Here is a 144,179-nt window from a genome sequence, read left to right on the forward strand (position 1 = left end):
GGTTTCGCTTAGTCCAGTAGTTGGTCTAGTTTCATATTTGTGGCTGTTTTACTAAGACCATTTACATTGCATTGTAGAATACAAAGTTGTTTTTGTGGAGACTGACTTATTTTTCAAACGACACCCTCTGCCCTAACTGCGAATATGTCTCTTTTGCAGCACGACAGATCATGCTGTATGATTTACTGTAGGTGTGAAATTCATGGAGAAGATGAGGAGCAGCTTCTTAAGTCCTGATGACCTGAAGGAAGAGCTCATGATGTTCAAAATCATCATAAACCAAATTCATGAAATCAAGAACAAATATTTGTTTAAAATTTTTGTTGCAACTGATGGCAAATCTAAACTGCTAAAAAAAATATGAAATTCTAAAATAAATTTTTGAAGTTGTAATAAGAAATTAATTATTTCATCATAGCATGATTGAAATCAAAATTTTTTAAAAGGATTTTTAACTTATTTTTAGTGAGTATACTTTTAAAAAATATATTACATGAAAAATAGAAATAGGGCATAGCAAAATATTAATTTTTTTTAATAAAGGACTGCATTAGAAAGAGTTCAAATTTTAAATACATGCACGAGAAATAATTCTAAATATTCTGGTCAGATATGTTTCAATAATTTATGAGATATATATATATCAAAATATGGCATTTTTCTATTCAGGTGAGAGTAAAAAAATGATCCATGCTTCAAACTTAAATCTAAATGGTCACCAAGAAGAAAAAATATATAATTAACATAAAATAATTTTATTTGAAATATTTAAAATACAAATCTTCCAAATACAAAAACATCGTTAAGCTATGAAAACACAATATATTTTTCTTTTATTGTAAGTAATAAAAAAATTGCTCAAAGCAATAAGTTTAGGTAAGTTGAAAGTATTCTTCATTTAATAGCAAAAACAACTGACAGAAAAACTGGAACAATATACAAGTTTTTATGTAGAAAAATGGCTCTTAACTTTTAAGGAGCAACTTTATAATAATTAAACAAGAAAAAAAAACACTTCCCACATATATAAAACTTAATAAAATATCCATTACTACTGTTCAATTACAACTTTGAATACTTAGGAGGCTTATCAGATTTGTTTATAGTAGCTTCAGCAGCCTTTAACACATCTTCACTTTGTAACATGGTCATATTCCAATATGTCTGTTAAAAAAAAAATAAAGAAATAAATACTAATGTAGTGTAACATTAATCAGATTTTCAAAAATGTAGGAAAGGAATTGAAGTTCAAATTTAAAAATAAGTGAGGAGACAGAAAAGCATTTTCTAAGTTTACACTAATGATGATTTCTCACTCTAAAAAGTATTACACTACTTTTCATGATTCTTAAATAATTTTAATTTTAAATATTTAAACATGAATTTTTACAAATAAAAACAACATGTAAATAATATAGAATATGGAAAAAATATCAGGATTAAACAATTTCTGAAGAACATAATCCTTAGCTAACTATAACTAAAATATTAATTAGTTATATTTATTTTAACTGGAGAAGGTGCGCATATTTGTGATCCAATGCTTGTCAAACTAATTATCTAGAGATAACACCTTTCTTATGTCTAGAACATTACCTTTACCCTCTGCTCAGTTTTATGTGAATGTATTATAATGCTTTCTATTTCTACAATGCTTTTAAGCTTTAAGTTGAAAAAATATATTTAAATATTTCCACAATGCTTACTTTAAGTACTATGTACAATGCAGTTTGAGTCAATGTACCTTTCTGGCATAATTCCAAACTGGTTTCAAAATCAAGCAGAAACTAATATACTTCCTACTCTTATGACTATTCACATGTTAAAGGTGAAAGCAAGTCAAATGTTGTTTTAAGTAAGGAATTTAACTGAGTATCATCAATATTTTAATCTCCAATTTTCTCAATAAAAAAAAATTTCAACAAGGCTTTATATTTCCTTTATTTATGTTAAACAAAGTAGTATAACTAAAGAAAATATTTACAAATTTTTATAAAAATATAGATTAGTAATAAAAGTTCACATTTGTGAAATGTTTAAGTAATATGGTAGCATATCCAAATTCCTAAAACTGGCAAAAATCGGTAAACCATTAGAAAAATGCTTCGTTATCATGGGTAAAGATGTATCATACCCTCAAAGTTCAGCGGTTCCAAGGGTCGGCAAAAACTTAATTATTTACCAGACTAGTTACGGGTATCTGGGAAAAATGAGATTTAATACCTGGCCAGATATTATAGCATTTATGCAAAACATAACTCTGATAATATTTCATTCAACAACTATTTTACAATAAACATTTCTAAGTAAATTTATTACATACTAAATAATTACATATTTATTTCTTTATGTTTCAAAGTATATTTAAAAAAGCTTGAAAAAGAAATTTGAGATAACATATCAGATGTAAAATGATTAATACAAATATATGTTTACTATGGAGTCATCTGCAAATAGGCAACCTTCATAATAAGTTCTTAATAGGCATATGCATGGAATGTAGATTATGTTATAAACATTAAAGAATAAATCTACAGAAATATATTTACCATGAATTGCAACCCATCTTGAACACTGTGATCCCTAGAGAAGTTCAAAGCCACTTTAGTTCCTTGAATTGCAACGGGACTTTTTGATGCAATAACTTTAGCCAAGCCAAAAGCTGCACCCATTAGAGCTTCTTTTGTAGGAAATATTTTTCCAACTAGTCCTATCTAGAAATAATAAATTAACTTTATTAAAAAACACAATAAAAAGATAAAAAAAGTTATTTTAAATCTATAAGGACATAGCATGCTAACAAATATGCTCTTTTAAAAAAAAATTTAAATATTGGTTCATTAAATCTTATTACCATTATTATTATTATCTTATTTATCATTAAGTCTTATATCTTATCTTATTTATCATTAAGTCTTATATCTTATCTTATTTATCATTAAGTCTTATATCTTATCTTATTTATCATTAAGTCTTATATCTTATCTTATTTATCATTAAGTCTTATATCTTATCTTATTTATCATTAAATCTTATAACTTTAGTTAGATAAAAAGTAGCAAAATTGAATTTTACTGCTCAATATATTTCACAACAAAAAGCTAAAACATTTTTTGACTGAAAATAATGATTCACAGAACAGTATAATGATTCACATAACAGAAAATTCATAAGCATAATATTTTCATATTATTACATGCACTATCTAAAAACAAATTTTATTTCTGTCCAGTGACAGAATTCAGTTGGTACACATGTACCAGTTTCTAAACACAAATTTAAAACTAGTATTTAAAAAAATATATGAGAAAATCAAACTTTGATGCAGTTAAATTGGACAAGCCTGAAGAATAAAAGTAGCTCTTACTTTAAAATAAGAAATCAGTGATCATTACTTTATAAATCCTTTCCCTTTACTTAAATTAATTTCAATGTATGTAGATTGGGAACTTATCGTCAATTCAACAAAAGTGATTTCTTCAAAGCTGTGATATAAATTGAATACCTTTTGCATACAGAAGATGAAGGGTCCTTTTTTCCAGATTAAATTTTTCAATATTATATCACATGCTGCATGCTAGATGGTTCAGAGTATCTTAAGCACATAATTAAACTGTAAATTTCAATCAGAAGTAACTAAAATATTTTTCAGTTGTGAAATACTACATAACATAATGATAATCACCCAGGATACAAGTAAATATGCTTTTTCTGAGTTAGTTCTTTAAACAGTTTTGAAAATTTTCAGATAAACCAGTTTTTGAATGATTTGATACATACAGTCATAACTATTTATATTATAACGTATTTTAATTTAAAAAATACTTGATAATATATATAAGACAGTATAATACTTATTATGAAACAATAAGGATATTAAAATATTCATTATCAAAACTTTATTTTCGTCACAAAAAATTAGGAAACTATAATTTTTAAGACTAGGATGTAAGTATAATGCCTGCAGCAAATCTTCCTATCAGATCTTACAAAACAAATTATCACTGCATGCAAAAAATAAGTTAGCAAAAAATTTTTAAAAAAAATTTATAATTCTTACAGTTTTGGCTTCTTGAGGTTCAATTTTCGCACAACTATAGGCATATTCTCGAACCAAACTATCATTTCCAACAATTTTAGGAAGTCGTTGCAATGTCCCTAAGTCTGCAGCCATTCCAACATCCACTTGCTAAAAATTAAAAATATAATTTCAGACAAAGTGATGTATATTTAACTGTATGGAAAACTTAAATAATGCATTAAGTTTCTAAAACTAAAAATTATTTGCAGTCAATAAAAGAATTTATAATGATCTAAAAGAAATACTTATACAAAGCATAATACACACTTCTGCAATTAAAGAGTTGCCAAAAATTTCATTATTGGATTTTATTGCCTATAAATTAGGTATCATTTTGCATTTCATAAAAATGTACAAAAGAAATATCAATCTAGAAAGACATAAAGGCTTCTTTGTTCTATCAAAAAATATTAACAGCATCACTGTAGATGCACAATTATTGCATGTTACACTTAATTAATATGCTGGCATTCAAAGAGGTATTTGCTATGTAGAAAAACAATTTTAAAGTTAATGTGAGTGAGTATGTATATGTATATATATATATATATATATATATATATATATATATATATATATATATATATATATATATATATATATATATATATATATATATATATATATATATATATTACTTAATGTGTTCCATTTTTGCTTAAATTTTTTCTTTTTGAATGCTCCTCACACTATGATAGTGATATATTTTGCTTTGGTTGCATAAATATATTTTTAGAAGGCAATCCTTTTCGCAGATATAATCGTGTGAGCTGATGACAAGATTATGCCTTCTCATTATTATGTTTTGGGGCTTTTTAAAAATTTTTTTAAAATATTTTTTTTAATAATTTTTCTTCTTCACTTTTCATTAATCTGTATTATTTTCTATGTTTTATCTACATTTTCAACTTATATATATATATGTATATATATATATGTAATATAACTTCATCTATCACTTACTACTTCAATAGTTAAATATAATTTATACAGGGATCCCCTCAATTTCAGAAAAAAATTCCCTGACTTTTCTAGGTATATTAAGAAAATTTTAATAAAAATCCAGACCATATTTTATCTGTATTATGCAATTTTCTATACTATGCTATGCAATCAGAAAACTTTGATTTTCTTATTTGTAATGTCGAATATTCGATTTTGTGAGCAAAAAAATATTGAATGATGATGGAAGGGTAGATAAGCTTCACTAAAATGTGAAATTTTTACAACAAATATTTGCAATGAATGTTAGATTTATTTAACTCTGATCTTAATAACTGATTACTGTTACTAACAATTCTAAGATTGGACATTTTACTGGCATGACATAGGCTTCTATGACATTTTCCAGGCTTTTGTAAAAATATACAGCTCTTCCTGACTATTCCTTGCTTTTTAGAATCAAAATAAAATTCCTAAACTATTCTAAGTTTTCCCTGTTCTCCCTGGCTCATGGAATCCCTGCTCATACTAAATAAAACAAGTGTCATTAGAATAAACAAGATTTAAATTTCATGACTATAATACAGGATCTTAGTGGAAGATAAATAAAATAAAATTTTAAAAAACATTCAATTTTCTAGGTTTAAGGGCCTGCAGAAGAAAAGAAAAAAATTTGTTTGACCATGACTTAAAAAAGTATAGATATATTTTGTGAGCAAGCTTCCCAATACTTCTATACTCTTCATAGTTGATTCTCTGAAATTCATAAAATGTCCTGAATATGTTCTGCTATTCAAATATACAACATGTTATAAAAATCAATGAAAAAATTTCTTTTTTTACAAATTAAATATAGGATTGCCTTATGATGAAAAAAAAAGCAGCTTAATTGAGATATCACTTTGCTCATGAGATTTTAACATAATAAATATGATTTCATGAATGGAAGAATAACTCAAACGCTATATTATTAAGCATACATAAAAAAAAAAGAAAAGTATACCTCAATCTCAAAAAATGCTTCCTCAGAGCAATATCGAATATCACAAGCACAGACTAGATCCACACCTCCACCACTACATTTCCCATGAATGGCAGCAATAACAGGCTTTTGACACTAAAACATAAATTTAATTTCAGTTTAAGTAGCTTATATAAATTCAGAGTCTAAGGATAAAAATAAGTTTTAAAGGATATATATAAGACATTTTATAAGTTAAAATCAGGGTACTCCCTTAAAACAGCAGCAATGTGATATCAAAACTCTTGAACACTTGCAATGTAAACAAGTCAAGGACTCTTCCACAAAATGACACTTTAAAATCATATATGTATTTAGAATATGAACTAAAGTGTGCACATAATCTGGTAAAGTAAGCAAGATAGTTTATTATGAACTAAATAAAACAATGCAACATATAAAAACAAATAAAATTATACATATTACAACTTCTAAAAACACAAAATACATAGTAATGCATTTTGGAAGAAAAGCACATGCAATTCTTTGTAAAAATATCTACATCTCCATAGATAAAAGGCAAAGCCCTCACTCACTCATCACTAATTCTTTTACTTTCTATAAAGATAGAAGACTAACATTTGGAACTTAAATTCTCCATGAGATAAATAGAAAAACCAAAAAGTTTCATTTTGATATTTTATAATTATCAGGGTAATTACCCCAATTGAAAGTTAATGCTAAATAAAAGTTTTTCACATAGAAGTCTCAAATTTAATTTCAACTGTATATTCCTTATCAGATGAAGGAAAATACTAAAAAAGCTTAATTTAAATGGTTTTCAATTATTGGTGTAAGTAGCGTAATTGACAAGTAATGCTAAAAAACATGTTTTTATGAAGTTAGTTGGATTAAGTGTTTGATGAAGAGAGCAGAAGCATTGAGTTAGAGTAGGGGAAGAACAGTAAACAACCCTTACTGGGTTGAATTTGGGAAGGACAATCAGCTGGTCGCCTCAAGCGGTTGGTAATACATAGAATTATCAAAACATACAGCAGTGCTAATTTCTATTTTTACTAAAACTACTATATTTCCTAAGATGAATAGTACAGAACGGAGGCTTGCAAATTCTAAGCAGTTAGCCATTGGGAGACCATAGATTGACCGAGTCTAGAACAAGATGGCATTCTGATGAAAAAAATTCTCCTTCATAAGTTCCAATGAAAAAAGAGAGTGGCATAGCTTCTGTTTGTCAAAAGAAGTGGAGTACCAAGATAAAATTTTAAATACTGGCTTTGTTGGGTATTAAGGGATTAATTTTAATTTTGTTTCAGATAGGCATTAAGGAATGGCTTTCCTGCCAAGTGTAACCTTAAAAAGAGAAAATCTACTGACATATTTAGCTTATTACATATAGTGCCATCTCTTGCCTATCTTTTATAATTGAAAGAGATAATACTTAAGTAATTCATGATTGTTTATTTCTAATATGTATCCTAAAACATTATCATGATGTGACTGACAAGGTAAGCACAGTGTGCATTTCATTTCTTAATGTATTAGTACATTTTTCTAGTTCTTACAATTTTTATAAAACTAGGAGAATTATGAAACTCACATTTTCAACAGCATTGAAAGATTCTTGATATTTTGCTATTAGAGACAAAAGAAACTTGGCTTTTCTTGCTACATCACCTTTTCCAGCAACTTGAGATGTAATGTCTTGCATATCAGAATAATCCAACCCTGAAATATTTCCTTAATTAAAATCTAAAAAGATTTACAATGGAATTATTTAATGCTAGAAAATGTTGAAAATCATTGTATACCTAGACAGTCTGAAAATGCCAATGTGGCCCTTCTTTGAATTTTTTTAGTTCAGACCAATTATTAGTCTAAAATTAAAACACACCAACTGAATTTTTTTTTTTTTTTTTGTAATCTGGACATGTCTTCCATACATGATTCCGTATAAAGAAAAATTTTATCCAGCATTTTGCTTTTTTGATAGTATTGCATAATACCTGTTTTCACATTGCTCTATTAGTTTCATTGTTAAGCTAGTGCTTTTCTTGATAAAATATATGGAGCACAGAATTCCTCACATAACTGTGGAATCAAAATTAATAAACAAATATTGTGTGATCAAGCTCCTTTGCTCTGCTTAATTCTTTATATAAAATTGGCACATTTATAATAGATTTATCTAAAATTATTTTTTAGTATTTAGTATCAGAAATATATGTTTCCAACCAACAAGATGCTCTGGAGTAGTTGAACACTTAAAAGTGTATACACAAAATTCATTATCTAAGAAGATCTTAAATGAGAAAATTGTATTCAGCATAAAAATCAACTCAAATTCAGAAAAATAATAAAAACATGAAAGATAGAAACTTTCCAGCATACCTGCAGAGAAAAGATGCCCTGAACCTGAGATTACTACTGCTCTGCAATATCTATCATCTCTGATCTTTCGGAAACAATCCAGCATTTCCCTAAATTAAAACAGTATTAATTCACTGATATAGGGAGGGAATACAGGGAGGCTGATTTTGCCAATAAAATCAACAAATTTAACAGTTACTTTCATTCGGGACGTACACCAATTGTTTTTTAAATTAAATTTTTTAAATAAATTAATAATAATGTCTAAACTAAAAAATGTTGAAACTCTTAAAAATCATTACAGCTTTTTTAATCTTTCATTTACTAAAGTATTGTTTTGTAGTCTTTAAATAATCAATTTCTTAATTTTCAAAGTAATTTATAAGAATTTTAAATATAACTTCAGTAAAAAAAAAACTCTAAAATTTCAAATAAATTTTTTTTATCAAAACATATTAATATTTTTATAAGGGAAATAAGAATTAAAGAGTATAGATGTGGTTTGTTAAATTTCAATAATAGTTTCTAATGTAAAACATAACCTATATACCAAGCTGTTCGACATATGTTTCCAAGAATAGTGTATGTTATGTCCTCATATATATTGTGTGTGATATGTTTAAAACAGGGTTGGGTTTTTGACATGACAAGGGTATAATACTGGTTTAAACCATCAAAAACCCTTAAAAAACTGAAGTTTGCTAACAGATTTAAAATCTCAGAAATTTATATCCAAATGCATGTGCAGTAAAATTTTGCGCAAAAATTGTTTAAATATTTATATTTTGAAAAAAAAATTTTTTTTTGATATTTAAGAAAATTAAAAGTTTATTACTATGCATTTTTGACATATAAGGAACATATAACTAATATTTATAAGGAATTTACAAGTTATGTTGTATAAATACAAACTTGATACAAGTGTATAATTTTTTTTTTAATGTTATACCGAATATCTTTATTATCCAGTATGTTAATTTGAATTTAAAAGTAGTTATATTTATGAATAATGATAAATATAATTCATATTGTTTATTATATTTATCTATAATTATTACACTTATCATTTTAAAATAATTTTTATCTCTTAATTTTTTTCTCCACTTGTATTAAGAATACAAATAATGTATATCTTGAAAGCAAGAAGTAATTATTCAACAGTTGAATATTTAGATATTCAACAAAACTATATAGTATTCAGCAAAATGAAATTCACAAGTATTTGGATAAAGTAAATTTTCAGCATAGTAAATGAATATGCTGAATATACTGTAAATCGACACTAACTACTCTGTGTATTTACAGAAAGCACTTAAATTTGTATTGTCTTATGTTAACTATGAATTAAAAAAATTGAAGATTTAAAATTTAGAATTACTGATTTTTCTGAAAAACTAACAACCAATCACAAAAGTCAAACTAAACAGAAGAACATTACAGTCACTGATCCATGAAATATTTAAACAAATTATTATGGAAATTTTTTAATTATCCTAATTAAATACATAATTAAATACATAATGTCTAATTTTTAGTATAATCTATACTATACACTAAATTTGGTTATAAATAAATTTCTTAATATCACTGCAGATTTTCAATAACACATGAAAATGAATACATAATATTACAAAAGATGTGAGTTTTCAAAAGTACAAGATCTTGGTTACTATTCAAAATATAAGTGTTTCTTCAAAATTTTAAATTTATTTTTTCTAGAACATATTTAGAAACACTATCCCTTATAAAAAATATATAAATTTTATGTATTAATTAAATTTCATATATGAATATAGGTTTTTGACAGTGAGGTTTTTGACGTGACGGTTTATACCATGGTTTAATACCATCAAAAACTGTCACATGTCAAAAATCTGCCAACCCTGGTTTAAAATATGGATGTTTAATTGAGAAAATCATTAGATTCTCCAGAATAAGTTACGCTGATAATATAGATCAATAACCTTCAAATCCTTTTAAAACAATTTGAAAAACACTAACACAAATTGCTTAAGTCACCACATGAAAAATTATTGTATCAAGTAGCTATATTATTTTAGTTTACAGCGATATTTTGTTTAAGAACCAATTGTGAATTTGAAACACTAACCTCCAAAATATTTTATTCATAGCATTATAGCATTCGGGGCGATTGAGTTCAACATGCAGTATATGATCTTCAGGAGCTGTAACAGTAAGAGTCTCAAAATCATAAGTAGCTGTATACGCTGCAGTATCAGAGGACTGTAAACGAAGAAAAGATGAGACAGCAACTTTAGGAGTTGAAAGTTTTGGCAATACTGTAGAATTTCCTGAAATATAGAAAACCAGTAAAGTTTTACATTGAACAACATTGTAACAGCAGAGAGTGCAAAGTAGCTTAAATATGAACTTTATATCTCATACATATGTTGCATTAAAGTATAAGTTTCATTGCAAAAATAATTTCAAAAAAACACTACTTAATATGCAAAAACTGCCAATTGTGGAATTTTGATTATTAAAAAAATATTGCTGTCAGCACCTAAGACTACAAAATATTCACCACAAACCTAACCATTTTATTATCTCTAAATAGGCATGATCCATACAAATGAAATAGAGCGTTAACCTTCCTATTTCATTAAAAGTACAGCCCAAAAAGAAAAAATTAATTGCAAAGTTTTAGTGAAAAAAGAAAGATATTACGCTCACATTAATAATAAGAAAGTTGTTGCCCTTATTTTAAAAAATTATAAGGAAAATAACATCTCCTTTTGCACAAAAATAACATTAAACTGTGATTAATTACAAAATATAGAGTAAAAACAGTAATTACAGTTCATTTGTTTACATTTCATAATGTCACACTAAAATCAGAAACCATGTGTTACGCATTCCAAGCTTTACATTAATTTACTAGCTAAATATTAAATTCCTTAAAACTAATTTTTTTTAAAAAATATATATATATATATCTTGAGCCATTAGCAAAATAAGTTTTCTAATTTGGAAATAAGTCACTCTTGTTTCTGAAAGCAGTGTCATTGAGTAACTCATAACAATTTATTTAATAACACTTATAATGGAATCAAAGTTAAGCTTTTAGCATTACCAAGGCTACAACAGCTGTTTTCTCCATTTTCGAATAATTTGGCCAAATAAAGTTTTTAATTGCTTAATTTGGAAACTTTTTTAAGTTTAAAACAATTTTAAATATATTTAATGGAAATACAATAATTTTACGAAATTATAGTCAAACATAAATCAATATTCACAACATTTATTTTATTCAACTAGGAGTAACATTTCCTTCATAGGTTTTCCAGATGGATGAGAATTTAAAGAACAGTCAAACCATGCTTTATAGAACAGTTTGTGGACTCAGCAATAAGTCCACTATAAATGGTGGTTCACAATCCAAAATCATTCAAAAATCGAAGTTCGCCTGAGGAGCAATTCCCTCTACAGAGAATAAAAATTGCGATAACAGGTCTTCGGATCATCCTCAGGGATGTTTCCCAGACTGTCGCCTATAGCCCATTGTGCACCTCTAGTGTGAAGTATGATTTTTTAGCATATGATAACAGTATTACTGAAAACAGTGAGTGGTAGAGTTCACCAATTATCATATGAACAATTAGTAAAGAATCCAGTATTTCTACAGGAAAAAAATTCAGAATATTTAAAACTGATTTCATTTAGAGCAAAAAAAAAAAAATTGCTGAAAATTCTTATTTTTCTTCAATATAGTTAGTTGTGGGTGGATAAGAAAGGTATGAGCTGCATAACAACTTGTTTGCAATCAAACAGCAAGCAATAATAAGATTTGATACAATGTAGAAAAATGTGATAGAATGATATCACAAATCCTGCAAATTTAAAGTTGAAGAAATAAAAAAAAAAAAAAAAAAAAACTGAGGAAATTAAAAGCAGTTTACTATAAACAAACCACAAATTTTTCAGTTGTGTGCCAAAAGTTTAAAATAAACTTTCTTTAAATTTATGTTTGAACGGAGCACTAAAAAAATTCGCAATAACCTAGTGTTCACTATATTGCCGGTTCATTATAGTGGGGTTCCACTATATCTTGAGAACCTAACCTGCAATTATTATCTGTAACATAATAAAAAGCTACAAAATAAAGTTATAAAATTTTTTTTTCATAAAATAAATTTAAAAGACTAAGTATTCAAAGTATTCAAAGAACTAAGTATTCAAAACATTTTGTGCTAAAAAAGAAAAACTAATTACTAGTCTAACATTGTTGTATAAAAAAGTTTATTCTGCTTAAATCCAATGAAATCAAAATTAAATTAGTAGAACTAATTGTGAAATGGTATAAATTAAAAATATTTATCATAAAGCATTCGTTACTTTGAAACTAGTAATTTTAAATCAGTATTTCTAATAACTTGATTTTGGTTTCAGTTTATAAAAGTATATTCCAAACAAAGCCTCACTTGTCTAGATAACTATTCTAGATGTGTAAATAGGTCAAAGTATGTACGTTTATAACTACTTAACTTTTGATTCTATGTACTTTGTTTTGTTTTCATTCAATTTAGTGTAAAATGTTAAGATCCAAAACATTGCAACACAGCAATGGCAGATGGGTGAATAAATACATAACTACAGTTTACATCTGAAAACTTTTTTATTTAAATTGTTAGTTTTCTATCCCCTACTTTGGTTTCATTCAATACAGCGATGTGACCCCTGTAACTTTTTTTCTACAAAATGCAAAGAAAATAATAAAACCGCTCACTTAATCACTAAGTTTCACATAGGCCTAAATATAACACAAGAAAACACACTTATATTTTTATTTATAAGACACTAGTTTGACGGTAGGGCTCTTCTCAAAATTGGGAAAATAACGTTAGTAATATTTAATTTTGAATTTATTGATATGCATGTTTTATGTTCGAAATATTCATTACTTATGCAATGTACTTTTCTATTTTAATAAAATTAACTCTAATGATTTTTTCATTAAATTTTAGAACATCAGATTATTGTAAACAAATTTATGGCAAAAACTATCAATCTACCATATGTTACATAATTTAGACAATTCTATATTTTGTGTAGCTATATTTTGTATGTTAATTATTAATATTGCAAAGTTACACTATTAAAAAGGACTTTTTTTAAAAAAAACCAAAAGGGCTAATTTGTGACATTCATGAGTTAATGTAATTTTTTTTCTTCTTCAAATAAAAATAAGAGTATAAAACAGGGTTCGTGATTTTTTTAAAAAAAAAAAAATCGGATTATTTTGATTTAAATCGGATTTTTTTTATTTAAATCAGATTTGTTTGATTTTTTTAAAAAAAAATCAAAAAAATCGGATTATTTTGATTTAAATCGGATTTTTTTGATTTAAATCAGATTTTTTTGATTTTTATTTAAATACACTATAAGAGCTTTAATTTATGATCAAAAAAACTTTATAAATGTTTAATCAAAATTAAATTAATATTAAAACTATATTATAACAATATTTTAGAAGCTCTAACTTACTAAAATAATTTTTCATTATAATGCATAGTGACCATTTTGATACAAAGGCATGATTGAAATTAAAAGACAAGATAAAATAGATAATTTAAAGAATACTACTTTAACTAATAACACAAAGTTTCAACTAGCACAGTATAATTTTAATTTAAAATTGTGATCTCTTTTTTTTCTCATGATTTATAAAATGGCAAAATAAATGCAACAGATTGTGTTTATAAATGTTGTTATTCATCAAAAAATAAATATTCAATCTATATATTTTTATGTTAAAATATTCATTTTTAATCCTTTATCAAAATACATAAGTTAAGCTAAAAAACATTTTCAAAAAAATCTATGTACTCATTGGAATTTTTTTTCACAAAAGAAAATCTGATAATTTCAAAGATACCGTAAACATATTATGAGAAGAAAAATAAAAACCAGTTAATAACCCTACTGCTTCAAATAGACTTTGATAGGGAAGAATGACACTATATCAGAAAAAAAATATCTGAACTCAGCTTTTTTTTTTTTTTTTTTTCTATTTTTGGCATATTAAGGTAATTTCTTTTTAATATAACCTCAAGCTTTAGAAATATAGAAATTTCCATCAATAAACTATGATGTAGATTTGAATTTCATGCTTTTTTAATCAAAAGGTAGAATTTTAATTAACATTTGCTTTCTGAAAAAAAAGCATGTTTATTTACTTTCTACAGCTATGCAAGTCTATATTAAGACAGCATTAAATATTTACTTTAATCTGTACTTTCAATGTTAAGAATCAAAAGATTTTTAAACATGTAATTTTAAATGTGTTTAACACACTCCAAGAAAGAAAGTAATTTCGTTAACTAAAATTAATTAATGCAGCAATTTATTTAAAATAAATTTTAAAACTGAGAAAAGAAAATAATAAAAGTATCAATAACTTAAAGCACTGTTTTTTAACTTTTAAAATCAATATAATATATATATAAAAATCAGTTGATTTAAATCAATGATTTTTTTAAAAAAATCATTTGATTTTAATCATGATTTAAATCAATGATTTTTTTAAAAAAATCATTTGATTTTAATCATGATTTAAATCAACGAACCCTGGTATAAAATCTAAATAGTTTGGTTACTTGATAATATCCTTAACAAACAGCAGCAATAGTTAAGTTATATTTTACAGTGAAAAAGATTTTTAGAAAAAATAATTTGTTTGACGCATGTCTAAAAAACAAAATGTGTTATTATTCGAACAGGAGAAAGATTCAATTAGCACTTAAAACTTATTCATCAATCCTTAAAATATTTTTTCAAGTATTTAAGTTTATTTTTAAAAAATATTTCCACAAAACGCTATTTTTTGGCACACAAAATATAGAATTGTCTAAATTATGTAACATATGGTAGATTGATAGTTTTTGCCATAAATTTGTTTACAATAATCTGATGTTCTAAAATTTAATGAAAAAATCATTAGAGTTAATTTTATTAAAATAGAAAAGTACATTGCATAAGTAATGAATATTTCGAACATAAAACATGCATATCAATAAATTCAAAATTAAATATTACTAACGTTATTTTCCCAATTTTGAGAAGAGCCCTACCGTCAAACTAGTGTCTTATAAATAAAAATATAAGTGTGTTTTCTTGTGTTATATTTAGGCCTATGTGAAACTTAGTGATTAAGTGAGCAGTTTTATTATTTTCTTTGCATTTTGTAGAAAAAAAGTTACAGGGGTCACATCGCTGTATTGAATGAAACCAAAGTAGGGGATAGAAAACTAACAATTTAAATAAAAAAGTTTTCAGATGTAAACTGTAGTTATGTATTTATTCACCCATCTGCCATTGCTGTGTTGCAATGTTTTGGATCTTAACATTTTACACTAAATTGAATGAAAACAAAACAAAGTACATAGAATCAAAAGTTAAGTAGTTATAAACGTACATACTTTGACCTATTTACACATCTAGAATAGTTATCTAGACAAGTGAGGCTTTGTTTGGAATATACTTTTATAAACTGAAACCAAAATCAAGTTATTAGAAATACTGATTTAAAATTACTAGTTTCAAAGTAACGAATGCTTTATGATAAATATTTTTAATTTATACCATTTCACAATTAGTTCTACTAATTTAATTTTGATTTCATTGGATTTAAGCAGAATAAACTTTTTTATACAACAATGTTAGACTAGTAATTAGTTTTTCTTTTTTAGCACAAAATGTTTTGAATACTTAGTTCTGTTTTATTCTGATCAGCATAAAAAAAAAAAAAAAAAATACCTAGGAAATGGTATTTTATTTATATATGTCAGAATTTTAATGTCAAAATTTTTACAGGTTTTAAATATTAAAAAAACCGTTCAATGTATTTGGGGTTAGTTTCATTTAACATAATAAAAAACATGCAGTAAACAATACCCTATTAGTTTATATAACAATGTTTTTTGCCCAGATATATAAAAAACGAAATAATATAATAAGAGATAATAGAATATAAAATAAGAGATGGAAAAATAATAATGAAGAAATAAAGAATTTAAATAGAGAAAAGTTTTTTATTAAAGATTTGCAATTTTGGAATAATTTATTGTACTATAAAATGTCAACATTTGGTTTTGCCCTAGTGATCGCACCGTTTTTGTGAGCTGTGTATCATTGACAAACCGGCAATATCTTTACATTAATTGTTCAGTGTGATATCAATAAAAATGAATAATTGAGTAGTAGATACAGTTTTAATTAAACAAAAAGACAATTATGAAAAATGCAACTTTTTAATGCATTAATTTCCTTTTTACAATTTTCATATAAGCAGAACTATTTATATATATTACAATAAATTGTTTTAGGCATAACACGCCATTAGATAACTAGTTTAATAACAAAAGATCAGGAAATAAAATTATAAAGTTCATAACTTTCTATCTAATTCATTTTTAAAACTTCAAAATATTCATATATGACACAGAAAATTACATAATAATGTAAAGTAAAATATTTAAAATAAAACAAACTAATATTTACAAAACTAAATTTTAAGTAAAATACCATTTGCATTTAGTAATGGGAAAAGTTTTTAATCATGTTATGTAGCAGTATTAAAGGGCAAACTAATACAACATGAAAATAAGTAAAATGTTTGTACTTTACTTAAAATTTAAGTTAATACTCACTAATATTTCATGAACGTTTTTACATTTTTAGAATTTCTAAATTTTATAATTATTTAGCTTCACAGCAATTTGAAATATATTTAAAGTTTTTGGATGGAAATTGGACACTTTTTCCTATAAAAAGAATATAAAAATAAATTTTATAATAATCAAGACAGCATTGGATAAAATAAAAAATTTTCCACAACTATCAAATATATAGGTACAGTGATTCTGCTAGACTTAAAACAGGTCTTTAGGACCAAGGCCTTCCAACTATCTGGGTCCTTTATTAAAAGCAGGTCCCTATTTAAAATATAAATCTCTAAGGATATACATAATAAAGATATACGTAAAAAGAAAATATTCAATGATTATGAAAAAAAATGTGATTAGTAATAGTAATTGATTCAGTAATAGTTCAACCAAGAATTACAATCGAGATTTCTAGATAAATTTTCTTTAAAAAAAATCAAAGTCAAATGATCTTTACAAAAGATAAAAGAAACAAGATTCTTCTTGATATACAATTCATAGAATTAAATCATATTTAAAATAGTACTTTGCTAAGGGCAGGATAAAACTATTACTGAAAATTGAATAATATGCAACTTGTATGCAAATTTTTTTTGTTGAAAAATGAGCGAATAAGTCAGATATAGCATAAATTTAGATCAACAAATAATAAATGATCATGCTTCCATAAAAAAATATAATTGAATAACAGATTACTATTAAAATATTCACGAACACTGTCAAATGAATTTTCAATTATAGATTATTTATTCTAAATAAAGCTCTTAAGTTTGCAAAGATAAATGTCATTTTTTTTGGTTCACATTTTGGATGCTTTACAATATTTTGCCTAGGATTTACTATTATAACTTTAGTGTGAAAAATTAGTTTTTATTTCGTTCTTAAAAAATAGTTTTTTTTCAGATAATTGATCTTTAAACAGAATATTTAGTAAAATACAAATACACATAATTTTTCTATCAGTGGGCCTGGAAGAAAAAGGTTTATTCTAGACAAAATACCAACTCTGTTTGAAATAAAAACTAAATACTTAATTGTAACAATTGGTCCATCTGATAAATTTTGAGTGAACTTATTAGATTTGAAGGAGAATTTACTTTTTTCTTCTACTGACTGAACTTAGTATTCTTCAGTGACCGAACTTTTAGCTATAATCATAATTGTTTAAAATTTGTCTTCACACTTTCTGTATCTTGCATTAGTATTTATCTTTCTCATCCCCCCCCCCAATGCAGAAACCTCTATTGATCAACAATAACATGAGGAAAAAGACAGTCCTAAAAACAAATTAAAAGTAAAACAAAGAAAAACTATTCATTTAGTACAAATTTCAACCAAAAACGAATATTACATAAGAATACAGGAAAATAGCTTTAAATTGATTGATTGAAAAATATGCCTCTAAAAAATTCCATAACAGTAAAAATAAAGAGACAAAAAATTAAATTTTTAAAAAATTAAAAAATTCTATGAGAAACTAAATAAATTAGAACGTCAAATTTTTCGCTTCTTTAAAAAAAAAAAAAAATGAAGTGCAGAGAAAGATGAGGAAAAGAAATCAAAATATAAAAAAGGAAACAAAAAAAAAATGATTGTGATAGTTATCAGAGGATAAATTTTTCACCCAACCTTACAAAATAAATGAACATTAAAAAATTACAAAACTTTCACATTTGCTCTATAATTATGCTATCAATTGAAAGACAAAACAATGAATTTCAAATCAAGAAAAAGAATTATTTTCAATAGTCAATAACTTAATTAGGACTGATCAAACATTACAATTAGGAAAAGTACATAATTTGATGTATAGTTTCGATTTCTTCTTTTGTCATTAAAAATATATCTATTTTTTTAAGTTTGGTTGAATTTGACAGCGCAATTACAATAATAATTTGGTTCAATAATTTGTCTTTAAGTTGGTATTTCTTAAAAATTTTAATGGTGTAGAATTTTGTCTCAAGTCTCTATGCAGAATCTCTATAAGTGATATGTTTGAGAATTGTGATCAAAGATTGATTTCAAATTTTTGTCATTAAACATTCATATTAAACTTGAACACAATATTTTTTTAAAACATCTTTACCAAGACATATTATAGTGACTGAATTTTTCAAAGAAATTTACAGACCTTAATATAAAATATTACAATACATTTTTCTTATATAAATCAGCAGCAAGAATAGGCACCAGGTGAGAAATAAATATTAAAATTAATTAGAAAAAAAGAGGTATTCAACTACTCTTTTCCTCGCCTATGAAGAGATTTTTTCTTTTTAAAAAAATTAAGTCTTAAAATTTTGAAAAAGTTTTTTTTAATAATCCTTTCCTTATTAGTAAGCTGCTGCCTTAAAAAAAATACATGCATTTAAAAAGAAAAAATATCAATTGATTTTTTTGTTAATTTTTAAAGTTATATTTGTATAAAATTTCTTAAACAATTGCTGCATAAAACATTTGTTCTAAAAATGTTTCATGCAATATGCAAAAACAGGAACTATTTTTAAGTAGTTGGTGATACAGTTGCCTACTTTTTAAAGGTTAACTTTGCTCGTAAAACAAGCATATATATTTATAAAAAAATAGAAGAAAAAAAAGGTTATGTTATTAAAGCTGAGATAAAATAGAAATTAAGAATCAGATTGGAAGATTACATGTAGAATTTAGAAAATTCCTTGTACTAAGTTGAAAAACTATTTTATTTTATTTATTAGCTTATAGACGACACTTCGAATTTTTTGTCTGTAGCAACTTATGATTGTACTTCAGTATTAGTCTGTGTATAGTCAGAGGTATGTTAACTTCTATCTTGATTTTAAAACTAATAAGATTTTTTTTTTTTTTTTAAAGTTATAGAGCTAAATGGAATTTAAAATTCCATACCTGAGTATCATCATGAATTAGCTCAATTAATTTCAAGAAAATCTAAAACATACGTTTCAAATTACAAACAATTTTATTCTTAATTTAAATATTCTTTCAAAGCTATAGGAATGATATTTAATAAGATAGATACAAGGTTTCTAAAATACTTAAAGAGGAATCTTTGAATGAATTTATTTTTCAGTCTAAAGAATATTAAAAATTAAATTGCAATAAGTTCTGAAAAACCAATAGTACGAGTCAAAAATTTAATAGACTTAAGTGTAGGCGTCTATATAGTTACTTTTTCTAAGAATAATCTACCTTATCTAAAATATTTCAAATTATGCCTTGATCACTAGTAAAAATTAGCAGCAAAAAGACTCACTTGATCTACATATTCAGGTTAAATTTTCTTTAAATGGCACGCTTCGGACAATCTAATTTTAACAAATCTTTTTAAAAAAATGTCAGAGTACATAGCAGTTATTGTATATAGCACAGAGTTTGCATAGACATTGCATAGCAGAATATTGTGAAATTCAATTTTAATTTTTGTAACAATTATAGGTTCAAATATTGCATAGCACTTCCAATACTTCCATAGCATTGAAAACATTTACTAAGATAATCAACACAATTTTAACAACATAAAAGTTTCTAGAAACGCACACTTCATAATACCTAAAAAGTTTTTATAATTTAAGCTTCATTCAACATGTACAAAAAAAGTAAAATAATTATAAGAAACTAAAACTAATGCTTATACAAGTCATTCCACATTAAAATATGAAAAAAAGTTTGTTGATTTTGTTTTAATTTTCTTAAAAACGAAAATAAATTTATGATAAAATAAAGTTATTTTAAAATAAATTCTTATGAAGTGTTGTATAATGTGATTCAAAACTCTAAAACAAATATTTTCAATTCGGATGGACATTTAGTTCGTTCCAGAATTGCAAACATTAAAGAATAAAAAATTCAAATTTAAGATAGATACAGATAGCAGAATAAAAATCTATTAATCACAAAATAGTTGAACACACTAGATATGTAGAAGTTAATTTTGTACATTTATAACAGCATAAAAATGCAAATATCTACATAAGAAAAATATTTAAGAACAGCACATGTTAAAACAAAAGTTAACCAATTATTGAGTATTTATATATCACAACTTTTTGTTAATCCACTTATATGAATAAATATTGCAATGGTTTTTAAAAATGTAGCTATAAAAATAAAACTATAATATATATTTATATACTATACACTTATGATAAGGATACACTTCATAGTACTGAAACAATTTCATGTTTTATAGCCAAGTTAGAAGATGATTGAAATAATACAGATGATTAACAGAGATAAAACTTAACAAAATCTAATAACATTTTTAACATACATTGAAAAAATCTTAATACATTAATTAAGAAGATTTAATTCATTTTTATACACGCGTAAAAAAGCTATATGTAAAGTTATCACAAGACTATCACACACATTACAGATAGAGCACAGAAATTAAAAAAGCATTTAATGACATGATTGTATTAATGACTGTAATAATATTAAATATAAATCTAAAGAGTGTAGAAATTTTCAATAAAAACAAATGACCAGCGCAGTCTAGTATTACAAATAAAATATGAGTATATTTGCTAATAGTGGATCTTATTTTTTATAAAAACAATAAGACTGCTTAATCAATAAAGATATCTTAAAACCTAAAGTTTTACAATGAAAAAAATTAGAGTATATCAGCAAAATAATGCATTAAAAAATATAGAAGAGCTTCATCAAACGAGAAAATTTAAAATCTAAAGCTTTGCAATAAAAAAATATTTGTTACATATAATGAAATCTTCGCAGATTTGAAAAACCGGTTCCATAATTCCTGAATCAACATATTAAGATTGAAGACTAGTAAACAGTTTTCTAACATCAAAAAAGCAACCGAGCTTTGAAAACCAACATCAACAAAATGATTTTTTTTTTCAAAAAAAGAAAAAGGATGAAATTTTTTTTCAGAAGACAACTATACTTTGTGATTCTGTGTTCATTGATGTTCAGTACTAGATTATATATAATTCAGTTCACTAATAAACAACAACCAAATGACTCACGATTTTGAAAAGTTCAATTCACACTTGCATTAAAAACTCCTAACAAGAACTGAATTAGTATGCAAGAAATAAGCATTTAGTTGAATATAAGGCTTTCGAAAAGGTAAATCTAAATAAATAGCGCAATTTTCTAGAAAAGAGGTTAACAGAAATTAAAATGATTCGCTAATAAAGAAGTCTTCTTCGCTCGACTCGGATTCATGATCAGTATCATCAGACATAGCATAAACAAGTTCATCTAGATCCAAATGCATCAAAACACTTTGATCTCTTACTTCCAAGTAATCCCATAAGATTATTCTACCCATGAAATCTAATTCACCATCTTGATTTTGTCGGCGTCTTCTTGTTGGTAATGGTAAATCTACTTTTGTGCCATCAGGTTTGGCATGGAGATAGAAACATGCACCACCAAATGGACATGTTCCTTTACCTTGCTTGAAATATTTACAAGGTTTTTTGCTTAGTGCTACTTTATAGTCGGCAATTAATTTTTTCTTTTCGTCTTCTGTGTCAACCCAATACTGGCTAGGTGTGATAAAATCAGAAGACACTCTACATTCTGGACATGCACGGGTAACACCGGGATCTACTAAATGATCAACATGCTGTGCACTTTCAAAAGTCTTGACTCTTCTCCACTTTCTGATACAGGATAAACAAAACACATGATTGCATTTTTCAAGAATTCCAAAACGACGTTCTGCAACTGGATCTTTTTCCATTATAACATCCATACATATGCCACAGGTTTTATCCACACTACGTTGAATAGCAAATGATAATTCCATATCTTGTTCAAGTTCTTTTTCACAATATTCAATATGAAGCTTTCGTTGTCTCTCATCATATGGATTCAAGCAATATTTTCTACAAAGTTCACACAAATTTCCATGAATGCATGGACATTCATCATTATAAGGGCACTTACCCTCAAAGAAATGCATGCACAACTCCATATCCAATTTTTGAGGCTTTGATCTAATAACACAAACATTTGATTTCAAAGTATCGGCATAAGATTTGTTAGTCTTAGGCACAAATTCAGGTGCGTTTACCCAGTTTGGTGAATCTGGACTGCAAGGAGATGTTTTATCTTTTCTCATGGAGCTAAAACTTCGTAAATTACACTTAGCTGGAAAAGTATCGACTTTGTTTACATCGTGTTTGGGCGTTGATGGGCTATGATTTTCTGAACGTTGACGTGAAGGCCCAGCAGCCAGCTTATCATTACGCGATTTAGGTTTAGAATTAATATCCCCTTTAACAGTTGAATGCAAAAACCAGCAATTATCACCATACTTACAAATGCCCTTCAAAAAGAAACGACAGGCAACGTTTTTAAGATTACTACATGTGGCAGTATCATCGTGAGTATATTTGCATCTAGCACCATCTTGGCAAGAAGAATATAAATAAAATGGGCACACTATTCTACCTGTATTTACTGTTGTGCCTTCGGCCATTTCATAAAAATATTAAATCAATTTTATTGCTGCTACTTTTCATAACAAATAATATGCACAACGAGGAAATATATACACATACTACGTGATAATTCTGTTGTCTGATGAAACCACATCACGACCGAAAGAAGGCAATATTCCTCCGCAAGATCATATGATTGGCTGCTAATAACCTTCCGGGTAAAAAAACATCCTCTCTCAAAATTTTAATTGGAATATTTTGCGCAATTTCAGTGACCGTTTCCAATTGTTACATTACACGGAATTAAGTATAGAAGCTTCAAGAAGTTTTTCAAATATCAAATACATTTTAAAATATTAAAAGTGTAGAACTATATTTTTAATAAATAGTTTCGTTTCGTATTTTTGAAGTCGGGGAAAAATTATTTCCCTGTGTTTGCATTTTAAAATGTAGCAATCCTGATTTTTAAAAATCTTTTCCAGTATTTCTGTGATATAGTGCATATTGAAAAACAAAAATTTGTAGAAATAAACTTATTTTAATAAAAAAAATAATTAATTTCCTTCTTAGGAAACAAATTTTTCATTGATTCTACGAATAAGTCGAAAATCACATCTGGTAGTGTCATCTAGCGGTTTTATTTGAAAACAAATAGCTTAATTGTTTTCTTACTGTTTTTCTCGTTTCGATATAAATTTATATATTAAATATATAAAAGTTTCCATTTTCCTTTAAAAATATTTAATAAAAAAATAAATAAATAAAAGCAAGAAAGGAATGGGGAAAATAAAAACATTTCTTGAACTCTTAAAGGGAAAAAAATAATTCCTGCAATTAATACTGATTTGATTTTAATCTGGATGCAATAATTTAAAATTGTTTACTGGTTAACGAAAAAATATTATTCCAATATAAACAACAATATTAATCGTAATAACTATATTAAAATTCTTCTTACGCTATCATAGCTTCGTTTATACAGTAATTCAGGGGTAAAAAGTTAAAGAGTAATTCAATAATCAGAATTATTTTTTTCTTTTCAGTAACTCTACAATTTTTTTTTTTTTTTTTTGTTAAAATAAAAGGCTGCATAGTCGGTCAAAAAAATCACGAAAAATATTTAAGCTTTCTAATTTTTTTTTTAACATGTTTCTCAAAATACACGAAAAGTAAGATTGAATTAGTTCAAAATTATTTGTTTTAAATTTTTTTTTTTCCTTTCAACTGCAGCATTTTTATGCATATAAATTTTTAAATCAATGCAAAAATTTTTAAAAAAAATGTAAGAAATAATCTTTTTTTTAGAAGAAAACTAATAAATAAAAAGCTAGTGTTCTGCAAAAATTACTTATTTTTACGACTTTATTTTTATTTCCAGAGGCAGACAGGATGAAAGGCAAGAATTATTCTCCCCATTCTTGCATCTACTCAAAAGTGCAGAACTCACCGTCAAAGGGGTAGGAAGAAGGGTGGGATATTAAATTTTTATTTTTATTTTTTAAATTCGATTTCCAGCAGTTTAAACAGCAATAATAATAATAAACAATAAAATAGTAAATTTCCTACCTTAATACAGACAATCTAAAATTATTCACCTTGTAATTTTCTTTCATTAATTGTTTGACAAAAAATGCGAAAAAGTTCCAAAAAAAGCAAACCCTATTTTTTTTAGTCCAATAAAATGAGGCCTTTTTTAAATTTTTTTTTTTTTTAAATATTGTATTGTGAAGTGATACTATAATTTCAATAAATATCTAAAAACATTTTGTAGTCTTTTGTTTATAATTTAAATAGGGCATCATTATTTTGTCCCGAAAACAAGAGAACTTCAGGATAAAGCAGTGGTACAAAATAGCCTTTGTGGAGAACTTTATGATAGTACTAACCTGCATTTGCGTTACATGGATAGGAAAATCACGAAAACCTCCCACGGATATTCTGACTTCAACGGGATTCTAACCCATGATCTGTTTACCACTGAGGATATTTTATGTCAGCACTGTGGTTAGTGGGGTTGGCCGGGAGCAGAATTCATTTAAATCAGTCACCTCTGGAATTCGAACCTGGGTACCTCATTGGGAGGCGAGGGCTCTATCTTCTCTGCCACCGTGGCTCAATAAGCTTATTTGAGGTCACCTCTGTGAACCATCAAGATACATGAAAATCCGATCTATAGATCAAAAGGGTATCCGTTTTCTTCGCCCGTATTGTACATGTCATGTATAGCTGCTACATAAAAAAAAAAAAAAAAAAAACGTTTCTAGTACAAAAAATTTAACATTTCGTTCGCAAAAGCTTCCTTTTTTTAAAAAAGAAAAAAAAGTGGTAGCGCAAATGATTTATTTTTGGGATTAATTTTGCCGTAACAAGATATTTTTGTCAATATACTATACTATAGTATATTGACAAAAATATCAATATACTATAGTATAGCATATTGATATTCTATATACGTCAATATACTATAGTATAGTAGTATAGTAATATTGACGATACATTTCTAGTTGGATCTAGAGTCAAAGCAATAATGCTTTATTTAACATAAGGTGGTAGCTGGTAGAAAGAAATATCCACTTGCATAAGCAAATATATATTACCACTTTTTCATATATTGACCATTTTTTGTGATCCACCATTAATGGGCTAATTTTCAGACACATAACTAATAGATATATATTAGATATATAATTCGACCCTTTTAAATAAATAATTTTTTAACCATGATGTGAACCATGGGTGGAGCCAAATTTAGCCCGATAAGGAGTTAAATTTAGAATAACAAGAGGTTCGAAGATTTAAATTCAAACTATTTAAAGAAAAACGAATTTTAACTCTCATATTTTTATCACATCATTTCGTTTCATTAGAGATTCGCTCTTGAAAATTTAAAATCAATAATTTTGATATCAAAAACGTGCAGATTTAACTTAAAGCAAATAAAATAAATAAAAAATTGCATTTATTTGATATCAATGAATTTCGTGATACTCACATTGTGATTATGTCTAACATATTGCAAGCTAAAAATTATGTCTCTAAGCTTTTTTTTTATTTTTTAAAAGAAAAAAAAAACGTAGTTTTAGAACGTTAGTTTACCATCAATTCAAAAATATAATTGACATTAAATAATGATATTACAAAGAAACTTACAAGATAATAGTACTAACAGACGATTTTTTTTAAAATGAAATTTGAATTTTCGAAATTTTTGAGAGAAATCAATGTTAGTAAGAAACCAAGGTTTGCAAATGATAAAGGTTTGTAGGGCTTTTTTGTAAGTTCAAAAAGAATTAACACATTTTAAAAATTGTAATAACAATTTCGATTATTTACACTGACGTAATTTTTGTTAAAAAAAAAAAAAAAGGGGTACGCAATAGTTATATAAAGCATAATGTAAGGATTGAGGAATTTCAAAATGTCGATACTTAAATAAAGCAATACAGAGAATGAAATAAAAATGAATAAACAAAATAAAAAAAGATAAACAAAGTAGAAAATTGAATTGTAAACGATTGCGCTAAATGTGTGCTTTAAACTAATTTAGAAGATAATTGTACCTTCCAGTACGTTTAATCATGAATGAGCAGTAATTATATAAATAAAAAAAAAAAGAATTTAGTTTACAGACAAACAATATTTCATTATTGCTAAGGAGTACATATAATTCAAAAATCTTTCATTTGAATTATCCAAATGCCCTGTAAGTTTAAAAAAAAGAAGGAAAAAAAAGGACTATGTATAATGAATTTTTAGTTCTAAGTTTCTAAATTATTTAGAAGTTTAATTTCCAAAAAGATAATTACATCTTAGTTTAAATGGCCCACTCTCGGCAACTAGCCCAAACCTAATAAATTCAGTTTCATATTTAAGTACGGTCGATTTATAAGTTATAATTAAAACGATATAATGTGAAGTTAAGAGTTCAGTTCATGATTAACATTATAAATTGTAACTTTACTAGTACATCCTTCTCTTGCTGTCTACCTATTTTTAACCCTTTCGAACCTTATGGGACATACATATCCCATTAGACGTTCCAAGTAGACTGCTGGGCTACCATTTTAACACAGGGACCTATCAAGACAAATTCAGGCCCGAAGTCCACAAAATTTCCCGGGCCCCTAACAAAATATTTTGAATTTAAATTTCTGAATAGTAGTCCTAACAGTAAAAAGAATCTATTGAACTGCATGATTCAAGAAAAACATTCTAAAAAATTTTGAAAGCAGACAATTGAAGATTATTTTTTTAAGATTAAGTTTACGCATCTAAATATTAAAGCATATTATAAAATGTGTGAAAAAAAAAATAGTTTGGTGACCACAAACATGTGAAATCAGTGATTTTTGCTTAAAGTCACCGATTAGCTGAATTATTTTAAAGATTGTAGCCCTCAATCTACAGCTTTACATATTTGTTAAGAATAAGCTTTTAGTTCTTGTTGACAATAATCATTTATAAGAGACTTTGTGAATATGCACTCTCGTTGCATTTGTTTAAGCCGTTGGAGTAAAAATTGCACCAGTTAAAATTAAGCTGTACTTTCGAATTTGATAAGTGCAATGTTTACACGAGTTTGGTTTATCACAATATAAAGAAAATTTGAAATAAAAAAAATGCCTTTTTTGAGAAAAACTGTTTCTTTCTGTATTTTAAAAAAAAGTAATATTGTGGACTTTTTAACTAATTTTTGAGGCCCTCCAGAAAGTGTGGGCCCTAGGCCAGTGCCTATTGGGCCTAGGCGATAATCAGGTCCTTTTTTAACAGTAGATTTGCACATTACAGTGTTTTGAACTTCTCTTCTTTTATTAAAGTGGTGAGCATGACAGCATTTGTAAAACTGTCATGGTTGCATAGTTTCGAAGAAATCACATGTTTGTGAAGAGTTATGCATCTTTTTGTGAGAAAAATAAATGAAATAGAGCTAAGAAAAAGTGAGCGTCATAATAAAAGCATTATTTATATCCTTTTACGTTGCTTCGAATCATAATTTGCATGATTCTGAAAGTTTATCATACGGAAACAATAAAAACAACCTTATTTTTACGACTTGGGAAGTATATGTACTAGTAGTCTTTTTTCACGGGTTATTAATCACTCAAAAAGACTAATGGGATATCCATGTCCCAGCCAGTGAATATACAAGTGATATAATATACTCACTTATATATTCTTTGTCCCAGCGCCTAACTGCAAGAAGTGAATCTAGGTTTTAAAAAGACCTAAAGGTAATAGTATCAATGGTAACTGCTTCTCGCAACATTCTCAACTACGTTTAGATAATAGAAACTCTAGGTAATAGCTATAGCTGCTATTTCCGATTTTACTCACCTAGTTGTTTTATTTATAATTTTACTTTTCTTTCAATGAAACTGAACGAAATAAAAAAAATAAAGAACTTTCTTAATCATTACATTACATCAGTGTTTCCCAAACTTATGACTTTTGTGTACCCTTTCTAAATTTTTCGTTACTCTGTGTACCCCTAATAAAAAAAATTAATGCATTTTTTACTATAAATAATTTGCACAAAAGGTAAAAGTCACTACTGGCTGTTGACACCGCTGATTATTAATTGTTAACTCCGCAAAAAATAGCTATCAGAAAAATACGTAATCGTAAATTTTCATGGCTAGCTTTGTTTTTAAATAAAATTTTTTGAAATTTTCGTACTTCGCATAAAAACGCGTACCCCCGCTAAACTGCTCCCGTACCCCTGGGGGTACGCGTACCACACTTTGGGAAACACTGCATTACATTAACATTATCATAACACTTCCCCACAACTTCCATGGTCACAATGGACTACTGACACAAGTGTTTATGGGCACCTGTCACCTTTCACTTTTTTATTATTTATAGCAATCTAACCGTATAGTGTAGATCCAAATTTGGTAGCCTATCAGGATTTGTATGATGACGTTTATTATGTCATAGCAATTTGTCTTATGGATTACTTATATTATTATTATTTATCATAATGATCGAAACAGCAACAACGTACATACGTTTGTTTCGTGAGTAATTAAACATGACAAAATCTAAAAAAAATCAGACTAGTAATTAATTCTTCAAACATGACAACTAAAAAAAGATTATCATTTTTAAAAAAGTCGTTTATTTAAATGGTTACTGCAGGGGAACTATACCATCCATTTATTTATAAAACTAAATTTGAATTTGTTCAATAAAAAATAGATAGTTTAACATAGAACAAAATTAATGATAGTTTGAAATTCTAAAACATTTGGATTTTTTTTAAAAATATAAATGAGATAAATATTAATTCTTTCTTAAAAATGATTATTTTTTCTTGCATAAAGTTATCTTTAGGTGGATGAGTTTTATAACTGTGTGTACAGATATTTTATTTTATAACCGTGGTTGAACAGCGGACCCAATTTTGGATTTGCGACTACCACTGTTCATTTTAAACCCATTCAGAATACAAGGGAACTTTTGGATCAAGTATTGGGAGAAATTTGCCGCTGTAGAGGGCTTTATGAAGGAACTAACCGGCATTTGCGTTACATTGAAAGGAAAGCCACGAAAACCTCCCATGGTTAAGAGAAGCCTGACGGTAAGGGGACAGTAACCCATGATCCGTCTACCACTGAGGATAATTTACGTCGGCACTGTGGTCGGTGCGAGACGGATGCGGAATTCGAATCCCATTGCTGGGATTCAAACCCGGTTCATTTCATCAGAAGGCGAACGCTCTATACCCTATTCCGCATATACTGATATCAACTACTCAAAAGATTTAGTTCAAGAGTCAAGACGAAAAACCCAATAGATTAGCATCAATGGGCACAGCTATATACCGGACTCACGATAATAACTATTAGAACTGGAAATATATTGACCAGATTTATGTTATGAGGTTTAAAAAATTCGTTGTTAAAATTTGAAAACCTCAAAATAAAAATTCAAAATATGAAGAATGCATCTTAAAGCGTGAAAATAAGAACGTTTAAAATGTAAGCTATTTATAATGGGAATTTTTGGGACTGAGTAAAAAAAAGAAAAGAAAAGATATTACCCTGAATAACTTTTCTTCTAATGATCAAATTTTTACGTACTAAGTGTCAATCTTAATGATTCTCGGAGGTGACCAGATATATGCTAATTATTTAGAGCTAACTTTTAATTAAGTTATGAAATGGGACACAAAAACGTACTTTATATGAATAAACATATATTTTTTTTACATATTTGGATTTTTAACCTTCAAAATATAGGGGGCTGCCGCAACCGGGGAAATATGGTCCCCATAGTTTGATCAGGAGAGCAATCCAAAGTTCAGACCCCTTAATGTTAATTTCAGTTTTTGCGTTTGTAGCCATATTTTCAAATGTAATTAGCAATTCAAAAAAAAAAAAAAAAATAGCATCCACTCTTTATAAAACCTGTTTACTGAACGATAATTTCATGCAAATTTTTGTTTTAATAATTATTTATTATTTTTCATTATTTAATTTAATTGAGGATGAAAAACTTTGAATTATGAGGTATAAATTTTTTTTATACCATATTAATCTACATATTTTTTTATTGAAAAATCTAAAGTTGCAACTGTTTTTATTTAGTAGAAGCCGAGAAAAAATAAAATTAATTATTTTTAAAAAAATAATTCGGTGACAGTGAAGAAATATTTAAATGGGGTGATTAATATTTAAATGCGGTTAACTTACGAGGAACTGGACTTAAACACGCGTAGCGTAAAATTTCAATAATATTTTCTTTCGCTTATAACCGATTGCTCATCCCTTTTTTATTTAATTATAAAATACAATGTTTCGTTGTCTAAAAATTTATTCGTAATTTGGTAATGAAATTTGAATAAAAAAATTTATTGAATAAAAATCATTTTAGTCAACGAATGTCGAGTTTTATAAATATATGTTTCTGATAGAATGTGATTATACATCAGATTGTGATTATATTTAATGTGATTATATTTTTTTCAATAATTGATACGATTTCAACAATATGCATTATGCATAGATTTGGAATTATATATTTATCAACTTTTTTAATATATATTTTATTATTATCAATACGAATACGTAGTCAATATTTTTAAGCATCTTAAAATTTCTCAACATCTTACATATCGTCTTAATCTTAAAATAAATATTTTAATTGCCTGTCCGCGCGCGTATCGCAGAGCATTTTTACCAACTATTTAAAGGAATTTTAAAATTTTTAAAAATCTTATTCTTTACGCCACCACGTATTTTATTTTTTCATTAATATACTAATCAATTTTTTTAGTACTTTAATTTAGGTTTTCCTTTAAAGTAAAATTCCTTTTCAAATTATTGCGAAGTTTTTATTAAAAGAAAACTTGGAGTTATTGCCTGATATTTCAATCTTCTTAAGAAATTAAAAACATTCTGCTGTTTAAAATTATTCGATGCAAAACAGCTGACTAAAGGATGTTACTAATCATCCTTTTTTTTCTTTCGAAACATGAAGATAAATTACTGATTGCCTTTTTTTGATTGTTTCTTGTGACTTCACTATAGATTATCTACAAGGAGTATTAAGATACTGAACATAAAGAGCTATCGAATGCGTAGTCAAAATTTTTAAGCGTCTTTAAATATCTCATACACTGAAGAGCCAAAAAAACTGGTATACCTGCCTAATATCGTGCAGGGCCCCCGCGAGTACGCAGAAGTGCCGCAACACGACGTGGTATGGATTCGATCAATGTGTATAGCAGTGCTGGAGATAATTGACACCATGAATCCTGCAGGGCTGTCCATAAACCAGTGGGAGTAAGAGGGGGTGGGGATATCTTCTGAACATCACGTTGCAAGGCATCCCAAATATGTTCAATAATGTTCATGTCTGGGAGTGGATCCAAGAGCGTTCTTCTGAATTTATACACTTCCGCTGGCCACCAAAATCCCCAGACATGAACATTATTGAACATATTTGGAATGCCTTGCAACGTGATGTTCAGAAGATATACCCTCCTCCTCTTACTCCCACTGGTTTATGGACAGCCCTGCAGGATTCATGGTGTCAATTATCTCCAGCACTACTTTACACATTGATCGAATCCATGCCACGTCGTGTTGCGGCACTTCTGCGGGCTCGCGGGTGCCCTACACGATATTAGGCAGGTATACCAGTTTTTTTGGCTCTTCAGTGTATGTCGTCCTAACATCATAATTTTTAAATTAAATTTTTAATTACCTGGCCACGTGTGATTCACTGAATTATTCAACTAATTATTTCATTATATTTTTTACTTTTTCTATATGCTAAAACGTAGAATTCCGATAATATACTAAACTATTTTGTTTTTATTAGTACTTAAAAGTTTTTCTTTAAATTATCACTCGTTTTAAGTAAATGCTCACTTGTTGCTGTTTTTTTTCGAGTCTCAGAACTATATCCAGTTAGCTGATAAGAATTTAAGAAAATTTTCTATGATAAAATTACTCTTTGCAAAACGTCTGACTGATCATAGTAAATAAGTGCCATCTTTTGTGACTGATCATAGAAAATAAGTGCCATCTTTTGTCAAAGATTGAACATACAAATTATTTATTTATTTACTTATTTGTTCGGCTTGTGAAAAGTAAATACATATTAGTGCAACTGAAAAAACCACAACTGTTTGTTTTGTTTTCTAAATGAACAAATTCAAACCGCAATTTTATTTTAACATTTAAACTTACATATTACACCGATAACTTTAAGAAAGCTATTCTTTCAACAAAAAAAAAACATGCTGAAAAAATTTACTTTTGTTGAAATTATTTTTTAATTTTAGAACTATTCCCAAGATATTATTATAGCATAATTTGTTATTAGGAAAATGCCTTATTTTGTTAAACAGCAAATACTAAAAGTTGAAATCTGTAAAAAGATTCCGAAGTCGTGCCAATTTAAGAATCATCATCTGATTTGAAAAATGTAATACAAAATACTCAATTTTCGAACTTATTTTGATAAAATAAATAAATAAATAAATAAATAAATAACGCAGCGAGAAGGTTATACTTTTTTACAGAAACTGTTAATACCAATCTTTCCTATATTTCGTCATAAGAGGATAAGAATGAGATTGCTCCAAGGAACCTGCTCAATAATTTCGTTATTTCCAGAATTGAAATCTGTTCTGACGAAACATATTATTGTTTGAAAGCTAAAGCGAGAAAATATTTAACAATTATTAATTATCCTAGCTAATCCTACTAATTTATTTAATGATAGCGGTATCAAGGTTAAGGATATGCGATGGATACCCCGTTTACTATTATACTAGAAATGCATTAAATCAAATAGAATAGTCTATTTTAAGCAAATTATTTAATAATTTAAAGCAAATAAGGGTGCAAAAATAAACTCGATCGAAGTTAGCCTAAAGTATACCCTAAAATATATATCGAGAATAAACTTTGGAAACGATAAATAAAAAAATACATTTACAAACAACTTTGAGAAGGGCGCGGAAACGTTAACTTGTTTCAAATGGCTGTCCTTGTAACCATTTTAGGTGCTAGGGGACATTCCATTTTCACATTCGACTTTTGAAATTTTAATTGTAAACCAAATTTTTTTACGTCCTTAAAAAGTATTACTAAAGCTAGCAGTAAAAAAAAATGTACTGCATCGATTTTTTTTAGAAAGTAGTGATTAATTATTTTTTTTTTTTTAATCTAAGAACCCATGTCTTTATCTTACTTAAAACTTATTTCAATATCGCGCGAAGTAATTTAATATACTGTGTTACTAAATGAATAACCCCAAGAAACGTAATCGAAAAGATAAAAACTTCATTGATTTAAAAAAATAATAGATGATAATAAAAGTAGACAGGTTTTCAGCGTCCAATAATTAACGTCAGATGTCATTCACGCATGGTGAGTCTCGAGAATAGGCACCTATTTTTGAAGGCTCGAAATATGTCAACTTTTATTTCCCTTTTCATATTTTTTGAAGCCAATAAAGTTTTTATCATCAATTATGCTGTTTTACTTTTGGGTCTTGATCATTATTTTGATAAGGATTTTATGCTCGTAAAAGTAAACATATGCATTTTAATATTTTAGCAGGATTCACGTGGTTCTTAAAAAAGTAAGAGAACCGTCGCATCAATATTGTAACTATGAAGTAATCTTTAACTTTAAAATTAAAATTTTGAGACCAGATATTTTGAGATAATGAAAATGAATATTTTATTTTTTAAGTTTTTGGGTGACCATTTCAGTATTTTAAGGACTTCACGAACTCTGTTTAAAAAGAGAGTATCGTATCAGATATATATAAGAAAACAAGGAAATCACAGGAACAGTATTTGGTGATAAATGTAGCTTATCGTAATTGAAGAACATGTCGTGCTACATTTTATGGTTAATTTGCAAAAATAAGTTCCAGAATGTAGCGAAACATCAGAATGCTATTTGCAAATCATCTTTATCCAAAGAATACCATGTAACCTAAATATTTAGCAGAATGAAGCGATTTTTCAAACAATGAATCATACAATATGCAATATTCAATGTTTTTAAAATGCCACTTAACATTCAGTAATTCCTTCAGTTATAGAAAAAAGAAATACCGTAAATTATATAAAACCTTGTGAATGTGCATTAGAATTACTATACAATCTACATTTTTTCAGGTACTTTTTTTTTTGTTTCTTTAAACTTTCTTGGCAAGAAAAATTGACCAAAGCTATAAAAATTGTATACAGTTAAAACAAGTTACGTAAATTTGATTTTAGTGTGAAAACCTCACATAAATGAGGTAAAAACAACGTAAGAAACCCAAATAATGTCATATAAAAAAATTCATGAATATAAATTCTAAAAGTTTAGAAAATCATAAATAATATATAAATCAATCCAAAATTTCTTTTCATAAGAAAAACATTTTTGCTTTTTGGTCAGAAATCAGCTGAAAAATTGCCTATTGCCTAGAAACTTCGAGATATTTTCGATTAATAAATAAACCTCTCCGAGCAATCACAGAACATTATTTCAATTTTTTTATTGTCTGAACTTGGTTGCTTAGCAACAGAGTGAAATTAGGTATTCCTCTCTTGATTTAGTCTATGGGTTATCTTAAAATATTCATTTGCGGCTGCGACTTTGCTTGGCTGTTTTCTGGGACAATCGCCAAACATATATAACTTATTAGCCTCCGAAATTTTGTCTACCCCCTCCCTATTTTTAGGGTCAGGAATTCAAATATGTAAAAAAAATATATATGTTTATTCAGAGAAAGAGCGTTTTTGTGTCCGATTTCGTAACTTAATTAATAGTTAGTATTAATTAATTAGCATTTATGAAGTCATCCCTAAAACCCACTAAGATTGACACTTATTACGTGAAAATCCGATCATTAGAAACAAAAGTTATTCAGGGTGATTTTTTTTTCTTTTTCTTTTGAGCACTGTACTCCAAAATAGCATTATTTTTTCTCTTCTATCCATTTCTCAGAATTTAATATCAATTATTTCAATGGTGATGAGCAAACGAAAAAAAAAATTATTTTCTTTCAACGGCATATTTATTTAATCGTTTTTTCCTCACTATCTTATCTGTACTGAATGACATGATTAATTAATAAAAAATTAAAGAGAAAAAGAACAGATTTACGAGTGATTAAAGGAATTTTCTCAATAAGCTAGAACAATAGACTAATTTACATTCACATTTCTTCTATAATTAAACTATGAAAATGAATTTCAATTGAGAAATAAATTTCAGTTGTTAGAGCAATCAAATGATTCATAAACAGTATATTTTTAGATAGTTTGGAATTTTGAAAAATTATGACACACATCAATTTTATTTTTTTGTAGGAGGATAATTAATTTCATAACAATATTTTGTACAATTTGAAAAATTATAAACTTATTTTAACACGATCCTTGTATGAATGTGAATCTAAAAGTTCTTTTATGACTAATATCAATGTGACTTTGGGATAAAAATAATTTTTGTATGTTTAATTATAACAATTAGATATAACTTTTTTTTTGTCCTAAATCTAAGCTGTCTCAATCAGTTTCTGACTGGCACTATGAAAGATTTAGAAATATATATTTTTAGGCTTTTCTTAACTAATATGAAAATGATAAAAGACATATTAAGTTATTGTATTATGTATATGAATGCAGAGATAAATAATACTTTTTTTTTATTTCTGATATGTACGCTTCAGCTTTATCATTTATTGAAATTTGCCGTACATTTCATTAAAACATGCTATCAAAAAAAAAAAAATAATAATAATAAATTCATTTGAATCTGTCATAAAGTTGCTTCCTCTTTAAAAAGAAAATAAACATCACATAAACACAATTTTGTTAAGCTGTTACAAAATGCGAATTTTTGGCACAGGTGTCTCAGAAAGTTATGAGACGATTTCTTTTATTCTCTATAACTGTCTATAACATCGTATTATGAGGTGCATTGATTTCGAAGGAACAAGTTAAATATTTCGTTTGTTTATTTATTTACTTTTTTAACTTAAAATAATGTTTCACAGCTACCGAGTTTCGAAAAATTGTTTTGGAATGTCAAAACTGTAGATTAAACAATTTCAGTCATGTTTATCAAAAAGAAAAAAAAAATTGCATCAAATTTTTTTTATAACTTTTTGTTATATTTGTGCCAGAAATTGACGTTTGCGGGTAGATTGATTATTGCGCATAAAAAAGCATCTCCTAATTTTAAGCACAATATATAATTGATATGAAGTAAATGAAATAATTGAAATTAAGTAAAATATATTCATCATGCTATATAACTTTATATTTTGTAATAAATTTAAAATAATTACAATGTTAAAAAATTATGAAACTACTTCAAATTTGAGACGTTTTATGCATTTTATGAAAGTTTTATGCATTTATGCATTTGGACGTTTTTAGATGTTTTATGCATTTTATGAAAGTTTTATTTCATTTATAAATTGACTCTTATTAATTGTTTAATATGAATGCCTTTATATTTAATTTTTTTCTAATTCGAACAGTTAATTATTTTTAACACTGTAAAATATTCCATATTTTACAGTGATTCCATATTTTATAGTACTTAATATTATTCCATATTTGTAATTATACTAAAAAGAATTTTTGTTAAACATAATGTGGGGCATCGCGTGCATTACAGCATTCACATCTGTTAAAAGGCAGATAAGTTTCGTGCAGATAAAATAAAATTCCTAGTTCTGCTATATAAGATAAGGAGTTCGAAGTAAACTTATGATAAATGATAAGAAGCATTTAAAGATTAGTATAGCAACAAGCAAACAGTTAGGGTGAATTACTAAACTGTTTATTTGAGATCATAGTACATCATCTTCTAGAATTCCCGCGGTGAAAAACTTGACTTTTGGCAGTTTTAAAAGAGCTGTAATTCTGAAGAGAATAAGAAGAGGTTTTCCATGAGTACAAAGTTAAAGGAGTTAATTTTTTACTTATTAGCAATAAGGCGGAATTTTTAAAAAAACAATTAATAAAATTATTTGGCGTTTCAAAAATCATTTGTACAGTACTAAAAACAATTAACATGATAAATGAATTTTTTTTCTTGCAAACAGTAAAACTTCAATCAATTTCAAGTACACGGAACACATGGTTTTACCTGCATTATTTAAAAATTTATAATAGATTTTAGGCCATAAGGCATCGGTCTATTCCTGAAAATTAACTTAAAAGTTCTTTTTCTCATTGATAATTTTTGTGTGCTTACATATTTTTTAAATTCCTAACGGCCCCGGTAGCAAAATTTACGGAATGAACCTGCAGCTCAATCTCTGTCTGATAGCGACCTCAAACGCATTCACACAAAGATTATTATTGTAAAAATTCAGATTAATCTAATATGCATGTACAAAATTTGTTAATATTTTGTTGCACTTTATTTAATTCTTTAAAAATAATCTCCTTAAAAATTATCTTTCATAAAAACTTAATATTGCTTAAATTTAAGTTGATACAATGATATGATGAATGATTTAATACAATGATAATAATAATAAAAATAAAATGGAATAAATCTAACAGTTAAGCCTGTAATCAAGCAACAAAAAAAGCTTTACTTTTTGTTCTTTGCTGTGTTCTCTCACTTCAGCTTTTTAATTTTTATTAGAAATAAGTTTCGAAACTTTTTAAAAAGAATGCCCCCTCTCCAATTTGTTGGTGTGAAAAATTATCTGTAGCTCCTGCTGCCATGCTGGAGGGTCTCTGCTACCGGGCTAAGATAATTTTATTCTATTGAAAATAGAGTTTTAAATTTTTTTGAAGAAGAAGATCAAATGGTATTATAAACTAAGACTGGTAAGAAAAAAACAGAGAAAAAGGAAAATTCACTGAAGTCTGTCAGAGTCATGTTGGCATAAAAAAGACAAAAATCTATTAGAGGTCACTACGAGAATACCTAGAGTTACATTTACCACCACGACCTTTTAAATATTGTATTGTTGAAATAATGCTAAAATTATATTGAAATAAAACTTAAAACCTTTTATCAGTCCAAAAATGTTAGGACGCTTAATAATCGGGAAAATATGGGATTTGATTAAAAAGTAAAATTTAAGTTTTTTTTTTAAATATATATTAAAGCCAAAGCACAAAATTTAAATAGTTGCAACAGCATCAAATAAAAAATACACTACATAAAAGAAATTAGTTAAGAACGCATTTCTTAATAAAAAACTAAAAATAACATACATTCTAAACAAACAAGCTTTCAAAATAAATGTTAGAACTCTTTTTTTTAAAAAAAATTTCAATTATGTTCTTTTTTAATTTAAATCTTTTGATATTAATTTTCGATAAAACTAAAAATGTGTTTTGAACTTATTTAGACTGTAAGTTAAGATCTATTTAGTTTTGAAAGTCCCCTTGAAACCTAACAGAAAGTTTCAGCTGTATTTGAAATACTGGAAAAAACTTTTTCTTCTAATATTTAAAAAGGTTTTTTTGATCACTATATTTATTTCACATTATTTCATACTCAAAATCATCTATCATACAGCTTTACAATTCATTTCAAAGGATAAAACGTCTGTAGAAAAATAAAGAGCAGAACTTCAATGGACATAATTCTTAATTTTTATAAGAAATGAAAAAAAAAATACTATTAAGGTAACCGTAAAAACATCTAGTATTGTATTTATTATCAGTAATCGTTATGAACTGAAGCCTTGAAGCGAGGGTATCAACGTTCAATTCAAATCACAATTTTTATTGCTTGGATTTTAAGTTGAGAACGCAAAAATTAATAATCTAAAGTAATAAAACTCTGTAAACATCATTACAGATTCTTATTATTAACAGGGTTGCCACTCAAGTCTGGAGAAAAAAAAAATCCCCAGTGTTTTCGCTGCACATATTATACACAATATATTAAGAGGAAACACAACAATTACTGTGCTCTTGTGAGAGCTAGCTATATTGGGCTATATTTATTAGCTTTAATTGCTGGAAAAACAAGGAACAGATCAATATACACTTAAATAATACAATAGTAAATGAAATAGTTTAGTATACCTGAAATACCATCCCATTATATCCCATAGATCACGCTTTGAGTGGTCACCATTTTTTAAATGACAAAAATAAGAAACAAAATTCTCGGTATTTTCCCTGTTCGTAAAGAAAAAAAAAATCAAAATTCTAAGTATCAAATTACCTGTTATTTTAGGTAATTTTTAAATTCCCTGTATTTTTCAGGTTTTCCCTGTGGTTAAGGTTAATAGGTTTTCCCTATTTTTTAACCTCTTCAAAATATTCCCGCACTCTCCGAGTTAATAAATACTTTTTAATGTTTTATAAATACTAAAGAGTACGTTTACGTACTAATATGAGATGTATTACGAGTGTGGGGAGAGTAGAGAGCTGTGTGTATTAAGATCACCGTACTTTTGCTGATCGTGAGAGCTGTATTCAGTTCACGGACGTGGTTGCTCCTGTGTTGCCATTAGCTGTCGAGTGCATGCAGGCCGACGTTGTGGATGATCAAGTATGAGTTGTGTATGATCGAGACTGTGCGAGGACAATGTCGCTGTCACAAGTAGCAAGGCAACGGTTTAATGTGGACCCTCCATCAAAGTAGGCGTGTTCACATAGTAGTCGGCGTTTCTGCCAAGGTAGGAGCGTTCACATGACGTCTAAAAGTCACCAATGTGGGGATAGTAGATATGTAGATATCGACAATGTCAACCTTCATCTATGAAAAGGTACCCCACCATAGAATCGAGTTAACATGTCTTATATACTAGGGAATTGGAATTGTATTTTTGTAGTGGTAGATACACTACAACGAGAATGCCGAATTGACCATCGGTTTTATCTTGACCATCGCACACCATCACCATCGGTTTTATCTTGAACCGCTAGTTACAGAAAAGCTCGTTTCATATGTGATACTGCAGGCCGTGAAGGGATTATCACACGATCACGAATATGAATCACGGTCTTAAAGGGAATGAGAAAATTTTTAAAAAAAGGGAAGTTTTTAATTAAAGCAAAATAAAAATAAACAGGTAGTAGATACTATCAGGGGCCTGTCCAGACATTTTGTGAAAGGTCCGTTTTTGTAAAATTGTGAAAAAATTACTCGTAATTTGTGAATATAAAATAAACGTTAAATCACATTCTTTCAAACCAGGGTCCGCTTTTGTGAATTTGTGCAAATAGGGTCCGTTATTGCAAAAAAAAACTTTTTTCAAGGAGTTTTTAAATTGTAAAGACATACAAGATAATGCTCAACACTGTAAAATCATAATTAAAAAAATTAAATTTTAAAAAATAAACAGCAAATGCAGCTACTAAATAAGCGATGCAACATACAAATATTTGGTATTTAGCCTATATAGCTGGACACAGAATATTCATTTTGGATAATGAAGGACGAAGCATCTGCCGAAGACAAAATTTAGTTCGTGTACATCTGTCTTTCTTCCCTTCCTGGTAAGGGTTTATTCGATTAACAAAACAATAATGAAGATAAACAAATTTGTGAAGGGTCCGATTAAAAGATAAATTATTTTGTGAGGGGCCGTTTTTAAGTTAAAATATTTTGTGAAGGGTCCGTTTTCATGAAAAGATATTTTGTGATGGGTCCGTTAACGGACCCAAATTTCTTCTAAACAGACACCTGACTATGTACCTTTTTCTGTGAATTTGAATTTATTGTCAGAATGCATTGTATAACATATATTTTTTTTTCTTTCCCTTGAGAGTATATAGTACAGGGGAGATTAGTTTGGTAATGGGGCTAAGTGTAAGGTGAAAATAATTATAAATCATGATTTGAGGTCAAATCAGAGAAGCGTCCCTGAAAATTGTTACAATTTAAGGACACCTATATATTTATGGAAAATATTAATTTATATGTGCAACGAATATATTTTTAAAAAAAATAATAACTAATATCAGGTGTAGAGCCATCTTCATCAAACTTGATTTCATTACTGAGCAGTTTTGAAAGATCATATAATATTCTGATTTTGAACACATGTAAAATGAATGAGTACATGATTATTAAAATTTGTTCATTTTTTACTGAAATTATTTGAAAACGATTACGGCGTTTGCATGTGTTAGTTTCAGAATGGTACTTTTTTGTTTTATGTTTGTATTCTCTGTAAGACAAAACTCTCTTGTATAAAAAAAACATGCGCATTTTTGATTTTTTGATATTTCACTGCATATAAAAAAAAGATTATATGCTTTAGGAGAAATTTGGGAACATTTAAGGACACTTATTAAAATTTAAGGACATTTTCTGTCCTCAAAGAGTTTGAAAGTTTTTCAGACAATCAATGGTATTCGAGCACTGTCCTTAAAATTTGAAGACGTCTCGTCATATTAGTCTAGTATAAACACATAAAATACGTCTGTTATTTATCACTCGAAATTTCCTAATAAGTGTTGAATGAGTGGCAAACTTTCATGCGTAGTTGTATAACAAAACAATTAAATAGTAATTAACAAATTAGAAAACAAGGTTTTTATGGTGGAAAAGTAAATTTTTTCTCCTAAGAGAATTTGTCATAGATTTGTCTAAAAAAAAATTTACGATTTATTGATATTGTAGTCGATTTTTATTCATTGTTTTTAATAATAGAATTTATTATGCTCCGACTGAATATGCTTATTATATATTTTAAATGTCACATTTGATTTGTGCCCCTTTTTTTTAATAACCAATTAAGAGATTTATTGAAGAAATGATACCATGAGGCTAGTGTGGACTCAAAGGTGCGTGGCTATTGTGAACGAAACAACAATAACGACACTTGTATGAAGAGTATAGTTAGGGATCACGCCAGAATGGCGACAACTGTCGCTAAATGTTCTACAAATGGCGATAAAATCATACGTATGAACGACAAATTGGTCGTCTTGAAATATGTTTGGAATTTACAAAATAGTAACGAAAAATAGTTTTTTGGATCGAATTCCATACGTTTAAAAAAATTAATTGTTCAGCTATTTTTACTGTTCTATCCGTGGTATGGAATTCAACTTGGTGGTATTCAAAGGAAATAATTCAAAGAGTCTGGAACAAAAAATTTAAAAAATAAATGTTGAAATTTCAAATTTACAAGTTGTGCTTTGCTTTGAATTCATGTACTGACAGGATAATTTTCATCAATGAAATAATATTTTTCTTTCTTTTAGAATTTACTTTATTTAAAGTTTTATAATTTTTAGATAATTAATTTTAAATATAATATTTTATTTGTTCTTACTTTCTGTTTTCCTCATTTATTTATTTATTTGGTCTCAGCATTTTAGTCTCTTTGTTAAATCTATTTATTGATATTATTTTAACTTTTTTTCACTTAATTTTAATAAATACTCTTATAATACTTCATAATTAAATACTATATACTATTTAATTATGAAGTTCGATTTTTTTTTCTCTTCAAGTTTGTGGACCACTAAATGAATACCTAGGTGGTCCTATTGGATCACTAAATTTTAATTGCTGGTGTTATAGTTGTAGTAAATTTACTTAAATGCTAGAAGAAATTTCTTTTTTTAAGATACCATCACTTGATCACATATTGATTAAATTATCGTAATCTCTATTTCGTTACCACTATTAAAATTTCTTAGAAATATACATATAGTTGTTTAAATGTCTTAGTGGCCAAATCATCGTGAATCAAAGTTATTATATCATAAATAAAGTAATAAAGCATAATATTTTCAAGCACTTTAAATATACTAGAAAAATTTCTTGTTAAATTTGAAGAAGTTGTCATTTACGTATTTATTAAACTTCAAAATTAATTCTTAAAAAGATCATTAAGATTATTTACTTAAAACTGTATTTTTAAACTTGCTTCATTTTGATTTAACTTGTTTTTATTTACAAGTGACAACAGATGAAATAATAAGTTTTAAAACGCGTCCCTATTAGTCTTATGACATGGAAATAGTGGACAAAAACAACTTTAAAGAACAAAAAAATATTAAAAAATAAGCATCCAAATTTGTTTATGTAGTATCTAAAATATAGATACATGTTCAAATTTTAAAGAAAAAACATTAAATATACTAAAAATAATGATTATTAAGCTTTTTTGGCAAATTTTTAAACATTGTTCGCACTAGCCCCTCTCTCCTAAATCACATTTTCGAACACAAATGTTATTAACACTATGCATTAATAAAAATATTTGTTAATTATATATTATTAATGAATATCTTATAATTCTTTATGAGTAATTTATATAATTTTCAACTGAAATGATGCCGCAACGGCAAAAAAGTGAACAGATTTTATCTACTTTACTTCAAATTAATCAATTATCATATAAAATTATATAAATTCTCACTTAATATACATAAAATGTTTCTTAGAATAATCTAATTAGAGATTGTATAATATTATAACATTCAATTCTTGATAATTATTTAGTAATTCGAATTATAAAAAAAAAATCGATTTAAATTGCAAACTGATGTAAATTTTAAAAAAAATATTTATGCATATACATGTTTTTTTATTTAAAACTTTGATTTTTTTTTTCAAACCCGGCTTGAAGCCAAAAATAAATATTAACAATGCACATCTCAGAAATCAAATATTAAACTATTAAAACTTAAGTTTCATAAAGGAATAATTAGAAATATCGATAAAATGCCAGCTAAAATCTTAGTTCATTATCTAAACTATACCTCTGTATGAAAATAAGGAAAAGGGGTTTTAAGTTGTTACTATGCTGTTTAAGTAGAATTGATTCCGCCTAACTTTGCTTTGTAGTCGATAAACTAAAAAGAGAAAGAACTAAAAAGAGAAACCATAAGAGAAATTTGCCTTGGGCACGAAAAAAAAAAATTCAATTTATAAGAGTTCTTTTTCCCTTCAAAGAAAAAGAAGTATCCTAACATGCTTTAAACTAACTATACTTAATACTGTCTCCAAATATCATTAGAAAAGAAATATGTAAAAAGTAAAAATCGCCTTAACTCTACATCTAATTTTCTAATTTAAATACTCCCAATTTGTGTAGATCTGGGTGAATTTTATGAACCAGACTGTGATGATTATGAAAATATTTTCAACAGCTAAATAGAAGAAATATTGCAAATAGGAAAGAAAAAAAAACACGTTAATATGTCTCGACTGTCTTCTTCGCTATAAAATATTAAGGAAAAATTTTTTTTTAAAAAAAAGAGATTTTTTTTTTATAAAAAAAAATTGCAATTTTTGAGGTTTTACATAAGTAGCATATAAAAGAATAATGAAAACTAATGCGACGAAAATGAAGCAAGAACTAAATTAAAAGCGAAATTAAAAGAAAAAAAAATGTTGTAGATAGAATAGATAGTCAGATCAATCAACGAGTCAATTTTAAAACTTATTTTGCGTTGAATATTAATATAATTACTAAGTTTAAGCTGCATGAAATAAAATTTATCTGCGTTAAATTATCTAATTACGCAAAAATGAATTTAATTTAAAATTAAATTTGTGACAGAAAAAATTCTTTCGTAACTATTGATTTCATGAGTACAAACTTCTTTTTGAAAAGCTAACATAATTTATAAACATAAATTAGCAATGAAGTTAACTTATTTGTAGAATCATCTCAATTTTTACTAATGTGAATGTTTAAAACAGAAATATTACCTTTAACTTCAGTTCAGTCAATAGGGGAAAAGGAGAGTTTTTAATTAAAATATGAACTTTCATCTTCATTTTGAATGATGTATAAGGTAATTAAAATGTACACTTAATTTTTAATATTCCTTTTTATTTATAAATTCTTTTAAAGTGGTTTTTGTCCACACAAGACCCATGATAATAGGCAAGTACAAACTGATTTTTAATATAGCTTCACTTAAAAGAAAAAGCAAGCAAAATCAAAATAGGACTAGTTTCAACTCAAAAATTACATTCCTAAATATATCCGGAGTAATGGTTATTTTAATAACTATTTGTTCACATAAAGATTAATTTATAATTAAGAATTAAATTTTGTTTCAAAAAGACAAACCTCAGCATTAGAAACCTATTTTTAAACAAAATTTGTCTTTTATTTTAGCACGAGAAAAATCAACGTCCATTTGAGAAAACAAACAAAAGAATTTTAAAAAGGCACTTTTTACAACTGCTATTAAAAACAATAATATTCCATAGACTAAATATTAATTCAAAAATATTATTTTCCATATGAGTTATTGATTAATATTTGATTGAATTGCATAAATAAAATCTTAAAACATCGAAAAAATGTGTAATAAATTAAGTAATTTGAAAAATCGATCCAATTTAGTAAATAAATAGTAAGTAATGTGCGAGTTATAAACACACATTTAAAAAGAAATCTCTATATTAATATGTCCAATTGTAATCCTAGAATCAAGTATCCACACTAGAACCATGGAGTCCGTTGCTCACCTTTCAAAATCACCTTTCAAAATACTTAAAAAACACAAAACAGGTTTTAAATTCATATACACGAGACATAAATAAAATAGAAATTGATGCACCTTTATCTTGTAAAGTAGTATCTACTATTTATTTTATACGTCTTTACCATAAAAGAAATCTGCATGGAAAGCAAGAATAGAGCAAAACATTATCCAGTTGCACACTATCATACTACAAACATTTTCAACTAAAAAAAGCTAAATTTTTGTATAAAATTATAGCTGCATTTTCTATAAAAGTAATTTTAAACATACATTACGTCATGCGTTCTTAAATTTAATTGCTTTCGATAAATGCCGTTAATTTTTTCATTTGAAATGCAAACAAAAAGGGAAAGGGATTTTACTGCTTTCTCTGAAAATTAAGTGGCTTTGAAAATCAATTCAGGGTCATTTCCCCCATAAAATGCGTTACATTGTGAAATATTTTAAGAAATGGGGAAAGTGAATCTAAAAAAAAAAAGTTCGATTAATAGAAAATTGACTTCGCTATTTGGAAGTTATTTTACGAAGAAATTTCCAAAATGTCCTTAGTTCCTCGAAGAAAAATAGCAAAATAGAGAAATTCGCAAAATGGAAGTTCGTTAAATAGAAGTCCGACTGTATATAATATTCCTATAGATTATATTCATATAGATTATATATGAGGAATAACTTATTTATTTTGTTTGATTGTTTTCTTACGGTAAAGCATTTAAAAGTTTTGATATAGTTCCAAAATTAGCATATTTTTCACTAAAAAACATATGTAAATACTGTTTTAGAAATAAAAATGCTCTTAAATAAATGTATCATGATTATAATTAAAAAAAAATCTTTTTTTTGTATTTTTTTGTATTATTAAATTAAAGAGTTAATGTTAATGACTATCAAAATTATGTTTCACATCGGATGCAGTATATTTTGTTGAACTCTATTCAACTTCATCAAAAAGCAAGAAAAGTGCAATAGTTTTTAGTTTATTTGAAATATAAATGAGAGTGCAAAAATTAATATTTAGAGTAGTAATTTAAAATGTTTTTACAATTCATAGCAGATATGTATTTTTATTGAACTTCAATTTAAGAAAATTTTGTTTTTAAGAAAAAACTGCCATGAGGAAGAAACTTGAATATACCTCATCTGTATCTTTAAATACGCCCATTAAGTGGTACCAATAAGCTATTTTGCGAATTTTTTTTAATTGTATATGTCTGTCATATTGTTATTATCCTATAATTACTTTCTTTCAAAAATAAAATTTAAAAGGAATTTTGTTTTAAAATGTAATTTAAAATAATATATAGGGCAATAATCAAACAAGTAAATTATTTTTTAAGCTATTTCATTATAAAATGTAGAGCATTAGATAATTATTAAAGCTAACACAGAAGTAACAACAACAAAAAAAAATCCCTATCATAGAACATTTAGTTAAGCTTAACCATATACCCACTTTACCACACCTCATAAAAAATTCATAATAAATAGAATTTTGAAATTTTTTCCTAAATTTCTATGTAGATCTGTTCTTTAGATGTCTTTCTACCAATTTGAACTAAAATTAACAGTTTTTGACAATTTTTAATGATATTAGAAGGAAGTTCTTCAACAGCTTAAACTAATATACTTTATAAGTTGATCATAAGCAGATAGTTTGCAAACCTTAAAATTTTTTTACCAGTTTATAAAACATAAATAAAAATGTTTGCCGCAATCTCAATAAATATCTCTAAAAATGAAAAATAAAAATATCTCAAATTAATCCACTTTACCCCATATACCCACTTTACCCTATGTACCCACTTTACCCACCTGACCCTATATTCATCAATAACATAATATCTCCTATTATTTAAAACAATGATTGAAAATAGTCTAAAGTAGGAGTTAGAAAGGTAATTGAAATTTTCCTTTTAATAAGATATTTAATAATACCAAAATAAATGTATGACATACAACTGTATATGAAAGTATTTTTGTGAATTTTCCAAAAATTTTATAGAGGAATTTTAACTGAATAAATAAGAGAAAAATTCTCGGTGTCAACACAAGCTCCCCTTCCTCTGCATAAGAGAGTCACAAAATTGTTTTAGATTCTTAAGAGCAGAAAGTTGGAAATCTCTAGCTTGTATTTTCTCGAATTCTATTTGCTGAAATAAAAGTTAAAGGTCACGAGAACTTTCAATCAAAATAAACAAAAAGTTTTAAAAATCTCGTAAACATGTTTGATTTTAATACGAATCTTGATCTTTGTAATCTGGTTTTAGTAGATTTTTGATACAACTAATCTAGGTTTATTGAATTTATTGTCCTAGATAATCGGATTTGAGTGGAACAGGTTTGCGAGATATCTTGAACACATTTATCAACAACGAAGTTGATGACCCTAAAGCTTTCCAAATAATACCAAAAACTACTAAATGCATTTCAATTTCGACAATATCCTTCATTACTGGATTGTTTTGTAAGTAAATAGTAACAAGTGCGAAAATGTTGCGTTAGATTTATAATCATAATTAATTTTAAAAAGCTTTATAATAGACTGGCTACTGTAAGTATCGTTAATTAACACGTAACGGGTGTAACAATCAAAAATATCTAAGGAAAATTAAAAAACATACATTTTCCCCCTCATATTTTCAGAAAAGTGAGTACAACGTTGAACCATAATATCGGTATCTTGAACTTTATTAGGGAATAAATTTGCATCAACTTTAATTAAGTGTTAAATTGAACCATATGTTTCTGCACAAATTGAACCATCGTATCTTTCTACTAATTTTAAACTAATTCATAACTATTTTTAATAAGTTTTAGGGTATGTCCACTGTATATATCGTTAACTAATACACGACGACTGTAATGATCAAAAATCGCAGAAAAATTTTAAAAAAAAAAATTCTCATTTTTTTCTATACTCTCAGAAAAGTGCCTTTGCAAAATGGTGCCCTCAGATACTTAGTAGTCTCTCCTAATAACGATACTCAGGTTGAACGTTCGTTATCCTAGTGAAATTCGCCTTCCACTGAGGTGAGCCGGGTTCGAGTCCTAGCGATGGCTGGTCGATACGAATTCCGCATCCGACTTGCACCAACCACAGTGCTAACATAAAATATCCTCAGTTGTAGATGGATCATGGGTTAGAGTCTCCTTGCCGTCAGGCTAACCGTGGGAGGTTTTCGTGGTTTTCCTCTCCGTGTAGCGAAAATCTGTGTTAGTTCCAGCAAAGGGTTCTCTACGAAGACTAGTCTGTCCCGTTACTTAATAATTTCCTTTGTATTCTTTGTTGGGTTCAAAATTACAAAGCTGCGGAATTGAACATTGATCATCGTAAACCCAAAAATGGGTCGGCTGTTAAACGCCGGTCATAAAATATAAAATAAAATAACGATATTCAATACAGGACCCAGGTTTTACTATCCCCAGGGCGAAAGCTATTGCGAATCCTTCCTTCAAAACACAGTAATTCTTATTTTCATTAGCTGTAACATATTTAAAAACCTTTCTTCAAAATTGTAGCTCACAGCTAAATTCTCAGAATATCTATATTCACAAACATACTAAAAAATTAACTTCCCAATATTTTATGTCAGCTCATTTGTTTTAAAAACCAAAAGTATTTTTAGATTTTTGTATTATTTTATGTATGAAAAAGGAGTTCTTTGCAATTTTTTTTATAGTTTTAAAAAAATTTTTCTTTTTGGCATTTACTTCAATCGGAACCAATTCAATTAGTTGAGAATAAATTTTCTTCCTCCCCCCTTTCAGTACGACCTTTATGATACTTGTGAAAAGTACAAACTAAACGTCCTTCAATGATTAGCTTTTCAGTAAAAGAGGAAAGTGAGAGAAATTAATAAAACAAAGATATTCTTAGATCCGTATAACTATTATTCAATCGAATAATTATAGCTGTAAAAATCAGTTACTTCTACACTTCTTTTTCCCCTCAGCTTTCTTCAACAGCTTATGAGTTCAGCTTCAAACTGAATTGTACCGCTGTGTAAACAAATGACACTCGCACACTTCAAACTTCGCAACACTAAAATAAGATCAGTCTTTAATATCCTATTACATAAATTTGGACTTAAATAGTGAAGTTTTTGAAGAAAAAGTAAAGAAATTAACTTTGTTTTAGATATATAGCACAGTGAACTACTTTAAATTTAAAAGATTTCAACCTTTAAAATAAGATTGATTTTGAGTATTCTATTAGATAAATTTGGAATTTAAATAGTGAAGTTTTTGAAGAAAAAGTAAAGAAATTAAATTTGCTTTATATATAGAGCACAGTGACCTACTTTAAATTTAAAAGATTTCAACCTTTAAAATAAGATTGATTTTGAGTATTCTATTAGATAAATTTGGAATTTAAATAGTGAAGGTTTTGAAGAAAGAGTATAGAAATTAACTTTGTTTTAGATATAGAGCACAGATATTAGTACAGATATAGAGCACTTTTAATTTAAAAGATTTCAACCTTTAAAATAAGATTAATTTTGAGTATTCTATTAGATAAATTTGGACTTAGTGGAGTTTTTGAAGAAAAAATAAAAAAATTAATTTTGTCTTAGATACAGAGCATAGTGAACTAACTTAATTTTAAAAGATTTCTATCTTTAAAATAAGACTCATTTTGAATATGACTTACATAGGGGAGTTTCTGAAGGAATTATATGAAGGAAATACTTGGATCTAGATATTGAGCATAGAAACTAAAAGATTTCTACACTTAAAAATTAAAATAAACTATCTAAGATTTTTCATATTAAATTAGATTAATTTTTTATTGCTGATTATTTATATTTTAATTGTATTGCCATACGATTTGGTAAGCAGTTTTAAGACGCGATTCCTTAATTACAATTTAGAATAAAGTTTAATTACTCCCCAAATCAGAATCGTGTCTTTGTTTTTAAAATATAGGAGATGAAATGGGGACAATCATTACTTTTCAAATTATAATATTATTTTTTATACAAAAATCAGGAATGTGCAACATCCTTTATCTCGGATGATGGAGTATCGCGCCAACGACGTGCTATTCTTCCTTCACGGCTCGACAGAGGATCAAAATTATGATGGCAGGTCTTCAGATCATCCTCAGGGATGTTTCCCAGATCGCCGCCAATAGCCCATTGTGCAACTCTAGTGCGACGCAAATGAACTACAACAACAAAATGAATTAAATGAGCGCTTCTGACATTAGAGGCCCAAGATCACATGGACGTGATTTCAAGTCGATACTTTCGTATTATACTCATAGAGTTGAAATACTGGATCTCTACAACTCTATGATTATACTCCGATTCAGTACTCTACAGTATACATTAACTGCGAGCATGCGAGTCTGGGGAAGCTCTTTTTTTCTTCGTTTGCCGGTCCTGTGAGTGAAAATTCCAGTCGAAATTTTTGATTGACGATAAATTGTAGTTAAGGGTAAATACTACTTGCAGCTGTGAAGAAACTATTATTTTGTCACCCAGAACTGAGCTCCAATTGAAATTAGAAAAGTGGTCAGAAATTGGATTGATGATAAATCAAGATAAATTCCGCTGGTAGCAATTTAGAAACGATTGTCGGCTAGCTAGTCGGAAAGTGATTAAAATATGAGATTTTGATTTTATGATTCCATCTTATAGAAGCAAGTGCAAATTCATAAAGACGTTGTAATAATAAAAAAGATTAATTATAATTTTAAAAAATAATAAAGAATGGGAAATTTTGGATTCAAAATTTAAAGAATTTTCTCATTGGTGGAGGACCAAAGATTTTCTACTATCATATAGAATTTAAGAGTAAAAAGCTTCGAAATAGCAGCAAAAAAGTGTAATCTCTAGAATTTATTTTACAATTAATTACAACAATCAAAAGAAGAAAAAAAAACGTAACGAAATATTACTTTTTAACTAATCCTTTTATAATATTATTGATTTTCCAAAAAATAAAATAAATAAATAAAAAAATATTAAATTAAAAATAGTTCTTTTTATTATGAGATTTGCCACTTAAGTGAAAAAATTTCTGACTCTTAAAAGTCTATTTCAGAAGAAATACTACAATATATTTTTACGGATTTTTTTTTTATTCCGTACCTGTAAGATAGTTCAACCTGCAAGGTAAAAATAGTATTGAGATATATCTAAATGAAACATGAATTAAAGTCGCCTCCATAATTATTTAGATCTATTAACTTTTTATACCTAAGGTTCTAAATATTACATAAACAACTCTTTTCATAGCATTATATGCATAAAACAATTCCTTCCTAATCTTTTCCTTCTTTTCTTGATTACATAAAATTGTATCGATAATTTGAAAATTGAATTTAAATTCAATTTATAATTTTAATTTGAGTAGACAAAAGGCCCACAGAAAGCGAATGAATTCTTATTTTGCTTCCTCCCGCCCCATCAATTCGTACAGTGGTGTTCCAGTCGGGTGGGGGGGCAGTTTCCCCCTCTGAAATTTAAGTTAGGGGCAAATAATGTGTTTTGCTTCTCCTGAAAGTTCAAGAGAGAGTTAAACATTCAGGAAAATAAAGTCAAGTAAATTTCGATAAAAAAAAAATTAAAAAAACAATAAAAAAGTAAAATTTTTGAATTTTTTTTCTTTTTCAACTTTGAAGCTATTTTTCAATTAGAAAACTTAATATTTTTCTGAAATTCAGAAGGGACGAATAATATGCTTTACCCATTCTAAGATTTACTTATTCGTGAAAATAATTAGTTAATCAAGCTAAATTGATAATTTTAGAAAAATAACTACTTTTTTTTCTTCAACTTAGAAGCTATTTTTCAAGTTTAAAACTTTGTTTTCCTCTAGAACTGAAGTAAGGGGCAGGAAGATTGCTTCGCTCCTTCTGAAATTTAGACATTCATGGACATAAAGTCAAGTAAAAATTGTAATTTTTCGAAAAAAAATTATTTTTTCAATTTCGAAGCTATTTTTCAAAAGGAAGAAAACACTTTATTTTCTTCTGAAATTTAATTGAGGGGGCAAATAACATGTTTCGCCCCTTCTGAAATTTAGACATTCGGGAAAATAAAGTCAAGTTAAGCTGTTAATTTCAGAAAATAAAAACAACTTTCTTTTTTTTTCTTCAATTTAAGCTATTTTTCAAAAATAAAATTTTATTTTCTTCTGAAACTTAATTAAAGGGCGAATAATGCGTTTCGCCCCTTCTAAAATTTAGACATTCATTAAAATAAAATCATCAAGTTTAATTAGTATATTTAGAAAAAGAGCAATAGCAAAAAAAAAAAAAAAAAAAAAAAAAAACTAAGACGCGACTTTCCAAGTAGGAAACTTTATGTTCCTCTGAAATTAAAGTAAGGAAGCGAATAATGTGCTTTCGCCTCTTCTGAAATTTAGACATTCATGAAAATAAAGTCAAGTTAAATTGGTAATTAAAGAAAAAAAAAACTTTTTTTTTTCCAATTTGAAGTTATTACTGAAATTCAAAACTTTATTTTCCTCTGAAATTTATATTGAAGTGAACTGAAATTTATATTGAAATTTATATTTTATTGAATGAATTGTGTGCTTCGCCCCTTCAGAAATTTAGACATTCATGAAAATAAAGAAGTTCATGAAGTTAAATGAATATTTTTAGGGGAAAAAAATCTTTTTTTTTTTTCTAACCTTCAAATTTAATTTTTGCATGACAAATATTCTTTTTTTTTTTTACACATGACGTCTTTTTATATAATTAAAGGAAAGAAACGTTTTTAAAAACAGAGTACACCCCCAAATAAAACACACGGTATTAAAAAAAAAATCAAGTGTTTAGAATACTAAAATAATTTCTTCTATTTTACCCTTCCATGGAGAAAGTAAAGAAAATGTATCCGTCACTGATAAAAATTGGTTCCAAAGCCTCCCTTGACTTTCAGATAGTATACCACCCACCAAGCATATTATAGTTATTTGACTCCTCAAAAACAGCTGACTTATTTTACATTATGGGAAAAAGTCTTTTTCATTTTTTAAATGGCCTTTGACATTTTTATGTCTCTGGTCTCCTTTGTCCTCTTTATCGTCCTATCGACAAAACCATATCTTACTTGGATTTCTTCATAAATTGTCTCAAACAACAATTATCTGGATTTTTCAGGAAAACTCTTGAGGACATTTTCTCTGGTCATTTAGTGAGGAGACTTTCTCTTAGACAAACATTCAGAAACGCTCTCTGTTAAATTTCCTTTTTAGCTCATTTAATTGCATTATTTAAATTATCTATTTTAAATTAAAGCATAAATTTTTGTAATTTTGTTTGTTTTAATGTAGAATTATTTGATTGCTCGTTTTATTGCTGTTGTTTTTTTCATCAGTTTGATAAACTATTTGCAACATAAACATAATTTAAACTTTTTAACATAAATCGTAATATCAATAATTCTCATTTTTAGTAAAGTTTCCCTTTGGAAAACAAAAACAAAAAAAAAAAACGTAAAAGACATTTCGAAGGGGGTAAGCATATGTTTTAATTAAATCAGTTACTTCTTTTATACATATATATGTATTTGTGTACTATTAGAATTGTTTTTTATAATTGTTCGTATAATAATTGTTTTCATTATGTTCGTATATCAAATTCATTCATACAGTAAATTAGTTCATGATTTTACCGTTTATTGTTTGTGTATAAATTTATACTTTTACCATTATCAGTTTATATATATAACTATACCATTATTAGTTTATATACATAAATTTAATACTTTTTTTTAAAATTGTAAAGTGAGATTTTGAATTCTTTGTGCTTTTAAACAACTTTGTTTTCATTCAAAAATTAAATGCAACCTTTATTATTTTTTTTAAAAAAAAAAGCCCATTTAGTTCAATAAAAAAAATTTAATTTAATAACAAAAACTATAAACATTGATTCGTTGAGAATGGATTAAATTATGTCAGCACTCATCATTTAAAGCATTCCACTTTAAATAAATCATTTAAATAAATCACGGTTTCCCAGTCAAAAAAATAATAATAATAATTACAAATAAAGTTCTTTGAAATAAAAAATTTGCTATTGTAATGATCATTCTTTCTGCTTTTAATAGGGGCATTCCAATATGGGTTCTTAAGAATCAGCATTATCTTTATTTTATTGAAATTAATTTCAAGTCTTTTGCTTTCATAGCACAAAAATAATAAATAAATAAAAATGACCAAAGAACTTTTAATTCTAAAAGTAGGAAAAATAACACGATTGAGATTGCATTAATGCACTCCAAAAGGTGCTTTTTTTCTATTTTACTTTTCATCTTTTTAAATTTATCATTTTATTCTTTTCTTATATGATAACCACATTATGTAGAACAGAGCTGAAACACCAAATCCGTTACACATTTACTTTCTCTCATGCAAAATAAACCATATCAAAAACCCCCTTTATATACCAATAATGATTTATATAAATCGTGATAATTTTTATTTTAATACAAAAATTTAATACAACTTACATTTTAATTAATTAAAAGAATGAATTAATTAAAAGAATGATATTAAAAGAATGACTGATGAATTAATTAAATAATTAAAAGAATGATATTTTAAATGTAAGTTTCATAAAAGTCATCCGTATGATTTTATTAAGCTCAATAATAAAAACTGTAATAAAAAAAACATTTTTAAGAATTGGATAATTTGTTAAACTTAATTTATTGTATGAGTGTGTTAAGTGTGCTTTATATAATTTTATTTATTTTGTTTTTATCAAAATATTATATGATTTTTAAAGTAATTATTTTGTGCTAATTAACACTTTCAGAATTTGGTATTTTTCACATATATTTTTTTCTGAATTAAAAATATTATTTTTTTAAAATTTTAATATTGAAACTATAAGTGCAGCTGAACGAGGTAGAAAATGAGAGTCTTTTTTATTTCTTTGTGTAAATTTATGTAAAGTTTTTATGGTTACCAAAATGGACCATGTGATCCAAAAAAGTCGAAATATCTCATCTTCTCTGTTTCTTTTTTTATAAATAATAAAAAGTTAAATAAAATATGTATAAGAATTATTATACCACCATTATTATAATTTCTTCAAAATATGAATAGTACTAGTTTTAAAATCATACAAGTTAAATTGGAACAAGATGAGAAAAACGTTAAGCTTAAAACTGCTTTAATATTCTTAAATTTTTTATTTTTATTTATTTATTTTTTGTTTAGCAAAATGTTTTATCACTTTATCTTACATTTCATTAAAAGTTCGACTGCACTTTAAAATGTTAAACTATCCCAAAAAATTTATCTGATTCGTGATTGTTTTATCACATAGGATTACATGATATTATTATACAATTATAAATTTCCTAACATTCTGATCAAATGTTTTAACAGACAAAATATTTAAAAAAATTCTTTTCAAAATAAAACTATATTTTTAAGACACTGTACATATTGGATTTAAGCAACTTTACTTTTACATCGATGTATCTAAAGAAATAATTTCGCCTATTTTTCAGTTGGGCCTTTCGAAAAAGAGGGCATACGTGATACATAAATGTGATACATGCTACTTCATATATTTTTAATACTTTATATGCTTTAATTTTTATACATTTTTAATTATTTTGATTATATAATACATAATATTGTTATAAATAATAAATCAATAAACTGCTTCTCAGAGGCTAAAACTTTTAATAAGTTAAAAATATCAACATAATTTAAAGAATTTTAATTTGACAGAATTTTTAAAACAATAGCTAGGCAAAAAGCATTGTTTGTACCTCGGAATGTTATAAGAGTGTTTTATAGAAATTAAGGTCAATTTCAGAACTACTTAATCCTTATATATATATATATATATATATACATATTCTAACTTATATACATATATAACATAACATAATAAACTTATATTCGTTCTTCATAAAATTGCACACCATCCCGACGAAAAAATAAATAAGCTGAACCAAAAATACATTTTCGAGAAATAAAGATCAATAGCTTTACGAACATAAGGTACTGACATCTGTAGCTTACTATTTAAAATCCTCTTAATCGAATTCGGTGAAATCAAGCACTCGTATAAATTCGACAAAAAAAATCAGGTGTTATTTTTCTATTTTAAGAAAATGCGTAGCGGAGAGTTAAAGAGTCTTAATCATTTTGCTAAATACTAGGTAGTGTTTAAATTAATCTTTATGTATTAATATTTTTAAAAAATATATACTACATCATTTCATTCGAATTCACATCTTCAATTCAATTTAATAAAGCAACACCTTTGGCATAAGGACACAATACCGATTGAGAAATCCATCATGGCAATTTTTTCCCCCCTGCTCCTCTATAAGTACAATAATTTAAAATTTAAATTATTGAAATAATGAGTTCCGAATAAACCTAGAGTTTTTTTAATTATTTTCCTAAACCTGGATTTTTTTTTCTTTCAAATTATCAAAATGCAAACAAATTATTAAAGGATTATTTAGAATTATGCAGTAAGGAAGCTATTCTGCAAGAATATGTTTGCATTTTGATATTTTGAAAACCTTTCTTTTAGCATTTGAAACTTCATCGTTTATTTTAGGCTTACCATAACTTACTTATCTTCAAACTTTAAAATACCAATGTAGAGGGAACAGAATTTTCGCGGAATAATGAAAATGGTTGTTGCACAGATTTCGCACCAGCAAAAGCATCATAAAATAGCAATAGCAGCGGCACATTATAAAATTCATTGACTATTTAAAAGCTTTAAAAAAAAAAATGGAAAACTGCAAGAGAAATAGACAAAATGAAAAACGTTGCAATGTTTGAGAAATCGACAACATTTTTGGCTCATTGTATTTTAAAACTATACATTTTTAAAATGGTTAATATATTATTTTTCACTTATTCTCGACCTAAATTCATATAAAATAATGAAAAATATGTTTAATAAAGGGTTAATGATCAAAACATGGTAAGCAATAATTTGAATAAATATAGATTGTAAATATGTTTTGAGTTTTGAAGGCAGGGAACCTTAACCGCTACTAAATAAATATAATAAATGTTATAAAATATAATAATGTTATCCGCGTTATAAAAAAAAAGATTGTGAAACTTAAATTCAATAACATCCACGCCTGTGCTTTGAGTTTCATATAAAATTCGGACTGCCACCACGTCTTTAAACTTGAATAAGGTTCCATTACAAAAAAAATAATAATAATAATAATTCAGTGAAAAAAATGCTTCTGTATTATTCTTATTCCTTGTATTATTTTTATTCTATGTATTTTTCTTATTTCTTGTATTATTTTTATTCTATGTATTTTTCTTATTTCTTGTATTATTTTTATTCTATGTATTTTTCTTATTTCTTGTACTTATTAATTAATTTATTAACAATATTTTTATTTACCTTAAGTCAGGCAAACGAGGAAATTAAGGAAACTATATTATTATATTATAAGTTCTACTATGCATTTTTTTATCCATTGTGAGAAGAAAATTTTCCAACAAAAAAAATTATGTATCTTATTTTATAGGTTTAAAGAGACAAAAAAGGACAAAAATGTTTTCAAAATATCCAAAAATAATTTTCTTAATGTATTTATCTCACAATATAATCCTTCTATTTTTTTTGAATAAACATTATAAATAGTTAACAAAAAATCAACATGTGGATCGTGAATTATTAAAAGAAAGTGAATAGCCGCAGACGGTCGAATGACAACACATCCGCTGAAGCCTCTAAGAAGGAAATAATATTTTTTTTAGACTTTTCAATGCCAACCAAACATAAACAAGCGTGTCCGTTGTATCCTGCGCAACAAGGCATAACAAATATAAATATCAGTGAATTCGTTAGTAATCTATAAACCTGTAACAGTAATTTATATTGTGTTTTTTTATATCATTTTGCATTTGAGATAAGTGTTTAGATTGTTAGCAGATAAGAAAAGAGGGAAGGCAAAACAACGATGGTTTTATTCAGTGGAATCAGATTTTAGAGTAATTGAGGTAATAGAATGGCCGTACAGGTAAAAAAAGAAGAAAAAGAGCTTGTCCTGGAAGAATTTTCAACCAAATATGATGATATGAGCATTTAAGAGCGCTTTTCACCGTGGATTTTAAATGATAGTTTTTGATTTTCGTTTTATTCATGCTTTTTGTTACAATGCTTTGAGAATCTAGCACAAAAAAAAGAAAAACTTTTGAGGTTAAATTATTATCGAAGAGACCTATTGAAGAGTACTATGATCTCTTAGTAACCTAATTATACGTCAGTAGTCAGCGTATCTGATAAAGAGACAAATTTTTAGAGGTTTATCGAGTGGACTAATTTTAAATTAAGACGTTTTTATGCAACAAAAAATAAATAAATAAATAAATACAAATAATCAAAATTTTTAGGATCTTTTAGTATTTAAATTTCGAAAACAATTTTATTTACATTTCTCACGAAAAAAACTATTTGGTTTTTAATTTAATAAATATGCTCATTTTTATTCGCTATCGCGTCAATACGATATACCTATAAACACAATTTTGTTCCAATGTGTTTTTTGTTAAAACTGGAAACTTTTTTTAGTATTAAAAATATGTTTTCGATATACAAATAATAAAAAAGTTATCGATTTCTTGAATTTAATTTTATTTGATTCATTTCATTAAAATAAAATCATCTGTGCAAACATTTTTAAGTCTGATCATTAGTTAATTTTTAAATTCCTACATAAAAAAGAAGAAAAAATTACAATTTGATAATTCCGATCATTCGTTCCAAAAGCAACACGTTTTAATATTCATTCAAAAATTCTTAAATTAAAATAATTCAAAATAAAAGTTTTATAGTAGGTAATAATAACAAGAATCCAAGTATAGTTTTGATTATTTATTTAATCACCATAAAAAAGTGTCACAATATACCTTGGTTTAAATTCTTAAAATTTTATTATACACTATTTCATGCACATTACCATTTGAATTGTATAAATTAGTAGGTCTAGATATACGTTTAACAATGACAGACTGTCACGTCTGCTTTATTCAAAACTGTTCAGGTCGACACACTAAAGAGGAGAAAGAACTGAAGATTACAAAATCGACGAATTGCACGTATCACTCAGTGTAGATCAAGGTCAAACAAACACACATCTTCCGAGTCAAACCTAACGTACTCTTTTTTTTTCTTCTGAGCTCGCGTTACTTTCTCGTTTAAAAAACAATATTATAGCAATTTAAACTGTTTGAATCACACCGACTACAAATTAGAGTTCGGAGAATTAAAAAAATAAAGAAAAAACAGGTTATTTATTTTGGATTTGAACTGTTTCGGAGAAGCTACGTGACCACTGACAGGTGCATGTTCCTCAACGGTTTGTAATTGAATTTAAATTTTGCACACTCGAGTTTTATATTCAAAAACGTGGATACTTTTTAATAGGTAAATTAGCACAATCAAAATTTGTGGAAATAATTAAAAACATTGCTTCGTTATTTTTATTTAGTTTTGTTAAAAGCAGTAGGGCAATACAAGTATAGTTTAGATTATTTATTTTATCACTATAAAAAATTATTACTACAGACCTTGCTATGATTTCCTAGAATTTCATTATTCAAAATTTCATGCCTATTACCATTTGAATTGAGGTTTGAGGGCGTATGATTCAAAAATAATACATTACATGTAGGGGTGCACAACCTGCAACCCACCAGTTCTTGATGCATAATAATAATTTTAAAAATTATTATTATGCATTAATTTTTTAATTGTGTGTTACGTGATGTGATAAAAAGCCATCATTATTTTCCCATCTTTATAATTTTTTCGATTAAACTATTTTTTGATGAAAAGGAAATTTGTTTATTTTGAAAAGTGTTAGTATTGAATGAATTTTAATATTTAAAATAATGTAATTTTATGCAAATACATTACTATGTTGACTGATAAAAAGAATTGTGTCTGAAACACTGATGTTAACATTAAAATTATCATAATATATCTTTCCAAAACTATTTTTTTTAATTCACTTTACAAATAAAAATAACTCTTAACTAAAATTTGAATATAATTATTCTAAGATAGTAAGTAATTTTCTCATATTTTTAAGATTAATTTCATTTCAATGTGGTAAGTGGGTATGTATATACTAAGTTCCAGTTCAGTATTTTTTCTAAATCCCGCCTTTCCATCGCAATTATTAATTCCTTATTAATTAATATTAAAATAATATAAATTAAAATAAAATGAATGCTTATAAATACCCGAATGTGTCTTCATTGTGTTCGTGTTTCATATTATATTTTTTAAAAAAAATTATGTTAAATCTAAGATAGGGCGCATTTTTGAATCTTGCACGGAGGAGCACCCAAGTGTGTGTACGCCGCTGCCTCCAAGGATTTGCAACTGCTTTTAAATTTTGCATACGTTAGTTTTATTTTCAAAAACGTCTATTATTTTTAAGATAGTACCACTGTTAAAAATAGTAGAAATGTGGAAATAATTAAAAGCATAGGCTCGTTATTTTTATCTAATTTTATTAAAAGTATTACCTCGTTGATTTTTGAAATAATCTTATTGAACGTAATGACATACTGTTGTTACAACAAAGCTAAAGCATTGCAAACATTGCAACAGGCAAAAATGGTTTAACAATTTATGAAAATTTAAGAAGATGGAAAAAATTTTTTACTAATTTATCTAATCAAGTTCGTACAAAGTTAAAGAAAAAAAAATAAGAGCTATTGTTGTAATCATTTACGAATATAGTTAAGCAACATGGATAAAATAAATTAAAATGTTTCTTCACATAATTGTTTGTGTTTTTCAACATTATATTCGAGAAAATATTACATAACAGTTTTTACAGAGCAATAACCATTTTAACGCAGTAGTTTTATTAAGAAGGTTTTTTTGTAAGTTTTCATTTAAACGAAAACCATAATTCGGCTTATTTTATTCATTTGCAGCTTATAACATAAAACCTAATTGAAGGTTATTAATGATAAAACTATGAAAACATTTCATTCCTCTTATTAAATATTTTTAAAATAAAGCAGTCTTTTATTGGTTTATACCTCACAATTTTTTATTATATTTTGATTTTTTATTATATATCGCCGAGAAAAGATTGATAATATAGGGTTCCGTAGTCGAAAAAAATAGAAAACCACTGATCTGGACTAAACGATGAAGTTTGAAATTTAAAATTTTTTTTTTCATAATATCAAAATGCAAACAAATTATTGCGAAATAGCTACACTACAGCGTAATCCTAAGTAATCCTGTCATAATTTAGTTGCATTTTGATATTATGAATTTATTTTTCAGCATTTGAAACTTTATGGCCTACTCTAGGTTTATCTGACTGATTTTTACTGTACTTTAAATTTTAAACTACTTATGCAGGTGTAAAATAATTTGCCATGAAGGGTTTCTCCCGCTGTATACCTGTATCGTCCTCCTAAGATTTTTTTAAATCAAAAATAATGTAAACGAAATATTTATATTTTGAAGGAGTAGAATTTCATATTTAATTATTTTTTTCGATTTTTCTTAATTCTACAAAAATTATAAAAAAATAAAAAAAAATAAACATAACATTTTGAGCATCTTTTTTTCACAGAAAATTATTATTTGAATGAATGCTCAGAAATAATCTCAATTCAGAAGTATTCAGTTTCGATGTGAACTCCTGAAGTACAAATATAATTTTTGCCATTAAGGAGATCGTTAATTTAATAAAATAAAATTTAGACGTTAAAGATATTTTTTAAAAAAAATACCTGCACAGAAGTTTAAAAGTTGGTTCGGAATCATCACGATTTCACGAACTGAGTTTTTTTTTTTTTTTCTTCTTTTCTATTGATACTTTATTTAATATTTTCTTCGAGTCTGTAATACTTAGGGTAGTGGTAATAACGGTAATAATGTTCATGGTTATAACTAAAGGCTAAATAGCCTAATGGTAATAATTTTCTTAATAGTAATGTAATACTTTGCTTAATGCTTTTAATTAAATACATGCAATAGAATAATGAACAGTTGCGTTGATAACATGAACGCAACACCCACGTCACGTAAGAGGCGCAAGAGGTTTGAGGGCGCATGATCGAGAAATTATACACTTACAGGAGTTCACAATCTGCGGCCCGCCAGCTCTTGATGTGCGGCCCATGATTGCACCTGAACATAATAAAAAAAAATATTATAATTTTTTGGGAAAAAATCGGACATTTTGAATTACGCATTATTTTATTAATCACTTAGGAAGCTCTTTGAGTCCATTTCATAGTTAATCCCATAGGTTAATCCAAATGACTTTTCGATCGTATTGACGGAGGGTGTCAGATTTCCACGGTTTCTTAAAATCCCGATGTTTTTAATACGATATTATAACGACTCGTGACTTTCGAATCGTGCCAATAGTAATCACTTAAGACGTGCTTAATTTGTGTCAATTTAGTCGTAAATCCATGCTATTTTTATGTAACTTTTTCGGTACTGCGCTGTATTTAAATGCGAGCCTTATTTTGTAAAGATTTCTTAGCAAATCCAAGGTTTTGTTAAAAAAAAAAAATTTTTTATCGTTCTTTCAACAGTTATTGCTACGCTTTTCCAGGGGGTTTCAAAACTCCGATCTAACGTCTTGCGATTTTCGAATCAAGCATTTCAATTATCACTTTTGACGTGCTTTTTCGTGCCGATTTCATCGTTAATCCATATTATTTTCAATATTTTTTTTTTTTTGGATGTTACTACTATTTTTTTTTAAATTTTTATATTTTCAATGTAATATTATTACAAAACGCGAGATTCCAATGCGGGTTTTTAAATTGTTTATTGTTGTTTTTGAACTTTGCTTCCATTTTTGAACTTTGTTTCCTTTTTTGGCTTAATAAAGTTCTTTAAAACCGTTTTAAGATTTATAATTCACTGAATATATAAATGCCTTAAAGTTAAAAATGTACTGAACTAAATCCCAACTGAATGTTGTATCTTATTTTACGCTAAAATGCGTTTTATTTCAAATTATTTTAGACCCCATGCAATTTCATTAAGATATTTAATTTGTACTTATATTGCTCAATAAAATACTTATTTATTTTTTACTTTTATCCAAGAACATTACAGTTAATTTATTTTATAATACACATTTGTGTTACGTGATATGATAAAAAAATCATCAGTTTCTCGTCTTCTTTATATTTTTTTGGAAAATTCTATTTATTTTGATAAAAAGAAAATTATAGTTTTATTTTGAAAACTTTGGCTTTCTTCAGTTATGAATGAATTTTAATTTTTAAAAGAATTTAATGTTATGCAAATACTGATGAAAAGAATAGCCGTTCACTTGTGAAAATACTTGGGCACGCAGCCCTTGATTCCAAAAGGTTGTGTACCCACCCTAAAATATCACCACTAAAATACATAAATTATTATAAATTAAAATAAAATTAATATAATTCTTGCCTCATATTATAATTTAAAAAGAAAATTAAGTCTAAGATAGGGTGCATTTATAAATCTAGCACTTAAGTTTATGTATACCACTGATAATGAAAATGAAATTTTTATTCCAGATAACTTTAACAACTATAATACTTTTATAATTATGTTATAATTATGTTTTATGTTATAATATTTTTTTAATTATGATGTATTTATGTAACTACTTTTTTAATTTCAGTTAAAGCTTTCAAATGTTCTATTTATTTTTAAAACTGGTAAATGCACAAATTGCGAAACATACGAACAAAACTTCTATTAATAATAAGTGAAAAAAAATTATACATACAACAATATTATTAATTTTTTGAAATGAAAATTTTGAAATTATATTACCCTATACAAAAACCGGAGACGCAAGATCGTGGACAAAAAGGAATGAAAACGTATATTTACAAATAAATAACTGAAACTGAACAAGAGGGAAAGTAATAGAATATTCAAAAATATAAGTTAAATCGAAGAATAATAGAAATAAAATATTATATTTTTATGAAACATTTTGAAAAATATAGTAAACAATTAAATATGTAACTTCGATAATAATATACTTGGTTTAGTGCATCGGTTTTTCAAATTAACACTACAATCTAACCCAATATTCATTTTAAGCCGTCTATATACAAGTTCTGAAAAATGCTGATGTTAATTGCGAGATTTTGTGACTTGAACACAAGAAACACATAATAACACACATTTATAAATACAAGTGTAATGTTTGCATCCCACAATTTTCGTTAGTTAATTTTGAACTTAAGTATTTTAAATCAAAATAATAAATAAAAACCAAAGTCAACCTTTGCTTTTCCCTTATTGGCCACTTATTTTCCACATGATTTGAGAAAGTTTCAGACACGCAAATATTTTGTGTCAACTTTTAATTCAATGCTTATAAGAAAAAATCGAAACTAATAAAATAATTTTTGAAGGCGTTAAATGTTTAATTACACAGAAACAATTTTCAAATCAAAGAATAAACAAAAAATAATACAGTATTTTAAAAAAAATATTTGAAATTTTCATTAGAGCTTGAAATAAGTAAAATGCATTAATCGATGATTTGATTTAAATATAGCTAGTTATTAAAACAATGTTCATAATATTTAAAAATAGCGAAATATTGATGTTAAAACTAAAGTTGAAAAAGATATTAAGAAGCGAAAAAAATTTATTTGCAAACAAATATACATAAAATCTAATACAAAAATCCGAAAAATTTATTTAATTTTCGTAATTTTTCGAAAAATTTATAAAAACATAAGAAATACAATAATAGCCAGGAATTAAAATGTCTTATTTACTAAAATATCTAATATAAGAAATTTTTAATAATGTTCGAGTAATAAAATAAAATAAAATTTAAAACTGTTAAAGCCCAGTTACAAGAAAGAACCTCTACGACACTGGTAGATCTAACAGCTGATAATTTAACAAGGTCGAGGTTGACGAATTTTACAACAGCATGTGCTTATCATTGGATAAAGAGAAAACACACATTGCATAATTTTAGACGATACAAAAACTAGCTAAAAAACAATGAAGAAGGGAAATCTTAAATTAAAAAATATCGAATCTTTCTTTAACTCTAATACTTTTCAAGTAAATATAATTAACTTATAGAAATGAATGATTAATTTTTATTTAATTATTTCCCGTGTAAATCGTTCGTAAAATAATTTCATTTTTTAACACATACACTTTGAAAAAACATGTTTCTTAAGAGATTTACTGATTACGATAAATGATAAGTGTTCAATATTATCAGAAACTAACATTTGATATTGTGATTGAAAATCACTTTAACACGTATATCACTTTAACATCAAGGAAATGTTCTAAGTTTATCATTCTTAAAATTGCAATTGTTGTTTACTGTTTTTTGTCTTTTTTGCTTTATTTTCTCTCATTTCCGCATATCTTTTCTTAAATATAAATTTTGCAATATGAATTGCACTTACATGTCTCAAAAACTATTAAAACACATATTTTTGTAAACAAATTTTTGACATCAATATAAAAATTATGCTTAAATTAACCCTTTGACGCAGATGGGAAACTGGTGTCCCTTTTATATATTTTTTTTCTGGCGTTTAAGTTACAAGCAAAAATATATTTTGGTATTTTTTTAATTATAAATTAAGTTAATTATTAGTTTTTTATTATTAATTTATTATTGAAGTTAATTATTAATTATAACAGTCTAATAATTACTAAAAAAATTTGTTAGATTATCGGAATTATATTTGAACAAAAATATAAAATCCAAACAAAACTAGTTTGAAATTTTTTTTCATTTATATTCAAAAATTTATAAATAACTGATTCTGTATATTTAAGAAATTTCAAAGATGAATAACTGTTTCTTTTAAATCTAAATAACTGCAAATTTGAAAAATTATTGTTTGGAAGTGAGTAATGTTTGGAAGATTTAACCTTTAACGCAAAAAAGAGACAAATGCGTTTCAAGCTGTATTTCCTAACCATCAATTTATTAAAATGCTAAATATAATATTTTTCACTTATTTGACAAAATAATAAAAAAAGTATGAAAAATATGTTTAATAAAAATTTTGAGTCAAAGGATTAATGAAATGTAAAAATTTCAGTATATTTTATCAGCTTTACAGTTTATTTCTGACATTATGTACTTTTGTTGAATGTATTTATATAAAGATGTACCCCTTACATTTGAAATCGCATATTTTATGGCGAAAAGTATTTGTTTTGGTTCTATAAACTTTCAAAGTTAGATTAAAAGGACTCCCTCTGTATCACTTTCTTCACAGTATGAATATATACATTTTTAATATTAGTATATATTAGTCTTTTTTCCACACACATTGCACAGAACAATACAAAATGAAGCTAACACGGGTTTCAGTTTTAGTTGCATTTTCTGAACAAAATGTACTCTTTTTCTTTTAAAATAAATATAAACACTGATTAGGTTTTCTTAACCTTTCTTTATGCCTGCCGGTGCTAACAGGAACAATTTTAAAAACGAAATGCCGAGACGTTGTTGTTTCAAATGACATTTTGGCAAGCCAAGCTCGCCAGCCTACGAATTAAGTCAGCAAGGAGCGCCTTTCGTTTGACAAGAGAGTACCGCTGGGGTGAAAATGCGACTTAGCTCAGAATCCCCGGTTAACTGGCAGAACCATTCACCGGTGAGGCTTCTGTCAGAATTTATACAAAGATCTGAAGAGGAAGGTAACTTTCACCAAATCCATTGCACCCCTGGTACTATTCAGCCGTGACGTAATTGCTTATATGGATACAATAAAAATAAATAAATAAATAACTTAAAAATAAAATAAATGATTAAAATAAAAAGTGGTAACAAAATGATTAGATTTCAATTAGATATTGTGTATGAGGGGCAAGATATTCGATGTGATACATTATATGATGTATAACTAATGAACTGAATGAATATGAATTAACTGATATGATAATATTAAACATATTGTATAAGTTAGTTAATAAATTTTAATAATTCTTTCTTTGCTTATTTTACCAGCTTTTTAAATAGACGTAATATGGCCCGTGGAATAATTTTTCGCCTATATATGCCACCCTTAGATCGTAAATATTAGAATATTTTCGTTATATCAAACATATCAGAAATTTTAATATCTGTATCAGACTTCGATATTGCCACGCTAATATATGCATTACATATTTCCTAACATTTAAAAATATTTTTATTGAAATATTAAAAAAAAAAAAAGTTTTCTGCTTTTTTAAGTACCGAATCAATTGCACAGCTTGGAGGGAACTACTCAAACCTAGAAAATATTACAGCTGTCATACAAGAAACAGTAAATAATCGATAAATTATATGACATGTTTCGTCTTTCAACTGATGTTCTAACTTTATAGTTTTCCACTTTACTATGGGTTCGGCATCTTCAAATATAGGAGCAGGTGCAGTTTTTAACAGAAATATTAAGATAAAATAGACATATTTTGGATTTAATCCTTTTTAAACTATTTATCTATCATTAAACTTTTTTAAAAATAATAATTTATTTAATTGTATTGCTTAAAAATTACTTAATGCACACTTGTACAAAAGTATAAAAAAATAACACAGTAAAAAATTCTGAATCAAATCACGGTAAAAAGCACCGGCACTCAGAGTACCGGTACTTTAAATCCACCTTTACTGGAACATGTTACGGAGCAAAATATCTGATATACCGTTATTTTTACAGTAATTATTACCGTAAAATCACTTAATCATTCTAGTTAAATAAATATCACATAAAAATAAATGTAAATAATTTTACGGTAAAAATGGATTTTACGGTGAAGTGAATTTTATGGATGATGCGCACCCAAAGTGACGGTACTCTATACCACGATTTGATTCGGAATTTTTTACAGTCTATGTCATGATATACATCGATTAATATATATCAACGAACTCGGGCGCCATTAGGAAGTCAAAAAGTTTCTATCATAATTTCAGCAATATTTCCCACCAACACTGTGTTTTGAAGAAGCTCTTAAATAATATCAAGTATAAATAATTGTTGTTTTTAAAGAGTAAAGAAAAATAAATGGCCGAAATAAGTCGCACTTAAAAAGTAGATCAAGTGCAGTGTTCAAATAGTACTCAATCTTTATTATTTTTATGAATCACCAAAAGTATCTCCATAAGATGAACGAGCGTTTATCAAGATTGAATTTATGTTTACTTTTCATTGAATTGTTAAACCAACAGTGTAAACAAATTTTTATTTAAAACTGATAACAACCATCTATGGATATTGTTCATGAATACTAAATTTCAAAACGTGCATATTTAAACGAACTGAAGCTTGATGAATTTAATGTAAATATGCTTAAATGAACTTGAAGGAAAGGAAAGGATTTTCGTTTATTTCATTGGTTTGATATTTTAAAAATCATTTTTAATAAATATTATTAATTCTTTGATACAAATTGTAAATTTAATCTCTCTAAAGATACAATTCTCACAATACATGTATAAGTATCAACTAATTGTAATGAGTACTAATAGATACTATAGGATTTTACAATATACGTTTAAACCCATTTTGGTTTATTAAGTAATAGACTCAATGAAGAGGCCACAAAATTTAGGGAATTAGATTCTACTATCCTTTACTCATATGCTAACTAACGGAGAATCATATGGATACCAATTCCCTATTAATTAAGTTACTAATTAATACAATTTGAAAGATAATAGGTATTTACCAAAGATATTAGCAGTGAAAATTTTTTTAAATTCTCAAAGCTTTAAAAATTAAAATTTGACAGTTAACTTAATTCCATAAAACATATTTTAATGATCAGAATGAAACAAAAATTATTAAAAAATTTAATTAGTGATTTAATAAATAGGGCATGGATGGGTATCCATTTAATTCTCCATAAATTAGCATGAGAAACGGGTGGGAATTGTATCTATCTCGACAACACTAACGAGCTATAGGAGAACATTACTTTTAAAAATGCACAGCATTTTCGCAAATAGAACAAATTTAAAGCAGCATTCAGTTATAGAAGCTGAGAATAAGATTGCAAACAATTATCCATGTCTTTAACAATCAAATCAATATAATTTTGCTTCACACGAGCAAATAGAATAGTGATGAAATTATTTAATATGATATTTTCACCATAAATTATATTGTGATTTTGAATTTCTTCGATTTAAAATAATACACTACTTAAAATGATCCTAAGCCACATCTAAAACCTCTTTTTTACATATGAGATATAACGCTAATAAATTCCTACAAAAAATATTCCACAAATTCTTTCAATTTAAAGAATGCTTATTTATCGCAGGGCAACAATGCATATACGTCAAAAATTTTTTACATACGTAATTCACACCTCTTCCTTAACTTTTGATTTAAAACTATGGTACTTTTTCGAACATAGTAAAATAAAAATAGAGTCATTCGGAATTCACAAAAAATTGATTGCGACTTATACCGTTGCCCATTGTAGTTGTAAATATAGCAACACGTATAACTGATCAGCGACTATTTTCTAAAAAAAAAAGAAAAAAACTTTTCCCCATCCTCTATAAAACTACTGTTTAAAATTTTACACAGTATGAAAATACTGTTGCGGAAACTTCAAGTGCATTGATATCTTTTATTTTGCTTTTAATCAGAAAACGATTCAGAAAAGTTCTTAATCAGAAAACGATTCAGAAAATACGCCATCAATAGAATCGTTTGCACAAAACAATGTGTTTTCTCACTTTTTAACAAAATGGTGTATGCTTAAGAGTTTGCAAAAAATTATTCCACATAAATAATTTGCAAGGCACACCAAATTTTTGGAATTTATCGAAAATAAATTAATGCAATCGAATTTGTGTGTTTACTTATCAATTTACTTTGGAAAACGAACCTGTTAAATGCGTATTAAAACTATTTCGAAAATGCGCTTTTAATAAAATGTTTGCTCAAAAAAAATAATTTATTTTTCATGCATATTTTTTTAAATAAAATAATTCTTTTGGTAACAAATTATCATGAGTCAACACTTAGTAAATAGTGCAAAATTTGAAATCTAATTTTAACTTTTCCTTCCTTGGGGAAAAATATAGTTAATGCAGAGTTTTCCTATTTTAACAAAATAAGATGTTAACTCTTCATTGAAGATTCATTGCTTTTTACGTGTACTATTTAATATGCACTGATAAAAATTGTACTTAAATGAATAATTTATATTCCGTCAACGTTAAAGAATAAAATAGGAAAACTCAGCATTCATACTTTCAAAAAGAAAAAAGCTATCTTTTATTTAAGGATTTGTGTTTACTAACTAGATACAAGAGTCCTTGATAAAAATGAAAACAACACCAGCATGTTTATCTCAAGACCTTGATGATTATAAATTACAGCATCTTAGTAAAAAAGTCACGCACCATAAGTGATTTTAAAATTGATTGAAACAAATGTAAAAGTACAAAATTTTCAATTAATTTACAAAAATGTTAACAAAAATCGGAAGTACAGTAAAATTCGCTCACGCTCTTCACTGACTTAGGAAAACGAGCATGTTTACAGCGTTACATCGCTAAAAGTAGCAATGTTTTTGATATTGCGGATAAGAAAATTTGGAATAAAAAATGAAAACCAACTGTTGAGTTCACTTACCGAATCCGGAAAAAAGGGTGCGAGCAAACGATCTTAAAGCCATGACTTTCTCTGCACAGAAATGCGATATCCGAAAGAATAATAACAGGGAACGAAAATGATGGATAAACAGATCAAGTCAAGCGACGCCTGTCGTCTGGAAGGAAGCACGTGCATGCAGGGATTTGCTATGTAGTCACGTGACTTATTATAAGCGATATCATTGGTTGCGGATAATTTCCTTCTGAAAAGTTTTGTTTATCCTTTTTTTCGACGGAAAAAAATAAAAAAAGAAAGAAAGAAAGAAAAGAATTTTTATGACCAGGTGCCTCCATTTCTTCTCGCATCTATCCAATTAGTTTTTAAAATTGGATGTTTTAAAGTAAAGGCTGCTTTAAAAGTAAAGCATGCAAATCATTTCAATATTAGAATTTTTTTTATAAATAATAACTTTAATCAGTGCTATAGTGCTATCAAAATTTTTTATTAGAATGCACGCCACCGGACCACGGGGAGGGCGGAAGGAACTTAAAATTAATTGTAATTTTCAATTAACTATTATCAAATCATCTGAAGTTAACATAATTGTATTCACTTAAGTTTACTTATTTTTATCTGCTTGTAGCTTTAATAATTTTTCTCCCCATTTACCAAAAAACAATTTGAAATATTATTATTTGCATATTTATTTTCACTTTTTCGTTCTTGAGAATCATTTATAGTGTATACAGATTTATGATTTATTCATTACTAAAACTCATACGATGAGCTACGTAAAACAATTGAGATTTTTAAACTGAATTACTGCTTTCCTATTCATCAATCAATATTTCTAGAAACAGTTATAAGGGGAAAAAATTTCATATCTGCACTTTGAAAATAGAAATGTAGGGTTAATTGATAACTAAAATGATAATAATTAAATTAAAGACTAATATGATTATGACTAATTGATGATGAGCCTCCAATTTGTTTGGAATTATGAGCAGATTATACTAAAACTGTTTTTTTAATTTAAAAAAAAAATGCATCGGGAGCATTAGTAATATATTCAATATAGTTCTTGGAACCACATCCACCTCACTAAAACGTTCCGGTGTGTCCGGCCCCACTATTTTTGTGATTTTAATGAAGAAAGAATGAATGAAATATTACTCAGAGGAGCAATATTAATGAAATAGGGAATCGTGGTATATGATTAGGGCATTGCTGTTATAGAAAGGTAGAGTTTGAAAATTTTACATATCGTTCAAAACAGATAAATCATTCAATTAGTATGAAAGTGTTTTGCAAACAAAGAATGATATTGTCTTCCAGGTTCAGACTGGGATTTAAGGGCCCAGAGAGGCAATTGAATTCGGGGCCCTTTGAAAGAATGAATTAATTTTTGGAAATGCTAATCAAGCGTTATTAATTTCGCTCAGCAACTTGATTCGCAAAATTTATAAAAAATTTTAAACATTCTTTAATGAGCTAAATATTTTATATTTAATTTTAAAGCACCTACTTTTTAGTCGATACAGTTTACTCTAGAAATTAATGTAAAAAATTTAAAAAAGTAGTTTTGTTAGACCTTAATTTAATAATTATCAAGTAAATATATGACAGGAAACTAGTTTGTTCTGTTTCCATAACTGTTTTTTTATTTTTTCTCAACCTTAGCCTGTCGAAACAGTTTCAAACTTTGTTTGAACTAGTGTACCACAAAAAATTTCTTTACGCTTTTTGTTTTTACTCATTTTAATTATTTTTTATAATTTTTTGGTTCAAAAGAGAAATTTGGTATTAATATCAAGTGAAAGGATAGGGGTCAAAATTTTTAAAAACATGTACAAGTGCTAAAAAATATTTATAAAATATTTTAAAATGTTTCATTTTGTTTCTGCATTTCTATATAGTGTCGCTAAGGTGCACAGGTGTCTCTAAAATCGACGATGATGCAATTATGATATAGGGCGGGTAAAAAAAATTCTGTTCTGAAGAACAATGCCTGTAACCGAAGTAGAAAAAAGTATTTTCTACTTCGGTTACAGGCATTGCTCTTCTTTGTTTTCTAATTATTATTAATTGCTAGTTTTATGGGGCAGCTAAAAATATTTATAAACCTTTTCCAAAATTTTTTATTTTGTCCTTGTCACTCTTTATAGTTAGCGCAGGAGTCACTAAAATTGATGATGGTGCAAATATGATATGAATTATGTGTAGCAGGTAAAAAAATTCTATGTAGCCTACAGTTAATGTATAGTATTTTCTACTACAGTTATAGACATTTTATTCTTTTGTTTTCTAAGTAATAGCTGCGTTTTCGGGAGTCATTTGAAGGAAGCTTTAATTATTTCTAATAATTTTTTGGTTCGAAGGGAACTTTGATATTAATATCAAGTCAAGGGATAGGTGTCAAAATTTCTTAAAACGTATACATATGCAAAAAAAAATTATAAAAAGTTTTTAAGAAGTTTTTATTTTGTCTTTGTCACTGTATATAGTAAGAGTGAGATGCAATGGGTTGGTCATGTTTCAAGATTCATGGGGATTTATGATCCTCCAAGATCCTTTGGGTTGGTGATATTTTGAAAGTCGAGTCCTGTTCTTCTGTAACAATCTTCTCAATACGTTCCCAATACAACATTCACAATTTGTGAGAGCTCCAAAAAATATTCAGGAGTTGAATCCAGTAAGACTCGACGCTTACATTAAACCAACAATGTAAAAATAAATAAATTAAATTTAACAAAAATTAAAAATTATTTTTGTGTTGTATAATGATCAACTTGCTTTGGGTTTTGTCGAGCTCTACAAGAAATTTTCCCAAACCAAAATTTTTTACATTCTTTTTAGTGCATTCTCTATAATGACATTCACAAGTTTAGTGAGCTCCAAAAAATATTCAGGAGTTGAAGCCAGTAAGACTCGATGCTTGCATAAAACCTACAATGCAAGAAAATAAAATAAAATTTTTTGTAGTGTTGTATAATGTTCAACTTTTCTTGGGTTGTATCGAACTCTACTAGAAATTTTCCAAACCAAAATTTCTTACATTCTTCTTAGTACTATTATTTGACGATTGCAATTGGTCAGCATCTCATTTTTAAAAAAAAAAAAAATAAATAAATAAATAAATAAATTATGCATAGCTTAAAAATGCTTTACTTTATGTATGAAGTTTTTTTAGTTAGATTTTAAACAGTATGACATGTTATAGGGGCCCAAAACATTTCTTCGTCTTGTGCATAAGATGTGCCATGTGCATAGATACAATATGATAATACGATGCGAATTTAAGGAAGAGAGCTTTTGAATCTTGCTTCGGAATCTTGTATTCAAGAGCCTCTCGGAGGAAAAGGCCACTAATGGTCCAGCTAATTTGCTCTTTCTCCGCAAATCAAAGTTTCTAGTCTTCAAAGTCGCGGCTTTCGTGTGCAGTTGGTTTCGGGTCGTTACTTTTATTGCATCCATCAATATAAAATACTTAGTTCTATTGGTAATATAATAAAAACTACCACAAAATGAAATTTTATTGAAATTTAGAGTTCTAACTGTTAATGGCATTTTTCTTATTTTTTTATTTTACATGAGAATACTGCGGTGAAAATGAAAAAACAAAATATCTCTGCAGATTTCGAGAAAATTGACTTGACAACTATTTTCTATAGCTATGAACGCTAAAATAGAATTTTATAAACTGATAACACAAAATTTTATTCTGAAGAGAATCTTTTGCAATAAGTAACTTATCATACAAAAAAAAAAGCTAAATATTTAAATCTAAATTTTGAACTTTTTATCGCTTACGTTGATTTTTCTTTTGCACGGCAGATAAGTCATATACGCACTACAGTAATTTGGTCCGCCATGCATACGCGTCAAACACTTTAATTTTTACAAAAGCTTTATGGTTTTTACACATTGTCTTACAAATGTGGAATCAGATATCAGTCTTAACTGAAAGTAATCGTCTACAAGAGCCTATAGCTTTGTTTGAAACTTCTCATAAACAAGGTAATCAATATCTTAAAATACCTTATTTCAACATACAGTTGCAACAGGGGCCCCCATCAGGGGGGAAGGTGGGCGCACGATGTGCCCACTTAAAGCTTGGGGGGGAATTAAATAAAACGAATAGTTTGGGGGGGAATTTAGACGAGAGAATTATTATTTTTTTTTTAAGTACATAAATAAAAGAAGCAACGTAGCACTATTTCGAACAAGCTAACATGGAAGGGGGAAGTTAGCATTTTTTTTGGGGGGGGGGAATATGAATGCGCCGAAGAGCTTGGGGGGCACAGTTGCAACATACACAACTTTTTAAATTCATATTAAATTTTCGTTAGATTATTTCGTTCTAAGGCGTAATGCTAGTCCCAATTGTCTCATATTTGTCATTATTTTAATAACATGTTTTAAAAGTTCTAAATAACTTACTAAAAAGTAAATATCGTAATTATCTGTTTAATAATTGTAAAACTGATATATAAATATATTTATAAATATTTATAATAAATTATAGTTAATATAAAATTACTTTATAATAAAGGAACATAACTTCAGCGAAGTGTTAAAGCGCACAGCATTTCAAAACGCTACAAAGAAAGGATTATACATATATTGAATCAAAACCAGCTATTAATAATAATTAGAAAACAATGGAGAGGAATGCCTATAGTCGAAATAGACAATAGTAAACATTAAATGTAAGCTATACATAATTTTTGAACCTGCATCATATCGTATTTTGCAACATCATCGATTTTAGCGACTTCTGTGCTAACTAATATTATAGAGAGTGACAAGGACAAAATAAAATATTTTATGCATATTTCTTAACATAGTTATAAGTCTTTCGAAATTTTTACAAATATTCTTAGCTTTTGTATTAATATCAAAGTTGTAGTTTGAACCAAAAAATTATAAAAGACTATTAAAGTGTCCACCAAATGATTCCCTCAAAACTAGCTATTTATAATAATTACAAAGCAATGGAGAATGCCTATAGTCGAAGTAGGCAATAGTATACATTAAATGTAGGCGATGCATAATTTTTTAACCTGACTTATATCGTATTTTGCATCATCATCAGTTGAGCGTTGTCATTTGTGTTCTGCTAAAGTATATCGAAAGAGGGTTAAGGCACAGGTACACAACTTGTGATGCCCTATTGAGAATTTCTCTTTGTTTTCAAAAATTTCATGGAAAATTATTTTATAATTTTATTTATTGACGGATAAAAAGTGTTAATGTAATTCCTTTTGCAGAGTTTCTTTAATATTTTAATAAATAGAATTAAATAAAAATCATTTAGTTGGCAACTTTTTAATTGCTGGGGTAAACATACCTTCTTCCAAAAAATGATATTAAAATTAATTTTATCTAATTTGCTAAATTAATTTCTTCTCCTAAATTAATTTTAATAACAAAAATATTTTAACATATCATTATATTGCGAAAATTCCAGATCAAATTACGGTTTAAAGTAATCCGTAAAATCCGTTCTTTCTAGAAAATATTATACCGTAATTTTCACAGTAATATTTATTTAATTCGAGTGATTCAGTGATTTTACGGTAATTATTACTGTAAAAATTACGGTATGTCATATGTTTTGTTCCGTAACATGCTCCGGTGACAATGGTTTCTACAGTAAAAATTACCAGCACTCCGGTTCTGTTACTTTTTACCGGAATTTGATACGGTATTTTTTACAGTGTATTAGAAATAAATGGCCCGTTAAAAGGTTAAAGTATTTTTCAAATGTTGATTATTATTTTTAATGTATAATTTTTAATGTATAAAAATTATCGAACGTTTAACACAAATTACACCATAGTACTGCATGCAATTATAAAATATTATTACTTGGAATATAATTGACACCAATCTTAAAACACAGATTAGAAAGCAAAGAGATTTAAAAAAAAAATTATCTTTTAAATAAGCTTAAAAAGCCGTTTCTCCAAAACTAAATTTAAAGTTAAAATCGCCTAATTAAAGATTAAAGGATTAAGTAAAGCATATCCGCAAAAACCCCTAGTGAACCAGGGGGTTATGGAGGTTAAAGGTTTCGCAATTTCGAGACAGACAGTCTAGTTGTTACTATGTGACTGTAGTCAGCATGGAGTACTGGATTGAAAGGTAGAGAAATAAAAAAATCCTCTGTTACATTGGCTAGAAAGAACGTTCCTCACAGCTGAACTTGCTTGTACAGCCCAGGAACAATCATCCTGTTCAGTGAGTTAGTTTTTGTTACATGCATTATTTTCTGTCTTAAAAAATCTATAAAAGAAAAAAGTTCGTATTATAAAAAACTTAGATGAATGATGATTCTTTTTAAAAACCTCTGACAAAACCACCCAAATTGTTTAATAAACTAACAAGGCATATTTTATTCACATTTTATATTTTATTCTGTATAGCAATTATCATTGATAATGAAAACAAGTTTAGAAATGAAAATTATTGTAAAAATTGATAATATATGATAAGAAAAAAAGTATTCATAGATTCAAGTTATTAAGGAGTTTAAAGGGTTTTTCTTAACTAAATGTTCGAGTTTTTTTGAAAAAACAAAAAACATACGCTATAACCTGCTTTATTCTGAGGAATTTGACACTAGTATAAAATAATACTCAAAAAACGTCTCAAGTTACAGAAAAAATACAGAAATCTTCTTACTGAAAACAGAAAAAAAGACACCCTTTCTCTTTCTTAAATTGGTAAATCAAGTATATTTTGAATGAAAAATTATTCATTCAAAGTTTTGTCTTTAAATCATGTTTTTCTCGATTCAAATTATTTGACATTGCACGCAAGATGTCTCGACTTTTCATTAACCTATTAAGTAAAAACATTGTAATTGGTTTGGTTATAGCATGTTGCTTAAATTCATACTAACACTTGAATAGTGGTAAACTTGTTATATATATTTTTATTGGTCAAAATTTTTTTTTTATATAAGTCCAAAAAATTAAGTTTTCTTTATTATGATTTAGAAAACGTTTATAATTTATAATTTTTTTCGGAGGTAGTATGGTTTAAAAAAATAGCATATTTGACTGTTTGTTAATGATTATTTCAAGCCATTGATACGAATTTATGGCACTTATCATGTGCGCAAGACGTCATGGTATCTCTTTTTTTCTTTAAATTTTTGATCAAAAGAAAATTAAATTATGAAAGTTCTATGCTATATTTCACAAAAGTGTTTGCATTTAAATAATACCTGTGTTCATGTAAAATTCCAGTAAAGAATTCAGAATCCCAAGTTAAATTTTGGCTAAGTTATAGAAAAAAAAAAAAAAAAGTTGCGCTTTGATGCTTTCTTAAGAAAAAAAAAAAATCTATGAACGATTTTGAAGTTTGAAAGTTTACAAACAAGTTTGAAAATTTTCTTTTCAAATTTATGTTTCAAAACAAATAAGAAAATCAAATAGGAAGCTAAGCAGCGGTGATTTTTCCTGCGTGAGAGAAACTTACTACTTAAGTGAAAAGTGAGGCATGCGTCTGAGAATGCAATATTTGAAAATTTTTAAAGTTATCGAATGAAAGACATAATTAAGTTTATAAATCTGAAATATTTTAATAAGAAGTTAGGTTTTTAGACCAATATGTTTTCTCTACGAAAGAAACATTGGAGAAGGTGGTAAGATGTCTCCTCAGGGCTGGTATTCCAAACAAACGACGAGTCGAAGTAGACCTTCCCCGAGTGACGCCTTCCCCTGACGTCACACCGTCCACTGTTTTGAATTTCGGTATTCGGTACTGACAATGGTCCCAAGTTCAAATCTAGGGTCGTTCGGGAAGTTTTTTAAAATTATTTGTGAGCACTCCGTGAAATATGCTTTTGCTATTTAGAAAACAACCCCATACAGAAGAAAATTCGGTTTTTAAATATTTCAAATTTTGTTATTAAAAATAACTAAAAATAAAGACATTTTTTTTCACTTTAAAAAAATGAATCATTCTCTTGAAAGTGTGACTTTTGTGCCTCTTGCTTTTATTCAATTCATTTTTCGTGTAAAGACTATTTCTTTACAAAACTATTATTCTAATTTTTATTATTATTCTAATTATTATTATTATTTATATTTTTAAACTTTCAAAACCTTCTCATTAATTACTTTTAAGGCGAAAATGGCAAAACCATGAATTTTTTTAAATAAAAAATTTTGGATTTCTTATTTTATTTAAATCGGATTTTACATTTATCATATTCCATCATTCAAAGCTCTGATAAAATATATAAATAATGCTTAATATAACTAAAAAGCACTACAGCAACTAAAATACCTAATATTTTTATTAGAAATGGTTAAAATTTTGTAAGTATTATTAACTAATCACTAAATAAAGACATTATTTTTGATGCTTAAATGCCCCATAAATTTGTTGACTAATTTAAATTTGCTGACACATTGACAAAGATAGATAGAGAAATAAAGATAGATTTATATATATAAATTTGCATAGACAAACCCAATTTTTATAGGTTAGACATCAAAAGAAGAATAAATTTATTTAAGCCAGGAAACGTAAAAAAATAAATAAATAAATAGAAAAAAAATCTATACTACTTTTGACAAAACAAGTTCTTCAGTTCATTCTATTTAAACATGAACTACATATTTAATAAGTTTAAAGAGTACTTGTTTTTAACTTGTTTAATAAAACTAAATAATAATTAAATAAGTTAATTAAACAGCTAATGCTAATGGAAAAATTATAAAATAGAAGTTTCAAAACACTTTTGTTTACAGTTAGTATTTCTTTTCTTTTTCGTCTACTTTAAATAACATATAACAATTTACATATATTTTTTTCTCATTTCTTTCGATAAAACCTTCAACATCAATGACATCAGACTATTTAGAGTATATTTATAAATTATATTAAAAAATAATTTTAACAAAAGTAAATGATTTCTTTAAAAAAACCAGGTCATTTAAATTAGGGATTTTTGTAAAAAATTAAGTGATTTAAATTAAGTGATTTACACCATGCCACCCTTAATTTGAATGTATAAAATGTCACTTCTGTCCCTTGTTCCCAACCTTAATTTTACACCAAATTTTCAATCTAAGTACAACGCATGTTAAACACATGCGATGCATATTTTTGTTGCTTTATATGAAGGTTACAGGTTTATTACATGTTTCAATAGCCTTTTTATATTTTCACAATTCATCAGAAAAATTTTGTCCCTTACTTTACTAGTCATTAATGCTACTTTACTATAAATATAATTAAAATAACCACTAAAAGGTCATACATTTGAACTAACAAGGGAAACTAGGGAAGTGTGACTCGCCAATTTTGAAATAAACTAGTGGGATGTATGCCTTATGAGGAATAATTTTAGGGGGCAACATTCGTTTCGGCCCATAGAAGGTCGTGTGAGAGATAAAAAATAATTCAATATATAGGAAAATCGGTATTTTATTACTTCAATGCAGAGTTATTGTAATTATCTCATACTCCAATTAATTTTGTGGTACTTTCACGTACTATATAATGCATATTTATTGTCAAAATTGATTTCGAAAATTTTATACATCTGCAGTTTTTCAGTAAAACCTGTTAGGTTAATTTAAAAAAAAAAATTTACATCAAATTTTTTTTTCAAAAATTTTTTCAAATTAATTGGAGTATGCAATTGCAAATCAATTTATTAATTAATAATTAATTACTTAATTGGCTAATTAATTTATTAATTAGCAAATTAATTAATTAACCAATTAATTACAATTTAATTGGAGTATGAGACAATTACAATAACTAATAGTCTGCATTGAAGTAATAAAATACCGATTTTTCTATATATTGAATTATTTTTTATCTCTCACAGGACCTTCTATGGGCCGAAACGAATGTTGCCCCCTAAAATTATTCCTCATAAGGCATACATCCCACTAGTTTATTTCAAAATTGTCGAGTCACACTTCCCTAGTTTCCATTGTAAATAGGAATGAATTATTAGTATCCTTACTATTCATTTACATGTGAAATGTAGTTAATTTTCAGAGTATAGGTTAATTAACTTCGCATCCAAATTAACGGAAAAGTAAGAATATTTTTATTAAACATCAATATTGTCCCATCCTTCCATATTTTATTTCACATTTATAATTTAATTTTATCATTTAAAACCCTTAAGAACTAAATTTAAAAAACACAAAATGAGATAACTAATCTAACTAGGTTAAGATAAAATATTTTTTAAAAACATTTTATCACTTTCTTTTATCTACTTTCGTCTTAAAAGCATTTTCTGGTGGGGGCAGAAATGACTATTACAGAAAGATTAACATTCACTGACAATTTACTACATTTTTTACATAAAGTAATTTTAAATAAAAATAAATTTAGAAACAAATAAAATTGTAACTATAGTGTAATATATTTGTTTGTATTTTTAACCCCCACACATGGTTTGTTCCACCAGAAAAATATATTATTTATGTATGCATATGGTGTTAAGGTATCTGAGTTAATTTATATGCGTTGCAACAAAAGTGTGCATCATTTCAGTTTGCCCCACAAATAACCCATGAATAACACTGGGGAGCAATTTTTTTGTTGCATTTTCAGATTTGATCTTGCCTAATTCGGGTGTGGGATTTAAAATCTTAAATTTGTTTTTGCTCCTAAAGCGACAGATTTTTTTTAGATGATGTGCCCCAACTTCTAAAGGAGTTGGGGCACATCATCAGGATTAAAATTGCATAGACCCGCAAATATCGTCGTACGTGGCTAGGGGCTCTCAGCCTATTATGACCTGTTCAGAAGCATATGAAGAAACAGTTAATCATAGGGAAGCGTCCTTAGCGGCATATGACGACGTTAATGAACATGGGTTCCTATGCAATTTTATACCTGATGATGTGCTCTAATTCTTTTAGAAGTTTGTTGCAACATTTAAGCGACACCCTGGTATATGTAACGTTTTCAAACTTGTACATTTCGACAAGGTCATTTAAAAAATAACTGTAGCTTGGAGGGAGAAACGGATTGCAGATTTGAAATCAGTTACGTGAAAATATTCAAGATCAGTTAAAAAAATTTCATGCTACAGAAAAAAAAATTGTTCTCCAGTGTAATTATAGTACTCATAAGATGAAGGTTAAAATATGAGTTGCCGTGATGCATAATCATCTCTTGTATCAGTGACTTTTTAAAAATTAAAGACATTTCATTAGTAGGTTGTGCATGAGAATTTATTGACCTTTAGAGTCAAACAAGAAGTGCCAAGAAATGAAGTTTTAAGCAAAATTGTTGTATCACTATTTTTTATGCTTTTAATGAGTTTGAATCGAAATTTATTACTTGAATAAAAATATATTCAACTTCTAGCCTGCATTTATCACAATAATGAAATATATACCTATACCACGATCACTAATGAAACTTTTTTTTTCTGCGCGAGTGACTAAGACGTGATAACGTCTTAAAAAACCAGCTAATTTGCTTTCAAAAAGAAAAAAAAATGTAAATTTGTATTTGATTATTTATTTTATTGGTTACAGGCCAATCAGGGGCCGTTTCTCAAACAAAATATTAAAAAGTAATTATGTCCAAGAACAGTCTTAAAAAATAGTTAAATCTACGCGTAAAAATAATAAATTAAATATTAAATAAAATTATAAAAAAAAATCCAGAAATAAAAGTTAAATGACTATTTGAATTTTTCTTTTTTCCCCCTCATGTTTTCACAGTTATATCTTGTTTGCGCACAAAAATCAATTTTTCGTTTACTTCTATTTCATCTAGTTTATTTCATCGCTGATCAATGATAGTATCACATTAAGAATATTTATATAACAATTAAAAATATTTTACTAATTAATTAATCACTAATAAACAATGCCGGGCACCAGGCTTTTTCTCGTTTGATTCAAGAACGTGGTAATTAACTTAACTTTTTTGGTTGCTAAACTATTCCGTATGTTCCAGCCGATTACGCGGGATACCATGCCGTTTTTGGGTACCAAATTTTAATGAAAAAAGAAATTCCTAGAAGAGAAAAAGCAGAATTTAAGATATTTAGAGCCTGAAAATAATTTTGAAAAAATTAATTTTGAACAATACAGTAACGAGCTGAAGTGCACGGAATTTCCAACGGTGCAGTTGAATTTGTTTTTTTCTGAATAAAATTAGAAAAAAAAAACGTCATTAATGGTCGCCAGACTCGAACCTGGGCCCCATTCCATGCGGGGAGAATTTTACTACCTCATCCACTCCACTCCTAATGAGGAGTCTCAGAATTTAATTTTATATTTGGGAATTTTACACGCAACCACTGCATTTTTCAGACAAAATTAATATTTTTTTTTAAAAAATGTTTATAAAAATTTCAATGTGTATACACAAAAATGTTGGCAAACAAAACCAGTAATCATATATAAAACCAGTCATAAATTTATCCCACGGCTAAAACACTAGAAAAAATTAATAAAATGTCCATCATACATTTTTCACCAACACCTAAACCTGTTCAGAATAAAAAAAAAAAATTATTTTTACGAAATTTTTTATGAATATTTTTATGCATACATGAGTATTTTTGGAAAATATGACATCCATTTATATATTGTTGGCAAATACTTTTATCAAGCCAGTTTCAGAAAAATCTATCGATGCAAAATGCAAAAAAATTGAAACAGTCCGTGATACATTTTTCACCTAACACTCGATTTTTAGAAGATCAGTATTACCCTACTAGTGGGGTAAAATGGGGGGCACACGTTAATTCTCTGGGAAATTTAGAAATACTAGAATTTTTGTGAAAAAGTAGCTGATATTTCTATTTTTTATAAGACAATTTAATAAATTTATGTCTGCAATGTACATGCGATGGAGTCAAGGCCGTACTCAAGGAGGAGAGAGAGAGGTAGGGGCTGGGAATGATGCTGAGAGCGCCGCCAAAATTCCTTAAAAATAATATAGTGCTTATTAATTGGGTTTTTTTCTCTAAGAAAACTACAGAAATTTCCTTATATCTATGATCTAAAAACTATGATTTTGTATTAAAGGTTTTCAAAAATTTTACAAAATATGAAAATAAGATTTTTTGTGCTTTGAAGAAGGGGTTGTAAAGCCTTCGTGCAGCCTTGGATATATCTTTGGTGGGCTCAACATCAAGGGGTCCTCCGGTGGTGCCAGAGAACAGAGGTTTTCGAAACCAAAAAGAACAGTACTTCTATTGGATGAAATCCTCATTGTTTGTTAGGGCATGAACCTAAGTAAACATATGATTAACAGGTATAAAGATAATTTTCATAGCTCTAATGAAGAATAAATAAGGATAGCTTAAAAACATGAGAGAATTAGAGAGTTGACAAGATAAAACAAACCTATGGTCCTATGGAACTAATCCATGCAATCAAGGTACCTGGACTTACTCTATTCTCTCTTATAAATTTAACTCTGCATATGTAACATGTTATAAAAATAGTTATTAATGCAGCAGTTTATTGAGTAAAAGATCATTAACGTGTTTTATACTGAGAAAAACACTTAACTTGCCGCTTCGCTTAAAAAAAAAAAAAAAAAAAAAAACCCAGGAAGTTTGTGGCCATTTCTGCCATTTATTTTTTCGCTTCTCAAAATTCATTTTTTTTTAAAAAGTTTTAATATGTCATTTTCAGAAGTTTTACAATTTATTCATCACGAACATAATGTTACAATAGTTTTTTTTAAAAATATTTTTTATAGTAATTTGTTTAAAAATGTTTTACGTTCTTCCGTAGAAGTTTGAAGTTAATGTTTCTTTGCTTTGATGAAGTGTAGTACCCAAATTAAATTACAATGGTTAGTTTTGTTCATAATTAAATCGATTTCTAGATTAGAAATTTTTTTGTTGTTGTGTCAAACAGCTTATGCAAGTTTTTTTTCTATCTGTGATGTCTCTTAAAACATAACCATCTATTAAAATTTTAAAGCTGTGACCTTTAGTCTATATCACGGACAGTGTCTATATATGCCAGTATAGCCTATATCACAGTTTTCAGTGTATTTCGCTGCAAACATAGCGTCGGTGAGTTTTTATTCTGGATATATAGGTCAAAATGCATGTTTAAGAAAATGGATTCAGCTAAAAAAAGTGTGTTAAAGAAAATAAGAAGATTTATATGATAATTTAATTTAAATTGCAAGGTGATCATTGAATCCATTTTCAAGCAGCACTTACAACTTTTTCGTATGAGCTACTTTCATAAAAATTGAAAAAAAAAAAAAAAAAAAAAACATAACTGTAGGAGGTTTTTGTAGTTTATCTCCTTACGAAATGGAATTGCGTGTTAGTTCCATCAAAAAGTCCTCCACGAAGGCTCGTTTGTCAAAATGCTTGATCAAGGAGTCTTCTTGTATTTTGAGTTCGGTTAAAAATTACAAGGGTACAGAGTTGAACACTGGCAATTGCAAACTCAGAACTGGTTTGGCTGTTTAACGCCGGTTATAAAATAAATAAATAAAATATATATACCAATAAAATGAGGGACCCAGTTTTGAGCCTGGGATTGTTTTACAAATATACAGGGGCTGGACAAAATAATGGAAACACTTCTAAAACTCATTTTCTTCATATTGCTCAAGAAATACTTATTTTTTTTTTACCAAATTATTTGTTCATATTTATTTAGTCATTAAAAAAATGTTATAGGAAAAGCTATAAAATGAAGAAAAAAATTACATTTACCGGTATATCAACAAAACCCATCTTTAAACACACATTAAAATACTAATGACAAAATTAAAGAACTTGCATCTTCTCTCAGTAGAACTAACAATAAAAAATTTCAAAGTTCCTCTTTTCATTTCATGGTCACAAAAAAAAAAAAAAAAACTTTAGGTTCACTTATGAGTTGCTTTGTCTAGGAAAAATTTCAGGTAAGACAAAAACAAGAGTACCCTTTGCACCACAGTGCAATGAAAAAAGAAGGGTCTGGTCTAATTGCAGGAAGTGTAGCAAAGTAACAAAAGGAAGTTCTAGCAATGAAGAGGAACGGGCAGCATCAAAAATGCAGAACGAAATTTAAACTGTAAATAAAAATGGTAAATGTGTATTTGATGAATGGTTCTTTTCCCTTTTCAATCAATTAATTTACAAGAAACATATTTTCCATTCTCGTGTTAAACTGTAGGGAAAAGATGAGTTTAAAAAGTGCATGTGTGCTTTGTTTTTACTTAAACATGTTTTCATTTGAAAAATATTGAAGAATATTAGAAAAAAAGATACTGTAAAATTTTTAAGGCAAATTTTGTAGCCCTGGGTTCCTTTTCCCGGCTCTGGATAATGATACTCTAAAGGTCGCCAGGTAGTATTTTGTCTTCTTCAAAGACCCTCATAGCTAAATTGACTAAGTCCAACATGCAGAATAATATTTTCTCCACTCTCAAAGATCAGCTTAAAGAAAAAATCTTCCGAGAACAACATTAAAGAATTAAACATATATTTATTTACTATTATTTTTTCTAAATTATACAAATTTTACCACCTAACCTATTTTATGATAAAAAATTTTATTATACTTTTAACCCTATCAAAGTTGGAAATATGTCCACTGAGAAATTTTTTTTCTGTACAGTGAGAATGAGATAGTAGACACGACCAGAAACCACTTAACTCTGGTAAGGCAAAAACACATTAAGTCACATTAAAATTGATCGTACAGGTTAAAATTTTGGATGAAGCTCAGATAAGCTTAAGAACCAAGGCGGTTTGCAGACAGCATATAAAAGAGGGTGGGAACTTCTGAAGTTTGATATATATGCTTAGTGCCCAGCCGTAAGCTTCTGAACCTTGTCAAAATATGTGTCGTATGCACATTTCAGAAATCTGCAAATTATAATTATTCAACTATTTTTACTTAATAAACAATAAAATAAGTTTCACCATTTTATTTCTTAAATACTTTACAAAGATAATATTATACTAGAAATACATTTTAAGCTATTTAATTTAGTAAAAATTAATTTCGGTCCCCCTGTTACATAACTTTAAAAAATGTGTTTGTGAGAAATATTCATTTAAACTTTCACTAGGTTTTCAGAAAGCATAATTGGTAGATAAAAATAGAAATGAAAAAAGATTTGGAAATATATTTATCTATCACTAATTATATAATAAATAAAATTAAACGATTTGACAAAATACAGTCTATGCTCATTACGGTGCCCCTATCATTTAACCACCAATGTAAAAGTCCAACTTGCTATTCCAATGACCAATGTTAATAGTCCATAATGTAATTTTAATGTTTTTTAAAACCTTCACACTGAACTGTTCATTCCAATACCAGAATTTAAGTATTTGATTTAGAGAGTTTTTAGAGAAATTTTTAAGAAATAATTTTAACCATTATTTTCTTCGATGTTACCACACAGTATATGTATAACACTTTGAATTAAGGAAGAGTGGCCTGACTCCCTAAATTCTTTTACTACGCCATAGGTGGACATTCATAATTTGTGTAACTTTCCTTTCAACCCCTTGACATATTATTTCGCGATATAAAAATGATCTTTGATTGCACTGTAAACAACTTGCAATAGAATGTTGATAGAGATGCTAACTGCTCCGGACAAGCTAAAATAATTAAAAGACGGTGAATAACTACAAACTAAATTTTGCAAATATTTGACTATTTTTGCTTGCTTTTAAAAAGGTATAGCATGACATAACTACTATAAAGTGGTGAATTATATAAGCCTACGAATTATTTAGAAACAGTGGTGGATAAAAATCTACTAAATTAAATTTATTAAACCAAGAATCACAATTGATAAATTACCACTTTAAAATATTTATTTGCTGTCCGGAGCAGACGTCTTCATATGCCAAGGGGTTAAAGGATACATTGAATTTATAAATCATACTTTTCTTGTTTGAAAATTGCACTCACTCTTTTTGTGAAATGTCAGTTCAATCGCCTTGTGTGGTTTATTCTAGAGTGAAAATATGTGGTCTTTGCTAGCGCAATTATCTTGATGCAGGTTATTTAAATGGCAGACTTTTATCTTTGATACATTTTTCACATAAGAGGTATTATTTCAAATTGTACTTTTATGTATATATTATTCTAGAAAAAAAGTTATTATCAATTCTTTCGTAAGCTGCAAAATTCTTAAAGTAAAGCAATGGTATGTTAAAATTGTTCCAGTATTTTTTAGCTATGAGTTAATATTTTTGTGCACTTATGATATAACAATCTCACATTATAGCATTTGTTTTAGTCTGAACCACGATGATAGTTACATTGAGTGTCATCAATAAAGTTCTGATTGAAGGATTTGCATAAAAATTTCAAAACAGACAGAAATTGTTCAAAGAATTTCATTTAATTTATTTGCCAATGAATCATTCCAAAAGCTGCATAAAACAGTCAAATGTTAGATTAAAACTGATGATTTTATTTTTACAGTCAGAAAATGTTTACATAAAAATGATTAAGCCAATGTATTTCTTCCAATGATTTAAATGTTTACATAATAATAATGATTAATAATTAATAATGTTGAATAAATGATTATATAATAAATGATTATATGATAAATGAATAAATTACATAAAGTCATCAGAGTCTTCACCATCATCCTGAAAAAAAAAAACAGTCACAAATGTAGTAAGTGAAAAAAAAAAGAAATTATATTTCATAAGAAAGTTAAGTAAATTAAAGATGGTATAGTTATATGTCGGCTGTTCCAAAACTTAAGCTGGATACCTGGCTACCACCAAACCCCTCGAATTCTTGAAAAAAGTTGAAAATATCAGAATGTAATTTTTTTCCAAGTGATAACGTTAAGAGGATTAAAACATTTTCAAGAAATTTACTAATGTAGATAAAAAGTTACTTATTTGGCAAATAATACAGGATGAGTTGACAATAACTATGTAATTCTATGAACTTAAGAAAAAGTAAAAAAAAAAACTCTAACATTAGAGTGAATTGGTCCTTGTATTTTAAAGACTTGGTTCCGCATTAATCATTTTGAAACTAATTTAAGTTCATTATTTTTAAAATGGTGATGCTTTAAAAAAAGCAATATAATAAAATGTTTATTCTGCTTATTCTTTTAATTTGATAAATATCGAAATAAAAAATTGTAAGTATTTTTAATAAATTAGTTAAGAAATAAAACAGTATTATTAAAAAAAAATTATTAACTTTTGCCATTCCCTATTGACAGACATATATGTTAATTCATAAATGATATGTCTCCCACCTAAGCAAGACTCTTGGATAAGATACAAATTTTTTATTTGACAAATTTTAGCAGTGCATGTCAGTAATTTTTATCAAACTTGTCCGTTACAAGCTTTGTTTATGAATTCATAAACTACTTTCTAGATAGTATTTATAAAAATCTTTTGAGCATACAAAATTAAAATATTATTTTCCCTGTTCTTTTGACATATTTTTAATAATTATCAATATTTGAAATTTCTAAGCCAACAGCTTACAAAATTGAGAACACAGTTTACAATTAAAGAAAAAAGTTTAAGTAAAAGTAAAATTAATATTATACAAAACAATTATCTTTCTACAATACTATACAGTACAATAATATCTTTCTACTCCCAAAAGAAAGTCAAATGTTAATTTCTGTTCTTAAACTTTCTGAAAATACTTTTTTGTTCATAGCTATATTAAGTATTGCGAGTTAAGTAATTTCTCAGAATATACAGGGAAAGTCTCATATCTGGAATTGATGGGACTTCGGCTATTCCGAAAAATAAGATTTTTCCAGATAATAGGTCTTTAAGGTAAAAAAACTACTAAACATCCTCATTTAATAAAAAATAACAAATAGACGACAGTTAATTTCATTCAACAAAAATATATAAATTGACGTTTTGGCAGCTACTGTTGTAGATTTCCACTTGGTTTTTAAAATTCTCGATATTTTAAAAAGCCTTTATAACATGCCATGAATTCCGAATCAAGCATTTTGTTCAATTATTTCTCAATCCACTTGATTAGTGACAATTCCAATGCGAATCCATGTGGTTTTCTCAATCATTTTTATAGATCTTCACATGTTCAATATTCAATCTCAATATTTTAATAAGATATTATTAATACCCAAACTTTGAATTGCGCATTTGAAGGATCACTATTTTACACACTCAATTATTGATGATTCACCCATAACCATGCGAGGATATACCATTGTATTTTTGTCAGTTATATCACGAACTACCACAGTTTTTAAATGTTTTTTCAATGTGACATTATCACACACAGGAAATTTCGAATCGCTGATTTGAAGATTAACTTTCTTATGCCTCAATTATTGAAGATTCACTCATAAAACTATGTGGTTTAATCGACTGCATTTTCACTATTGCCACAAATTTTACTAGGTTTTTAAAATCTTGATTTTTAATACTGCATTGTTTTGTACAGAAATTTTTGATTCACGCATTTCAAGAATTTTTTTTTTTATGGCTCTGGATTTGATACGATTTTCTTGTCTACCTAGTAACATTTGCAATGCACACAATTTGCAATGATTTTATTGTCCACATGGTTTTGTCAATGAAACTTTCATCAGTTATTACTTGGGATTTTCACATTGTTTTTAAAAACTCCATTTCTTTTTTGATAGATTCAATCCATGAATTTCAAATCCTGCTTTTGATTAATCACTGTATGACATGCTCTAGTCATGACAATTTTATATCAAAACAGATTTTTTTTTTAAAATGCTAGAGCGTTGTAAGTTCTATGTTTTTTTTTGCAGTAATCTTTCGAAGCGAAAATTAAACGAGATTTTTTTGTACAATTATAAAATTTAGTATCTCAAAATTTTGTTTTTCCGTAATAATCCAAAATTTTTAAACATAAAAAAAGCGGAAATCAGATGAAAATCATACAAAAATCGGGTAAAAATCAAGCAAAAATGGAAAAGCAGGGGATTCTCATACCTGATAGAGTTTAACAATATAGTATATTTTGCCCAGACGGATGGAATTGGCTTTTGCCTATTTTGCATGACTTTTTCTTATTAGTAGATAATTCTATAAATTTTCATTTGATTCATTTAGAAGTTGAGTAGCATGTATTTAACTAGTGTAGTTTCTGTTATGCATTGACACTTCTAATTATATTTTTAGCTTATGCTTAATTACATGTTGAAAAAAAGGCTTTCACATGAAGTTTTGTTCAATACATTACCCTATTCTTCATTCGCCTCTAAAAACGCTACAAAAAACGAGATACAAGCAGTAAGACAATAAAAAAAATAATATTAAATAAATTATGTTCTGTTACATAAATTGTTTTCAGAGTAAAAAAAAAAATTATACCTGATTTGAATGCATCTGGCCTTGCATTAGAGATGAATAGCTTCTACAAAAGAAAACTACATTATCATTTTACAATTATTATATAAAGTTACTGAAATATTGGTAATGAATAGTTACCAATATCTATCAATTTATGAAAAATATTGACAAATAAGAATTTAGTATTAAACTTAAGTATTATTATAGTATTTAGTATTAAACTACAAAATGCTGCAAAATTGGAAAAAAAATTATTCTTTCAATTAATACTTTTAACTTTTGATTAACAGGGGATTCATTGTCAATCTTAAAAAAAATTGAGTGAAATATCAAGTACTAATACCTTACTTATTTGTCAAAGCTAACAGCAATTATTTCAAAATGATTTATGGAAATGTTTTTTCAGAGTTAGGCTACCTAATATTGAATCCTGGAGGTAAATGCTACCTACACAAAGAAATCATTGAGCTGATGCAAAATATAGACCAGTAGAAACAGATTAGAACTCGTTTTCCTGTCGGATTAACCAAAATAGGCTTCTAAGAAGTAATTATCTTGATGTTTAAGGTAGAAGATTAATATTATGCCATAACAGAGCAATGAGTGGGGAAATTAGAAGAGGATTAATCAACCACAGTAACTGAATTGAAGATTGCTAACAAAAGTGTAGATGTTTGTAGTCCAGTGGAAAGAGAGAAGAAGTAATCCTCAACACATGTGGTCAACATTTTCTCCCTGCTGCATGTAAGTCAAGGTCACGTTGAATGGTACGTATGCCCACTGGCAAGAAAGGGAAATTTTTAAGGTAGGTGGGCTGATTGAACATGAAAGATTGAGTAAAACGAGGAGGGCGTCACTCTTAGAAGTGTCCTAACAGGGAAAGAAAAATGTGAATAGAAAGGATGTGGAATTGAATGGAAGATAAGTGGATTAAAAGTGAGAGTTCATTTCTTAGAATCGTACTTAAAATTGTTTGTTAGAATTGCCTAAAAATACCAGACAACATTAAGGTTATCTGCTCTGTCCATGGACGGATAACGGCTAACCATATGGAAAGTTGGATAACGAGGATTTGGGGTCCTAATGTGGATAACGTTCGGAGGTTAATTATTGTGGCTCAGGCTTTAATCCATAGAACCTGAAGTCTTTTTGAAAAATGAGAAAGTCTGGACACAGATATAGCTTTAATTCTGGCAAGGTGCATAAGCCTTTGGCAGCCAGCAGATGTTTCGTGAATGGCGCCCTTTAAAAGGGCTTTAAGAAGAAAATGGGTGCTTTTCATTGGAAATAAACAGAAGATCCTTGCCGGGAATTTAAAACAGCCAACTCGGCAAGATGCGAACGGTTTTATGTCGGCCGTCTCCGAAGAGACTATCTCAAACTCATTTAAGCATTATGGTATTTCCAAAGCATTAGATGGAAGCGAAGATGGGATTTTTCATTCTCGATAAGTCGAAGTTATTGTCGGATCTATAGACAATGAAATTACTGTTGAAAGGAATGAAGAGTGCAGTGATCTTATTCTGGGACGCCCGGTGGCTGAGTGGTAGCGCCTCGCGCTCTTGTGCCACAGGTCCTGGGTTCAATCCTTGGTCCGGGCAAGGTTGACTCAGCCTTTCATCCCTTCAGTGGGTCGATAAATGAGTACCAAGCATACTTGGGAACTAAACACTGGAGGTTCTGCGTTTGGCTGATCACCTAACCGGAACATCTGCTCCTGCACCCCAGAGCCCAAGGTCAAGAAAACTGAGATGGGCACAGTAGGCCTTTGTTCTCTATGGGTTGTCACGTCACTGAGATTAGTTTTTTTTTAGAATTTAATTTAAACTGCAATGTTGAAATTATTTCAATGTAAACATTTAAAGTATTAATTATTTTTCATTAAAGTACACGGAGAAAAAAACTCAGATAAAATTAATGAACTGTATGGTTGATACAAATAAATTATCTTTCTTTTTATGAAATATTTTGTCTTCCATATTTTTTTCACTAAATTTTTATTTTTTCACCAATTTGCATTTGCTGAAATTATACCCAGATTTAAAAATAAAGGATTGCAGTAGAAGGAAAGTTAGATTTATTAATTAAAAATTATATTTACTTCCTTTTGCTATAATTACTTTTACTTTTTGCGATTCATATTTAATTATGCCCAATCAAATATAGTTTATTTTTTTAAAGCAATGCTTTGCATTTTCTTTGGTACCATTTATCTGCCTCCCCTCGACATCGCATCAATTTTCATCAAAATTAGGGGGTTGCGCTTCATCGGTTATTATGGTAAAATCTTAATGCGAAAAAATCCAATTGTTAGATTGAACAATATTTGATTATTGATATTTTTGTTTGAAACTTTTACTAGTCACACACCCTAAAAAGCCCCAGTTTTCGTGAGGAAATGTTTATATCTGCTGTTTCAGTACCTAAATTAATGGAGTGAACTGGCAGCACTATTTTCATAAATCAAATTTTTTCTGCAATTTCAACTCAGTCAGACAAAGACTATTATTGTAAAAATGCAGCTTAATCTAACATAGACATAGCAAAATTTGCAAATAAAAGGTCCTTAAAAATTATACATAAGAACTTAATGTTGTTTAAATTGTTAGTTGATTATTATATAATGATACTATAAAAAAGATGCAGGGGTTTCTTCCCATAAGTTTGCTTTAGAGCTTAAAAAATACATATTTTTACAATCTAGAATATTTTTAGCAACAAGAGCTATGACAAATAAAAATATTTCGTTAAGACAAGATAAATGCTAATTAAAAAAAATATTTCATAATCAATGTAAATCTTTTCACAAAATTATTATAGTGGTATACAACTATTTTTTTTTTTTTTTTTTTTTTTTTTGCATTTAAGAATTTTTTTTGCATTTGCAATTTGCATTTTTTCTGCATTTTCAGCATAAATGCTAATTAAAAAAAATATTTCATAATCAATGTAAATCTTTTCACAAAATTATTATAGTGGTATACAACTATTTTTTTTTTTTTTTTTTGCATTTAAGAAAAATTGAACATTAAGGAGCTTTTAGTGTTTTACGAAGCATTGCGCATACTCCTCCACCACTATTAAGTAACAGTCATCGAATCACAATCTTCTCCTTACTTAAGTGCTTTTGTAAAATTTGAATGGCCACACATTAAATAATTAGTCAGCTTTTTCAGACAATGCAAGATTTTCGTCATCATAATAGATGTATTTCATTGAAACAGCAAGAAATTGGCTCACAACGAATTCACATTTGAATATCCTATTTTCATTTTTTTAAATGCAAGTTTTAACACATTTTGACAGCAAGTTTTTCTACACCAGTAAAATTAAAAGGTAGTAGAAAAAATTGCGCAGTACCTTAGCTGGGCATCTTCTTCTTTTTTCAAAGCATCTTGCTTTTCCTTTTCTTTTTCAATCTTTTGCTTTACTTTTTGTTCCGCTCTTTCCAAACGATCTCTTTCTTCTCGTTCAGATTGAAAGCAGGGAAATGTTTCTCTTTTAGTTTTATTCAGTCTATTTACAATAGCATTATTCTTTTTCTCAACTTTTATTGTTCTGACCTAAATGAAACATTAATTATATGATGAAAGCAACTGAATACCAAAAATATTGGATACTTTGATATAAACCCAATAGTTTGGATAGAAAAATTTATAAAATATTTTCAAGTATAATTTAAACATTATAACATAAAAAGGTAAGTATCATTTGCTTTCAAGTTCTATCAAATATAAGTAATAGCAACTGAACTACTTTTTTGTACATAAAAATGCTAAATTAATTATTAATCTAAAGTGTCTTAACAATTTAATTTAACTAAAAAATCAAAATAACAAAAATTTTCTCTTCAGCAAAATATTTAATCGTAAAAGAAAACTTTTCTGCTCAATAGCACAGTTTGGCTAAGCTAATATATAACTAGAAAATATTTTTTTTAGTATAGCTGTCATTAGAGAGCAGTAAATAATTAATTAGATTATATATATTTTGTATATCAACTGATGTTCGAACTTATTAGTTTTTCAGTTTAACAGTTAATTCATCATTCAAAAATTTTTCAAACATAAACTTTTTGTAGGAGATACGGTTGGATGGTTGGAAATAGGTGAACTCGATACTAGAAATATTAAGATTGTTTTAGGATATTTTGAGCTACTCCTTTAAGAGGAACAACACAGTAGAAGACTATAAAAAAGATTTTAATGATTTCTGTAACAATTGATAAACTTAATACATTTTTTTTTCCTAGTAAACACATTTTAATCTTTATTTTTATCAATTTAAAAAATTATCATATTCAATCAATAAAAATAAAATAAATATATTTTATCAGTCATTTGATAAAATAACCATATTTTAACTAAATAAACTTATTTTATCAATTTACAGAATAGCTAAAAAAAATTTACTTGTTTGATTATAGCCCTAAATAGTAATTTTGATGCTGAAAACAAAATTTCTTTTAAATTTCACTTTTTAAAAAGAAGAATGATAGGGGGAATAACAATATAACTGACATATTATATAATTTAAAAAAATTACCAAAATAGTATAATGGTACAACTTAATAAGCATATTTAAAGATATAGTTGAGATTTCATTTCATGAAAGTTTCTGGCTTCATCTGGCAGGTTTTTCATGAAAAATAGAAACAATTTCCTTAAAGTAACTATATTCAATATCAATACATTTCCTTTATAAATAGCAAAAACACTTTAAATTACCACCATAAATATTAATTTTTATACTCTCATTTATATTCCAAAAAAGCCAAAAATGTTTAAACTTTTCTTGCTTTTTGATACTTATTTCGATACATTTTACCCCAAAATACTTTTTTAAACTGAAAAATTAGCTTTTGAAGATACTCTGAAAAAAAAATCATATTTATTTAAACATAAATATAATTTTAAAATACAGTGAAACCTCGGATAAGCGGACATTCTCGGGAGTGGAAAAATTCCGCTTACGGTAAGGGTATACTAATAACAAAGTTTAACGCCAGAAATTGTTTTTAGAATAACTGCAAAGTTATAGAAATAATTTAATAATCTACAAAAACTATTTAAATTTTAAAAAATATTTTTTTAATACAAAAAGAATATATGAAAAAGTTTTATATATACACATAATTTCAGATATAGCTAAAGAGAAATGAATGTTTTTAATATTTACACAGATATTCAAGTTTTTCATATAATACCGAATGTATGCTTTTAGTCCTACGTCACTTCCTCAGTTGGTTCGAGTTATTAGGTTTATCCCCCTAATACCTCTCCATCTCTTGATAGGAAATGTCGTAGATAGGAAATGTTGTAAGGAAGAGGAATTGAAAGCAAATTGATTTGAAGCAAAAAGAAATGTTCAGCGGGGAAGAAGAATTGAGAGCATCATTTCAGCTTATGAGATCGTTGTCCAGATGAAAAGACTAAAGTCTGGAATATTTCACATGGGCAGTATCATTTTCTATTATTTCATTGCAAAGACAAAGATAGGTGACAGGAGAATGATAGATTCATTAGTCTGGAAATGCCTTAACAATATTTTTAGTATGGATAAAGCAAAAAATTTAGATGTTTTAAAAATAGTAGAAAGTCGCATATTTTTTTCAATCAAATATGGTGAATAAGAGAGTAATAAAAGAAAAACTAAGACGAGTATTAACTTAAAGAACTTACAATCTCCATTTTCTTGGTCGCCTTGACACGTTTCCAATCACATGGCAAAATTCAAAAACTTAACATAATTTAGATAAAATAACTAGTTTCTGATAAATATTGCAGAAAAATTTTGAAAATCATGTATTTCTTGTAATTTAGAACGACAATCCACAAGGCAAAGAAAAAATCTCTTATTAAAAATAGAAAATTAAGCACTTTTTACAAACCCCAAATAAAAAAAGCATCTTTAATGGCTGTTTAAAAAACGTAAATCAAAAATAAGCACCTTTAAGCACTTTTTAAAAATGCTATGCACCCTGTTTTAGCATTGGCTGAATTTTTGTGAAAAATTTATCTTCTAATTTTGCAAAACATTTCTTATTTAACAATAGAAATGAAAATATATTGCCTGTTAGTTACATAGCCGTGGAATTGAAAAAGCAATATAAGTGCTTTGAGAAAAACTACTTGAGAACTATTTAAACATCTGTTTTTAAAAGGTTGAAAAATATTTTCAGTGCACAAAAAAAAAGGATCAGAACAAAATACACTTTAAATTTTTATCTTTCAATTTCTGAAATCTTTCAAGAAAATTTCAAAGTTTTTTGAAAACTTTACACTTTGCCAGCTTACAACTACATCATAAACTTGATACAATATTTTGAAAATGCACATTGTCTGAAAGGCATACTCATGAACATTTGAGTTATAGGGTATATAAACAAAAGAGTTGTTAATAAATTGCAGGGGGGAAAAATTCTAGTAACAATCAGTTTTTCCTTTGTTTTCTAAGCTTGTTTATTTTTCTATAGATAAAATGCATAGTAGCTGATGTCTAACAAAACAAATAAAGAAACTAAGAATATAAGTACGTTTTTACTGTTATGGAAAGCAACTTGTCCAACTTCCATATCACCTGTCTTTTTCAAATTAGACCATTCAGTGTATATGATATCTATATTGTTCTTTTTATTTCCAACAATACTGTTAGATTTCACCAACTGAGCACAGTCTTGCAATAAAGGTAATGGAATAGAATCTAATGTTTGACCCTGAAAAAAAAAAAAAACTAAAATGAGTACGTAATTATTTCATAGTAAAATGAGTATTAAATAATTGCTGATTTTTTAATAGAATAAAATTAACAAAAGTAAAATATTTAATATTTCGATGATATAAATATTTAATACAAAGTCCCAGAGCAAAATTATATCTAATGTTCTGAAATATGACATTCACTAATTACAAATATTCTGCCAGAGATTTTCAAAACTTTAAAATATACAATAATTAAAAAACATTCACTAGTAACTAGATTATAAACTATTTTTAACATTATCTTTTCATATTTGAAATTTTAACCCATTTTTCAACCACATGATTTTGAAAAGAAATTTAACTGATGCTTCAGGTATCAGTTAGCGAAGAGTAATTCTTTTTAATTTTAAAAAAGAACAATTTATGAAAAAGAACTAACTTGTAAAGGAAGAATAAAATGATCTATAAAAAGAAATAGACAGTAGCTTTTCATTTATATAAAGAAAGAAAAATAGAAAATAAAACTAAAATAAACGCTCACAAAATGTTTGGATTTAGTTTATGCAAAGCAGATTTAGTGAGTATTGTACTCAGTGGTTAAGGTAGCAACTAACTAGTAGAAACTTAAAGATGGGAATAAAATTATTATGATACATTTAGTAATATTTTTTTCAGATTTATAGTTGTCAGGCCCGTAGCCAGGGGGGGGGGACCGTTGGGACAAATCCCCCCCCCCGAAATTCTGGGATTCAAACTTTTTAGTCTTTCTCTGAGCCTCTCAGTAAAAAGAAAAACAAAAACTGTCGAATCAAATCTTTTATTAAGCATATTTTGGGATATTCTGGTTTGTCCTAAAAAAGTAATCTAAAAATTTTCTTCAAATCCCCGCCGCATGTCTTTGTAAACTTTGTTTACAAATTGATTATAATTATTATGTAATATTAATTGAAAAATAAGTATTATGTAATATTTTTAATTACTAGTTTAAGTTTTGCAAACAACAGAATAAACAATATTTGTTACAATGTTTTTCACATACTTTGCATGTCTGAAACTGTCATTGCTTCTTACTATACCCCCCTCCCCGAAAAAATATCCTGGCTACAGCCTTGATAGTTGTCATTTGTCATTCCAGCATAGCTTTAAAAGGAAGACACAGATCAAGATTTTGTTGTTGTTGTCAATAATGTGATTTTTCAAAGGAAGATTATAGTGATGCACAAGATATAATAAAGGCTAGTACAGTAGAGAACCAATTATCCGGGATGCTCGGGACCATCGCTATCCCGGATATCTGAATTTCCCGGTTTTCTGGATCGACCAAAAAGTGTTGTTAATCGATGTTTTATCGAACCCGAAGTACAAGGAAAAAGTGTAATGCATAAAGTAAGAGAAAAAAGAAAGGTACTCCTAACTTTATAATGAAAAAAAAAATTGTAGAAATATAACATTTAAAAGAATAAAAAAATTTGCAAGTTTAGACAAGAAAATCAAGTTTAAAAAATACAAATTCTCATATTTATTTTTTAAAAATAATTACAATTCCTAAATTAAATAATATAAACAAAACCAATGATTAAATAACACAATATATTTCATACCTAATTATACGGGGGGGGGGGGGGGGGGAAACGATAAAATAAAACTTATTAATCTAAATAAAAACACTTGAAAATTATCGAAACGAAACGAAAGTTAAAAAAGGCACTAGCATAAATATTAAAACCCGGAACAAGGCAAGATCAACGGAATTCAAAAAAAAAAAAAAAAAAAAACCTAATGATAAAATTTATGAATAAAAGGAATTAATTTATTGATCGCGAAATTTATCGCGAAAAGAAAAAAAAATCAAACATAGTGGAATCAGAAAAACAAAACTTCAATCTGCTTCATAAAATAATCCTATGTTTAAATTAATAAACAATTCTCCTTTTATTTTATTTTTTTTGTTGATAAAAACAAGATTCTTAATTACAGCAGATGTGATTCCACACCAAGAAAAACTTGCAATTGATACCGCACTTCCAAAGAATGAGAATTTATTCAAAAGAAAAAGATTTTATTTTTATTAGTCGATGTCAAATAAATATATTTTTCTCCTTTCTTTTTCTGTTCACTGATATGCATGAAATGCATTTTCCCCACCCCCCTCGTAAATCAAGCAGAAAACGAAATCAGCATGCCACACCCTTGAGTTTGATTGACGGCCAGAAGAAAAAAATAAAACATTCCTCCCTTCCCTGCCTTCAAGGTCACGGAGGAAATGACGTTTCTCTGGGTAAACGGGGAAAAAAATTTTCCCCTTCCTTACATTTTCCTCTACTCAAGGATGAGTCCAATTTCCGCTTTTTTCGTTCTAGTTTAAAAATGGCGGGAAAATCGAGCAAAATTTTTCCCGGTTATCTGGATACCGGATAAATGGTTCTCTACTGTATATTTCAACATAAAACATGCTTCACTATAAAACTAGATGAATCACTATAAAACTAGATGAATGAAGAGCTAGTTCTAAAAATTAGTAATAAAAGTACCATCTTACTTTTTGTAATCTTAAATAAACATGAGCTGATGAATAGTTATCAACATGAAACCACACATCTTCTGGAAAGCCCCACTTAATCAATGACTCATCTACAAATGAATAGAAAATACCTGTAGAGGTTACAAAAGCAGTTTTTATAAAATATCACATTCACAAGATTTTATAGCAGTAAAAGCTTGACTAACTGAAAGGTCAAGTAATCAAAATTTCGACCTTTTAAGTTCTTTTCCAGCTTTTAACAATATGTATAGGAGAGATAATTTAGTCCATAGATAATTATAGTCGATAGATAATTTAGTCTATGAAGACACAAGTGAAAATGAAGATCTTGTAGATGAGGATGATGTATTACATCCAGAACTTCTGATGGCTGAATGGTAATTTGCCAAACTTTATGGAAAATCTGATTTTGATACAAAAGTTTTTGGATTTTAGTGTGCTCTTTTCCTTTTGTATATGGATTGTCAATCACCTAAACATAGATAAGCTAGAATATGTTACTTCTTCAATTGTCACAGTAATTTTTGGTTGAAGGGCTGCACTCTTGTACTTGTTGCATTTGTGAGAAACATATTTAAAATGTTTAATTATCATTGCACAAGTCACACCTTTGTACTTCCAATTTTAGTCAATATAAAGGAGAAATCAGGCATTTTACGTAAACAATTTTTTTTGGCAGTGGCATATCACATATGAAAACGAACTTAAAAATCTTCTCATATAAAAAGTCAGAGCTAAATTCCCACTTGCAACTTTAGAAGCACTAACATTATGTTGTAAATAGAAAGTCGAAATTGCTAGTTGGCTGCAGTCAAAACGATAGGAATGGAAGCGAAACAATATGCGTTGATCATGTGACAGAGGTGACCTCATCAATAAGAATGGCAGGAATTTTCTTCCCCTCTTCCTCTTTACCCGACTGATGTGGTTTGCCGACCCATCCAATCCTAAAAATAAATCTCTCGGAAGAGGGACGAAGCGAAACACAAAGTGTCAATCATGCGGCACTGATGACCTTATCAATTTGTATGGCCAGAAATCACCCCCTCCCTCTTCAGATCTCTTGCAGATGTGAGTTAGAAATTTTGACATTTCCATTTGAGCATCATGGCTTCCTTGTCTCATGAATTTTTCTTTTGCTTCACATCATTGTTTTATCCAGGAACATAGTTTCTCTAAATCCCCATAATCAGACATTAAATTGAAAATTGGATTTTGTAGCAGATTCGTAGCTTATATTGTACAGTCCCTCGTGAATCAAAAACTTGTCTTACCCTGCCATATTTAAGTAGAAAAATATCAATTAAAAATGAGAAAAATTTAGTTTTCTGAGAAAATTGATATTAGTTTGCAATTTTAGAACATTTCTAACAGATATTTATTTTTGATTAAATCCATATTGATTGTGAAATCCTTACACTAAGACTATGGAAAAATGAAATCGCTGTTAGGCTACATATCACGACAGTGTAACTTTTAAACACAGGTAGAATTAAAAGCATGCCTGGAAAAAAATAGTTGCCAAAACAAACTTACTTTCAAACTTATCTAATCCCATATAAATCAAAGCAGGAGGTGAGACAACTATAACAAGAAAAAAAAAATTTAAAGTTATATATAGATACAGAAAAAAAGATGATAAGTAAGATTAATTTTAAAGCATTATTTTGTTATTGGTATATGTTTGCACTGACTACCTTTGCCATAGCACCAACGGATTTTTTAAAGCAAAAATTTAAAAAAAAGTGTGTCATAGTATTTCCGGAAATGACTATGACTAATATTTTTCTAGTTGGTACTGATTCATTAATTTTCTTTCCTAGACTCCGGTGGTAGCCAAAATTTCAGGAATTTTTCGGCCCAGATACTGATACAAATCCCCATTTTTAGGACAAAATTGCAAAAGAGAAACAGTTTCTAAGAGTGATAAAATCATAATAATAGCAGAAAGACAATTAGAGCATATAACTAAATAAAAAGTAATTAATCATCAGACTGACATATGAAAATACTTTTAGTTTTCAAACAATGGAAAAATAGAAATTTTAATTTTAAATTTCTTTCTTCCTAACATTAATATATGAAGATGATCATCTTATTTAAAAATTCAATAATTTCACTTTCTTCTTATTACTGTTGAAAAAAAGGAAAGATTTCTGTATCGTAAACTACAGCAGAATAATCATCAAATCTTTGCATTTCATTTCCGGGCAAAGGTCCACGAGAAGTCAAAAAAAAAAAAAAAAATTTAAAAAAAAAAAAAAAACACAGAAGGGGACCAACTTGAAGGGTATAACGCATAGCCACCCTTGGAGAAACCTCTTCATGTTTTTGTTAAGAAATTTTGCATGTTTAAAACCCATTTGTGCCTTGACGATTGTAATTGATGCAACAGATCCCGATACAGAAATATCCCCAAAGGAAGCTATGTCAAAGAAAAATTTCTTTTATAGGGTGACCCGGGGTAATTCACGATCACTCTGTTTCTGGGGTAAATAATGATCACCAAAGTTTTATTTAAAAAAAATAATTTTTTTCTAAATTTGAGACATGGACAAGAATGCTTGTACTAAGGTATAACTACATTTACTTAATAATAGATTTTTGTTTAATCTAACAAAATAAGTATATTTTAAACTGCTTTCTGTATTTTCCATTTCAAAGATGGGTTTCAAAAAGTGCACATTTCTGCAAAGATCTCCCTACTTCTCTTAATAATAAATATTTTAAGTTACTTTCTTTTTCTTTGATATGAAAATAGTGTAAGCTCTTGTTTAATTGTTTCACATCTACTGTAAACATTATAATTGATTATAGGAAACTATATCAAATGTTGCCCCCTACAGATGGGATAATTATTGATCACTGGGGTAATTCCTGATCATTGTCATTTCTTTTCATAAATAGTATTAAAATAAGCTAATAAATAGCTAATTGTCTTTTCTTAACCTTCCTTTAGTCGCGCACTTGTTTCCGACATGGTTAATCGCGTTGCACCTGTTTCTGATTTTTTCAAAGCCAAATGAAATTTAGTCTAGTTTAAATAGTTAATTGTTACCAATTTAAGACTCTTTAGAGAGATAAATATCAAAAAACTTATTTAGCGAAGTACCGAAGATAAACTTTTCTTGCTCCCGCGTCGGATCTCTTCCTCCATCACAAGATGTTCAACCAATTGACGCAAGAAGGTTCTGCGATTTTTTTCTCCGTAACCATTTTCTGTGTATATAACTTGACCATTTATACCTGCTACGTTGAGAAGGACAGAAAATGAGATAAAATATATATATTTAATTCATAAAAATATTATATCCATAATACTTGCGTCAATGGTCGCGCTGCACCAGAGGGGTGATTTGAGCGGTTCCAACTCTCTATCGACATGTTCTAAGGTCGGTTTTACACGGACATTTGAGTAATCCAAAGTTAGGAACATAACATTAGGCTCGACCCCCGAAAAAATCTATTGACGGCAAAGGTGGTGGAAGTGCAGTAGGGATGCACCTGTGAGGTGCGCGCGACTAACGGAAGGTTAAGTAACAGTTCATATTTATCAAGTGGAACGACTATAAAATATATTTTAACTCAATTTAATCAGAAAATTTGTTTTTAACCATATGCTAGACAAATGTGTTCCGATTTGTCGTACCTTGCTTCTATCTTAATTTTATGTGTGTACATTGTTAGAATAATTTTTAAGTTTATAAATTAGCATAATATAAATATGGTGAGAAATTATAAGCCTAAAAAGGATACTAAGATTCTAGAAAGCAAAATTAGTTCTAGTAATTAAAATTTCGTAATTAATAAATTTCTTTTAATGATTGAAAATGAAAATTTCAATGTGAGAGCTGCTGCCAGAGCTGTTGACATACCTTACTTAACTTTACAATCTCCTTTAATGAAGTTACAAAATCCAGCAAAAGTAACCCATGTGGAAACTCTTTCTTATATTCCAGCAGAACATGAGAATGAGTTGGCTGCTTGCCTAAAATGTATGGCACAATACAAAGATTTTTGGAAAATTTAAAGTGTTAACCTTTATTTTTGCTTTTTAAATAAATTGTTTTATTAGCTGCTTAAACATATATTTTTGGTTCATTTGTTTGATCTTGATCTCTTATTTGTTAATTACCACTTTATAATTATTTTTAAACAGTCCCTTTATGATTAAAACTGGTGATCAGTAATTACCCCAGAAGTGATCAGGAATTACCCCAGAAAGGATCAAGAGAAGGGGTAATTCCTGATCACTAAAAATTTGAAATATTTTAAATTCTAATTAGATTTTCAAACAAAACAAGGTAGCCTAGGACTCATCTCATATAGCCTCAAAAGTCCAGTAAATATTATAATTCTATCTTGAATAGTTTGTTATCTTGAATATCCGATAATATTTTAATCTCAGAAATTACACAAAGTATTTTAAACAAACAAAGGGTATAAAGTAAAGAGTAACGCACGACAAGGCTTAATAACCTAAGATATATAAAATATTCATTTCAACTTAAAAGCATGTGCACAGAAAGAAACAAACATATCAAATCTATATAAACATATACAGATAAAAATACATATAAGCAAATCCCGGTTTCGAAAATAACATAAGACAGCTTTACGATAACATTTGCCTAGAGAATATTAAAGCTTAGAAATAAATAAAAAAAAAATTTTTTTTTTTGATGAGAGTGGGACAAATTAGCTTTTATATAACACAATAGTGCGAGTTAAGAAAAAATACAACTAACCATCACTAGTAAAATAAAAAACCATTATTAAAAGTTTATTAAGCTAATACATAGCCAAAAGAGATTTAAAAATACAAAGTATTCGCCAAATACACGAAAATTTGTATGTATAAATAAATCTAAAGTTTCATAAAATAAGAATTTCGAAAATAAGTGAAAGAATATTCTTTAAACAGAATAAGACACATTTTAAACTGAAACAGAAAACCCAACAGTTTCGTTATTTGCATTGCCAAACCTAAGTTTCAATTTGTAATATCACGGCTGAACTTAATCAAAAAGAGGCTTCTAATCATAACCGCGAAAACTGTTAAAATTCAAGGATTGTTCACACTTTATGTAATTTGCACACCTCAGATCATTTTTCCAGGAAAAAGAAGTGTCACTAAATTACGAGATTCCATTTTGTTTTTTAAGCAGGTTCTGATGTTTTTAGAGCAGTATTTCTTAATCTTTATTTTTCATATTTAGATGGTAACTTTGTTATTTTTATCAGTTTAATTCTTAATGAGATACCTCCACATTTCATTGACTTCATCCTTCAAAAGAATAAAAATATATACACTCATGTCCATAAATTAAGGATAATGAAGTTCAGGCACAGAAAGAGACAGAAGCCAAACAAATTTGACTTATTTGTAAAGTCTATGTATTAAACAAAAGGTAAAGAGGAAAAATGATTCTATATGTTTGACATAATTAATAAAAATTGCGATTTTTACTCCCTGGAGCAAATTTCAAAAAAGAACCTATTCCCGGACGATGCAATACAGGCCGTACAACGCCTAGGCATGCTGAGTATCAAATTATCAATCTGATCTTGGGGAATATTACACCTCTCATCAAGCAATGCCCTCCGAAAGTCCGGTAGACAGGTGGGAGCGGGTTGACGGGCTGCAATTCGTCGGCCAAGCATATCCCACACATGCTCTATTGGATTCAAGTCCGGGGAGTATGCTGGCCAGTCCATACGGGTGATATCCTCCGATTGAAGGCATTCGTCTACAATGTTTGCGCGGTGAGGATGGGCGTTGTCGTCCATAAGCAGAAATTCCGCACCCATGGCTCCCCGAAACAAACGTACATGTTGTTCCAGAATGACATCCCTATAGATGTGGCCTGTCATCGTTACACTCTGAACATGCAGGTCAGTTCTGGAACCAAGAATAATTCCTCCCCGAAAGAGCCATCCTGCACCACCGTAACTGTGTCGTTCAATGGTGTTGTCTTGGTGGTAACGGGTACCTGGCGTTGTCGATATGAAAGTCCGGCGAGAATCAGACTGCAAACTAAGCATGGACTCGTCGGAAAACATCACACAAGACCACTGTTGCGGTGTCCACAATGCATGCTCGACATTGCCAAAATTATTTTCACCCTAAGTCATATCAATTCATCTTGAGTGTTATTTTTGTGATTTCAAGATTGTTTTTGCGATATTTACTTAAATAGTGGTGACATAAAGCTACACGGTTGATTTGGTTGTGTTCTGATAAATATTTGGTGTTCTATTTACATTTTCCCGTATCTTGTCAAGATGGCGGCGGACATCATCGTGATGTTTTGATGTTTATGTTCTAAGTTAAACAACAAATAGTGTTGCGATCGGTTCTGTGATCAAGAATTCAATGCGTAAGAAGACAATCCCTGGATTGCGCATATAAATAAGTGAGTGTTAATTTGCTTTTATTGAGTTTTTCGTACCCGATTGTAATTTCGCCATTTTGTTGTTGACCGAAGATCGTTTTTCCAGGGGACCAGCCCCAAATTGAATTTTTATTCGACCAATACAAGGGGTCGTACACACATTGCTATTTTCTTGTAAACAATAAAGGGGTCGTTCACAATATTACAAACGACCTTGTTGGGGACCATCCACATATTATCAATTTCCAGGATTTCTGGGGATCGTCTCCAAATTGCATATTGCATTACAACATATAGGGACCATCCACATATTACCAAATTTTTAAGATTTCTTGGGATCGTCTCCAAATTGCATACTGCATTTCAACATCAAGGGACCATCCACATATTACCAATTTTCAAGATTTCTGAGGATTGTCTCTGAATTGCTTATTGCAGTACAACATCGAGGGACAATCCACATATTACCAATTTTTAGGTTATTTGGGGATTGTCTCGAAATAGATCTTTGCATCATCAAACCGAGGGGCCACCCACATATTGCCAGTTGTCAAGCTGAACCTGAGGAGCTGATAACATATTACGTTGTGGGTTCTGACTTCCCCACGCTAGACACTGAACCAACTGGGAACTGCTCTGGTCAAAGATGCCGAACACGGAAGGGGACCCGGCTGGGTCCTCTTCAGAATCAGACTCCGACACTGATTTTTCTCCAAGCAGGGACCTACTAGCGCTGGACCCGGATACTTTGGACCCGAAAAGGGATTTCTTGAACGAGGCCATGACAGCACAGGCACAACTAAGTATGATTATCTCAAAAAAAGGAGTAAGGTTCACTGGTGAAACGAGAGATAAGATTACGACTTTGGCCGGGACTTTTATTAGTCTAATTACCTCACAGCACTCTATTATAAATCAACTTAGAGGACTTCTTTATGAAAAGACAGAGCAGCTCAAAACTAAACCCACTTATGCAGAGGTTCTAGCTAAGGAGGGAGTGTCAGATTCGGCAGGGTTAGAGCTAGCCAGACCAAGTGAGAAAAATGAACAGGAACATGTTCTATTAGTATATCCAAAAAGTGAAGATGAAGATTCTGACAAGACAAAGAGCCTAATAACAACTACTATAGATCCAATAAAGCTAAAAATTGGAGTGAAAAGAATCAATAAAATAAGGAAAGGGGGCATAATCATCCAGTTAACTAATGAAAAGGAGGTTCAAACGTTAAAAAATGAGATAGATGAAGGGAAACTAGCTGGAAAATTCAACTGTACTAAGCCAAAAAAGTTGAATCCAAGGATTATACTCTATGACGTCTCTAATGATATAAACAAAGAGAATTTGATTGCGAAAATTAAAGAACAAAATCCAATGCTCCACACGGCCGAGATAGGGATATGTTTCCCTCTCCACGCAAAAGAAGGAAATCATTGGGTGCTGGATACAGACCCCGACACCTTCCACAAGTTAATGTATCTAGAGAAAATAAATATAGGCTGGAATAGGATACGATTGAGGGAATATATTAGAGTCACGCAGTGTTACAAATGTTTTGGATTCGGCCACATCTCCAAGTATTGTAAAAAAGAAGAGACATGTTCAAACTGCTCAGAGACGGGTCATAAAACAGACACATGCAAGAATAAAAGTAAATGTATAAATTGTGTATCGGCAAATGAAAAACATAAGTGGACCTTAAAAACAAATCATAGTGCTACCCATAGAAATTGCAACTCCTACATCTGGGAGAAAGAAAAAACAGCAAAAAGAATAAACTATGGATAAAAGGTCAAAGGATATAATCTTTTCTCATATTAATCTTAATCACACCAGAATAGCAAACATACAGCACTCAAATGATTTCATCACTATGAAGGTGTCCATAGGATCACTAAATGAGCCTTATTATAATTTGGAAAATCTTATCACGGGATTTCAGATGGAACTACAAATAATTGCAGCAAAAGAAAGACCCAGGGCTGCTGTGGTGGTGAGGAAGAGTACTATCAGGGCTTTTCCTATTGTCACAGAAAGGGACCTGGTGATAATAGAAGTGCTGGGCACACAGAGACGGTTTTGTTTCGCATCTGTATATATCCCACCAACTGAAGACCTTTCGCCCATGCTCGATAAGTTACAATACTATATATACAAATACTCAGATTACGGATTTATCATAAATGGCGATTTTAACGCCAAAAGCACCCTTTGGGGTAATTCAAACGACCAAAGGGGCAACCAGTTATTGGAGCTTATATTTTTGTTGGACTTGGACATAGTTAATGATCCAAATTCCCCGGCTACCTTTCAATCCACTATTGGTCAGAGCTGGATTGACCTGACTCTGACCGCAAACAATATCGAACTAAAAAACTGGAGAGTTTCAGACCAAGAGACTTTGAGCGACCACAGGTTGATCTTGATGGAATTAGGGGACGAGGTATATCAAGGACCAAAGAAAATAAATTATCATGATTTAGATCTTTTCAAGTTTTCCTGCAGGATAAGTTCAGAGCGTGAGAAGTGGATGAGGCAGCTGGAGAAAATAGACAGTACCGCAGAACTGGACATAATGATAGAGGAAATAACAAACAAAATCGTTTCAATATGTGAAACATGTAAAAAACGAAAAGAGAAATCCTATAAAGGAAGTCCAAAATGGTGGTCCTTGGATCTTGCGATCCACAGAAAAAGATTAAGAGCAAAGAGAAGAAAATACCAGGTAGAGACAAACTCTGTTCAAAGGAAGGCCAAGCTTGTGGATTATAAACGAGAAAAGGCATTATACAAGAAACACATAAGAAGACAAAAAAGAGAGACACTAAGAAGTTATTTACAAAATATAACGACACAAGAGTGTTTTGGACATTCATGCCAAATTGCCAAGAACAAGAATTTTGACAATAGGATTTTCAAACCACAAAGGAAAATAGATGGAACCATGACAGTAAATAGTCTAGAAACCATTCAGGAAATCATTAATTACCATTTCAAGACTTACAGGCAAGAAGAGTTACCGAATACCAAGAATTGCAATATTGATCAGCTCTTTACACAGACAGAGCTGAAACACGCTGTTGATAAAATCAGGAATAACAAGGCTCCAGGCTACGACGGCATACCGCCGGAAGTCTTTAAGGCAATCTATATATTAGCACCAGACTGGATGCTAGGGATCTTTAATAAATGTCAAGAACTCTGCTACTTCCCAAGCTTTTGGAAAATAGCAAAACTAATTCTGATTCCGAAAATGGGGAAAAATTTAGATCAACCTGACGGTTACAGACCAATTTCTCTACTCCCGGTTTGGGGGAAGATTTTGGATAGGTTGATCACTTCCAGACTCTCGTACTTTTTGGAATCGAACAATTTACTCCATGAAGACCAACATGGCTTCAGAAAGCATAGGGCCACAACAACTGCGGTTAAGCAACTCCTTAACATTATTGAGCAAGCGAAAACAAAGGGTGAATATACACTGGGGGTCTCCTTGGACATCAAGGGGGCCTTCGATACTGTGAGGTGGCATAAAATACTAAACCAGCTACTGAAATTTAATTGTACTCACACTACCTTTCATCTGGTTAAAAGTTTTCTTACAGACAGGAAGGTCATATATACAAGTGATGAAGTTACCATAGAGCATATCGTCACCACTGGGGTACCACAAGGCTCGAGCATGGGACCATTACTGTGGTTAACAATAGCTGATGTTGCACTCAGAGAGGAGAGGCAAGTGGACGAATACGTCATCGCATTCGCCGACGATTTTCTTGTGCTGGTAACGGGAACTATAGTAAATAGACTGGGACCAAGAGCCACAGATATTCTAAAGAAATATCAATCATGGGCAGAGACACAGAATCTCCATTTTAGTGTCAATAAAACCCAAGCAATTGTATTTCCAAAATCCAGGAAAATAACGAGGAAACCAACAGTAAAACTTCAAAATCAAAATATTCCTATTAGTGACACCATAATGTACCTTGGGTTTCGGATAAACTGTCAGCTCTCCTGGTTGCCGCACCTTGATGGTTTATACGATAAAATTTTATCATTCTATGCTAAATTTAAAAGATTGTCCGGGGTAGATTGGGGGATCACATCAGAAATACGTAAGTTTATATATCAAAACAGTATAATTAAAATCATTTCTTACGGGTCTGAAGTATGGTTCAAAAATCAGGTCAGAATCATTAATAAACTTAAAAAGATCGAAAGAATACCCTTATTGGGCATCACTAGGGCTTATAGAACCACATCAACATCAGCACTTCAGGTGTTGGCTGGGACGGTTCCGTTGGAGCTGATTATTCAGACAAATTCCGATATGGCTAATCTTTATTTACATAACGATAACGTTATAACAAAACCGGAAATCACGCCCAGACACCCTGCGGGGCTCATCTCTATTCCTTATAATTTTGATCCACCAATAGGCAATGATATAGAGATCTACACAGATGGATCGAGATTAATTTATAATAACGAATTCCGCGTGGGATGCGCCTTCGTGGTGTACGATGGGGATATTCAAATAGATTGTTATACATATAGACTTAATAACTACTCATCCGTTTTTCAAGCAGAATTATGGGCGATTCTTCAGGCAATGTACTGGATAATTAAGAACAAATTAAATAGAGATGTTCATATTTTTTCCGATTCCCTTTCGGGATTACAATCACTGGCAAACCCCGAGGAAAACGATTGCTTAATTAAACTGATAAAGGATCAATATAAATCAAACATGATAATCCATTGGATTAAGGCTCACGTCGGACACCACGGCAACGAGGAGGCTGACAGTCAGGCGAAATTGGCCTGCCAAAGACCCGAAATTGATCTCTTTGACCAGAAACCAAAAAGTTCAGTAAAGTTATCGATGTTCAAACGAAATATAAATCTTTGGCAAAATATGTGGGATAATGATCAAAACCAGGGCAGGCATACCCACCATCTAATCCCGAGGGTAAATTACCGTAAAATTTATGGAAATTTCTACTTGAACCAATTTATCACAAACCACGGAACCCAGGGTACATACCAATCCAAGTTTCACAATAAATCTCCCCTATGCAATAACTGCAAAGTTACAGATGACCTGGAACATATACTGATTCACTGCCCTCTATTTGAGAACATAAGAAAAGCAAATTTCCCGGTAAACCTGACCTATAGCTCACTCAAACATCACTGGAGGATACCAGCTATGCAAAAGGGCATAGAACGAATCATCGAAAGCCACTTTAGCGCTGGCTTGCCACCAGACACGTCATAATAACGAACTCAGAACATTGACATCACGCACTGAAATTCAGACTTATCCAAACCCCATCAAACTTTTCGATTTGTAGTAAAGGTGGAAAGTTCCCTTTCCACCTACCCAGAGTTTTATAATTTAAATATAGGACACTTTGTGTATGGAATTAACATTTCACCTGTACTTACTTTCACATTTAAACTTGTTTGATACATCGATTGGATCAGCTTTCCATCTGTTAAAATTAATAACTTTGTACACCGAGTTAACTTTTCATCTGTTCAAATATCTGCTTTTTACATATCTTGCATTTTTACATTCTTCGTTACTGTGTTGATGGAGTCATCTTTTCATCTGTTTTGCTATCTATATTTTGAATTCAAGTCACCCTTTTTATTCCTCATTGTAAATACTCATCTTCCCTTTGTTTTTCAAACTGGGAATTGTTTTTGTATTTTTAGTTGATCAATAAAATTGCTCCCCGGATGCCCCCGACAGGGGGCGGGACGGGGTTAAGCGTTTCTGATACTACCCAGTTTGTAACTCTACTGCAATGGTGACTCTACTCGGCTTGTGACCTCAACCCCAATGGCGACTCTACCCAGTTTGTGACTCCGAATTGTTACTCGACCCGCTTATGGTTCTTCTCAGCTTGTGACTCAATCAGTCTCATACAATAGACTGGTTCTATAATGCAAGTTTTTTCGTGTGTTACTGCTTTTACAGTGTTCGTAATTAGTAAATCTATATTTCAGTAGATTTTAATATTCTGATAAAAAGTGGTATTTAGATTGAAAAACTTACATTCAAGGAATTCAACAGCATAGAAAAATGAGAAATTCGTTTTTAACGTCTCAGAAATGCTTGATTTACTGTCATATTTCCATGGGCTTTAATTTTTGTAAATGCTACTATGTAACGTTTCGAAATATTATATGATTAATATTAAAAATAGTTTGAAGATTTTAATATTTTATTCGAATAGTAATACGTAATTCAATTGTTTATACAGTTACAATGTTAGAGCTTGCAAATATTTTAAAATTGAGCTTCTTAGTTTTTAGCATAAGATACTAATTTCGCTATTGGTAACCCAGTTGTTCAGGTATTTTGAAAGCATAGAATAACTTAAAACGTTTAAATAAAAACTGAGCAAATGTATAAAAACTTCTATTGCATTAGCAACAATAAACACACCTAATTGAAAATCAGCAATCTTAGCTCATACCCGTTTTTTTAAATTTTTTCCCCAAGTAGATTTGACAAAAATTTTATCATAGTAAATATGTTAACAATTGATCCTATTGTTAAGTACTAATTGATCTTGTAGTTAAGTAATACATAAAAATTATGTTAGACAACATAAAGAATGCCAAAAACAAAGTATACTTTTCAATATTTGGCAACTAACATTGCATGTGTTAAAAGTTTTACAAACTACTTTTACTTAAAAAATTTTTCGTTGCAATAAAATAAAATTTTCTCAACTATTTAATTTTATCCAGGGCTAAAGAGAATAGAAGGGCTGGTTCACTCCTTTGAAGTATCTCTTGCCGCGCCGATCCTGCGACGTCACTCTAGTGACGTCACTTTGGCGCAAAGCTCGCACTTTTACTTCAAGAACGGAGCGTTTGGCCTTACTAGCTCTTAACTAATATTGGATCATTTCTTTTTGCGAGATATTCTAAGACATTTGTTATTTTCTATAATGACTTTCCTCAGTTTTTGCAGTGAATTTACACGAATTTAAAACTATTATCGAAATGCCAGTTTGCGCGATTGCAACTTGCAAAAATTCTGATATAAAAACAAAAGGAAAAAGTATAATTTTTCGCGTGTTCCCTATAGTAAATGAACAACTATGTAAAGAATGGATTCCGAAATGACATAGTTAATATAAAACCGCCATACGTTTATTCTGCCGTAAAGAACTTTTATAAAAATTCATTATCTAAATAGAAACCGCCTCGCTACTTCATAAAGAAAGGCAGGTGAAAAGAATTAAAAAATAGATGAAGTCAAAGAAAATTAAAATGTAAGTAAAAAGTATAAATAAAATATATAGTATATAGTTGAAATTCTCCTAATTTCATAACATATTTTTTAATGTAGTTATTCTAAATATTTATGATTTTTTTTAAAAATAATATTCTCTTCAATTTAAATATCTATATATTATATCATCGTAAATTGAAATGTCTGTAAACAATTGTAAAATTTCTGATGTCATTATGAACCTAAATTATTATTTTGTTTCAGTAATTAGCGTTTAAGGTTGATGTTTCCTAATGATTAAGTATGAACAAATTGCTATTAACGACATATTTTAAAATCAGGGATTCTAAATTCTTCAGGGATTCTTTATAAAAGAATATGTAGATAAAAAAAGTGTCGATATATGCCTTCATTTTTCTTAATAGTTAAAGTTAAAACTGAACTTTTTAAAATAAAGTATTTATCGTGTCATTTTCACCAACTAGCAAAACATTTTTATAAGTTTAAAATGGTATTTTTTTAATATAATAACCAAGAAAGTTTTTTTTGAACTATGTTTATGAACGGAAATAATGTGTTAATTACGTAAAGTTTGAAGGCTAATAACCAGAAAAAGTCTAACTTATTTTTACAAGAGAAAGATGCAAAGTTATCATATCTTTGCTTGCGATCTCCGAGATCTGTAGACACAGTGACGTCATGAGGAGGGAAATCGTAGCTTCAGCTCTAAGAGCGGAGTGAACTAGCCCTTGTATTCTCTTTAGCCCTGATTTTATCTAACGGAATATATCTAAAGGAATATGTGAATCTAAAATAATACATTTGTAGCAAAATTTAATTATAATAAAAATTTCGTCAATTGCATCTGTGAAGAACTAATGGACGGTATACTGAAACAAACTTACGTAAAAAAGTTGAAATCATATACGTTAAATTGGAAATTAAATAAATTTCTTATCAGCCGTTTGCAAATAGATTATTATTAGTTTTTTTACGTGAAAAAATTATAGGAATACTATATAAGACAAAATTATAAGACAATGGACACCAAAAGTTAAAATACAAGTTTTCTGTTTCTACTTTGATAATTAAAACCAATAAGAATAATGAAGGGACTGTGGTGTGAATAAATCTCAAAGGAATGGGACAAATTCAAATAAGAAAATCCCGTCGAATGATCAATGAGTGCGTGTTTGTGTGTGGCGGGTGTGACCACTTTGATCAACCTGCGAAGGGATCGAGTGTGCGTGGTATTGGTCTCGTTAAACTGTTTTATCGTAAGTGCTCGACTTCGAGCTCAGGCTGTCGGACTACCATAGCGGGGGAGCCGTTTCCCATGCGAAAGGGTTAAAATTGCTATTGGCATGCCTTCGGTTCGTCCTCAAAGATGCTTCTCAAAACGTTTCCAATAGCCCTTTGTGCATCTCTAGCGATTAGGATAGCTCTAGACTAATTACTCCTTCATTACCCTGATAATTACAAATATTGCAATGAAATTTTCTTAGTTCTGCCATTTATCCCACAAAGAACACATGGTCCTATTTTGAGATTTCTATCTTGATAAACGTATTTAGCATTATTTCCAACTGAACTAATTCACATAAATATCCCGATTAACAGCGATGATTACAAATTTCGAAGCGAACCTTTTTTAGCTTCTTTTTTTATCTGGCGAAGAACACATGGCATGATCTGAAACTTCTATCTTGGTAAAAACTTTATATAGTATTAATGCCAATTATGCTAATCACCCGTTAATTTCTCCTATAAACCCTGATTATAAAAGCGAAATGAAATTTTGCTTTCTTTTTCTATTTATCTCATAAAGAATATATGCTCCATGAATCGAGAAAGAATTTCTCTTGATTTTTTTCTTCTCTATGAATATTTCTTTTCGGTAAAAACGTTTTATATAGCATTATGTTATGAACATTTTGAGCCAGCTATACCCTTTAATTGTGTAGATTAGGGGTGCTCAACCTGCGGCCCGCCAACCCTCGATGTGCGGCCCGCGGCCGCAATCTGAACAAAATGAAAAGAAAAATTACATATTTGTTTTTGAAAATTAATAAAAAAAATTCGGTAATTTAAATTTACACTTTTAAGTTTTTGACGCACCCAATCTCAATCAATGTAGTTTTTCGATGGTTAACGCTACGGATTTCAGCATAGTTTTAAAAATCCCAATATTTTTAATACATCATTATTACGATTTACGAATTTTAATTACCACTTTTGACGCTTTTCGTATGTGCCGATTCCAATGCCTTTTCGGTAGTTATTGCTACCCATTTTCAAGTAGTTTCTGAAATAGCGATTTTTGAAAGTTATGAAACGCTTTATTTGTGCAAACTTCATGGAAAATCTAAATGAGTTTAGATCCTTTCTTCAACAGTTATTGCTGCACATTTCCACCCGGTTTTTAAAACTTCGATATTTTAGCTCGATATTATTACGAATCGCGAGTAAAGAATCGCTCATTTAACTAACCATTTTTTGACATGGTTTATTTGTAACGATTTTATCGCAAATCAAATTATTTTTCAATCGTTATTTTAGAAATTATTGCTACACATTTCTACAAGGTTTTGAAAGTACCAATATTTTTTATACGCTATTGCGACATTTTAATTTCAAAACTCGCATTTAAATTACATAAAATTTTGATGGACTTTATTTACTCCAATTTCATCTAAAATATTAAAGTATTTCGGTTATTGTTTTAGTAGTTATTACGTTTTCCCCGTGATTTAAAAAGATTATGATATTTTTAATACTTTGACAGCAAGCGAGTTTTGAATCGCGCATTAAAATAATTATTTTTTACGTGCTCTGTTTGCGCCGATTTTATCATTTGCGTTATACCGATTATAACACAAATTTTTTAAGAGGTTTTTCGAAAGTATTTTTTCTTCTTTCCTGCTATTGCTGCATTTTTATTTGTGATTTAGAATATACCTGATATTTTCACACAATATTACAACTCGTGAAATTCGATTCAGTTTAAATTTTTTTTCGTAACTTAAAAAGTAATTACGTATCTTAGCCAAATCAACACCTTCCCAGGAAAAAAAAAACGAGATGTATTTATATTAAACGCGGTCCGTTTTGCAAAAAAAAAAAAAAAAAAAAAATTCGAAACACGGCATAATTCTTTAGTCCCATGAACACGTGCAAGTTTAACAACACACATCGAACCTATTCTTTTTGTTGTCACATTTAATTTAAAAGTCATACATCGTAATTTGTATTTACGCTATCTGAAAATTGCGCATCGCATTTCGTATTAACATTAACGAGATTTAAAAATAATCCATCGCGTTTCGTATTTACGGGATTTAAAATCACATATCGCGATTCGTGTTCTGGCTTTTAAAATATCATCCGTTGCTACTTTTCTCGCATTTTCTCGCACGCGTTTTAAAAACCATATATCGCGATTCATATTCATGCATTTTAAAAATCAAGTGTTGTGAGTAGTCCTTTCGCAATTTAAAAGCCACACGATTCGTATTCACGCGATTTGAAAAACAAGCATCGAGTTTATTATTTACGCAATTTAAAAACCACACATGGCAATTCGTATTCAAGCAATTAAAAAATAACACATAGCAATTCGTATTCAAGCAATTAAAAAATAACACATCGCTATTTGTATTTCCACGATTTAAAAACCCAGAAAAGAAGAACACCATCTAGGACAAATTCCAAAACTGATTATGTTATTTGCTCTAAGTTTAATACTACCCACAACAACAGCTTCTGTCGAAAGACTGTTTTCCAGAATGAATTTGGCCTGTTCAAAATTACAGAGTAGTCTTTAAATACAATCATTACATTTTCATTTAATAGCTCAAAAAATATCACATGATCAAGTATATAAAATTATCACAATATTCAAAAATTTTGCAAATTACAGTGTAACCGTTAAGAAATTTTTTAAACCATTTTCTATCTTTTTGGAGCATTTTATATCATTTATGATTATACGCTGGGAAATGATTTGTATATCATTAAATTTTAACTGTATAAAAATTTAATCAAGATAAGTTTCGAAAAGTAATACAAATTTTATTGATTGTTAATTGATTGTGTATTAATTGTAAATAGTAAGTGTCATGTTAAAAATATATTTGTCATAAAAAGTTGTAAACAAGTATCTTAATAGTTTTTTATTATTAAGGAATATAGTTCCTTAAAATTTAATGTGTTTTCTTTCTTTCTTTTTCTTCCCTCTCTTAGCCTTTTATTATTAATTTAAAATAAAAATATCTGAAAGATAAAGTACATTCCCTAATAAATGCTAAATCTTATTTTCCACTTAAGGGGTTTTGTTTTAGTTTTAATCATTTTTAACCCTATAAACTTTCTTTAAATCAAAGTATTTAACTTGAATTTATATTAATGACTAGAATATTTATTTGAAATTTAATTCTATGAAAAAAAATTTAACGTTAAAATTTATGTTTAAATGGACTTTTATATTTTGTAATGTAATAAAAAAAATTTCAATCTTTCCATAGTTTTTTAATTATTTCAATTTATCTAAATTTTTTCCGATAAATTGATTCTGATTTTCGAATTCTGTTTTCCTTCTTAAGTAATCAGTTTTGCATTTTCTAATTTTAAACGTTTTAAAGTATTGTATTTTTTGCAAAGAGATTACAAGGTTAACCGACAAAAAGAATTTAGTTTTATATAAACAATGATGTTTATATAACAATCACCACCAACAATTGCATTCAATATGTCGGTCTAAACACTTTGGCATGCGGCCTTTCATTGGTCAATCTGCTGTGCATGTGGCCCTTCACTGAAAAAGGTTGTGTACCCCTAGTCTAGATAACTAAAAACTATCAAAATGAAACCTTTTTAATTTTTCTTTATTCTTGATAAGGAACACATGGTTCATTTTTGAGACTTCTTTATTGGGAAAGAAGTGTTAAATAGCATTACTTTCAATTAGGCTAATTTCCCCGATAATTCGAGAAGATTGAAATGAAATTTTTTTTTTATAGCTTTTCCCTTCATCTGAAAAGAATTACATTGTCGAAAAAAAAATTTGAGATTCCTGGCCTTGAGACAAACCTTTATTTCACATTAACTTTCAATTAGAGTAATTACTCTCTAATTACCTCGATAACTACAAAATGTTAAAATTAAAATTGTTAGTTTTTCTGTTAAATTTTATAAACGCATGTAATCAAAATTTGAGACTGTTTTTTTGGTAAAAATGTGCCATATATATATATATATATATATATATATATATATATATATATATATATATATATATATATATATATATATATATATATATATATATATATATATATATATATATATATATATATATATGGCACATTTTTACCAAAAAAACAGTCTCAAATTTTGATATATATGATATTTTGGCTAAGCAAATTTATCCAAATGAATTAATTCTTAACGAAACTAATATCGGAAATTTTTCCGCAAATTTTTCAGATTTACTCTTAAAACTAATGAAGATAGGAAAACTACATTTAAACTTTTTGACAAGAGAGATAATTTTAACCTTCCAATTAAAAAGAGTATTGATTTTAGTTTCAATTTAGCCAATAAGGTGCTTTCCAATATTATTACCAATCAGATTCTTTGGTTTTACAGAAATAATTCCAATTATAAAGAGTTTTTAAAAGAGATTTAAATTTATATTGAGTTTTTAAATTTATAACAGATTTAATTAATAGCCATTTTCCTTATTCATTCCTTCAATTTCATTTTAAAAGATCTTTAACCCACTTAGAATACTAATATTTTTTCCGATTATAGAATTAGCTCTGATTTAATTTTTAAGGTAAAAACTAACTATGATAAGCTATTCCTTAAGGCACTGGACGTAATAGTTTGAATGTATGACCTTTTATACAGGGTCAATAAATTTATTAAGTAAACTTCTGACTAAATTTCAGTCTTGATAAACAGCCATCCTATGAGAGAAGGAAAACCAATAAAATGATTTATTCCTAATTTACGTCTGAAAGTTAAGCTCTAAAAATATATCATCGATTTGAATGTTTTTTTAATTATTTAACTATATTTTTTTTCATAGTTTTTATAAACTTCTTTTTCAATTTTGGGGTTTGCTGCTAATATTTCAATTACTATTATTTTTAAAGTTTTTATTTCATAGATGGCAGCACTGAAATACAATTTGCTTCATATTTTTTCCTACTTTTTTTTCTTCTTTTCTTTTCGTTTTTTCTTTTTTTTTACCAAATATATTCTTTATTTTTTTACCAATTATTTTATACGACAGAAGCACATTTTTATATTTTTTCTTCGTTCCGATTTTTGTTAACTGTTAGATTAGTATATAATTTAAAGAAATTTTTATTTTTCACTCGATTTCGGTAAATTTCTTTTCTGCTTTTCTTCTCTCATCTTAAATTTATTTTCAATTGCATTTTTTAAAAATTTTTTGAGTGACATAGACGCAGCATAAAGAATGATTTTGATCTTAGAATAATTATTCTTTAGCTCCAAATATCGCTATTCGCCATCGTAAAGGAATACTCCATGATAAGAAATTTTTGTTTTATTTGACTTATATTTTCCATTTGCATTATGCGTTTATTTCGTATATATATATATATATATATATATATATATATATATATATATATATATATATATATATATATATATATATATATATATATATATATATATATATATATATATATATATATATATATACATAAATAAATAGTTCAATATGAAGATAAAACAAAGGGAAATTACAGACATATGAAAAAAGGGGGAGAAAAGAAAAGTAACAATAAAAAAAATGTAACAAACAACTGGGGGAAAAAAAAAAAGATAAAATTTTTTAAGAAAATCCGGAAAATGAAAGATATAATCTTTTCATCAGCCCACACGATTATATCCGCAAAAAAAACTTCTTAATTTTCTTCGTGTCTTTTTGTATTTATTTATTTTCTTGTGTGTATATATATATATATATATATATATATATATATATATATATATATATATATATATATATATATATATATATATATATATATATATATATATATATATATATATATATATATATATATATATATATATATATATATATATATATATATATATATATATATATATATATATATATATATATATATATATATATATATATATATATATATATATATATATGGGCTGGATTAAATAATGGAAATAATTCTACACTAACACATTTTTTGATCTTTCTCAAAAAATACTTAGGTAGTCATTTTACAAATTTAGAAGTGTTTAGGATATGCGATTTCTCATACTAATCAATGTAGTTTAAAGCTTTTAGAGCTTTGAGGGAATGGCAATAAATTATACATGGAAAATAGTGTTTTTGAACACCCTATGCCAAAAGATGCAGCAATAAATTTTTGACTTTAAATATTTTAGTTATTATATGCAATAATTACACAAAATTTCGTAAACTTAGTTTAATTATTTGTGGAAATATGGAAATTTTTATATAAAATTTTTTTGCGTTTTTTGTGCTTTAACTCTGAAAATAATCATTAAAATTGAATAAAATTTTCGGAACAATTTAAAATTGATAACAAAATTATTGTTTTAAAATTTGAGAAAAATTCGTTGAAAACTGCGTTGGATATGAGTATTTTAAGTTATTCCTTTATACTGCGCATGCACGGAAAAAAATTAAATTTGTCTTTTCTTAATTTTGTAGTAAATCGTATTTACCAACTAATAAAGAAAGTCCGATTTAGATAACTGGTTTCTAGCAATTTTCTTGGTTGTTTTTGTGCATTTTTTAAAGAAACTCATAATTATAACGGGTTTTCTACAAGTTTTATTTTGTACTATTAAACAAGATTTATTAAAAATGACGCAGGCATTATTGGGGATCAGCCCCCATAAAAGTATCGTTTCTATCGCATGTTTTCTTTCCTTATACCATAATATTTATAACTTATTGTCTGTCCCTCAAACCTCTAACTCCTTTAAACTTCATTGATAAGTGTGAGAAATAGTATGATCTAAACATTTCTGAAGTTATAAAATGATTCTCACTGTAATTCTAGAGAAATATGAGAGAATATATATATATATATATATATATATATATATATATATATATATATATATATATATATATATATATATATATATATATATATATATATATATATATAAAAATAAATACAAGAAAACACGAAGAAAGTTAAGAAAAATAATAAGTTTCATTTATTGCGCTTAAGCTGCAAGTAAACAGAACTCATTAGATAAGTTCAAAATGAAGAATAAAACAAAGAAAAATAATAGACATATGAAAAAAAGGGGGGGGGGGATAATAAGTAAAAAAATAACAAACAACAATTTAAAAAAAAGAAAAGAAAGAGAGGATGAAATTTTATTTAAAAAACTGGAAAAAACACCGGAAAAAAAGATATAATCTTTTCTTTAGCCCACACGATTATATCCGCAAAACAGAGTGCTTTCTGATATGTATCAATAAAGCCAAAGCAAAATATATTAATACAATAGTGTGAGGAGCACTCAATTTTTTTTTTTATTTTTTTATTTTTTTTAAAAGTAACAACAAATAAAATAGATCACAAAGAGTAAAAATATGTAAAAATAACATGCAAAAACAGAAAATAAAATAAAATAAAAAGAAAAAACATTAAAAGGGGACTATAAAGCGAGTAGCAAAATCAGATCAACTTACATGGACAGAAAATTTTTCAAGAAGGATTTAAAAATGTTTTTGCAGAAAGATTGCCAGATTACAAAATATGAAAACAAAAGCGCAAATTGAGTGTAACAAGAGGGTTTTAAAGTGTCGTTCTTACTGCACTGCTGAAGTGATTTGTTATTCTGAGCTTTGATTTGTTAGTTATCAAGGATGGGCCCGAAATGGATGTGCGCAAGGTAATATTATACTGGATAATTTTAGAAATTGATCATAAATAGTTTTAGAAGATAGATATTAATTTAAGAAAACATATAAAATAGAAAAGAGAAACATAAATTGCCTGTTTTGCAAATAATTTTAGCCGCGGATTTGCACATAGAAAAATTATTTAAATTATCAAAGAAAAAAATTTTAATAGATAATTTTAACACGGATTTGCCCGAAATGGATTTGCACATGGAAAAATTAACAAAGAAAAAAATTTTTAGTAGATAATTTTTGCCGCGGATTTGCCCGAAATGGATTTGCACATGGAAAAACTGTATAGATTAACAAAGGAAATTATTTAGTAAAGGAATTTTTAGTAAATAATTCTAACCACGGATTTTCCCGAAATGGATTTGCACATGGAAAAATTATACAAATTAACAAAGAAATTATTTAGTAAATAATTTTGGCAATGGATTTACCTGAAATGGATTTGCACATGGGAAAATTATAAAAATGTTTAGTAAATATATCCACAAAAATATACGATTAATTCAATGATTTTATATAAAATTTTATTACTTAATTTATTTATTAGCTTAGTTATTACTTTTATTAATTTTATTCTCTTTTCTATTTTATATGTTTTCTTAAATAAATATCTATCTTCTAAAACTATTTATGATCAATTTCTAAAATTATCCAGTATAATATTACCTTGCGCACATCCATTTCGGGCCCATCCTTGGTAACTAACAAATCAAAGCTCAGAATAACAAATCACTTCAGCAGTGCAGTAAGAACGACACTTTAAAACCCTCTTGTTACACTCAATTTGCGCTTTTGTTTTCATATTTTGTAATCTGGCAATCTTTCTGCGAAAACATTTTTAAATCCTTCTTGAAAAATTTTCTGTCCATGTAAGTTGATCTGATTTTGCTACTCGCTTTATAGTCCCCTTTTAATATTTTTTCTTTTTCTTTTATTTTATTTTCTGTTTTTACATGTTATTTTTACTTATTTTTACTTTTTGTGATCTATTTTATTTGTTATTTTTATAAAAAAAAAATTTGAGTGCTCCTCACACTATTGTATTAATATATTTTGCTTTGGCTTTATTGATACAATATCAGAAAGCACTCTGTTTTGCGGATATAATCGTGTGGGCTGAAGAAAAGATTATATCTTTTTTTTCGGTTTTTTTTCTCCAGTTTTTTAAATAAAATTTCATCCTCTTTTTTTTTTTTTAAACTGCTGTTTGCTATTTTTTTACTTATTATTTCCCCCCCCCCTTTTTTTTCATATGTTTATTATTTTTCTTTGTTTTATTCTTCATTTTGAACTTATATATATATATATATATATATATATATATATATATATATATATATATATATATATATATATATATATATATATATATATATATATATATATATATATATATATATCCATAGACATACATAAGTATAAAACATCTCCATGTTCCAAAGTATTAAACGATTCTTCATTATGTGGACGACATTTTTTAAGTATTTTACTTTACTGAAAAAATATTGAATAACAAAAATTTCATATACTTTTCATTTATACTGAAACAAATTTACTGCGTATACCCGCTTTTTTCATTTGTTGATTATTTTATTTATTTATTTTTGTTGGAAAATCTCATTTTCGTTGCTCTGGTACTTCAATCTGTGCCCAAGAAACGTAATTTTGGAGTTCTTTTCGTCACAAAGGGTTGATTGATCATCGAAGTTTGAAAATGGAGAAATAATTGGTTAAGGTAAACGATAACCGTCTTCTTTCCGATTTCTATGGCAAAATTTCATTTTTTCTCGCAGAGTTCGATATCTTTATATCTTATATTGAATTTATATCTGTTTGGAAGCTATGTTACAAATTGTGCGCATTCTCTGAAATTCTAAACTCAAAGATAAAAGAATCGTGTTCTCTGCAGTATGCGAGATAAACTTTCTGTTCCTTTTTTTCGTTATTCGAAGTTTTGAAGTTTCAATTTTGTTTCATTTCCTATTGCACATGTAATGGATACAAAATTGCTTTTATGTTTGAAATTTCATTACTTTTACCAAAAGAATCGCAATTTCTAAAATATTCTTAAATCGAAAATATTGAAGACGGTATTCTTAAATAGAAATAAATTCAGTTTAAGATTATTTTCCTACACTAGTTCGTCTAGATTTTAGTATATAGTTTATTTTTTTTCACGGGAATATTTTTGATTTACAATATCAAATAACATTTTACTACATTATTGTTACGTACTGTATGAAATGATATTATTTTTGACTCCTTTATTATTCAGTAATTGGAAATAAGAAAGGTCTTTATGAATTTGAAAGATAAGACAAAATATTTCATAAAATTTATAAGCAAGCAAAATTTTAAGAGATGGTATGGTATAAAGATTTAGGTATTTGTAGTATATTCTTAATAAAGAAAGCGTTCATATAAAGGCTTAAAGAACATGAATGAAAGTCTTAGGAAGAATGTACTAAAATTGTTTTTGTTGTTTATATACACGATATTCCGTAATCACAGCACTCAGTATGTATTTTTAGAATCCTTGTCAAAAAATGAAGCCAAAATCATACGTATTATGTTGCAATGGAAAATGATGGTTGAAAACAGACAGACAATAACTAAGGGTTGAAAAGGTGTTAATGTTTTTAGGGTCCTGCATTCCTCAGAAGTATTTTTAAATTTAGACAATATTTTTGTTTTTTCTTAGCTTGAATATTAATTTAAGACGCCAAAATGTGCATACTTTTTAACTTAATTATTAACAAAGAAACTGAAAATATAGATTAAGAGTACTCAATACGTAACCCTCTGTGTGAAAGGAAGAAAAAAAAATAGGGTTACTAATTGGGAAGTGCAGGACACTCCCCAATTAGTAACCCTGTAACCCCACTAGTGTTGAAAGACTGGAAGAAATATTGTGGTGTTAACGCTGCGATTTAAACTTTTCAATTTTTGAAACTAATTTTACTTTTTTAATCTCATATCTGAATTGGTAAGCGATGCAAATGATTTCTAAATAATGATTATAGAAAGAATTACTTGCTTCAGCGCTGATAGATTAGTATGTGATTGTCCATAGAATGATGAGTGTTTGAAAACTAAAATGTAGAGTATTCATTTTAAATGTTGCTAGACCTTATTTTAGCAATAATGTTAAATAGCTTAAAGTGGTCATGCAGATTTGATATGGAATGCCACGAAATATGGGTGACGTTAAAATAAATATTTAAAAGGACATATATTAGTTTTTGATTAAAAAATAAATACTTTAGAGTGAGCATTTTGAAAATATTTTCTACTTTGTAGGTAAGTTGTTTGTAGGTGAGTTGTGAGGTGAGTGTTGTAGTTGAGTTTGTAGGTGAGTAGGTGAGTTGTTTGTAGGTAAAATTTTGTTAATAAAAAAATATGCGGTATTCTGTGGTTAAATCACAAACACTTTAAATATCAAACTGTCAAGTTTTAGAAGATATTTTAACTACAAATTAATCGATACCCAGGCTTGTAAGAGTCTCTCCAATATATTATTATTGTAATTTGATTATGGTATAAAAGGACACAGAGACAAAAAATTCTGGTAAAATTACCATACTGAATAGATTATCTATAGAGAAAAAAATTATAGAATAAAAAAATTCTGGCGAAAAAATTGTAATCAAAATAGTAATGAAAACCAAAATATATAATTAAAACTATTTATTTGGTAATTTTTCCGTTCATGATGCAACTATTTACCGGAAATTCTGGTTTTGCAAATTCATAGTTCTTATTACCGCACATTTAGAAATAAGTTGAATTCTGAAAAGTGAATTTAACCGAATAAATGGATTTCACGTCAAACTTTAAGGTATCAGGGTACACTTACTAAATTTTACCACATTTTCCAAATTTCATCACATATTTCAAAACCATATTTTTTTGTTAATTTTACTAAACTCATTACGAAAGCGCTTTGGTAAAAATTATTGAAATTTTTAGTTTTTCCATAGAGCCAGAAACATGGTTAATTTTACCGTACTCTGGTAGTTATGTTCAAATTTGTTTTCAGTGGGAAAACACAAAAATATTTGTTTATCAAATCAGCTTTTTATTCTCAAAACAGAACTATTTTAATATGCTTCTTTTAAAAAAAATTACATTTCTTTTTAAAGTTATGTGTATAAAGAGCTAGAAAATAGAATAACAAGTAGGTAATAGGTAATAGGTAAGCAAGAAAATAGAAATATGTTAACTGGCGAATTTAGTACGCCTCTGTTACGCTGCTGGAAATTTCTCAAAAAAAAAAAAAAATGGTTAGATAACAATGTATTCATTGTTAATTTACCATATTCACACATAACAGTCAAATAACCATAAATAAGATGGTATTCAAACTATTAATTTGAGAAAAACCGTTTATGAACTGCTTCCACCTAATACTACTAAATAACCAGAATTTTCTCCCACCAACTAGACCCACCTAATGAAGCCACTTAGTTTCTTGCAGATGAATACGTATTATAAGCCGAGAGGGTGATTCTGTCAGTCTCATGATAGACAAGAACGGAGGTTTGTGTTCCAGTGTTGATATCAATATGTTTCCGCCATTCCTTTTAACACGTGAAGAGATTCCCTTGCCTCGCACTCACCAATTTGTGACCCTGGGCTATTAGAATACGATACTCTCATTCACGTCTAGAGGACAGCACCATGAAATATCTCCAGTGTCCAGTTAAATTACTTTTTTAAGGTTTTGAAACCATGCTTTATAAATGGTTACAAAACCGCATGATTTTTTAATTCACGGGTTTTTAACCATACCAGCTGTAAACGGTTTTAAAACCGTAAAGGTAAAAAATGCTGTTTACCGTAAACCTTACAGTTAATTCGAAGGACAGATTGCTGTCGGTAATTTTATCATAATTTTTGAATGAAAATTCTAAGAGTGTAGGACACTATTTGAATTCAACCAAACACGATTAAAAGAAGCACGGCCAATCGAAATGTTTGGGAACCATCGTGTTAGCATGAAAAGTGACAAAATCGTGATGAAGTTTCATCAAAAATAAATTTCCTTCACTGGTTTAATGGTTAATTTTTTTAAGTTTATATTTTAAAAAATACATGTAAAACTTTCTATACACTTTCTAATAAAGTGTACTTTCTAATAAAAACAGGCAATTTACAGTGCTGATTTTTAGCTTTCGGACTCATCGATTCAATTATTGCACGTCTAAACTTATTTGTTAGTATTATTTTACGGCCCCTTTTATAAATCAAATTTAGTTGAGAAAAAGAAAACTGTTTTAGACCAGCTCAAAAAAAAAAAAAAAAAAAAAAAAAAAAAAAAAAAAAAATGGGGAAGAAAGTTGTTTTGTTAAAGATATTTTGATAAGATTTAATATTATTCTATGTAAAAATTTTGCAATTACTTTTATATATTAATATTTAATCTATATTTGGATTTGAAATCATATTTATGTGATTTTATATACATAAATATGATGCAGCATATTATTCCATATCAAATCTTCATGACCACTTTATGCGATTTGACATTATTTCTAAAATAAGGTCCAAGCAACATCTAATATGAGTACTCCACAACTTAGAGTTTTCTAACACTCATCATTTTATGGACATACTTATCAATTAGCGCTGAAGCAAGTAATTCTTTTTATAATCATTATTTAGCAATAATTTGCATCACTTACCTAATTAGATATGAGAACAAAAAGTAAATTTAGTTTCAAAATTGAAAAGTTCAGCCTCCCACTTAAGAGTCACAGATAAAATTAAAAGCAACCTATGTGACTGTTTTGCTTAACTCAAACTATAGTAACGACTGATAAAGATTTACAGGGTGTTTAGTAATCATCGCCTTTAATCTTTACTTTTTGAATAGTTGTCAAAAATAAAATAAAAATAGTATACAGATACACATTATAGATCGTGAATGAATGTTTAAGTGTGGATATGTTTCCGAATAATGTCGATTTAATAGCGAGGAAGGTGACAAGAAAATCATAAGAGCAATTTTGATTGCATAGTTGTTCATCAGTTTTCGATAGAGTTTTTGTTTTTTCCTCACTTAAATATTAATTTGAGACATCTAATATGTTTTTTTTTATTTCAGTTATTGACAAGGATTCTGAAAAATGTATATTGAGGGTGGTTATTACCAAACACCCTTTATTATCTCTTAAAAAATCTAAGGAAGCTAATGAAATGTTTTTTTATCTTTTCAATTTCAAGAAAAAAAATTATAATGTGAATTAAATAAAAAAATAACAACTGTTGAAATGAAAAACAAGTATAAGAAAAAATATTGCAGCAAATGAGAAAATCTATTCAGTTTTCTTTTACTCATAGCAAGTTGGTATTGTTGAAGAATGTCATTAACTAAGATATTATCCCAAAATATGAAGGATTAAAAACTATTCATCTTTTATTTCTGATAAGGACAGAAAAGTAGGGTGAAACTGATGAGCTTTTTGATGGGCGTCATTTCGCGTGAAACATCACGATTATCAATCAATATAAAGAAAAAGCGCGACAAGTATCGATTAGCTCTCAATTTCAGAGGGTGGAGTCATCACCTTTGGATGAAAAGGATTCATATTTTTAGAAGAAACTGGTCACTTAAGCCACATTTTCTGACCAAAATCTCTGGAAAAGAGGTGACACCCAAGCAATTGCTAGTTCTTTGGGCGTCCTCCCTTCGAATGAATTTTTCAAACCATTTTTAGAAAGTTTCCCAAAGAATTTTTTTTTCACACCGTAAACATTCAAAAACATCTCTGAAGAATTTATTTTAAGGGACAATAATTGTTTTATTCTAATTTTTTCTCTAAAATGTAGTTAAAGAAAGGGCTTTGCTCTTCGTGATAAAAGTAGCTTTTAGCGTATAGTTGTGGTTGGTAAAAATCATTGTATGTGTTTATTTTTTTTTATAAAGATTGTCCTCTTTGCTTAATGTCTTACATATTGAGGAAAAATACTATAAGTCTTGATGCCCTTGTTAGAAATTTTGAAGAAGACGAACTATAAATAATCTATAAATAAACTGTATAATAAATACACTTAGTTTCTTGCAGCTGTGTATATATTATAGCTGAAAGGGTTAATCCGTCAATCTCATAACCGATGGAACGGTGGTTTGAATCGCAGCGTTGACCCCACAATAATTCTTCCAGTCTTTCAACACTAGTGGGGTTACAGGGTTACTAATTGGGGAGTGTCCTGCACTCCCCAATTAGTAACCCAGGGCAATTCAAATACGATACTCCATTCACGCCTAGATTGCAGCAACATAGAGCTACTCAACACAAAAAAAGCTTAATACTTCCCATCTCTTACGATAAGTCACTCAACCAAATAAACTAGTTAAGCCACGTTACACGGTTCATTTGACAAAACACAGCTCAACCACTGCCTTCCTCCAATGCTCGGTACTTTACGAAAAGCCTAGCTTTAATGTCTAGTTAAATTCCTTTTTTTATGGTTTTGCAACCATGTTAGTTATAAATAGTTAAGAAATAGTATAGTTCTATATCCATGTTTTTTTTAAAACTAAACTAGTTGTAAACGGTTTCGAAACTGTAAAAAATGTTCGATACTGTAAACTTTACTGTTAATTGGATTTCAGACTGCTGCTGGTCATTTTACAGTAATAAGAATGAAAATTCTAACAGTGTAGAACCATAATGTGTGGTGCTAAATTGAACCACTTTATCGTATCTTTTAAACTTGATTACATGATACTATGGTTCAACTTAAATGGTTTAATTTAACAAATTAACAAATATTTAGCAACAATTTAAAATATTCAATTTAACAAATTTGCCCTGCATTATGATTCAACTTTAAACCAGTTTTTATAAGAGTTTATGAGAAGAAAAAAAAATGTTGATTTTTGTCATAGTATCAGCTGAACGATGAACTGTGAGGAATATGTTCCATGAGGTTTTTTGTTCACTAACAATACAAGAGGGAACACATTTGCTTGCGTTTAAATTCAGAAACTTTGAGACAATTTTCAAAGCTCGATAAGTTTCGATGTACCAAAATTTACTATGTTTCTAATAGTAAGTAATAGAGATAATGATGATTACGCTAATCTCAATATGAAAAAAAAGTTTTTCAGATAAAATTTTGTGTTTCCTGTATAATTCTGGGTGAAAATAACGAATCTTTAACTATTTTTAATTTACCACTCCCCATTTTTCATAAAATCCACATTTTAAATAGGGTGACTTAACGTATTTTAACAGCTTACAACTTACAGGCAGAGGAAGAAGTTTTTTATTAACAGTGGGACGGTCGCCTACTTAAAAACCATTTTAATGATCTACTCGACAGTTTTGACGACGAAAACATTGAACTTGTAATGAATACAAACACCACCAATTGACTTAAAATTTAAAATCACATACTTTATTTAAATACCAAAGATTATTTGATTATATTGCATAGTATTTCTTATTACAAACAATTTTCTGTTGATCTCTTTAGGAAATTTTGATTTTTTTTCAAACGCACTATTTTCGAAAAAAATCCTTCGAACTTCTGTGACTATTCAGATTAAATAAATGTCGAAATAAATGTTGATTTTTATTCAAAATTGTGGTCAAACTGCCTTCGAAAACAAAGGTTTCATGGAAGAAAACCTTTATATTCACCATTTTGTTTCTTACAATTATAATAAAAGCAATTTTCCAGTATAGTAGTTATATAATAAAAGACTTTTTTTTAGAATTTGGATTTATGCAACTGTCTCGTTGGAAACAATTCCCAAAAATATGTAAATTTTTTCATTCGCAAGAGCAACCCAATCTCTTATGAGGACGCTATACTGTAGGAAGAACACTTTATGGCGAATTCTATTTTACCTACGTTAGTAATTTAGGAATTAAAGAATAGAAAGTAGCGATTTCAGGTAAACCCAGAGTTAATCATGAAGTTTCAAAAACTGAAAATCTTTTTCAAAATACCAAAATACTTAGGATTATGAAGTTGGGAGGTAATCTTACCCTAATTTGTTTGCATTTTGATATTATGAAAAAAAAATTAGCATTTGAAATTTCATGATTTACTCTGGTTTTACCTGAACTTATTTCTTCTCGACTTTGAATTTTAAATTACCGATGGAGGAGAAAAAGAATTTGTCATGAAAAGTTTCTCTCACGGAACACTGTAAAAACATTTGGTGTATAATTGCTACCATTTTTGGTGTTAAGGTTAACTATTATGGGGACCGGAAAGTAATGGCGTTTCTGTGCATTTGATAATTGTTATCAAGATTTTATTTTTGACCAATAATGTATTCTTCTTTGTTAGCAACAACCCTTCAATGCTGGATTGAAAATGAATCGAAAAAATATGAATTGGTTTTTAAGATTAACGAATATTTTATGCGCCGAAGCAACATTACTTTCAGGTCCCCCTAATAAATACATTTTTAAGTACAGTGTAGTTATCATGCAAAATATTACATAAAATTGACAGAAAAAAAAGAAAAAATAACAATTGTTTAAACAAATTAAAGCAAATATATAACTGAAAACAAGGTTATCCTTTAACCGTAATGTTTTTGCAATGAAGTCATAAATTGATTCTAATCGGCATGAAAATATGTGTGGTCAATAAACAATGAAAAAGGGAATTAACAAATGAATAAAATTATAACAGTGAAAAAGTAAATAAAAAATGTCCTTGCGTGCACTGTAAAAAGTTAAGTTTACCTCAACACCAAAAACGGTGGTAACTAAGCACTAAAATTTTTTACTGTGTACATTGCAAGACATTTGCTGTATAGTTGCCAGCCTTTTTATTGTTGAGGTAAACCCTGTACTAAATCCTTGTACTTAATACTTCTGTACTAAATCCTTTAAGTACAGAACTGTAGTTATAGTGCAAAAACTATACAATTCTGCAAAGTTGACATAATAACAATTGTTTGAAAGAATTAGCGCAAATAAATTTCTACAAATGTACTTATTTTTTAAACGTATTGTTTTTGCCAGGAAGCCATTAATCGATTCTAATGCACATAAAAATGTGTTGTCAGTAATCAAAACAAATGAATTAATAATTAAATTAAACTATATCAGTGAAAAATAAATAAAAAACTGTCACTACATGCACAGTAAAACTTTTTAGTTTACCTTAACCCTAAATATGTTGGCAACTGTATATTAAATGTTTTGACAGTGTATTGCTTCCTCTTAATACTGTTTAAAAAGTATATGAAACTCTCACCATAATTTGACAACTATATAGATGTGAAGTTATAGATATTATTCATGTTTTGGCAAACTTTAAATTGGCTCTTTGCTTCATAAAGTTAATAACAGTTCAGTTAGTACAAGTTGGAGACGTATGGAAAAACAAATAATAATAATCTTGAAATGTGGAAAGACCTATATTTCCATTTGGAAAACTTTACTTAAGGAAATATATACTTATTTCTTTTTCAGTTCTAATGCGATAAAATTCTCGATAACATGCCTGCCTAAAAATATCTGCAATAAAAATTGAATAGATAGTTGCTTTAGGCGATGTATAAAGAATGTGGGAGATCTAACTTTATTGAAAAAAATAGAGAATCGATTATTGATAGTCTATTTTCTAGAATAAAATAATCTTTAGTATTTTTGTCCTTTAAAATGTTCAGTTTGCAATTGTTACATCGATCTCACCAAAAAACGGTTGCTCTAAAGTGATTTAAAGAGTTCCTAAAACGGAGAATTTTTATTAGATTTTCCATGGACACTTGGTTAAAATGATCGGATACGAAGGAAGCATAAAAGAATCGAATTTTAATACATTTTAGACTTACAAGGAATGTTGCAAGCTTTGATAAAAATGTTTTTGACATTCCTTTAACATTACTCTGTACATCAATGTTTTTTAAACGTTAAATATGCGATTGAAATGGTTTGAGAAATAAAACGCAAAAAAGGGGATAGTTTTACAAATCTCTACTGAATGATAAAAGGTCCTTTAATAGAAATAAAAAAATGCAATAAATGTGAATTGGCTTACATTTTAGATTTAATTTATTCGATAAGACATAAACATAAACGTTATAAATAATAGATGGATTGGATTGATCCTATTGTAGGGTATGTTTACTTCAGGAATTGGATTTTTTCTGTGGTATTTTAAAATAAAAGATAGGTTATTATTCAGAATCTATTATCAGGAATCTATATAAAACTTAAAAAGCTACAATCGCAATGAAATAAAGCTCGCAATTTTCAACCAATTTTTCTATTTGTTTCACTTGGAAGTACAATTAATTATAAATAAATAATTGTAAATAAATAATCATAAATAAATAACCATGAATAATTATAATAAATGAAATAATAGTTAAAGAAATAAAAAATAGATATTTTATGGATTCGATTTTTAATCTATAACAAATGATATGAAGTCTCTTACAAGAAAATAAAAAAAAAGCAATAAATTTGAAATCAGGTTTTAATTTATTTAGTAAACATCAGAATTTATTTAGCAAAATATAAACAGGGCTATTTTAAATATCAGACAGAATGGATCGACTCCTGAGCTGTGGAACATATTTGCTATATAAACATGATTTTTTTCATTGAGGTATTATAATGCAAAAGGTAGAATGTTATTCGCAACCCGGAATCTATAAAGCGTATTTTACTTTTCTTATTTATATTCCAAGAATTACGGATTTTATTTTCCCCCCATAGTGTCTATTAAAGACGTTGAGGGATTCGAGGCCATGGAGTTTAAGACTCTACAATTCCATGATCGACAGCAAGGCTATAACAATGTGGTGAGTATAGCGCACGAAGGACATTTTCTTCCCATGCAACACTGTTAGAAATCACGAGTAAAAATGGTTAAATAACAATTTATTTAATTGTTATTTTAGCATATTTTAACAGTCAAATAACCATAAACAAGTTGGTATTCAAATTGTTAACTTCGAGAAAAATCGTTTATCTATTGCTTTAACCCAATACGGTTTAACAACCGGAATTTTATCGCATTAACGATGTTCACCTAATGAAGCCACTTCTTTCCTTGTAGCTTCTTACATATTATAGCCTAGAGGGATAATCTGTCAGTCCCATGACCAACACAACTAATGTTCAAACCCCGGCGTTGACATCACAATATATTCTCCATTTCCCTCAACACATGAAGAGTTTCCAATGTCTTTCACTCTCCTACTTGTGCCCTGCGCTCTCCAATACTCATTACCTAACGAAAATCCTAGCTCCAATATTCAGTTAAATTTCTTTTTGACGGTGCTGAAACCATGCTAGTTGTAAATGGTTAAAAGATCGTATAGTTTCGTATTCATGGTTTTATAACCATGCTAGTTGCCAACGGCTTCAAAACCTGAAGGTAAAAATAGGTTCTATGCAGTAAACTTTACGGTTAATTGGATGGGCAGACTGCTGTCTGTTATTTTATCATAATTTTAGAATAAAAATTCTAACAGTGTATAACACTATGTTACTAAAATTTTCATCTTACGATTTTAAAAAACTTGTAGCATACTGGATTTTGTTATGAGAACACTTACCAGGACACGTATTATAATGAATATTTTTATACGTATTATTTTTTAGAAATTATAGTTTCATTTTATTATTTTCTCTTGAATTCTATGTCTTTCTGTTGTGGTGCAAAATGTGGTAAATTCTAGAGAATTTGTCAGACATTTATTTTCAAGAATAAACACAAAATTATAAATTTATTTTATTTTTTGAAAGAAATAGAAAAAAAAAGAAAAAGATTCGAGACTGTATTTGATTACATGAAATAAAATATGATTGAAATTTTTTTTATGTTTTAGAAACTTGATAAATTTATTAAAATTAAAAGATTTTTATGAAAAATAAAAATATTAAGAATGAAAATGTTATTTTTCTGAAGAGGAAACCTTATATAAAGAGCTAATTAAAAAAGCTTATTAAAATTTGAAAATAACAGGATATTGATGCATTGTTTAGATTAAATATCGTTTTAAATAAACAATTTTAAATTTGTAGAACTAAAATTTAAATTGAATTTATGTTTTGTTTCTCTTCAAGCTGATAAAAATGCATGATATGGTCTCAAAATTTTTCTATCAAAATAGCAAAAAATATCTTTTAGTTTCTTTACTATTTTTTAATTGAATAGTTAAGAGATTTTATATAAAATAACCAAAATATAGTAAAGTATTAACTGTTTGTAGAGCAGTATGCATATAAAAATTAATTCTTTTTTGATTATTGATTTTTCTATTTTATTACTTGTTGTTATAATCCAGTTGTATACCAATTTTAGTTTTCCCCATATACCAATATTTTATTTAGTACCAAAAAAGTATACTGGCCTTTATGTCAGGCCGTACTGATCGGCTTTAAAAAATATTTTCAGAATCCTAGTTGAAAATGAAGTAAAAATAACTCAATATAGGTGTCAAATTAATACATTTTTAGAATCCTGGACAAAAATAAAGTAAAATTATACTCAATAGAGGTCGCAAATTAATATATTTTTAGAATCCTAGTTGAAAATGAAGTAATAATATACACAATAGAGGTCGCAAATTAATATATTTTTAGAATCCGAGTTGAAAATGAAGTAAAAATATACTCAATAGAGATCGTAAATTAATATATTTTTAGAATCCTAGACAAAAATGAAGTAAAAATATACTCAATATTGGTCGCAAATTAATATATTTTTAGAATCCATGTTGAAAATGAAGTAAAAATATACTCAATAGAGGTCGCAAATTAATATTTAAACGAAGAAGAAAAAACACTGTGAAAATCTAATGAATCCTAATTGATTAAAACTGAATTAAAACGCTCTTAATATCCATTTGAGTGAGCAAAGAAACACAGAGAAGTTGATAGACTAGTATTAGAAACATCTTCAAGTTTCATCCAGTAATCGAACATGTTTTGATGTTTTTAATTTCGTTTTCATGTATCGTTTTAAGGTTTTGATCTTTTTCCTACTTTAATACTAATATGTTTACCCCTAGTGTTTATACTTGTTTTGTCTTCATTTTTGACAAGGATTCTGAAACTATTTATTAAGGGCGGTCTTTACAGAACACTTTCCATTCTTCTGACTCTTTTGTATTTTCCGAATGCCTCGTTCGGGGGTGGAATAACTTAGGCTTTATTGGCTTTCTTAAACAGAATACAATGACATTAACAGAAATTGATACTAGGCATGTACGTGAGTAATGTTTTCTTATGAAGATGAATTTCTAACGATACATTTGATGTAACAAATACATTTTTATCTAGTTGCTCTTTTTAAGTTTTTATTTTGCTTGTGTTACTTTGTTATCAGTGGAGCTTAAAATATTATTTTAATTTCGAAAAACAGTAGTAGTAGTACTTTATTTACTTCGCAATAGAGCTGTACAAAGGGCTATTGAGAAAACTTTCCCGAGGAAGGTCCGATGACATGCCATCACAATTTTGATACTCTGCGGAGGGGATGGTCCCTCCCCCCTTTGGTAACCCGATGACCAGCACGCGAAGTCGGGTTTCACAGTCTGATCAAAGTGGTCACCCACCTGCTCACTGACCGCTGTCAGAGCTACTTGACTTCGGTGGTCTATTGGCAGCCGTGTATTACAATCAGTCTATTGCGTAACTCAACAAACAGTATTTTTTATTGGGAATTTTTTATTTTTTAATAAATATGAGTTATCTCCAAGCTTTGAAAAAAAGTTAGATTTCTAATTAATTCTCTGAGTGATTCTGAATCTCTCTCTTTTTAATTTTTTTTTTAACATTGATGTCATTGTTTGTTAATAAACCTAATATTAACTATTCAGAAGTTTCAGTTTTATGTTTTCTCATGTTATTCGCAAACTAACTCTTGAGCAATTTTTATTTATTCTTCTGAGTTATTAATGTTTACTAAAGACTAACGTATGGCGACAAAAATTCATCCGCTTCAAGTAAATTAGGAAACTTCGACAAAGTCATCGTTGCGTTAATTTTCATTTTAAGATCATGACAGCAGAATATACTAATGAAATATTTTTTTTTTAATCTTAAGCGCTCAAGTAATATTTGTTCGGGAATATGCATTTTGACATTTCATTTCCTATTTGTCTTTAGCAAGAGACTGTTGATTTAAGAATACCATATTGATAAAAGGAAAAATAATATGGTGGATGATTTTTTTATTTCTCGACCGTAAATGAAAACAAATGCGTATAATTTGAGTTTTTTTTATATCTCATTGATAAAAGGTTATGAATATGTTTGCTTTTATTTTACTTAATGACTGATAATTGAAGCTCGGATATCAAATATGATCGGCTTTTTTTGTAATTTTCATAATTAGATAATATAATAATTCAGATCACAAAGAGTACTACTAACCTCTGGCTGTTCCATATTTAGTATATCTTTTCTAATTATTAATTTTCGACCCTACATTATTTAAGACATACAATAGAAATAAAAGAATTTAGAAAATTAAAAAAAAAAAAAACTTTTCTATGGTTTTGCACTATAAATTAAGACACAAAATATTGAGTGTAATTTATAAGAATTGAGTTTAGTCTCAGCTAATTTTTAGATATTATGTTCTTTTAGGTAAAGTTTATCTTAAAATGTGTTGCAAGAATTTCTTATGAAATTTTTTAAAAAAAGCAGAGGTTCATTTAATGGTATTATTGTTATTCGAAAACTACGGAATTTTTTATCGCCTTTCTTAAAGAGTTTTATTAAAAATTCCTGCAAGATATTTTAAAATAAACTTTATATAAAATGAGCATAATATTTGGATAATTAACTGAGACTATATCAACTCCAATTTTTTAAGTCACACTCAATATTTTATTTATTACTTTTTGTGAATAACCAATGAGGGTTAGGCTCTGCAATTTTTAGATTGATTGCGGCAATATCGTCAGCATTGCTCAGAATGCAACCGTAACATTTCTGAGAAGCTTGTACCCATCAACCTGAAGCTGGATTAGCTTTAAACCACCTGTGAGGATCGAACCCAGGCCTTTATCATGATAGCTTAGAGTCTTCATCTCCTGCGTCATGGCTGCGTAGTTTTCTATGAAATAAATATATAATTTTTTCTTACATTAATTGATTTCAATTTCTACAAATATTACATTTTTAATTAAATGACATAATACTGTCATACTATCATAAAAATCATTGCAGCAGTAAAAAGAAGTGCCTTTGCAGCTTTTTTAATGGGTCATGAACAAAGCTTGCAGCTACTTACGAAGGTACTTTGCTACTAAATAGGCTTGGGTCAAACTGAGAAGTCGCTGCAATTTGTGGGGGCTTGTGCAAAACATTTTGTAGGGCCCTTTAAATTTTCTCATTATGTAAAGCCCCTTGTTCACAGCTATATTTTTGCCTTAATCATTGAAATAGATTATAGGATTTACAGTGTGCGAAAGTCACCGGCTACTATATTGTTGTTTTAAATTAATTACAATAAAAAGTAAAATGATGATTATCTGTCCTTTAATAGAGATCTCTTATTAATTGTATTTTTTAAAAGATTTATGTACCTTTTTAAAGTTATACTTATAATGCATTAGAAGTCAAAAGCTGAAAGGAATTGTTACTGTATACATGGGGGAGACTTTAGCAAGCCATGTATTTATTTATAATTTTTCTTTGAATTTTATGTCTAAAAATGAAAAACTTAACTTTTTTCTATATTTTTTCAAACTTTATTTTGAATTATCGATTTAGTTCTATCATAAATGTAACAGGAGTGAGACCCTCAGAAGGAAAAATGAGAAATTATGTATTTAAAGCTGATTAAATAATCTAAAAATGCTTAAATTGTTTCTTATAATTCTATGGTTTTGGTTTTTAAGAATATTTTCCGTTTACGAATTATTGAGATTATGGAATTCCAATTCCAAAAACATATCTGGGTCCCAAGTTATCCCCCATAAAATTCCAGTAGAAAGTAAAATTTTCGAAATTGCAATTCCAAAAAAAGTAACAAATTTAAATTTTAATAAAAATTAAAAGAAGAATATTTTTTGAATAGATCTCTCTTTGAACTTCGTAGAAATGCCCCCGCTTGCCCTAACCTTGCGAATGCTCTTGGGCCAAAGTTCTTAAGTTTTATGATAATTGCGATACATTGTTTGCAGAAGTAATACTGTTTTTGGCATTATTTCATCACATACTTACTAATACTATTTCCGTACTATACTAATACTATTTCCGCAAGTGGAAAAATCTTGTTATGTTATACACTGTTTATCTGGGGAGATACATGGCCTCAATATTGTTTTAATCAAACTCATGAGTTTGTCTTCAATGTCTTCAGTACAACCCCCACATCAGCATATAATTTCCCAGAAGTATAAATCTATTTTTTTAATATCAAAAGTTTCCTTTGATTGACTTTCTTAATAGATAGTGATATTGTATTAAAAATATCACTTGATTGAAAAACTGTAATTCGCTTATTTTTCAGAATTATTTATTATTTTTATTTTTATTCCACTATTATTACTATTTTATAAAGCTGTTATATACAATTAGTGAATGATAGATTTGAAACATAATAAATTTAATTTTCAAAATTTCAGACAAATTTGAAATAATCAATTATATTGCATAAGTAATTTGATTTGGAGTGGTTTGGAATTTTCAGTTCACTTTTTAAAGTTTTTTAGCAGTATAAAACAGAACGTTTTTTGAGAAGAGAGAAATATCTATTGAACATAGAAAAGTATTCAATTTTTGAGAACTTGGAGAAAGTTAAGAGTTCGATTCATAGATGGCGCCCTATTGATTGCTCCGAAAATATACTTCAAACTTCCTCACCTCATACATTTGTTGCTTCTTTCTCCATAAGGAAAATTCAAGAGTAAATTTTCCAAAAAAGGAAACAGATTCTATTAGTTTAATTCTTTCTTAAAATTCGTATTAAAAATTAGAACTTTTTCCAATTTAACCTTCTGAAATTTATTTCAGAAATTTTTTCGAGTTTTAAAATAAATATGAAAAAAATTATCTTATGCTGGTATAGCTCAACTTAACAGTTAACAAAAAGGAAAAATAATTTAATAATCTTAATAATTTTCCTTCCATAATTTAATGCCATTGAAGCTTTCTTTAAAAAAAAATTACTCTATTTTAAAAGAAATCTTATATGATCAAGGCTGTAAAATTGCAGCGTTCTTTCATAATTTAAAACATAACTCAACAAACAAACAAAACAAACTTGAAGGTGCTTCAACTAAGTGTCCTTCCACTCCTCTATATTTTATCGGAACACCAAATAGGTTTTAGTGCTTTCAATCCACGCAATCAATCTCATTTTATATTATTTCTTATATTGATTTTTAATACCAATCTCTTTAATTAGGTATTGCTAACATTTTATGTAGTGAGGGCAAATATAAAGCATTAAAGACTAGTTAAATGAGCTGGATATGTATAAGCTTGTAACTGTATATTCTGTACTACTAAGTGTTCATTCAAATTTAGTAACATTTTTGTAAAATAGAATCATCAGGGCATATATTTTTATAAATTAATGAAACATTTTGAATAATTTTCTACTTTTTGAATAAGATATATGTTCTGTTTATTTATTTATGATTTTTAAGCAATGACTCAAAAAAACTAATTTTATATTTATAAAGAAACTTCTGAGAATCTTTTTTAAATTTTATAATTGCCACTCAATTGCAGATTTTGAAAGGAAGCATAACTCTTGGGCATAGAATTTTTATTAATCATATTTTTCATATTTTTTTCATTATTTTTTTATCATACTTCTTTCATTATTTTTTTTCTCATTAATTTAGGTCAAAATAAGTGGAAAATATTATATTTAGCATTTAATAATTTATAGTTATGAAATATAGCATGAAACGCCAGTGTATTTTTCTGTGCGTTAAAGGCAAATTCTTCAAAACACGGATCACTTCCAAACAATAAGTTTTTCAAATTTGCACTTATTTGCAGTTAAGAGAAATAGTTATTCATCATTAAAATTTCTTTTATTTACAAAATAAATTATTGATAAATTTTTGAACAAAAATAAAACAATTCTTTTTCCAAACTGCTTTTTTCAATTTCATATTTTAGTACAAATATGATTCCGATTATCCAGTTTTTTTCAAATAACTATTAGACTGTTTTTTATAATTAAAAAATACCAAAATGCATTTATGCTTGTAATTAGAGCGTCAAAAATATATATAAAAGGGTAAAAAAATTATTGTGTCCTAAGTTAGAACTAATAAGTGTCTAAATAATAAAAAATGTGATAAATAACAGAAGATTTGCTAAAAGCGATTAACTTGATAACTTTATTATCTATGCTACTATGTGTTCTTTTAAATTTTGGTAACACTTTTGCGAAATAGAGCCATCATTGCATATAATTTGATTAATCAATTTAACATTTCCAATAAAGTTTTATATTTTGAACAAGCTGTATATTGTTTTGACTTATTTGTAATTTTTAAGCATTAAGTCAAGCAATATAATTAAACATTTTTCAATTAACTTCTAAGATTTGTTTTAAAATTTAAAAATTGCCACTCATCGTGAGATTTCGGAAGGAAATATTAAGTGTGTTGAAAATTAGTATGTACTAAGTTAGAACAACACTGAGAAAAAAATAAGGTCAAAACACCCAAAATATGGTAAAATTCACAGTAATTCTGGCTCGATTAGAACGCCAAAAAGCTCGATAATTTTGCTCGACTGAAGCGCTTTGGTAAAGATTTTTTTAAAATTAACAATAAAATATGGCTATATCATATGTGATAAAACTTGGTAAATTTGGTAAAATTTGGAAATTTAGGCGTGATACCTTAGAGCATGTCATAAAAACCATCCATTTGGTAAAGTTTGCTTTTCAGTTTTGTATTTTTTGATTATATGTGTGATAATAAGACTTATAATTTGGAAAACCAGAATTTTCGGTAAACTGTTGCCACACGAAAGAAAAAATTACCAAATTAATGGTTTAAATATCGTATATTTTGATTTTCTTGGCCAAATTAAGTTTTTTTTCCTTCTAAAAACGGAAATGTCATTGC

At 28.0% G+C, this 144,179-nt stretch overlaps 3 protein-coding genes across 6 annotated transcripts; all 3 read right to left on the bottom strand.

Moving 5' to 3' along the window:
* Positions 1-739: 739 nt before the first annotated feature.
* On the bottom strand, positions 740-72,189 carry LOC107457486 (delta(3,5)-Delta(2,4)-dienoyl-CoA isomerase, mitochondrial). Of its 2 annotated transcripts, none has more exons than XM_087154991.1 (8): positions 72,014-72,189; positions 10,483-10,684; positions 8,394-8,482; positions 7,603-7,730; positions 6,027-6,140; positions 4,061-4,189; positions 2,550-2,714; positions 740-1,164 (listed from the first exon to the last, which is right to left on the bottom strand). In XM_087154991.1, exons 1-8 carry the CDS (start codon positions 72,054-72,056, stop codon positions 1,063-1,065), a joined length of 972 nt encoding a protein of 323 aa, XP_087011117.1. In that variant the 5' UTR covers positions 72,057-72,189; the 3' UTR covers positions 740-1,062. The 2 variants fall into 2 exon arrangements, with proteins under 2 accessions (XP_087011117.1, XP_087011118.1); XM_087154992.1 differs by lacking the exon at positions 72,014-72,189 and adding an exon at positions 13,878-13,904.
* Positions 19,854-23,653, bottom strand: LOC107457485 (E3 ubiquitin-protein ligase makorin-2). Its single transcript, XM_016075652.4, has one exon. It carries the CDS (start codon positions 23,508-23,510, stop codon positions 22,197-22,199), a length of 1,314 nt encoding a protein of 437 aa, XP_015931138.1. The 5' UTR covers positions 23,511-23,653; the 3' UTR covers positions 19,854-22,196.
* Positions 72,190-89,301: 17,112 nt separating the features above from the next.
* On the bottom strand, positions 89,302-106,517 carry LOC107457483 (coiled-coil domain-containing protein 25). 3 transcript variants are annotated; one of them, XM_016075650.4, is made up of 7 exons: positions 106,262-106,517; positions 103,050-103,097; positions 101,511-101,602; positions 98,806-98,985; positions 95,631-95,833; positions 92,292-92,334; positions 89,302-89,576 (listed from the first exon to the last, which is right to left on the bottom strand). In XM_016075650.4, the coding sequence occupies exons 1-7, from the start codon at positions 106,284-106,286 to the stop codon at positions 89,544-89,546; spliced, it is 624 nt and encodes a 207-aa protein (XP_015931136.1). In that variant the 5' UTR covers positions 106,287-106,517; the 3' UTR covers positions 89,302-89,543. The 3 variants fall into 3 exon arrangements, with proteins under 3 accessions (XP_015931136.1, XP_087011638.1, XP_042898032.1); XM_087155512.1 differs by lacking the exon at positions 106,262-106,517 and adding an exon at positions 106,088-106,253; XM_043042098.3 differs by lacking the exon at positions 106,262-106,517 and adding an exon at positions 105,389-105,665.
* Positions 106,518-144,179: the final 37,662 nt, after the last annotated feature.

This window comes from Parasteatoda tepidariorum, chromosome 11, assembly GCF_982258835.1.
Source record: "Parasteatoda tepidariorum strain Cologne lab strain chromosome 11, Ptep-v5.0, whole genome shotgun sequence".
NCBI classification, from domain to species: Eukaryota; Metazoa; Arthropoda; class Arachnida; order Araneae; family Theridiidae; genus Parasteatoda; species Parasteatoda tepidariorum.

What these genes read in the sequence shown, in the direction of transcription:
- LOC107457485 (XM_016075652.4), bottom strand. Translation starts at nt 23,510, where the DNA reads ATGGCCGAAGGCACAACAGTAAATACAGGTAGAATAGTGTGCCCATTT.
- LOC107457486 (XM_087154991.1), bottom strand. Translation starts at nt 72,056, where the DNA reads ATGGCTTTAAGATCGTTTGCTCGCACCCTTTTTTCCGGATTCG. An exon ending in CACCCTTTTTTCCGGATTCG is followed by an intron (nt 10,685 to 72,013) that starts GTAAGTGAACTC and finishes TCTATATTTCAG; the next exon opens with GAAATTCTACAGTATTGCCA. An exon ending in AAGCATTTTTTGAGATTGAG is followed by an intron (nt 4,190 to 6,026) that starts GTATACTTTTCT and finishes TTTAATTTTTAG; the next exon opens with CAAGTGGATGTTGGAATGGC.
- LOC107457483 (XM_016075650.4), bottom strand. Translation starts at nt 106,286, where the DNA reads ATGGTTTTTTATTTTACTAGTGATG. An exon ending in TTTTTATTTTACTAGTGATG is followed by an intron (nt 103,098 to 106,261) that starts GTTAGTTGTATT and finishes TTCTTGTTATAG; the next exon opens with TTGTCTCACCTCCTGCTTTG. An exon ending in GCCAGATGCATTCAAATCAG is followed by an intron (nt 89,577 to 92,291) that starts GTATAATTTTTT and finishes TTTTTTTTTCAG; the next exon opens with GATGATGGTGAAGACTCTGA.